Here is a 144179-nt window from a genome sequence, read left to right as displayed (position 1 = left end):
AAATTTGGGGCTAATTGGGGAATATTGAAAATTTTCTAAAAATGGTGACTCGGGTCATCAATTTTTGAAACTGGTGAAAACTTTAAAAGACCATATCTGTGACAAGGAAGGAGATAGAGAGCTAAAATTTCAGACGCAGCATCCAGACAGAAATGCCATCAATTTGTGTAAATTTGGGACCAATTGGGGAATATTGAAAATTTTCTAAAAATGTTGACCCGCGGGTCATCGATTCTTGTAACTAGAGAAAACTTGAAAAGCCCATATCTGTGACAAGGAAGGAGATAGAGAGCTACAATTTCAAACGCAGCATCCAGGCAGAAATGCCATCAATGTGTGCAAATTTGGGGCTAATTGGGGAATATTGAAAATTTTCTAAAAATGTTGACCCGCGGGTCATCGATTCTTGAAATTAGAGAAAACTTGAAAAGCCCATATCTGTGACAAGGAAGGAGATAGAGAGCTAAAATTTCAGACGCAGCATCCAGGCAGAAATGCCATCAATGTGTGTAAATTTGGGGTAAATTGGGGAATATTGAAAATTTTCTAAAAATGTTGACCCGGGTCATCAATTTTTGAAACTGGAGAAAACTTTAAAAGCCCATATCTGTGACAAGGAAGGAGATAGAGAGCTACAATTTCAGACGCAGCATCTAGGCAGAAATGCCAGCAATGTGTGTAAATTTGGGGCAAATTGGGGAATATTGAAAATTTTCTAAAAATGTTGACCCGGGTCATCAATTGTTAAAACTGGAGAAAACTTTAAAAGCCCATTACTGTGACAAGGAAGGAGATAGAGAGCTAAAATTTCAGACGCAGCATCCAGGCAGAAATGCCATCAATGTGTGTAAATTTGGGGCAAATTGGGGAATATTGAAAATTTTCTAAAAATGTTGACCCGTGGGTCATCGATTCTTGAAATTAGAGAAAACTTGAAAAGCCCATATCTGTGACAAGGAAGGAGATAGAGAGCTACAATTTCAGACGCAGCATCCAGGCAGAAATGCCATCAATGTGTGTAAATTTGGGGCAAATTGGGGAATATTGAAAATTTTCTAAAAATGTTGACCCGCGGGTCATCGATTCTTGAAATTAGAGAAAACTTGAAAAGCCCATATCTGTGACAAGGAAGGAGATAGACAGCTACAATTTCAGATTCAGCATCCAGGCAGAAATGCCATCAATGTGTGTAAATTTGGGGCAAATTGGGGAATATTGAAAATTTTCTAAAAATGTTGACCCGGGTCATCAATTTTTGAAACTGGAGAAAACTTGAAAAGCCCATAACTGTGACAAGGGAGGAGATAGAGAGCTAAAATTTCAGACGCAGCATCCAGACAGAAATGCCATCAATTTGTGTAAATTTGGGACAAATTGGGGAATATTGAAAATTTTCTAAAATTGTTGACCCGCGGGTCATCGATTCTTGTAACTAGAGAAAACTTGAAAAGCCCATGTCCGGAAAAGGAAGGAGATAGAGAGCTAAAGTTTCAGACTCAGCATCCAGACAGAAATGCCATCAATTTGTGTAAATTTGGGGCAAATTGGGGAATATTGAAAATTTTCTAAAAATGTTGACCCGGGTCATCAATTTTTGAAACTGGAGAAAACTTGAAAAGCCCATATCTGTGACAAGGAAGGAGATAGAGAGCTACAATTTCAGATTCAGCATCCAGGCAGAAATGCCATCAATGTGTGTAAATTTGGGGCAAATTGGGGAATATTGAAAATTTTCTAAAAATGTTGACCCGGGTCATCAATTTTTGAAACTGGAGAAAACTTGAAAAGCCCATATCTGTGACAAGGAAGGAGATAGAGAGCTACAATTTCAGATTCAGCATCCAGGCAGAAATGCCATCAATGTGTGTAAATTTGGGGCAAATTGGGGAATATTGAAAATTTTCTAAAAATGTTGACCCGGGTCATCAATTTTTGAAACTGGAGAAAACTTTAAAAGCCCATATCTGTGACAAGGAAGTAGATAGAGAGCTACAAGTTCAGACGCAGCATCTAGGCAGAAATGCCAGCAATGTGTGTAAATTTGGGGCAAATTGGGGAATATTGAAAGTTTTCTAAAAATGTTGACCCGGGTCATCAATTTTTGAAACTGGAGAAAACTTTAAAAGCCCATTACTGTGACAAGGAAGGAGATAGAGAGCTAAAATTTCAGACGCAGCATCCAGGCAGAAATGCCATCAATGTGTGTAAATTTGGGGCAAATTGGGGAATATTGAAAATTTTCTAAAAATGTTGACCCGCGGGTCATCGATTCTTGAAATTAGAGAAAACTTGAAAAGCCCATATCTGTGACAAGGAAGGAGATAGAGAGCTACAATTTCAGACGCAGCATCCAGGCAGAAATGCCATCAATGTGTGTAAATTTGGGGCAAATTGGGGAATATTGAAAATTTTCTAAAAATGTTGACCCGCGGGTCATCGATTCTTGTAACTAGAGAAAACTTGAAAAGCCCATATCTGTGACAAGGAAGGAGATAGAGAGCTAAAATTTCAGACGCAGCATCCAGGCAGAAATGCCATCAATGTGTGTAAATTTGGGGCTAATTGGGGAATATTGAAAATTTTCTAAAAATGTTGACCCGGGTCATCAATTTCTTAAACTGGAGAAAACTTTAAAAGCCCATAACTGTGACAAGGAAGGAGATAGAGAGCTAAAATTTCAGACGCAGCATCCAGACAGAAATGCCATCAATTTGTGTTAATTTGGGACAAATTGGGGAATATTGAAAATTTTCTAAAAATGTTGACCCGCGGGTCATGGATTCTTGAAACTAGAGAAAACTTGAAAAGCCCATATCTGTGACAAGGAAGGAGATAGAGAGCTACAATTTCAGACGCAGCATCTAGGCAGAAATGCCAGCAATGTGTGTAAATTTGGGACTAATTGGGGAATATTGAAAATTTTCTAAAAATGTTGACCCGGGTCATCAATTTTTGAAACTGGAGAAAACTTGAAAAGCCCATATCTGTGACAAGGAAGGAGATAGAGAGCTACAATTTCAGACGCAGCATCCAGACAGAAATGCCATCAATTTGTGTAAATTTGGGACAAATTGGGGAATATTGAACATTTTCTAAAAATGTTGACCCGCGTGTCATCGATTCTTGAAACTGGAGAAAACTTGAAAAGCCCATATCTGTGACAAGGAAGGAGATAGAGAGCTAAAATTTCAGACGCAGCATCCAGGCAGAAATGCCATCAATGTGTGTAAATTTGGGGCAAATTGGGGAATATTGAAAATTTTCTAAAAATGTTGACCCGGGTCATCAATTTTTTAAACTGGAGAAAACTTTAAAAGCCCATAACTGTGACAAGGAAGGAGATAGAGAGCTAAAATTTCAGACGCAGCATCCAGACAGAAATGCCATCAATTTGTGTAAATTTGGGACAAATTGGGGAATATTGAAAATTTTCTAAAAATGTTGACCCGCGGGTCATGGATTCTTGAAACTAGAGAAAACTTGAAAAGCCCATATCTGTGACAAGGAAGGAGATAGAGAGCTACAATTTCAGATTCAGCATCCAGGCAGAAATGCCATCAATGTGTGAAAATTTGGGGCAAATTGGGGAATATTGAAAATTTTCTAAAAATGTTGACCCGGGTCATCAATTTTTGAAACTGGAGAAAACTTTAAAAGCCCATTACTGTGACAAGGAAGGAGATAGAGAGCTAAAATTTCAGACGCAGCATCCAGGCAGAAATGCCATCAATGTGTGTAAATTTGGGGCAAATTGGGGAATATTGAAAATTTTCTAAAAATGTTGACCCGCGGGTCATCGATTCTTGAAATTAGAGAAAACTTGAAAAGCCCATATCTGTGACAAGGAAGGAGATAGAGAGCTAAAATTTCTGACGCAGCATCCAAACAGAAATGCCATCAATGTGTGTAAATTTGGGGCAAATTGGGGAATATTGAAAATTTTCTAAAAATGTTGACCCCCGGGTCATCAATATTTTAAACTGGAGAAAACTTTAAAAGCCCATAACTGTGACAAGGAAGGAGATAGAGAGCTAAAATTTCAGACGCAGCATCCAGACAGAAATGCCATCAATTTGTGTAAATTTGGGACAAATTGGGGAATATTGAAAATTTTCTAAAAATGTTGACCCGCGGGTCATGGATTCTTGAAACTAGAGAAAACTTGAAAAGCCCATATCTGTGACAAGGAAGGAGATAGAGAGCTACAATTTCAGATTCAGCATCCAGGCAGAAATGCCATCAATGTGTGTAAATTTGGGGCAAATTGGGGAATATTGAAAATTTTCTAAATATGTTGACCCGGGTCATCAATTTTTAAAACTGGAGAAACTTTAAAAGCCCATTACTGTGACAAGGAAGGAGATAGAGAGCTACAATTTCAGACGCAGCATCCAGGCAGAAATGCCATCAATGTGTGTAAATTTAGGGCAAATTGGGGAATATTGAAAATTTTCTAAAAATGTTGACCCGCGGGTCATCGATTCTTGAAATTAGAGAAAACTTGAAAAGCCCATATCTGTGACAAGGAAGGAGATAGAGAGCTAAAATTTCTGACGCAGCATCCAAACAGAAATGCCATCAATGTGTGTAAATTTGGGGCAAATTGGGGAATATTGAAAATTTTCTAAAAATGTTGACCCCCGGATCATCAATTTTTGAAATTAGAGAAAACTTGAAAAGCCCATATCTGTGACAAGGAAGGAGATAGAGAGCTAAAATTTCAGACGCAGCATCCAGGCAGAAATGCCATCAATGTGTGTAAATTTGGGGCAAATTGGGGAATATTGAAAATTTTGGAAAAAAGTTGACCCCCGGGTCATCGGTTTTTGGAACTGGAGAAAACTTTAAAAGCCCATATCTGTGACAAGGAAGGAGATAGAGAGCTACAATTTCAGACGCAGCATCCAGACAGAAATGCCATCAATGTGTGTAAATTTGGGGCTAATTGGGGAATATTGAAAATTTTCTAAAAATGTTGACCCGGGTCATCAATTTTTGAAACTGGAGAAAACTTGAACAGCCCATATCTGTGACAAGGAAGGAGATAGAGAGCTAAAATTTCAGACGCAGCATCCAGACAGAAATGCCATCAATGTGTGTAAATTTGGGGCAAATTGGGGAATATTGAAAATTTTCTAAAAATGTTGACCCCCGGGTCATCGATTCTTGTAACTACAGAAAACTTGAAAAGCCCATGTCTGTGACAAGGAAGGAGATAGAGAGCTACAATTTCAGACGCAGCATCCAGGCAGAAATGCCATCAATGTGTGTAAATTTGGGGCAAATTGGGGAATATTGAAAATTTTCTTAAAAATGTTGACCCAGGTCATCAATTTTTGAAACTGGAGAAAACTTGAAAAGCCCATATCTGTGACAAGGAAGGAGATAGAGAGCTAAAATTTCTGACGCAGCATCCAGACAGAAATGCCATCAATGTGTGTAAATTTGGGGCAAATTGGGGAATATTGAAAATTTTCTAAAAATGTTGACCCCCGGGTCATCGGTTTTTGGAACTGGAGAAAACTTTAAAAGCCCATATCTGTGACAAGGAAGGAGATAGAGAGCTACAATTTCAGACGCAGCATCCAGACAGAAATGCCATCAATGTGTGTAAATTTGGGGCTAATTGGGGAATATTGAAAATTTTCTAAAAATGTTGACCCGGGTCATCAATTTTTGAAACTGGAGAAAACTTGAACAGCCCATATCTGTGACAAGGAAGGAGATAGAGAGCTAAAATTTCAGACGCAGCATCCAGACAGAAATGCCATCAATGTGTGTAAATTTGGGGCAAATTGGGGAATATTGAAAATTTTCTAAAAATGTTGACCCCCGGGTCATCGATTCTTGTAACTACAGAAAACTTGAAAAGCCCATGTCTGTGACAAGGAAGGAGATAGAGAGCTACAATTTCAGACGCAGCATCCAGGCAGAAATGCCATCAATGTGTGTAAATTTGGGGCAAATTGGGGAATATTGAAAATTTTCTTAAAAATGTTGACCCAGGTCATCAATTTTTGAAACTGGAGAAAACTTGAAAAGCCCATATCTGTGACAAGGAAGGAGATAGAGAGCTACAATTTCAGACGCAGCATCCAGGCAGAAATTTTATCAATGTGTGTAAATTTGGGGCTAATTGGGGAATATTGAAAATTTTCTAAAAATGTTGACCCGCGGGTCATCAATTTTTGAAACTGGAGAAAAATTGAACAGCCCATATCTGTGACAAGGAAGGAGATAGAGAGCTAAAATTTCTGACGCAGCATCCAGACAGAAATGCCATCAATGTGTGTAAATTTGGGGCAAATTGGGGAATATTGAAAATTTTCTAAAAATGTTGACCCCCGGGTCATCAATTTTTGAAATTAGAGAAAACTTGAAAAGCCCATATCTGTGACAAGGAAGGAGATAGAGAGCTACAATTTCAGACGCAGCATCCAGGCAGAAATTCCATCAATGTGTGTAAATTTGGGGCAAATTGGGGAATATTGAAAATTTTCTAAAAATGTTGACCCGCGGGTCATCGATTCTTGTAACTACAGAAAACTTGAAAAGCCCATGTCTGTGACAAGGAAGGAGATAGAGAGCTACAATTTCAGACGCAGCATCCAGGCAGAAATGCCATCAATGTGTGTAAATTTGGGGCAAATTGGGGAATATTGAAAATTTTCTAATAATGTTGACCCGCGGGTCATCAATTTTTGAAACTGGAGAAAACTTTAAAAGCCCATAACTGTGACAAGGAAGGAGATAGAGAGCTAAAATTTCAGACGCAGCATCCAGACAGAAATGCCATCAATTTGTGTAAATTTGGGACAAATTGGGGAATATTGAAAATTTTCTAAAAATGTTGACCCGCGGGTCATCAATTCTTGAAACTAGAGAAAACTTGAAAAGCCCATATCTGTGACAAGGAAGAAGATAGAGAGCTAAAATTTCAGACGCAGCATCCAGACAGAAATGCCATCAATGTGTGTAAATTTGGGGCAAATTGGGGAATATTGAAAATTTTCTAAAAATGTTGACCCAGGTCATCAATTTTTGAAACTGGAGAAAACTTTAAAAGCCCATATCTGTGACAAGGAAGGAGATAGAGAGCTAAAATTTCAGACGCAGCATCCAGACAGAAATGCCATCAATTTGTGTAAATTTGGGACAAATTGGGGAATATTGAAAATTTTCTAAAAATGTTGACCCGCGGGTCATGGATTCTTGAAACTGGAGAAAACTTTAAAAGCCCATAACTGTGACAAGGAAGGAGATAGAGAGCTAAAATTTCAGACGCAGCATCCAGGCAGAAATGCCATCAATGTGTGTAAATTTGGGGCAAATTGGGGAATATTGAAAATTTTCTAAAAATGTTGACCCAGGTCATCAATTTTTGAAACTGGAGAAAACTTTAAAAGCCCATATCTGTGACAAGGAAGGAGATAGAGAGCTAAAATTTCAGACGCAGCATCCAGGCAGAAATGCCATCAATGTGTGTAAATTTGGGACAAATTGGGGAATATTGAAAATTTTCTAAAAATGTTGACCCGCGGGTCATGGATTCTTGAAACTAGAGAAAACTTGAAAAGCCCATATCTGTGACAAGGAAGGAGATAGAGAGCTACAATTTCAGACGCAGCATCCAGGCAGAAATGCCATCAATGTGTGTAAATTTGGGGCAAATTGGGGAATATTGAAAATTTTCTAAAAATGTTGACCCGGGTCATCAATTTTTGGAACTGGAGAAAACTTTAACAGCCCATATCTGTGACAAGGAAGGAGATAGAGAGCTAAAATTTCAGACGCAGCATCCAGGCAGAAATGCCATCAATGTGTGTAAATTTGGGGCAAATTGGGGAATATTGAAAATTTTCTAAAAATGTTGACCCGCGGGTCATCGATTCTTGTAACTACAGAAAACTTGAAAAGCCCATGTCTGTGACAAGGAAGGAGATAGAGAGCTACAATTTCAGACGCAGCATCCAGGCAGAAATGCCATCAATGTGTGTAAATTTGGGGCAAATTGGGGAATATTGAAAATTTTCTAATAATGTTGACCCGCGGGTCATCAATTTTTGAAACTGGAGAAAACTTTAAAAGCCCATAACTGTGACAAGGAAGGAGATAGAGAGCTAAAATTTCAGACGCAGCATCCAGACAGAAATGCCATCAATTTGTGTAAATTTGGGACAAATTGGGGAATATTGAAAATTTTCTAAAAATGTTGACCCGCGGGTCATCAATTCTTGAAACTAGAGAAAACTTGAAAAGCCCATATCTGTGACAAGGAAGAAGATAGAGAGCTAAAATTTCAGACGCAGCATCCAGACAGAAATGCCATCAATGTGTGTAAATTTGGGGCAAATTGGGGAATATTGAAAATTTTCTAAAAATGTTGACCCAGGTCATCAATTTTTGAAACTGGAGAAAACTTTAAAAGCCCATATCTGTGACAAGGAAGGAGATAGAGAGCTAAAATTTCAGACGCAGCATCCAGACAGAAATGCCATCAATTTGTGTAAATTTGGGACAAATTGGGGAATATTGAAAATTTTCTAAAAATGTTGACCCGCGGGTCATGGATTCTTGAAACTGGAGAAAACTTTAAAAGCCCATAACTGTGACAAGGAAGGAGATAGAGAGCTAAAATTTCAGACGCAGCATCCAGGCAGAAATGCCATCAATGTGTGTAAATTTGGGGCAAATTGGGGAATATTGAAAATTTTCTAAAAATGTTGACCCAGGCCATCAATTTTTGAAACTGGAGAAAACTTTAAAAGCCCATATCTGTGACAAGGAAGGAGATAGAGAGCTAAAATTTCAGACGCAGCATCCAGGCAGAAATGCCATCAATGTGTGTAAATTTGGGACAAATTGGGGAATATTGAAAATTTTCTAAAAATGTTGATCCGCGGGTCATGGATTCTTGAAACTAGAGAAAACTTGAAAAGCCCATATCTGTGACAAGGAAGGAGATAGAGAGCTACAATTTCAGACGCAGCATCCAGGCAGAAATGCCATCAATGTGTGTAAATTTGGGGCAAATTGGGGAATATTGAAAATTTTCTAAAAATGTTGACCCGCGGGTCATCGATTCTTGAAACTGGAGAAAACTTGAAAAGCCCTTATCTGTGACAAGGAAGGAGATAGAGAGCTACAATTTCAGATTCAGCATCCAGGCAGAAATGCCATCAATGTGTGTAAATTTGGGGCAAATTGGGGAATATTGAAAATTTTCTAAAAATGTTGACCCGGGTCATCAATTTTTAAAACTGGAGAAAACTTGAAAAGCCCATATCTGTGACAAGGAAGGAGATAGAGAGCTAAAATTTCAGACGCAGCATCCAGGCAGAAATGCCATCAATGTGTGTAAATTTGGGGCAAATTGGGGAATATTGAAAATTTTCTAAAAATGTTGACCCCCGGGTCATCAATTTTTGAAATTAGAGAAAACTTGAAAAGCCCATATCTGTGACAAGGAAGGAGATAGAGAGCTACAATTTCAGACGCAGCATCCAGGCAGAAATGCCATCAATGTGTGTAAATTTGGGGCAAATTGGGGAATATTGAAAATTTTGGAAAAAAGTTGACCCCCGGGTCATCGATTTTTGGAACTGGAGAAAACTTTAACAGCCCATATCTGTGACAAGGAAGGAGATAGAGAGCTAAAATTTCAGACGCAGCATCCAGGCAGAAATGCCATCAATGTGTGTAAATTTGGGGCAAATTGGGGAATATTGAAAATTTTCTAAAAATGTTGACCCGCGGGTCATCGATTCTTGAAATTAGAGAAAACTTGAAAAGCCCATATCTGTGACAAGGAAGGAGATAGAGAGCTAAAATTTCAGACGCAGCAACCAGGCAGAAATGCCATCAATGTGTGTAAATTTGGGGCTAATTGGGGAATATTGAAAATTTTCTAAAAATGTTGACCCGGGTCATCAATTTTTGAAACTGGAGAAAACTTGAAAAGCCCATATCTGTGACAAGGAAGGAGATAGAGAGCTAAAATTTCAGACGCAGCATCCAGGCAGAAATGCCATCAATGTGTGTAAATTTGGGGCTAATTGGGGAATATTGAAAATTTTCTAAAAATGTTGACCCGGGTCATCAATTTTTTAAACTGGAGAAAACTTTAAAAGCCCATAACTGTGACAAGGAAGGAGATAGAGAGCTAAAATTTCAGACGCAGCATCCAGACAGAAATGCCATCAATTTGTGTAAATTTGGGACAAATTGGGGAATATTGAAAATTTTCTAAAAATGTTGACCCGCGGGTCATGGATTCTTGAAACTAGAGAAAACTTGAAAAGCCCATATCTGTGACAAGGAAGGAGATAGAGAGCTACAATTTCAGATTCAGCATCCAGGCAGAAATGCCATCAATGTGTGTAAATTTGGGGCAAATTGGGGAATATTGAAAATTTTCTAAAAATGTTGACCCGGGTCATCAATTTTTGAAACTGGAGAAAACTTGAAAAGCCCATATCTGTGACAAGGAAGGAGATCGAGAGCTAAAATTTCAGACGCAGCATCCAGGCAGAAATGCCATCAATGTGTGTAAATTTGGGGCAAATTGGGGAATATTGAAAATTTTCTAATAATGTTGACAAGCGGGTCATCAATTTTTGAAACTGGAGAAAACTTTAAAAGCCCATAACTGTGACAAGGAAGGAGATAGAGAGCTAAAATTTCAGACGCAGCATCCAGACAGAAATGCCATCAATTTGTGTAAATTTGGGACAAATTGGGGAATATTGAAAATTTTCTAAAAATGTTGACCCGCGGGTCATCGATTCTTGAAACTAGAGAAAACTTGAAAAGCCCATATCTGTGACAAGGAAGAAGATAGAGAGCTAAAATTTCAGACGCAGCATCCAGACAGAAATGCCATCAATGTGTGTAAATTTGGGGCAAATTGGGGAATATTGAAAATTTTCTAAAAATGTTGACCCGCGGGTCATTGATTTTTGAAACTGGAGAAAACTTGAAAAGCCCATATCTGTGACAAGGAAGGAGATAGAGAGCTAAAATTTCAGACGCAGCATCCAGGCAGAAATGCCATCAATGTGTGTAAATTTGGGGCAAATTGGGGAATATTGAAAATTTTCTAATAATGTTGACCCGCGGGTCATCAATTTTTGAAACTGGAGAAAACTTTAAAAGCCCATAACTGTGACAAGGAAGGAGATAGAGAGCTAAAATTTCAGACGCAGCATCCAGACAGAAATGCCATCAATTTGTGTAAATTTGGGACAAATTGGGGAATATTGAAAATTTTCTAAAAATGTTGACCCGCGGGTCATCGATTCTTGAAACTAGAGAAAACTTGAAAAGCCCATATCTGTGACAAGGAAGAAGATAGAGAGCTAAAATTTCAGACGCAGCATCCAGACAGAAATGCCATCAATGTGTGTAAATTTGGGGCAAATTGGGGAATATTGAAAATTTTGGAAAAAAGTTGACCCCCGGGTCATCGATTTTTGGAACTGGAGAAAACTTTAAAAGCCCATATCTGTGACAAGGAAGGAGATAGAGAGCTACAATTTCAGACGCAGCATCCAGGCAGAAATGCCATCAATGTGTGTAAATTTGGGGCAAATTGGGGAATATTGAAAATTTTCTAAAAATGTTGACCCCCGGGTCATCAATTTTTGAAATTAGAGAAAACTTGAAAAGCCCATATCTGTGACAAGGAAGGAGATAGAGAGCTACAATTTCAGACGCAGCATCCAGGCAGAAATGCCATCAATGTGTGTAAATTTGGGGCAAATTGGGGAATATTGAAAATTTTCTAAAAATGTTGACCCGCGGGTCATCGATTCTTGTAACTACAGAAAACTTGAAAAGCCCATGTCTGTGACAAGGAAGGAGATAGAGAGCTAAAATTTCAGACGCAGCATCCAGGCAGAAATGCCATCAATGTGTGTAAATTTGGGGCAAATTGGGGAATATTGAAAATTTTCTAAAAATGTTGACCCGGGTCATCAATTTTTGAAACTGGAGAAAACTTGAAAAGCCCATATCTGTGACAAGGAAGGAGATAGAGAGCTAAAATTTCAGAAGCAGCATCCAGGCAGAAATGCCATCAATGTGTGTAAATTTGGGGCAAATTGGGGAATATTGAAAATTTTCTAATAATGTTGACCCGCGGGTCATCAATTTTTGAAACTGGAGAAAACTTTAAAAGCCCATAACTGTGACAAGGAAGGAGATAGAGAGCTAAAATTTCAGACGCAGCGTCCAGACAGAAATGCCATCAATTTGTGTAAATTTGGGACAAATTGGGGAATATTGAAAATTTTCTAAAAAAGTTGACCCGCGGGTCATCGATTCTTGAAACTAGAGAAAACTTGAAAAGCCCATATCTGTGACAAGGAAGGAGATAGAGAGCTAAAATTTCAGACGCAGCATCCAGACAGAAATGCCATCAATGTGTGTAAATTTGGGGCAAATTGGGGAATATTGAAAATTTTCTAAAAATGTTGACCCGGGTTATCAATTTTTGAAACTGGAGAAAACTTGAAAAGCCCATATCTGTGACAAGGAAGGAGATAGAGAGCTAAAATTTCAGACGCAGCATCCAGACAGAAATGCCATCAATGTGTGTAAATTTGGGGCAAATTGGGGAATATTGAAAATTTTGGAAAAAAGTTGACCCCCGGGTCATCAATTTTTGAAACTGGAGAAAACTTTAAAAGCCCATATCTGTGACAAGGAAGGAGATAGAGAGCTAAAATTTCAGACGCAGCATCCAGGCAGAAATGCCATCAATGTGTGTAAATTTGGGGCAAATTGGGGAATATTGAAAATTTTCTAAAAATGTTGACCCACGGGTCATCGATTCTTGTAACTACAGAAAACTTGAAAAGCCCATGTCTGTGACAAGGAAGGAGATAGAGAGCTAAAATTTCAGACGCAGCATCCAGGCAGAAATGCCATCAATGTGTGTAAATTTGGGGCAAATTGGGGAATATTGAAAATTTTCTAAAAATGTTGACCCGGGTTATCAATTTTTGAAACTGGAGAAAACTTGAAAAGCCCATATCTGTGACAAGGAAGGAGATAGAGAGCTAAAATTTCAGACGCAGCATCCAGACAGAAATGCCATCAATGTGTGTAAATTTGGGGCAAATTGGGGAATATTGAAAATTTTGGAAAAAAGTTGACCCCCGGGTCATCAATTTTTGAAACTGGAGAAAACTTTAAAAGCCCATATCTGTGACAAGGAAAGAGATAGAGAGCTAAAATTTCAGACGCAGCATCCAGACAGAAATGCCATCAATTTGGGTAAATTTGGGACAAATTGGGGAATATTGAAAATTTTCTAAAAATGGTGACCCGGGTCATCAATTTTTGTAACTGGAGAAAACTTGAAAAGCCCATATCTGTGACAAGGAAGGAGATAGAGAGCTACAATTTCAGACGCAGCATCCAGGCAGAAATGCCATCAATGTGTGTAAATTTGGGGCAAATTGGGGAATATTGAAAATTTTCTAAAAATGTTGACCCACGGGTCATCGATTCTTGTAACTACAGAAAACTTGAAAAGCCCATGTCTGTGACAAGGAAGGAGATAGAGAGCTAAAATTTCAGACGCAGCATCCAGGCAGAAATGCCATCAATGTGTGTAAATTTGGGGCAAATTGGGGAATATTGAAAATTTTCTAAAAATGTTGACCCGGGTCATCAATTTTTGAAACTGGAGAAAACTTGAAAAGCCCATATCTGTGACAAGGAAGGAGATAGAGAGCTAAAATTTCAGACGCAGCATCCAGACAGAAATGCCATCAATGTGTGTAAATTTGGGGCAAATTGGGCAATATTGAAAATTTTGGAAAAAAGTTGACCCCCGGGTAATCGATTTTTGGAACTGGAAAAAACTTTAATTGCCCACATCTGTGACAAGGAAGGAGATAGATAGCTACAATTTCAGACGCAGCATCCAGGCAGAAATGCCATCAATGTGTGTAAATTTGGGGCTAATTGGGGAATATTGAAAATTTTCTAAAAATGTTGACCCGCGGGTCATCAATTTTTGAAACTGGAGAAAACTTGAAAAGCCCATATCTGTGACAAGGAAGGAGATAGAGAGCTAAAATTTCAGAAGCAGCATCCAGGCAGAAATGCCATCAATGTGTGTAAATTTGGGGCAAATTGGGGAATATTGAAAATTTTCTAATAATGTTGACCCGCGGGTCATCAATTTTTGAAACTGGAGAAAACTTTAAAAGCCCATAACTGTGACAAGGAAGGAGATAGAGAGCTAAAATTTCAGACGCAGCATCCAGACAGAAATGCCATCAATTTGTGTAAATTTGGGACAAATTGGGGAATATCGAAAATTTTCTAAAAATGTTGACCCGCGGGTCATCGATTCTTGAAACTAGAGAAAACTTGAAAAGCCCATATCTGTGACAAGGAAGGAGATAGAGAGCTACAATTTCAGACGCAGCATCCAGGCAGAAATGCCATCAATGTGTGTAAATTTGGGGCAAATTGGGGAATATTGAAAATTTTCTAAAAATGTTGACCCGGGTTATCAATTTTTGAAACTGGAGAAAACTTGAAAAGCCCATATCTGTGACAAGGAAGGAGATAGAGAGCTAAAATTTCAGACGCAGCATCCAGACAGAAATGCCATCAATGTGTGTAAATTTGGGGCAAATTGGGGAATATTGAAAATTTTGGAAAAAAGTTGACCCCCGGGTCATCGATTTTTGAAACTGGAGAAAACTTTAAAAGCCCATATCTGTGACAAGGAAAGAGATAGAGAGCTAAAATTTCAGACGCAGCATCCAGACAGAAATGCCATCAATTTGGGTAAATTTGGGACAAATTGGGGAATATTGAAAATTTTCTAAAAATGTTGACCCGGGTCATCAATTTTTGTAACTGGAGAAAACTTGAAAAGCCCATATCTGTGACAAGGAAGGAGATAGAGAGCTAAAATTTCAGACGCAGCATCCAGGCAGAAATGCCATCAATGTGTGTAAATTTGGGGCAAATTGGGGAATATTGAAAATTTTCTAAAAATGTTGACCCGCGGGTCATCGATTCTTGTAACTACAGAAAACTTGAAAAGCCCATGTCTGTGACAAGGAAGGAGATAGAGAGTTAAAATTTCAGACGCAGCATCCAGGCAGAAATGCCATCAATGTGTGTAAATTTGGGGCAAATTGGGGAATATTGAAAATTTTGGAAAAAAGTTGACCCCCGGGTCATCGATTTTTGGAACTGGAGAAAACTTGAAAAGCCCATATCTGTGACAAGGAAGGAGATAGAGAGCTAAAATTTCAGACGCAGCATCCAGACAGAAATGCCATCAATGTGTGTAAATTTGGGGCAAATTGGGGAATATTGAAAATTTTGGAAAAAAGTTGACCCCCGGGTCATCGATTTTTGGAACTGGAGAAAACTTGAAAAGCCCATATCTGTGACAAGGAAGGAGATAGAGAGCTACAATTTCAGACGCAGCATCCAGACAGAAATGCCATCAATTTGTGTAAATTTGGGGCAAATTGGGGAATATTGAAAATTTTGGAAAAAAGTTGACCCCCGGATCATCGATTTTTGGAACTGGAGAAAACGTTAAAAGCCCATATCTGTGACAAGGAAGGAGATAGAGAGCTACAATTTCAGACGCAGCATCCAGGCAGAAATGCCATCAATGTGTGTAAATTTGGGGCAAATTGGGGAATATTGAAAATTTTCTAAAAATGTTGACCCGGGTTATCAATTTTTGAAACTGGAGAAAACTTGAAAAGCCCATATCTGTGACAAGGAAGGAGATAGAGAGCTAAAATTTCAGACGCAGCATCCAGACAGAAATGCCACCAATGTGTGTAAATTTGGGGCAAATTGGGGAATATTGAAAATTTTCTAAAAAAGTTGACCCGGGTCATCAATTTTTGAAACTGGAGAAAATTTTAAAAGCCCATATCTGTGACAAGGAAGGAGATAGAGAGCTAAAATTTCAGACGCAGCATCCAGGCAGAAATGCCATCAATGTGTGTAAATTTGGGGCAAATTGGGGAATATTGAAAATTTTCTAAAAATGTTGACCAGGGTCATCAATTTTTGAAACTGGAGAAAACTTGAAAAGCCCATATCTGTGACAAGGAAGGAGATAGAGAGCTAAAATTTCAGACGCAGCATCCAGGCAGAAATGCCATCAATGTGTGTAAATTTGGGGCAAATTGGGGAATATTGAAAATTTGGGCAAAATGTTGAACCGCGGGTCATCGATTTTTGAAACTGGAGAAAACTTGAAAAGCCCATATCTGTGACAAGGAAGAAGATAGAGAGCTAAAATTTCAGACGCAGCATCCAGGCAGAAATGCCATCAATGTGTGTAAATTTGGGGCAAATTGGGGAATATTGAAAATTTTCTAAAAATGTTGACCCGGGTCATCAATTTTTGAAACTGGAGAAAACTTGAAAAGCCCATATCTGTGACAAGGAAGGAGATAGAGAGCTAAAATTTCAGACGCAGCATCCAGACAGAAATGCCATCAATGTGTGTAAATTTGGGGCAAATTGGGGAATATTGAAAATTTTGGAAAAAAGTTGACCCCCGGGTCATCGATTTTTGAAACTGGAGAAAACTTTAAAAGCCCATATCTGTGACAAGGAAAGAGATAGAGAGCTAAAATTTCAGACGCAGCATCCAGACAGAAATGCCATCAATTTGGGTAAATTTGGGACAAATTGGGGAATATTGAAAATTTTCTAAAAATGTTGACCCGGGTCATCAATTTTTGTAACTGGAGAAAACTTGAAAAGCCCATATCTGTGACAAGGAAGGAGATAGAGAGCTAAAATTTCAGACGCAGCATCCAGGCAGAAATGCCATCAATGTGTGTAAATTTGGGGCAAATTGGGGAATATTGAAAATTTTCTAAAAATGTTGACCCGCGGGTCATCGATTCTTGTAACTACAGAAAACTTGAAAAGCCCATGTCTGTGACAAGGAAGGAGATAGAGAGCTAAAATTTCAGACGCAGCATCCAGGCAGAAATGCCATCAATGTGTGTAAATTTGGGGCAAATTGGGGAATATTGAAAATTTTCTAAAAATGTTGACCCGGGTCATCAATTTTTGAAACTGGAGAAAACTTGAAAAGCCCATATCTGTGACAAGGAAGGAGATAGAGAGCTAAAATTTCAGACGCAGCATCCAGACAGAAATGCCATCAATGTGTGTAAATTTGGGGCAAATTGGGGAATATTGAAAATTTGGGAAAAAAGTTGACCCCCGGGTCATCGATTTTTGGAACTGGAGAAAACTTTAAAAGCCCATATCTGTGACAAGGAAGGAGATAGAGAGCTACAATTTCAGACGCAGCATCCAGGCAGAAATGCCATCAATGTGTGTAAATTTGGGGCTAATTGGGGAATATTGAAAATTTTCTAAAAATGTTGACCCGCGGGTCATCAATTTTTGAAACTGGAGAAAACTTGAACAGCCCCTATCTGTGACAAGGAAGGAGATAGAGAGCTAAAATTTCTGACGCAGCATCCAGACAGAAATGCCATCAATGTGTGTAAATTTGGGGAAAATTGGGGAATATTGAAAATTTTCTATAAAAGTTGACCCCCGGGTCATCAATTTTTGAAATTAGAGAAAACTTGAAAAGCCCATATCTGTGACAAGGAAGGAGATAGAGAGCTAAAATTTCAGACGCAGCATCCAGACAGAAATGCCATCAATGTGTGTAAATTTGGGGCAAATTGGGGAATATTGAAAATTTTCTAAAAATGTTGACCCCCGGGTCATCGATTTTTGGAACTGGAGAAAACTTGAAAAGCCCATATCTGTGACAAGGAAGGAGATAGAGAGCTACAATTTCAGACGCAGCATCCAGACAGAAATGCCATCAATGTGTGTAAATTTGGGGCAAATTGGGGAATATTGAAAATTTTGGAAAAAAGTTGACCCCCGGGTCATCGATTTTTGAAACTGGAGAAAACTTTAAAAGCCCATATCTGTGACAAGGAAAGAGATAGAGAGCTAAAATTTCAGACGCAGCATCCAGACAGAAATGCCATCAATTTGGGTAAATTTGGGACAAATTGGGGAATATTGAAAATTTTCTAAAAATGTTGACCCGGGTCATCAATTTTTGTAACTGGAGAAAACTTGAAAAGCCCCTATCTGTGACAAGGAAGGAGATAGAGAGCTAAAATTTCAGACGCAGCATCCAGGCAGAAATGCCATCAATGTGTGTAAATTTGGGGCAAATTGGGGAATATTGACAATTTCCTAAAAATGTTGACCCGCGGGTCATCGATTTTTGAAACTGGAGAAAACTTTAAAAGCCCATATCTGTGACAAGGAAAGAGATAGAGAGCTAAAATTTCAGACGCAGCATCCAGACAGAAATGCCATCAATTTGGGTAAATTTGGGACAAATTGGGGAATATTGAAAATTTTCTAAAAATGTTGACCCGGGTCATCAATTTTTGTAACTGGAGAAAACTTGAAAAGCCCATATCTGTGACAAGGAAGGAGATAGAGAGCTAAAATTTCAGACGCAGCATCCAGGCAGAAATGCCATCAATGTGTGTAAATTTGGGGCAAATTGGGGAATATTGACAATTTTCTAAAAATGTTGACCCGGGTCATCAATTTTTGAAACTGGAGAAAACTTTAAAAGCCCATATCTGTGACAAGGAAGGAGATAGAGAGTTACAATTTCAGACGCAGCATCCAGGCAGAAATGCCATCAATGTGTGTAAATTTGGGGCAAATTGGGGAATATTGAAAATTTTCTAAAAAAGTTGACCCGGGTCATCAATTTTTGAAACTGGAGAAAATTTTAAAAGCCCATATCTGTGACAAGGAAGGAGATAGAGAGCTAAAATTTCAGACGCAGCATCCAGGCAGAAATGCCATCAATGTGTGTAAATTTGGGGCAAATTGGGGAATATTGAAAATTTTCTAAAAATGTTGACCAGGGTCATCAATTTTTGAAACTGGAGAAAACTTGAAAAGCCCATATCTGTGACAAGGAAGGAGATAGAGAGCTAAAATTTCAGACGCAGCATCCAGGCAGAAATGCCATCAATGTGTGTAAATTTGGGGCAAATTGGGGAATATTGAAAATTTGGGCAAAATGTTGAACCGCGGGTCATCGATTTTTGAAACTGGAGAAAACTTGAAAAGCCCATATCTGTGACAAGGAAGAAGATAGAGAGCTAAAATTTCAGACGCAGCATCCAGGCAGAAATGCCTTCAATGTGTGTAAATTTGGGGCAAATTGGGGAATATTGAAAATTTTCTAAAAATGTTGACCCGGGTCATCAATTTTTGAAACTGGAGAAAACTTGAAAAGCCCACATCTGTGACAAGGAAGGAGATAGAGAGCTAAAATTTCAGACGCAGCATCCAGACAGAAATGCCATCAATGTGTGTAAAGTTGGGGCAAATTGGGGAATATTGAAAATTTTGGAAAAAAGTTGACCCCCGGGTCATCGATTTTTGAAACTGGAGAAAACTTTAAAAGCCCATATCTGTGACAAGGAAAGAGATAGAGAGCTAAAATTTCAGACGCAGCATCCAGGCAGAAATGCCATCAATGTGTGTAAATTTGGGGCAAATTGGGGAATATTGAAAATTTTCTAAAAATGTTGACCCGCGGGTCATCAATTTTTGAAACTGGAGAAAACTTTAAAAGCCCATATCTGTGACAAGGAAGGAGATAGAGAGCTACAATTTGAGACGCAGCATCCAGGCAGAAATGCCATCAATGTGTGTAAATTTGGGGCAAATTGGGGAATATTGAAAATTTTCTAAAAAAGTTGACCAGGGTCATCAATTTTTGAAACTGGAGAAAACTTTAAAAGCCCATATCTGTGACAAGGAAGGAGATAGAGAGCTAAAATTTCAGACGCAGCATCCAGGCAGAAATGCCATCAATGTGTAAATTTGGGGCAAATTGGGGAATATTGAAAATTTTCTAAAAATGTTGACCCGGGTCATCAATTTTTGAAACTGGAGAAAACTTGAAAAACCCATATCTGTGACATAGAAGGAGATAGAGAGCTAAAATTTCAGACGCAGCATCCAGGCAGAAATGCCATCATTGTGTGTAAATTTGGGGCAAATTGGGGAATATTGAAAATTTGGGCAAAATTTTGACCCGCGGGTCATCGATTTTTGAAACTGGAGAAAACTTGAAAAACCCATATCTGTGACATAGAAGGAGATAGAGAGCTACAATTTCAGACGCAGCATCCAGACAGAAATGCCATCAATGTCTGTGAATTTGGGGCAAATTGGGGAATATTGAAAATTTTCTAAAAATGTTGACCGGCGGGTCATCGATTAGGAAACTGGAGAAAACTTGAAAAGCCCATATCTGTGACAAGGAAGGAGATCGAGAGCTAAAATTTCAGACGCAGAATCAGACAGAAATGCCATCAATGTGTGTAAATTTGGGGCAAATTGGGGAATATTGAAAATTTTGGAAAAAAGTTGACCCGCGGGCCATCGTTTTTTGAAACTGGAGAAAACTTGAAAAGCCCATATCTGTGACAAGGAAGGAGATAGAGAGCTAAAATTTCAGATGCAGCGTCCAGGCAGAAATGCCATCAATGTGTGTGAATTTGGGGCAAATTGGGGAATATTGAAAATTTGCTAAAAATGATGACCCGCGGGTCATCGATATTTGAAACTGGAGAAAACTTGAAAAGCCCATATCTGTGACAAGGAAGGAGATAGATAGCTAAAATTTCAGACGCAGCATCGAGGCAGAAATGCCATCATTGTGTGCAAATTTGGGGCAAATTGGGGAATATTGAAAATTTGGGCAAAATGTTGAACCGCGGGTCATCGATTTTTGAAACTGGAGAAAACTTTAAAAGACCATATCTGTGACAACGAAGGAGATAGAGTGCTACAATTTCAGACGCAGCATCCAGGCAGAAATGCCATCAATGTGTGTAAATTTGGGGCAAATTGGGGAATATTGAAAATTTTCTAAAAATGTTGACCCGGGTCATCAATTTTTGAAACTGGAGAAAACTTGAAAAGCCCATATCTGTGACAAGGAAGGAGATAGAGAGCTAAAATTTCAGACGCAGCATCCAGGCAGAAATGCCATCAATGTGTGTAAATTTGGGGCAAATTGGGGAATATTGAAAATTTGGGCAAAATGTTGACCCGGGTCATCAATTTTTGAAACTGGAGAAAACTTTAAAAGCCCATATCTGTGACAAGGAAGGAGATAGAGAGCTACAATTTCAGACGCAGCATCCAGACAGAAATACCATCAATGTGTGTAAATTTGGGGCAAATTGGGGAATATTGAAAATTTTCTAAAAATGTTGACCCGGGTCATCAATTTTTGAAACTAGAGAAAACTTTAAAAGCCCATATCTGTGACAAGGAAGGAGATAGAGAGCTACAATTTCAGACGCAGCATCTAGGCAGAAATGCCATCAATGTGTGTAAATTTGGGGCAAATTGGGGAATATTGAAAGTTTTCTAAAAATGTTGACCCCCGGGTCATCAATTTTTGAAACTGGAGAAAACTTGAAAAGCCCATATCTGTGACAAGGAAGGAGATAGAGAGCTAAAGTTTCAGACGCAGCATCCAGACAGAAATGCCATCGATTTGTGTACATTTGGGACACATTGGGGAATATTTAAAATTTTCTAAAAATGTTGACCCGCTGGTCATCGATTCTTGAAACTAGAGAAAACTTGAAAAGCCCATATCTGTGACAAGGAAGGAGATAGAGAGCTACAAATTCAGATTCAGCATCCAGGCAGAAATGCCATCAATGTGTGTAAATTTGGGGCAAATTGGGGAATATTGAAAATTTTCTAAAAATGTTGACCCGCGGGTCATCGATTCTTGAAATTAGAGAAAACTTGAAAAGCCCATATCTGTGACAAGGAAGGAGATAGAGAGCTAAAATTTCAGACGCAGAATCAGACAGAAATGCCATCAATGTGTGTGAATTTGGGGCAAATTGGGGAATATTGAAAATTTGGGCAAAATGTTGAACCGCGGGTCATCGATTTTTGAAACTGGAGAAAACTTGAAAAGCCCATATCTGTGACAAGGAAGGAGATAGATAGCTCTAATTTTAGACGCAGCATCCAGGCAGAAATGCCATCAATGTGTGTGAATTTGGGGCAAATTGGGGAATATTGAAAATTTTCTAAAAATGATGACCCGCGGGTCATCGATTAGGAAACTGGAGAAAACTTGAAAAGCCCATATCTGTGACAAGGAAGGAGATAGAGAGCTAAAATTTCAGACGCAGCATCCAGGCAGGAATGCCATCAATGTGTGCAAATTTCGGGCAAATAAGGGGATATTGAAAAAAAATTTAAAATGTTGACCCGCGGGTCATCGATTTTTGAAACTGGAGAAAACTTGAAAAGCCCATATCTGTGACAAGGAAGGAGATAGAGAGCTATAATTTTAGACGCAGCATCCAGGCAGAAATGCCATCAATGTGTGTAAATTTGGGGCAAATTGGGGAATATTGAAATTTTTTCTAAAAATGTTGACCCGCGGGTCAACCATTTTTGAAACTGGAGAAAACTTGAAAAACCCATATCTGTGACAAGGAAGGAGATAGAGAGCTACAATTTCAGAAGCAGCATCCAGGCAGAAATGCCATCAATTTGTGTGAATTTGGGGCAAATTGGGGAATATTGAAAATTTTCTAAAAAAGTTGACCCCCGGGTCATCAATTTTTGAAATTACAGAAAACTTGAAAAGCCCATATCTGTGACAAGGAAGGAGATAGAGAGCTACAATTTCAGGCGCAGCATCCAGGCAGAAATGCCATCAATGTGTGTAAATTTGGGGCAAATTGGGGAATATTGAAAATTTTCTAAAAATGTTGACCCGCGGGTCATCGATTCTTGTAACTACAGAAAACTTGAAAAGCCCATGTCTGTGACAAGGAAGGAGATAGAGAGCTAAAATTTCAGACGCAGCATCCAGGCAGAAATGCCATCAATGTGTGTAAATTTGGGGCAAATTGGGGAATATTGAAAATTTTCTAAAAATGTTGACCCGGGTCATCAATTTTTGAAACTGGAGAAAACTTGAAAAGCCCATATCTGTGACAAGGAAGGAGATAGAGAGCTAAAATTTCAGAAGCAGCATCCAGGCAGAAATGCCATCAATGTGTGTAAATTTGGGGCAAATTGGGGAATATTGAAAATTTTCTAATAATGTTGACCCGCGGGTCATCAATTTTTGAAACTGGAGAAAACTTTAAAAGCCCATAACTGTGACAAGGAAGGAGATAGAGAGCTAAAATTTCAGACGCAGCATCCAGACAGAAATGCCATCAATTTGTGTAAATTTGGGACAAATTGGGGAATATCGAAAATTTTCTAAAAATGTTGACCCGCGGGTCATCGATTCTTGAAACTAGAGAAAACTTGAAAAGCCCATATCTGTGACAAGGAAGGAGATAGAGAGCTACAATTTCAGACGCAGCATCCAGGCAGAAATGCCATCAATGTGTGTAAATTTGGGGCAAATTGGGGAATATTGAAAATTTTCTAAAAATGTTGACCCGGGTTATCAATTTTTGAAACTGGAGAAAACTTGAAAAGCCCATATCTGTGACAAGGAGGGAGATAGAGAGCTAAAATTTCAGACGCAGCATCCAGACAGAAATGCCATCAATGTGTGTAAATTTGGGGCAAATTGGGGAATATTGAAAATTTTGGAAAAAAGTTGACCCGGGTCATCAATTTTTGTAACTGGAGAAAACTTGAAAAGCCCATATCTGTGACAAGGAAGGAGATAGAGAGCTAAAATTTCAGACGCAGCATCCAGGCAGAAATGCCATCAATGTGTGTAAATTTGGGGCAAATTGGGGAATATTGAAAATTTTCTAAAAATGTTGACCCGCGGGTCATCGATTCTTGTAACTACAGAAAACTTGAAAAGCCCATGTCTGTGACAAGGAAGGAGATAGAGAGTTAAAATTTCAGACGCAGCATCCAGGCAGAAATGCCATCAATGTGTGTAAATTTGGGGCAAATTGGGGAATATTGAAAATTTTCTAAAAATGTTGACCCGCGGGTCATCAATTTTTGAAACTGGAGAAAACTTGAACAGCCCCTATCTGTGACAAGGAAGGAGATAGAGAGCTAAAATTTCTGACGCAGCATCCAGACAGAAATGCCATCAATGTGTGTAAATTTGGGGCAAATTGGGGAATATTGAAAATTTTCTAAAAAAGTTGACCCCCGGGTCATCAATTTTTGAAATTAGAGAAAACTTGAAAAGCCCATATCTGTGACAAGGAAGGAGATAGAGAGCTAAAATTTCAGACGCAGCATCCAGACAGAAATGCCATCAATTTGTGTAAATTTGGGGCAAATTGGGGAATATTGAAAATTTTGGAAAAAAGTTGACCCCCGGGTCATCGATTTTTGGAACTGGAGAAAACTTGAAAAGCCCATATCTGTGACAAGGAAGGAGATAGAGAGCTACAATTTCAGACGCAGCATCCAGACAGAAATGCCATCAATTTGTGTAAATTTGGGGCAAATTGGGGAATATTGAAAATTTTGGAAAAAAGTTGACCCGCGGGTCATCGATTTTTGGAACTGGAGAAAACGTTAAAAGCCCATATCTGTGACAAGGAAGGAGATAGAGAGCTACAATTTCAGACGCAGCATCCAGGCAGAAATGCCATCAATGTGTGTAAATTTGGGGCAAATTGGGGAATATTGAAAATTTTCTAAAAATGTTGACCCGGGTTATCAATTTTTGAAACTGGAGAAAACTTGAAAAGCCCATATCTGTGACAAGGAAGGAGATAGAGAGCTAAAATTTCAGACGCAGCATCCAGACAGAAATGCCACCAATGTGTGTAAATTTGGGGCAAATTGGGGAATATTGAAAATTTTCTAAAAAAGTTGACCCGGGTCATCAATTTTTGAAACTGGAGAAAATTTTAAAAGCCCATATCTGTGACAAGGAAGGAGATAGAGAGCTAAAATTTCAGACGCAGCATCCAGGCAGAAATGCCATCAATGTGTGTAAATTTGGGGCAAATTGGGGAATATTGAAAATTTTCTAAAAATGTTGACCAGGGTCATCAATTTTTGAAACTGGAGAAAACTTGAAAAGCCCATATCTGTGACAAGGAAGGAGATAGAGAGCTAAAATTTCAGACGCAGCATCCAGGCAGAAATGCCATCAATGTGTGTAAATTTGGGGCAAATTGGGGAATATTGAAAATTTGGGCAAAATGTTGAACCGCGGGTCATCGATTTTTGAAACTGGAGAAAACTTGAAAAGCCCATATCTGTGACAAGGAAGAAGATAGAGAGCTAAAATTTCAGACGCAGCATCCAGGCAGAAATGCCATCAATGTGTGTAAATTTGGGGCAAATTGGGGAATATTGAAAATTTTGGAAAAAAGTTGACCCCCGGGTCATCGATTTTTGAAACTGGAGAAAACTTTAAAGCCCATATCTGTGACAAGGAAAGAGATAGAGAGCTAAAATTTCAGACGCAGCATCCAGACAGAAATGCCATCAATTTGGGTAAATTTGGGACAAATTGGGGAATATTGAAAATTTTCTAAAAATGTTGACCCGGGTCATCAATTTTTGTAACTGGAGAAAACTTGAAAAGCCCATATCTGTGACAAGGAAGGAGATAGAGAGCTAAAATTTCAGACGCAGCATCCAGGCAGAAATGCCATCAATGTGTGTAAATTTGGGGCAAATTGGGGAATATTGAAAATTTTCTAAAAATGTTGACCCGCGGGTCATCGATTCTTGTAACTACAGAAAACTTGACAAGCCCATGTCTGTGACAAGGAAGGAGATAGAGAGCTAAAATTTCAGACGCAGCATCCAGGCAGAAATGCCATCAATGTGTGTAAATTTGGGGCAAATTGGGGAATATTGAAAATTTTCTAAAAATGTTGACCCGGGTCATCAATTTTTGAAACTGGAGAAAACTTGAAAAGCCCATATCTGTGACAAGGAAGGAGATAGAGAGCTAAAATTTCAGACGCAGCATCAGACAGAAATGCCATCAATGTGTGTAAATTTGGGGCAAATTGGGGAATATTGAAAATTTGGGAAAAAAGTTGACCCCCGGGTCATCGATTTTTGGAACTGGAGAAAACTTTAAAAGCCCATATCTGTGACAAGGAAGGAGATAGAGAGCTACAATTTCAGACGCAGCATCCAGGCAGAAATGCCATCAATGTGTGTAAATTTGGGGCAAATTGGGGAATATTGAAAATTTTCTAATAATGTTGACCCGCGGGTCATCAATTTTTGAAACTGGAGAAAACTTTAAAAGCCCATAACTGTGACAAGGAAGGAGATAGAGAGCTAAAATTTCAGACGCAGCATCCAGACAGAAATGCCATCAATTTGTGTAAATTTGGGACAAATTGGGGAATATCGAAAATTTTCTAAAAATGTTGACCCGCGGGTCATCGATTCTTGAAACTAGAGAAAACTTGAAAAGCCCATATCTGTGACAAGGAAGGAGATAGAGAGCTACAATTTCAGACGCAGCATCCAGGCAGAAATGCCATCAATGTGTGTAAATTTGGGGCAAATTGGGGAATATTGAAAATTTTCTAAAAATGTTGACCCGGGTTATCAATTTTTGAAACTGGAGAAAACTTGAAAAGCCCATATCTGTGACAAGGAGGGAGATAGAGAGCTAAAATTTCAGACGCAGCATCCAGACAGAAATGCCATCAATGTGTGTAAATTTGGGGCAAATTGGGGAATATTGAAAATTTTGGAAAAAAGTTGACCCGGGTCATCAATTTTTGTAACTGGAGAAAACTTGAAAAGCCCATATCTGTGACAAGGAAGGAGATAGAGAGCTAAAATTTCAGACGCAGCATCCAGGCAGAAATGCCATCAATGTGTGTAAATTTGGGGCAAATTGGGGAATATTGAAAATTTTCTAAAAATGTTGACCCGCGGGTCATCGATTCTTGTAACTACAGAAAACTTGAAAAGCCCATGTCTGTGACAAGGAAGGAGATAGAGAGTTAAAATTTCAGACGCAGCATCCAGGCAGAAATGCCATCAATGTGTGTAAATTTGGGGCAAATTGGGGAATATTGAAAATTTTCTAAAAATGTTGACCCGCGGGTCATCAATTTTTGAAACTGGAGAAAACTTGAACAGCCCCTATCTGTGACAAGGAAGGAGATAGAGAGCTAAAATTTCTGACGCAGCATCCAGACAGAAATGCCATCAATGTGTGTAAATTTGGGGCAAATTGGGGAATATTGAAAATTTTCTAAAAAAGTTGACCCCCGGGTCATCAATTTTTGAAATTAGAGAAAACTTGAAAAGCCCATATCTGTGACAAGGAAGGAGATAGAGAGCTAAAATTTCAGACGCAGCATCCAGACAGAAATGCCATCAATTTGTGTAAATTTGGGGCAAATTGGGGAATATTGAAAATTTTGGAAAAAAGTTGACCCCCGGGTCATCGATTTTTGGAACTGGAGAAAACTTGAAAAGCCCATATCTGTGACAAGGAAGGAGATAGAGAGCTACAATTTCAGACGCAGCATCCAGACAGAAATGCCATCAATTTGTGTAAATTTGGGGCAAATTGGGGAATATTGAAAATTTTGGAAAAAAGTTGACCCGCGGGTCATCGATTTTTGGAACTGGAGAAAACGTTAAAAGCCCATATCTGTGACAAGGAAGGAGATAGAGAGCTACAATTTCAGACGCAGCATCCAGGCAGAAATGCCATCAATGTGTGTAAATTTGGGGCAAATTGGGGAATATTGAAAATTTTCTAAAAATGTTGACCCGGGTTATCAATTTTTGAAACTGGAGAAAACTTGAAAAGCCCATATCTGTGACAAGGAAGGAGATAGAGAGCTAAAATTTCAGACGCAGCATCCAGACAGAAATGCCACCAATGTGTGTAAATTTGGGGCAAATTGGGGAATATTGAAAATTTTCTAAAAAAGTTGACCCGGGTCATCAATTTTTGAAACTGGAGAAAATTTTAAAAGCCCATATCTGTGACAAGGAAGGAGATAGAGAGCTAAAATTTCAGACGCAGCATCCAGGCAGAAATGCCATCAATGTGTGTAAATTTGGGGCAAATTGGGGAATATTGAAAATTTTCTAAAAATGTTGACCAGGGTCATCAATTTTTGAAACTGGAGAAAACTTGAAAAGCCCATATCTGTGACAAGGAAGGAGATAGAGAGCTAAAATTTCAGACGCAGCATCCAGGCAGAAATGCCATCAATGTGTGTAAATTTGGGGCAAATTGGGGAATATTGAAAATTTGGGCAAAATGTTGAACCGCGGGTCATCGATTTTTGAAACTGGAGAAAACTTGAAAAGCCCATATCTGTGACAAGGAAGAAGATAGAGAGCTAAAATTTCAGACGCAGCATCCAGGCAGAAATGCCATCAATGTGTGTAAATTTGGGGCAAATTGGGGAATATTGAAAATTTTGGAAAAAAGTTGACCCCCGGGTCATCGATTTTTGAAACTGGAGAAAACTTTAAAAGCCCATATCTGTGACAAGGAAAGAGATAGAGAGCTAAAATTTCAGACGCAGCATCCAGACAGAAATGCCATCAATTTGGGTAAATTTGGGACAAATTGGGGAATATTGAAAATTTTCTAAAAATGTTGACCCGGGTCATCAATTTTTGTAACTGGAGAAAACTTGAAAAGCCCATATCTGTGACAAGGAAGGAGATAGAGAGCTAAAATTTCAGACGCAGCATCCAGGCAGAAATGCCATCAATGTGTGTAAATTTGGGGCAAATTGGGGAATATTGAAAATTTTCTAAAAATGTTGACCCGCGGGTCATCGATTCTTGTAACTACAGAAAACTTGACAAGCCCATGTCTGTGACAAGGAAGGAGATAGAGAGCTAAAATTTCAGACGCAGCATCCAGGCAGAAATGCCATCAATGTGTGTAAATTTGGGGCAAATTGGGGAATATTGAAAATTTTCTAAAAATGTTGACCCGGGTCATCAATTTTTGAAACTGGAGAAAACTTGAAAAGCCCATATCTGTGACAAGGAAGGAGATAGAGAGCTAAAATTTCAGACGCAGCATCCAGACAGAAATGCCATCAATGTGTGTAAATTTGGGGCAAATTGGGGAATATTGAAAATTTGGGAAAAAAGTTGACCCCCGGGTCATCGATTTTTGGAACTGGAGAAAACTTTAAAAGCCCATATCTGTGACAAGGAAGGAGATAGAGAGCTACAATTTCAGACGCAGCATCCAGGCAGAAATGCCATCAATGTGTGTAAATTTGGGGCTAATTGGGGAATATTGAAAATTTTCTAAAAATGTTGACCCGCGGGTCATCAATTTTTGAAACTGGAGAAAACTTGAACAGCCCCTATCTGTGACAAGGAAGGAGATAGAGAGCTAAAATTTCTGACGCAGCATCCAGACAGAAATGCCATCAATGTGTGTAAATTTGGGGCAAATTGGGGAATATTGAAAATTTTCTAAAAAAGTTGACCCCCGGGTCATCAATTTTTGAAATTAGAGAAAACTTGAAAAGCCCATATCTGTGACAAGGAAGGAGATAGAGAGCTAAAATTTCAGACGCAGCATCCAGACAGAAATGCCATCAATGTGTGTAAATTTGGGGCAAATTGGGGAATATTGAAAATTTTGGAAAAAAGTTGACCCCCGGGTCATCGATTTTTGAAACTGGAGAAAACTTTAAAAGCCCATATCTGTGACAAGGAAAGAGATAGAGAGCTAAAATTTCAGACGCAGCATCCAGACAGAAATGCCATCAATTTGGGTAAATTTGGGACAAATTGGGGAATATTGAAAATTTTCTAAAAATGTTGACCCGGGTCATCAATTTTTGTAACTGGAGAAAACTTGAAAAGCCCATATCTGTGACAAGGAAGGAGATAGAGAGCTAAAATTTCAGACGCAGCATCCAGGCAGAAATGCCATCAATGTGTGTAAATTTGGGGCAAATTGGGGAATATTGAAAATTTTCTAAAAATGTTGACCCGCGGGTCATCGATTCTTGTAACTACAGAAAACTTGAAAAGCCCATGTCTGTGACAAGGAAGGAGATAGAGAGCTAAAATTTCAGACGCAGCATCCAGGCAGAAATGCCATCAATGTGTGTAAATTTGGGGCAAATTGGGGAATATTGAAAATTTTCTAAAAATGTTGACCCGGGTCATCAATTTTTGAAACTGGAGAAAACTTGAAAAGCCCATATCTGTGACAAGGAAGGAGATAGAGAGCTAAAATTTCAGACGCAGCATCCAGGCAGAAATGCCATCAATGTGTGTGAATTTGGGGCAAATTGGGGAATATTGAAAATTTTGGAAAAAAGTTGACCCCCGGGTCATCGATTTTTGGAACTGGAGAAAACTTGAAAAGCCCATATCTGTGACAAGGAAGGAGATAGAGAGCTACAATTTCAGACGCAGCATCCAGACAGAAATGCCATCAATTTGTGTAAATTTGGGGCAAATTGGGGAATATTGAAAATTTTGGAAAAAAGTTGACCCGCGGGTCATCGATTTTTGGAACTGGAGAAAACGTTAAAAGCCCATATCTGTGACAAGGAAGGAGATAGAGAGCTACAATTTCAGACGCAGCATCCAGGCAGAAATGCCATCAATGTGTGTAAATTTGGGGCAAATTGGGGAATATTGAAAATTTTCTAAAAATGTTGACCCGGGTTATCAATTTTTGAAACTGGAGAAAACTTGAAAAGCCCATATCTGTGACAAGGAAGGAGATAGAGAGCTAAAATTTCAGACGCAGCATCCAGACAGAAATGCCACCAATGTGTGTAAATTTGGGGCAAATTGGGGAATATTGAAAATTTTCTAAAAAAGTTGACCCGGGTCATCAATTTTTGAAACTGGAGAAAATTTTAAAAGCCCATATCTGTGACAAGGAAGGAGATAGAGAGCTAAAATTTCAGACGCAGCATCCAGGCAGAAATGCCATCAATGTGTGTAAATTTGGGGCAAATTGGGGAATATTGAAAATTTTCTAAAAATGTTGACCAGGGTCATCAATTTTTGAAACTGGAGAAAACTTGAAAAGCCCATATCTGTGACAAGGAAGGAGATAGAGAGCTAAAATTTCAGACGCAGCATCCAGGCAGAAATGCCATCAATGTGTGTAAATTTGGGGCAAATTGGGGAATATTGAAAATTTGGGCAAAATGTTGAACCGCGGGTCATCGATTTTTGAAACTGGAGAAAACTTGAAAAGCCCATATCTGTGACAAGGAAGAAGATAGAGAGCTAAAATTTCAGACGCAGCATCCAGGCAGAAATGCCATCAATGTGTGTAAATTTGGGGCAAATTGGGGAATATTGAAAATTTTGGAAAAAAGTTGACCCCCGGGTCATCGATTTTTGAAACTGGAGAAAACTTTAAAAGCCCATATCTGTGACAAGGAAAGAGATAGAGAGCTAAAATTTCAGACGCAGCATCCAGACAGAAATGCCATCAATTTGGGTAAATTTGGGACAAATTGGGGAATATTGAAAATTTTCTAAAAATGTTGACCCGGGTCATCAATTTTTGTAACTGGAGAAAACTTGAAAAGCCCATATCTGTGACAAGGAAGGAGATAGAGAGCTAAAATTTCAGACGCAGCATCCAGGCAGAAATGCCATCAATGTGTGTAAATTTGGGGCAAATTGGGGAATATTGAAAATTTTCTAAAAATGTTGACCCGCGGGTCATCGATTCTTGTAACTACAGAAAACTTGACAAGCCCATGTCTGTGACAAGGAAGGAGATAGAGAGCTAAAATTTCAGACGCAGCATCCAGGCAGAAATGCCATCAATGTGTGTAAATTTGGGGCAAATTGGGGAATATTGAAAATTTTCTAAAAATGTTGACCCGGGTCATCAATTTTTGAAACTGGAGAAAACTTGAAAAGCCCATATCTGTGACAAGGAAGGAGATAGAGAGCTAAAATTTCAGACGCAGCATCCAGACAGAAATGCCATCAATGTGTGTAAATTTGGGGCAAATTGGGGAATATTGAAAATTTGGGAAAAAAGTTGACCCCCGGGTCATCGATTTTTGGAACTGGAGAAAACTTTAAAAGCCCATATCTGTGACAAGGAAGGAGATAGAGAGCTACAATTTCAGACGCAGCATCCAGGCAGAAATGCCATCAATGTGTGTAAATTTGGGGCTAATTGGGGAATATTGAAAATTTTCTAAAAATGTTGACCCGCGGGTCATCGATTCTTGTAACTACAGAAAACTTGACAAGCCCATGTCTGTGACAAGGAAGGAGATAGAGAGCTAAAATTTCAGACGCAGCATCCAGGCAGAAATGCCATCAATGTGTGTAAATTTGGGGCAAATTGGGGAATATTGAAAATTTTCTAAAAATGTTGACCCGGGTCATCAATTTTTGAAACTGGAGAAAACTTGAAAAGCCCATATCTGTGACAAGGAAGGAGATAGAGAGCTAAAATTTCAGACGCAGCATCCAGACAGAAATGCCATCAATGTGTGTAAATTTGGGGCAAATTGGGGAATATTGAAAATTTGGGAAAAAAGTTGACCCCCGGGTCATCGATTTTTGGAACTGGAGAAAACTTTAAAAGCCCATATCTGTGACAAGGAAGGAGATAGAGAGCTACAATTTCAGACGCAGCATCCAGGCAGAAATGCCATCAATGTGTGTAAATTTGGGGCTAATTGGGGAATATTGAAAATTTTCTAAAAATGTTGACCCGCGGGTCATCAATTTTTGAAACTGGAGAAAACTTGAACAGCCCCTATCTGTGACAAGGAAGGAGATAGAGAGCTAAAATTTCTGACGCAGCATCCAGACAGAAATGCCATCAATGTGTGTAAATTTGGGGCAAATTGGGGAATATTGAAAATTTTCTAAAAAAGTTGACCCCCGGGTCATCAATTTTTGAAATTAGAGAAAACTTGAAAAGCCCATATCTGTGACAAGGAAGGAGATAGAGAGCTAAAATTTCAGACGCAGCATCCAGACAGAAATGCCATCAATGTGTGTAAATTTGGGGCAAATTGGGGAATATTGAAAATTTTGGAAAAAAGTTGACCCCCGGGTCATCGATTTTTGAAACTGGAGAAAACTTTAAAAGCCCATATCTGTGACAAGGAAAGAGATAGAGAGCTAAAATTTCAGACGCAGCATCCAGACAGAAATGCCATCAATTTGGGTAAATTTGGGACAAATTGGGGAATATTGAAAATTTTCTAAAAATGTTGACCCGGGTCATCAATTTTTGTAACTGGAGAAAACTTGAAAAGCCCATATCTGTGACAAGGAAGGAGATAGAGAGCTAAAATTTCAGACGCAGCATCCAGGCAGAAATGCCATCAATGTGTGTAAATTTGGGGCAAATTGGGGAATATTGAAAAGTTTCTAAAAATGTTGACCCGCGGGTCATCGATTCTTGTAACTACAGAAAACTTGAAAAGCCCATGTCTGTGACAAGGAAGGAGATAGAGAGCTAAAATTTCAGACGCAGCATCCAGGCAGAAATGCCATCAATGTGTGTAAATTTGGGGCAAATTGGGGAATATTGAAAATTTTCTAAAAATGTTGACCCGGGTCATCAATTTTTGAAACTGGAGAAAACTTGAAAAGCCCATATCTGTGACAAGGAAGGAGATAGAGAGCTAAAATTTCAGACGCAGCATCCAGACAGAAATGCCATCAATGTGTGTAAATTTGGGGCAAATTGGGGAATATTGAAAATTTGGGAAAAAAGTTGACCCCCGGGTCATCGATTTTTGGAACTGGAGAAAACTTTAAAAGCCCATATCTGTGACAAGGAAGGAGATAGAGAGCTACAATTTCAGACGCAGCATCCAGGCAGAAATGCCATCAATGTGTGTAAATTTGGGGCTAATTGGGGAATATTGAAAATTTTCTAAAAATGTTGACCCGCGGGTCATCAATTTTTGAAACTGGAGAAAACTTGAACAGCCCCTATCTGTGACAAGGAAGGAGATAGAGAGCTAAAATTTCTGACGCAGCATCCAGACAGAAATGCCATCAATGTGTGTAAATTTGGGGCAAATTGGGGAATATTGAAAATTTTCTAAAAAAGTTGACCCCCGGGTCATCAATTTTTGAAATTAGAGAAAACTTGAAAAGCCCATATCTGTGACAAGGAAGGAGATAGAGAGCTAAAATTTCAGACGCAGCATCCAGACAGAAATGCCATCAATGTGTGTAAATTTGGGGCAAATTGGGGAATATTGAAAATTTTGGAAAAAAGTTGACCCCCGTGTCATCGATTTTTGGAACTGGAGAAAACTTGAAAAGCCCATATCTGTGACAAGGAAGGAGATAGAGAGCTACAATTTCAGACGCAGCATCCAGACAGAAATGCCATCAATGTGTGTAAATTTGGGGCAAATTGGGGAATATTGAAAATTTTGGAAAAAAGTTGACCCCCGGGTCATCGATTTTTGAAACTGGAGAAAACTTTAAAAGCCCATATCTGTGACAAGGAAAGAGATAGAGAGCTAAAATTTCAGACGCAGCATCCAGACAGAAATGCCATCAATTTGGGTAAATTTGGGACAAATTGGGGAATATTGAAAATTTTCTAAAAATGTTGACCCGGGTCATCAATTTTTGTAACTGGAGAAAACTTGAAAAGCCCATATCTGTGACAAGGAAGGAGATAGAGAGCTAAAATTTCAGACGCAGCATCCAGGCAGAAATGCCATCAATGTGTGTAAATTTGGGGCAAATTGGGGAATATTGACAATTTCCTAAAAATGTTGACCCGCGGGTCATCGATTTTTGAAACTGGAGAAAACTTTAAAAGCCCATATCTGTGACAAGGAAAGAGATAGAGAGCTAAAATTTCAGACGCAGCATCCAGACAGAAATGCCATCAATTTGGGTAAATTTGGGACAAATTGGGGAATATTGAAAATTTTCTAAAAATGTTGACCCGGGTCATCAATTTTTGTAACTGGAGAAAACTTGAAAAGCCCATATCTGTGACAAGGAAGGAGATAGAGAGCTAAAATTTCAGACGCAGCATCCAGGCAGAAATGCCATCAATGTGTGTAAATTTGGGGCAAATTGGGGAATATTGAAAATTTTCTAAAAATGTTGACCCGGGTCATCAATTTTTGAAACTGGAGAAAACTTGAAAAACCCATATCTGTGACATAGAAGGAGATAGAGAGCTAAAATTTCAGACGCAGCATCCAGGCAGAAATGCCATCATTGTGTGTAAATTTGGGGCAAATTGGGGAATATTGAAAATTTGGGCAAAATTTTGACCCGCGGGTCATCGATTTTTGAAACTGGAGAAAACTTGAAAAACCCATATCTGTGACATAGAAGGAGATAGAGAGCTACAATTTCAGACGCAGCATCCAGACAGAAATGCCATCAATGTCTGTGAATTTGGGGCAAATTGGGGAATATTGAAAATTTTCGAAAAATGTTGACCGGCGGGTCATCGATTAGGAAACTGGAGAAAACTTGAAAAGCCCATATCTGTGACAAGGAAGGAGATCGAGAGCTAAAATTTCAGACGCAGAATCAGACAGAAATGCCATCAATGTGTGTAAATTTGGGGCAAATTGGGGAATATTGAAAATTTTGGAAAAAAGTTGACCCGCGGGCCATCGATTTTTGAAACTGGAGAAAACTTGAAAAGCCCATATCTGTGACAAGGAAGGAGATAGAGAGCTAAAATTTCAGATGCAGCGTCCAGGCAGAAATGCCATCAATGTGTGTGAATTTGGGGCAAATTGGGGAATATTGAAAATTTGCTAAAAATGATGACCCGCGGGTCATCGATATTTGAAACTGGAGAAAACTTGAAAAGCCCATATCTGTGACAAGGAAGGAGATAGATAGCTAAAATTTCAGACGCAGCATCGAGGCAGAAATGCCATCATTGTGTGCAAATTTGGGGCAAATTGGGGAATATTGAAAATTTGGGCAAAATGTTGAACCGCGGGTCATCGATTTTTGAAACTGGAGAAAACTTTAAAAGACCATATCTGTGACAACGAAGGAGATAGAGAGCTACAATTTCAGACGCAGCATCCAGGCAGAAATGCCATCAATGTGTGTAAATTTGGGGCAAATTGGGGAATATTGAAAATTTTCTAAAAATGTTGACCCGGGTCATCAATTTTTGAAACTGGAGAAAACTTGAAAAGCCCATATCTGTGACAAGGAAGGAGATAGAGAGCTAAAATTTCAGACGCAGCATCCAGGCAGAAATGCCATCAATGTGTGTAAATTTGGGGCAAATTGGGGAATATTGAAAATTTCGGCAAAATGTTGACCCGGGTCATCAATTTTTGAAACTGGAGAAAACTTTAAAAGCCCATATCTGTGACAAGGAAGGAGATAGAGAGCTACAATTTCAGACGCAGCATCCAGACAGAAATACCATCAATGTGTGTAAATTTGGGGCAAATTGGGGAATATTGAAAATTTTCTAAAAATGTTGACCCGGGTCATCAATTTTTGAAACTAGAGAAAACTTTAAAAGCCCATATCTGTGACAAGGAAGGAGATAGAGAGCTACAATTTCAGACGCAGCATCTAGGCAGAAATGCCATCAATGTGTGTAAATTTGGGGCAAATTGGGGAATATTGAAAGTTTTCTAAAAATGTTGACCCCCGGGTCATCAATTTTTGAAACTGGAGAAAACTTGAAAAGCCCATATCTGTGACAAGGAAGGAGATAGAGAGCTAAAGTTTCAGACGCAGCATCCAGACAGAAATGCCATCGATTTGTGTACATTTGGGACACATTGGGGAATATTTAAAATTTTCTAAAAATGTTGACCCGCTGGTCATCGATTCTTGAAACTAGAGAAAACTTGAAAAGCCCATATCTGTGACAAGGAAGGAGATAGAGAGCTACAAATTCAGATTCAGCATCCAGGCAGAAATGCCATCAATGTGTGTAAATTTGGGGCAAATTGGGGAATATTGAAAATTTTCTAAAAATGTTGACCCGCGGGTCATCGATTCTTGAAATTAGAGAAAACTTGAAAAGCCCATATCTGTGACAAGGAAGGAGATAGAGAGCTAAAATTTCAGACGCAGAATCAGACAGAAATGCCATCAATGTGTGTGAATTTGGGGCAAATTGGGGAATATTGAAAATTTGGGCAAAATGTTGAACCGCGGGTCATCGATTTTTGAAACTGGAGAAAACTTGAAAAGCCCATATCTGTGACAAGGAAGGAGATAGAGAGCTAAAATTTCAGACGCAGCATCCAGGCAGAAATGCCATCAATGTGTGTAAATTTGGGGCAAATTGGGGAATATTGAAATTTTTCTAAAAATGTTGACCCACGGGCCATCGATTTTTGAAACTGGAGAAAAATTGAAAAGCCCATATCTGTGACAAGGAAGGAGATAGAGAGCTAAAATTTCAGACGCAGCATCCAGGCAGAAATGCCATCAATGTGTGTGAATTTGGGGCAAATTGGGGAATATTGAAAATTTTCTAAAAATGATGACCCGCGGGTCATCGATTAGGAAACTGGAGAAAACTTGAAAAGCCCATATCTGTGACAAGGAAGGAGATCGAGAGCTAAAATTTCAGACGCAGAATCAGACAGAAATGCCATCAATGTGTGTAAATTTGGGGCAAATTGGGGAATATTGAAAATTTTGGAAAAAAGTTGACCCGCGGGCCATCGATTTTTGAAACTGGAGAAAACTTGAAAAGCCCATATCTGTGACAAGGAAGGAGATAGAGAGCTAAAATTTCAGATGCAGCGTCCAGGCAGAAATGCCATCAATGTGTGTGAATTTGGGGCAAATTGGGGAATATTGAAAATTTGCTAAAAATGATGACCCGCGGGTCATCGATATTTGAAACTGGAGAAAACTTGAAAAGCCCATATCTGTGACAAGGAAGGAGATAGATAGCTAAAATTTCAGACGCAGCATCGAGGCAGAAATGCCATCATTGTGTGCAAATTTGGGGCAAATTGGGGAATATTGAAAATTTGGGCAAAATGTTGAACCGCGGGTCATCGATTTTTGAAACTGGAGAAAACTTTAAAAGACCATATCTGTGACAACGAAGGAGATAGAGAGCTACAATTTCAGACGCAGCATCCAGGCAGAAATGCCATCAATGTGTGTAAATTTGGGGCAAATTGGGGAATATTGAAAATTTTCTAAAAATGTTGACCCGGGTCATCAATTTTTGAAACTGGAGAAAACTTGAAAAGCCCATATCTGTGACAAGGAAGGAGATAGAGAGCTAAAATTTCAGACGCAGCATCCAGGCAGAAATGCCATCAATGTGTGTAAATTTGGGGCAAATTGGGGAATATTGAAAATTTCGGCAAAATGTTGACCCGGGTCATCAATTTTTGAAACTGGAGAAAACTTTAAAAGCCCATATCTGTGACAAGGAAGGAGATAGAGAGCTACAATTTCAGACGCAGCATCCAGACAGAAATACCATCAATGTGTGTAAATTTGGGGCAAATTGGGGAATATTGAAAATTTTCTAAAAATGTTGACCCGGGTCATCAATTTTTGAAACTAGAGAAAACTTTAAAAGCCCATATCTGTGACAAGGAAGGAGATAGAGAGCTACAATTTCAGACGCAGCATCTAGGCAGAAATGCCATCAATGTGTGTAAATTTGGGGCAAATTGGGGAATATTGAAAGTTTTCTAAAAATGTTGACCCCCGGGTCATCAATTTTTGAAACTGGAGAAAACTTGAAAAGCCCATATCTGTGACAAGGAAGGAGATAGAGAGCTAAAGTTTCAGACGCAGCATCCAGACAGAAATGCCATCGATTTGTGTACATTTGGGACACATTGGGGAATATTTAAAATTTTCTAAAAATGTTGACCCGCTGGTCATCGATTCTTGAAACTAGAGAAAACTTGAAAAGCCCATATCTGTGACAAGGAAGGAGATAGAGAGCTACAAATTCAGATTCAGCATCCAGGCAGAAATGCCATCAATGTGTGTAAATTTGGGGCAAATTGGGGAATATTGAAAATTTTCTAAAAATGTTGACCCGCGGGTCATCGATTCTTGAAATTAGAGAAAACTTGAAAAGCCCATATCTGTGACAAGGAAGGAGATAGAGAGCTAAAATTTCAGACGCAGAATCAGACAGAAATGCCATCAATGTGTGTGAATTTGGGGCAAATTGGGGAATATTGAAAATTTGGGCAAAATGTTGAACCGCGGGTCATCGATTTTTGAAACTGGAGAAAACTTGAAAAGCCCATATCTGTGACAAGGAAGGAGATAGAGAGCTAAAATTTCAGACGCAGCATCCAGGCAGAAATGCCATCAATGTGTGTAAATTTGGGGCAAATTGGGGAATATTGAAATTTTTCTAAAAATGTTGACCCACGGGCCATCGATTTTTGAAACTGGAGAAAAATTGAAAAGCCCATATCTGTGACAAGGAAGGAGATAGAGAGCTAAAATTTCAGACGCAGCATCCAGGCAGAAATGCCATCAATGTGTGTGAATTTGGGGCAAATTGGGGAATATTGAAAATTTTCTAAAAATGATGACCCGCGGGTCATCGATTAGGAAACTGGAGAAAACTTGAAAAGCCCATATCTGTGACAAGGAAGGAGATAGAGAGCTAAAATTTCAGACGCAGCATCCAGGCAGGAATGCCATCAATGTGTGCAAATTTCGGGCAAATAAGGGGATATTGAAAAAAAATTTAAAATGTTGACCCGCGGGTCATCGATTTTTGAAACTGGAGAAAACTTGAAAAGCCCATATCTGTGACAAGGAAGGAGATAGAGAGCTATAATTTTAGACGCAGCATCCAGGCAGAAATGCCATCAATGTGTGTAAATTTGGGGCAAATTGGGGAATATTGAAATTTTTTCTAAAAATGTTGACCCGCGGGTCAACCATTTTTGAAACTGGAGAAAACTTGAAAAACCCATATCTGTGACAAGGAAGGAGATAGAGAGCTACAATTTCAGACGCAGCATCCAGGCAGAAATGCCATCAATTTGTGTGAATTTGGGGCAAATTGGGGAATATTGAAAATTTTGGCAAAATGTTGAACCGCGGGTCATCGATTTTTGCAACTGGAGAAAACTTGAAAAGCCCATATCTGTGACAAGGAAGGAGATAGAGAGCTACAATTTCAGATTTAGCATCCTTGCAGAAATGCCATCAATGTGTGTAAATTTGGGGCAAATTGGGGAATATTGAAAATTTCGGCAAAATGTTGAACCGCGGGTCATCGATTTTTGAAACTGGAGAAAACTTGAAAAGCCCATATCTGTGACAAGGAAGGAGATAGAGAGCTAAAATTTCAGACGCAGCATCCAGGCAGAAATGCCATCAATGTGTGTAAATTTGGGGCAAATTGGGGAATATTGAAAATTTGGGAAAAACGTTGACACGCGGGTCATCGATTTTTGAAACTGGAGAAAACTTGAAAAGCCCATATCTGTGACAAGGAAGGAGATAGAGAGCTAAAATTTCAGACGCAGCATCCAGGCAGAAATGCCATCAATTTGTGTAAATTTGGGGCAAATTGGGGAATATTGAAAATTTTCTAAAAATGTTGACCCGTAGGTCATCGATTTTTGAAACTGGAGAAAACTTGAAAAGCCCATATCTGTGACAAGGAAGGAGATAGAGAGCTATAGAGAGCTAAAATTTCAGACGCAGCATCCAGGCAGAAATGGCATCAATGTGTGTGAATTTGGGGCAAATTGGGGAATATTGAAAAAAATCGAAAAACGTTGACCCGCGGGTCATCGATTTTTGAAACTGGAGAAAACTTGAAAAGCCCATATCTGTGACAAGGAATGAGATAGAGAGCAAAAATTTCAGATGCAGCATCCAAGCAGAAATGGCATCAATTAGTGTGAATTTGGGGCAAATTTGGGAATATTGAAAAAATTCGAAAAAAGTTTACCAGAGGTGGACAGAGTACACAACATCACTACTTGACTAAAAGTACAGATACTCCTTGTCAAATATTACTCTAATACAAGTAAAAGTAGCTTAGTCAAAATATTACTTAAGTAAAGTAATAAAGTATTTGCTTAAAAAATTACTCAAGTAAAAGTATTTTAAAAAGTATCTCAGGAAACACAGGAAAGAAAGATAGCTTTATTGTCATTGTACATGTTTATAGCTCAAAAAGTACAAATAAAACAAGAACAAAACAAACAAACAAATAAAGGCAAGAAGCCAAGAAGCCTCAGAACACAGACTCAACCTCAACAAATGAATATTATTTATAAATTAACAGGATTCATAAGAAAAAAATTATAACAAGTCTGTGCGGTCAACTTTGCCTCTGATTAAATAACAAAGATTATAACATTATCTCAAGTTAAGCTACTCAAACTTAAAGAAGTCCTTATTCAACTTCAACAGAAGTTGATTTTCGAAGTTGTGAGAATCAATTCGTCCTCTTCTTGGGCTGAAGATAAGTCCAGCTGCACTGAACAGCCTTTCGCAGGCAGCAGAAGCTGGCAGGGCTGTGTTCAGCTTGAGTGACGGAGATGGATACGGCAGGGAAAGAGGTCAACATGTTCATACTTTCAGATGTACATGTCAGGTAGGCATCCAGTTGTTTTGTTGTTTCTTCTGTGTGTCCATGCCTCATGCTGGAGAAGAAATCATCTTCATCAGAAGTACTTGATGAGTCAGGCTGCTGCAGACTAGACTCATCTAACAGAGGCCTAAATGAGAAGAATAATAGTTTATATGATTGTCAAAATTCATCAAGCAAAAACATAGCAATAAGAAATTGATCAGTCACAGTTTTTTTCTTGCCTTGCTTGAGGACATCCTCATCACTGGTCCAGGATGTTTTGAATTTGGGCTGAAGAATGGCTGCGGCAACCAGCTCTGGGTCAGACATCATTTTCCCAAACCTTTTCTTCAGACCGTCAAGCAGGACATCAACAAGCGGTTTGCAGAATCTAGCTGACACTCTTGCTCTCTCAAGCTTGGCAATGAGGGTTGTGATGGTAGGCAGCAACCATCCCATATGGATAGATTCTCCCTGAAGTATGTCGATAGCTTTGGCAACTGCAGCCATGGTGTTGGTGTATTCACCCAAAAAGAAAATATCAGCTGGACTGTACCTAAAACAGATTTAAAAGAAAAAGGAAAAAAGCAAGGAGCATATATTAATCTTACAAATTAATATATAAATTGCAACATATCAGATTACACAGAATGTGATGTAATAAAACAATAATTTTCCTTTGGCCAAAATCATCTACAACAATTAGAATGATAAGTGATTAGAATAATAAATGTGGCCATTACTTTTTCTCCAGTCACAGGATGTCAGAGAGGAAAGTATTATGAATTATTGAAAAATTCTCTCCTGGTTCAGCATTGTTAAGTTTTGTTGGAATAAAATGGAAAGCAAAACATCCTAACATTTATAACTTACATGGGTACATTGAAGGTAGCACAGACAGCTCTCATGGCCCCCTCTCCTTGGTTTCTGATGATTTTGACGATGCGCTCTACACCCAGATAAAAGGAATTCCATCGTGTTGCGTTGGGCTGTACCAGCTGAAGCTTGCAGTGTTCTTCTATCACCTCGGCAGCAGTAGTGGACCTTGCAGTCTTGTTCCAGAGAGCCTGTGACTTTGAGAAAGCTGACCTTGACAGCCTCTTATATGCCTCTGTCTTATTTGCATTATTTGCATCCACTGTAGACACCAAATTAAGCAAATAGCAAACACACCGATGATGCTTAGGGAGCTGGTACTGGAGGTTATCGTTGACATCTTCTGCCATAATGTCTTCAACACTGATGAAATCCACTTCAACTTCCATTTCATCAGGGCCGTCATCTTGAGTTGCTTCCTCCTCAGTTACTTCTTCAGGTACAACATTGTTGTTTTCATCTTCTCCATGGACTCGGAAGGCCTTGACAAAATTCAAACCGTTATCAGTTGTTGTTCGGACGATTTTGTCACGGATTTCATACTCTGAATGTATGTCATTCAGTGCACCTGCTAAGGCATCAAATGTATGGGCACCCTTTAACTGCTTACATGCAAGACCAACAGACTGCCTCTGAAAAGTGACAGGATCCAGCCAGTGTGCTGTGACTCCAATAAAACTTCTCCTCCTCGCAGTCCAACAATCAGTTGTTGTAGCTATATATGCAGCATTCTGCATTGCCTCTTTCACCTGCTTCTTCATCACTACTGTAGCATTATCAATTTTGCGCCGCACAGTAGTCCGAGACATTACAGAACTGTTTGGCTGTAGATTTTGAACAAAGCTTTGAAGTGATGGCTGTTCCACTTGTGCAAAAGGCTGGAGCCCTTGAACTTTTAAGTTCAAGATTGCATTGTCAACAGTTTTCTGGGATATTTGTTTTGTTTGCTCAAACTTTTGCTGTTTGAGGTTTGAGGGCGTTGTCCCAGCCTCACTCTTTCTCTTGCAGCCAGCTGCGGTCAGTTCAGTATATTTTTGCATCTGACATCCATGCTTTCTCTACATGAAAAAAAGATAGAAAATATAAACAGAATATACTCAGTTAAATAGGCACTACAAGAACTTATATTGACGGATAAACAACTTATTGGCTTGCTTTGCTTATATCATGCATCACAGCTTAGCACGCACGCGCGCACACGCACGCACCTAACCACTACCTTGGACACTTTGATATGAATTATATTAAAAACATGAACAGAAAGTCAACTTAATCAACTGCACTGCAATACTTGCCATATTTTAAACCGTTTAAAAGTGGCAACTGTGAAACTACAAGCTCATATAATTACGTTTAAAATGTTCATTTTAACCAACATTAAGCTAGCTAACTTCAGTAGCTACTTTACATACAGCGACGTGCTTTTTCAGGTTTGAAGAAGAGTTTTTGTAGGCCGTGATGTAATTTGTTCGCGGTAAGCACAACAAACATTTAAACTGAAACGATCAGTTTTGGTGACATTAATCTCAAACATGGGTTTCAGATAAGGCCAGGGGTGCTCGGCAGGAGTCTCTCCATGTGCTTCTTCCTCCATTGTCTGGCATGACGTAGTAGAGGTACGGCAATACAACTCAGACAAACCATACGCGAATCAGCAGAAAGAGTTTTTTTTCTCAGAATTTTGAAAAAAAAAATTTTAAATAATCATCAGCTGACGTAAGCTCAAAAGTAGCGAGTAACGAGAGCATCAATAAAAATGTAGTGGAGTAAAAAAAGTGCAATATTTGTCCTTCAAATGTTGTGGAGTGAAAGTAAAAGTATCCCCCAAAAATAATACTCAAGTAAAGTACAGATACTCAAAAACAGTACTTAAGTACAGTACTCAGGTAAATTTACTTTGTCACTGTCCACCACTGCCCGCGGGTCATCGATTGTTGAAAGTAGAGAAAACTTGAAAAGCCCATATCTCGGACAAGGAAGGAGATAGAGAGGTAAAATTTCAGACGCAGCATCCAGGCAGAAATGGCATACATTTGAGTGAATTTGGGGCAAATTGGGGAATATTGAAAAAATTTGAAAAACGTTGACCCGCGGGTCATTGATAGTTGAAAGTACAGAAAACTTGAAAAGCCCATATATCGGACAAGGAAGGAGATAGAGAGCTAAAATTTCAGATGCAGCATCCAGGCAGAAATGGCATCAATTTGTGTGAATTTGGGGCAAATTGGGAAATATTGAAAAAATTCGAAAAACGTCATCGGTTGTTGAAACTAGAGGAAACTTGAAAAGCCCATATCTTGGACAAGGAAGGAGTAAAATTTCAGACACAGGATCCAGGCTGTAATGGCATCAATTTGTGTGAATTTGTGGCATTTGAGAGAGCGCATTTCTCTCTGTTGAATTCATATATTTTTAAATCTGACTTTGAAAGAGTTAGCCAGCCATGAACCTCACCACGAACCTCACCGCTCGTCACTGAATAGCTTAGAATTGAATGCACAATAACAGGGTAGCTATGTTTTTTACATGGCCCAGTTTGATATAAAACACAATTCTAAACAATATATATAGTAGCGGGTCCCTGCTCCATCTCTCAGTCAGTTTTGGGGTCCTTGGCCTGAAAAACGTTGACGACCCCTGGTCTATAGTGACTGTTGTGAGTGTGTTGATGCTTTTCAAGTTTTCTCTAGTTTCAACAATCAATGACCCGCGGGTCAACGTTTTTCAATTTTTTTCAATATTCCCCAATTTGCCCCAAATTCACTGGGATGTCAACGTCTTTCAATATTCCCCAATTTGCCCCAAATTAGTGTAATACTGTATTAAAGTGTTTTTGAGTCATTTGTTCTTTCATAATACATATTCATTAATTTTACCATTTGTTCTCTCAGAACAATTCTCAACTCATTTTACGAGAGACTCTTCCTTTTTTGTATAACAAATATGGAGGATTGAGCAGCTTTGGCAGATGCATGAACTCGCTGATTGTTTTATTGTTAAATTTTGCAGTTACACCATAAATTCATATTACGTAGCTGTGGATTTACTCTTTATTGTTGTGATAAAATGAGTTGAGAATTGTTCTGAGAGAACAAATGATAAAATTAATGAATATGTATTATGAAAGAACAAATGACTCAAAAACACTTTAATACAGTATTATACTTAAGGAAATGTTAGAGTGGGGGTTAACCCAATAGTTCATTTCACACTAAGCCACCGGTAGACTCTGCCAGACTACTACTACTATCAACAGATAAACAAGTCATTGTGATAATCACCTTTCATACTGTAAACATTCTGTCAAGCTGGAATACAGCTCCAGCCTAAATAACTTGTCCTGTTGAGTACAGTAACTTCCACCAGCAAGCCATAACGCCACCGCATTAATCATCCATGATAGATGAGCGATAGAGGACATATCACATGGAAATGCTGATGTTGATGCATGGATGGAAGTTTTACAGAAAATACACTGAAAAATACTTAATTTCCCAGCAATGGAGGCACGAGGAGACAGTGCCCCCATGGGGTCATGTTGGGAATAGACTTTGATGTTGCTGCAGGGCAACAGTGCTTTCGAGGTTAAAGGATTGTATTTCTCCCTTTCAGGCAGAGCTCATTCCTCGGCCTTGTATCCCTCCAGCTACCTCCACCTATCAAACGGTTGTATTTTGTGTTATTTAGGCCAGGTTGGAGCGGTGTTTGGGTCTGGGTCTGTCATTCCCAGAGAAGGATTTATTCCATCCTGAAAGGCTCGATTCTGGGCAGAAAAACAGATTATTCTCACATATGTCCTGCCAGAATCCTCCACCTCTGCTGCCTTGCACAGCCAGTCCAGTATCAAACACCACTTTCAAACTAAATAAGAACTAAACAAACATTAATTCAGCCTATTCATTATTTATTGCAATTGCTTCTATGTTTGATTTGAGATCTATTAGAACTAGATAGTCTTTATAAACTAAGAATTATTTCCTCCTAAATACCATTCACACAAATAAATTCACTTCCAGAGTTTTTACATTTGTTTGCCATATGAATTCCAAAACTTTTCCATTACGTATTAGAGCAACGTTTTGAACTACCGTGACATTGTAAACAAAGCTTGTTATACGCGTGCAAAATGAAGATTCTCAAACTTGTAAAATGAACATACTACCATCACGTCCCCAGCTTGAACTGAACTTGAACTCACCAATTAAATTCATGTTGACTAGCAGCTCTAGTCTAGCAAAAATTAACAAAGTCTGAAATCACACAAATAGAAGGAATCACAAGATGTTACTGAGTGCTTCCTATGATACCTGAGTGGATCTCCAGTAAATAAAAACATAGACATACAGTAGATTTCCCTTCTCTGCATCTAGTTTGATTTAAGATTCCAGTCATTATCCAACATTTCCGTGAGCTTTCCAAATCCTGAAGGACACATACGTACATTATAAAACCAAATTCCTGCCTGAAGAGTGTTTGGTTTTGATGCTTTGTATTACAAACGGAGAACAAAGCATTTACATTTACTCAATTGAGAGACACTTTCATGCAAAGTGATGCACATTTGAATACAATGCAAACAACAATACAGTCAGGAGTAAACAACAAGAGTAAGTGCCAGGCAGCTACGGACGGTCTTATGGGGACAGTCAAGTCGTGAGATGAGTTGGTTATCAATCGTGACACCCAACTTCCAGGCAGACTTTGTGGGATTAACTTGCAGGGAGTCCAGCTGAATCCTGATTGGTGGTTGTATGGAGGGATTGGCTGAAATGACAGGGAGCTCACTCTTCTTTCAATTGAGCTTTAGGTGCTGTTCATGCATCCAGACGGGGAATATTTGTGAGGAATGCTGCAGAGACTGTACAGTCGCAGTTGCATGTCGTCGGCATACGAACAGTAAGTGAAACCAAGTGAGTGACACTTCCTCCTTTTACGCCACTCTAAAAGATCTCAATGAGAGGTAGGAGTCAAACCAACAGAGAGACGATCCTGGGAGGCCAAGCTCAGAGAATGTGGAGAGGAGGCTTTGATGGTTGACTTTGATAAAGCAGCCCATAGGTCAAGCAGCAAGAGAATTGACAATCTCAGTGTTTCCACTACAGACAAGGGGGCAGTTTCAGTGGAGTGACCTTGAAGTCGCTGGCCTGACTGGTTGGGATCAGGCAGGTAGTTTGAGATTTGAATAAAGGCTGCACGCTAGAATTTTATACAGACAGAAATAGATGAGCGAGACCGGCCTGTAGTTGAGATGGTTGGAGTGTAGGTTTTTGTGCTTGCTTGAATGCGAGCGAGGGATTGATCCGTGCCAGTGCAGGGAAACGTGTGGGCGTAAAGGCCTGCAGCAGGTTGGAAGGTACGAGGTCCAGAGGACAGGACTCCAGTAGAATTTTGGAAGCGAGAGGGGAGAAAGACATGAAGGAGGTCTTGTTAGCTGGGGGGGCTTGAACTGAGTTGGTCTGGCTCAGAAACTGTTCATTGATGTCGGATACCTTATCAGTGAAGAACGAGGCCAGGATGTCTGCAAATATTCATTTATGTCCCTTGGAACCCATTTATTTTAAGGTTTTTATGCTGAACATGTCATGCTTTGATACAAAAATATTCAAAATACTGTACACTGGTTCTCATCAATGTGCAAAATGTAAAGTATATATATATATATATATATATATACACTTACAAATCCAGTTGCCAGGAAGAAAATCAACGATAAAAGAGAAAACGGACAAACATGAACATGAACTCAAACATTGAACTGAACATTATAGATTGTTATCTTGATTCATAAGTTTTGATCAAAATACTTAAAACCTTTCCGTGTAAACCTCCAAATAACATGAAATGCAAACAAAACCTTTTACAGAATGAGAATGTGTTCAAAGGGATGCAACAACGCCAACATGAACTATTCTGATCCTCACAACCGATTACCTAATTCAGGGTGATGATCAAGAGTTGGTGGCTCCCAAAACTTGATTGACCTACCGAACCCGACTCGGCTGATCGGGTGTGGGTAGAGCGGTGAGAAATGGAAAATGTGGTGCTCGGGATCACAATTGAGAACCACTTTAGTAAAACATTAAACACTGATGTGAAAGTCCCCTTATGCACCTTAAATTAAGATGCGACAGAGGGAAGACAAGACAGAGTGACGTTTCAACTTGTGTCTCAGCTGTAGTGTTTGCATTTCTAGCTGGCAAGTTCCTGCTGGGATCTGATCCCATGCTGCGTCTCACCACATTGTGATCACAACCACTTCTGCAATCATTTACAACTGATACTAAAGTGTGTTTTTGCTCATTTTTACTGTACAATACCCAGACATGACTCAAAATCTGTAACTAATACAGTGTCTTCCACTGAAAACTGTAAAAGAAGTTAGTTATGACTGTGTGTGTGTGTTCAAAGTGAATGACTGAGGTTTAACTACCTGGAATGTTTTTGCTTCATGCTCACGGCTTCATAAAACAATAAAACAATAAAATGTGTTTCCCGTTTCCACAAGTGCACAAACATACATACATACATACATACATACATATACATACATAAATACATACATACATACATACTTACGCACATACCTATGGCTCTAAGATCTTGAGCTGGCCATCCCACAGTCCCATTACAACCAAGACCCAAGAATCTGAATCCAGTTATTTCCAGTTCACAGCCAGTCCAGCAGCAACAAATATATTTGTAAATCGCTCTACAAATCGACCCCACAGATGCCTTTTGTCATTTTATGTGTAGAAGCTTCATCTTGTTTCCTGAAATAAGAAGACAAAAAGAAGTAGGACTTATAAGAAGACAAATAAGAAGACCTTTTCTATTAAGGTTCAAGTTTGTTAATCACTTACCGAGTCCTTTGAGGAATTTGTTGACACCGCTCGGCTCTGGCTCAGGGTTGGAATCTAAATACTCAGCCACTCTGACTTCAAAGAGACCTGAAACACATTAGAAAGGTTCAGCCATCAGGTCAGGATGTGCAGGTCATACCTAGATGCCCTTCATGTGCAACACTACTTACACATTATACACATTGGTCACAATTTTTTTATAATGATCAGTAATACCATTATTAAACACTAATATTGACCCTTAAAAGTCCATAGCTGAAGCTGAAATATTAAGTATGAACAATACTTTCTCATAAAATGTAGCCATTTATAGCGCTATGGTCCAAAGTAAAAATAGAAGCAGCCTGCCCCCTAGTGGAAGCTTGTGTTACTGCTAGCTTCAAATCACTCCCTGCTGGATTCTTCACTTCCCCCTATTATTGCACCGGTCTCTCTATTTCACATACACTAATCCTTCAAAGATTACTATCTAAACAAGTTACTATTTAGAGACATAAGAAAAACCTTGTTAGAATGATACTTAATGTGTTACTATTTTAATGAGCACTGATGTCATGACTGAGGAATGTTTTGCTTTTAAAGTCGATTAAAGTAAAAAGTAACTGATATCTTTATCACAGTCACAAATCACATATCTGAATGTCTGAGCAACATCCAAGAAATCTTCAGCTCAGATTGTACAAAACTCCCATAGGAAGCTGTCAGAAGAGCTGCTGAGTCATGGTGGGTTTTTGGCAAACTGTGAAATAGCAAACACTTCTGCTGTGCAACCTGTCAAATGCATCTCCACACTGCCACAGCAGAATGAGAGAAGATCACTGAACGTCAGCGCCTACTGTCAGTGGCTCTGCCTGAACCTTTGCTTTGTTCTTACACTGATGTCTAAAAAACAACAGCAGTAAAGGAGAAAATATTCTCTTTTAAAGTGTATTGTTAGCAACGCTGTAGTAGAAACAAAGTCAGTTACCCCGGAACTCCGACTTGCGAAGCTCCTTGTCCTGAATGAAGCCAGCAAACATTTGGGTTTCCATGAAGAGCTGCAAGAACTGACGAACTCCACGGGAAGGTCGAGATTTACGGAAGCTGTCCCGCTGTATCTCTCGGCTTCCATTGGACGACTCGGTCATGTGTTGAGGATAGTGGCCTACCATCTCCACGAAGAACCGCACAAAGGCCATCCTACAGCAGGGAGCTGAGATTCAGCCTGGTGGTCTGAATGGGGCAGAGGAGGGTGGAGAGAGAAAGAGAACGATGAGAGAAAGGTCCATTAGTACATTTTATTTTATAATAAGCCACACAACAAAATGTGATGGCCATAAGAACAAACATAAGAACATTATATACATATCATAGTACTTCAAGAGTATCAAATAATTACATCTAAAATAATCTTTGAATAATAGTAAATAAATGAAAGGACAAGCAAAGAAGTCAGATGTTGATAATAAACAATAATCTACACAGGCCAAGACTTCACAGGGTTGTTTAGGGGTTCCTGAGTTGAAACAGCTGACGGATTCAAGCATCATGTCACAAGTCTAAACAGACGTCTGCTGTTTTCTTGACTATAATCTCAAGACATTAACAATGGCTCTACAGCTTCAGTGTGAGCCAGTCAGTCTTAGACACTGTGTACAAACCTCTATGTGTTAACTTTTCGTCTGACATCATGAACTCCACACTAAGGATTAAGCTTGTCAAAATAGTGCTCATGGCCAGCAGGAAACACGGCTGACTGTCAGTGAGCTCATGCCTTGAGGGTTCTGGTCTCTCAGTTAGCTACATTTTAGAGTCTAAAAACTTACCCAGTAGATCTAGATATTGACCCGATCTGTGTTGTACTAACCTCCAGACTGCTCTCCATCCTCTCGTCTCAGCTAACTTCCCTCTCCTCCAGGATCTTCTGCAGCGCTGCCTGAAGTTTACTCGGCAGGATGCAGTCTTCATCACCGAGCTGCAGCACAAAGCCAGAAAGACAAGTTCCAAGTCAGATCATGCATTTGTCAACATTATGGTGCTGAACTGAAATATTAAACCTGTTGCCTGACAAAAGGTAGAACTATCCTTTAGCCAATCTGCACAGAGGACATCACAGCATCGGGAGATTACTTATTTATAGAAATAATTAAAAGTAATGTAATCAGACACGTTGGATGTGAATACGTGTTCATTTTATCCTGAATTTAAAAAGGCAGCGGCTAAATGAGATGTCAGTCAATCAGAGTGTAAGCTAAATAAAACTGACGCAAGAACATGCAGACCCAACCAAACACAGTCCATCAGAACTGGAACAGATGGAATACTGCAGAATGACTAGCTCTTAGACAGCTCAGGCTCTGAATTAGTTGCACAACAGTCTTCATGTTTGTGCTATGACATCAGCAGCTGGATTCCTGCTCCAGGCTTATACCTGAATAGTTTCATCTGTGCAGTGGCAACTTTGTCACTTTCAAAACACTGCCATGCAAACAACAGACAAGTGCAGGCAAAGCCGGCCCTGAGTCCCACTGGAACCACACCTATCATCCCATTAGATTAGATTAGATTAGATTAGATTAGATTCAACTTTATTGTCAGTGAGCAAGTACAGGTACAAGCCAATGAAATGCAGTAGCATCCAACCAGAAAGTGCAAAAGTGTACTATTATATATACAGAATACAGAATATATACAGAATATATACAGAATATATACAGAATAAACTATATACATTATATATACTATATATACTAACTATAAATATAAATATAATAATAAATATGTAAATAAATAGTGCAAGGAGTCTTAGTGCAAAACGGAAGTGAAATGGAAACGATCAGTGCAAACAGAAAGTTGTGCAAATTGCAGTGGAGTGCAAGATGATGCTAGAGGGAGGATGGAGTTGAGTGGGGGAATGGAGTAGAGTTCAGCAGGGTCACCGCCTCGTAGAAGAAACTCTTCCTGAGCCTGCTGGTGCGAGAGCGGAGGCTTCTGTAACGCCTGCCGGATGGGAGGAGGGTGAAAAGTTTATTGTTGGGGTGAGATGAGTCTTTTATAATGTTCCTGGTTTTGCCCAGACAGCGTCGACGGTAGATCTGTTCGATGCTGTCCAGTTGTGTACCGGTGATCCTTTGGGCGGTTTTCACCACCCGCTGGAGTGCTTTCCGGTCTGATGCGGAGCAGTTGCCATACCATACTGTAATACAGTTAGTGAGAATGCTCTCAATGGTACAGCGGTAGAAGTTCACCAGGATCCTGGGACAAAGGTGAGCTTTCTTAAGGCTCCGAAGAAAGTAGAGGCGCTGTTGCGCCTTTTTAACCAGGGTGGAGGAGTTTATGGACCAGGTGAGATCATCGGAGATGTGGATGCCAAGGAACTTGAAGCTGGGCACACGCTCCACTGCAGCTCCCTTGATGGAGATGGGGGTGTGTGCATGGCTCCCGGCCCGCCTGAAGTCCACAATGATCTCCTTGGTTTTCTTGGTGTTGAGTGCCAGGTTGTTGTCAGCACACCACGTGGTCAGGTGCCGTACTTCCTCCCTGTAGGCCGTCTCATCGTCACCTCTGATCAGGCCTATCACCGTGGTGTCATCTGCGAACTTAATTATGGAATTGGAACCATAGATGGGAGCGCAGTCATGGGTGAATAGGGAGTAAAGGAGAGGGCTCAGCACGCAACCTTGTGGCACGCCGGTGTTCAGGGTGATAGTGGAGGAGGAGAGGTTGTCTATCTTAACAGACTGGGGTCTGTTAGATAGAAAGTCCAGAGTCCAATTGCAGAGGGATGAGTTGATACCAAGCTGGCTGAGCTTGGATATCAACTTGGAGGGGATCACAGTGTTGAATGCTGAGCTGAAGTCAATGAACAGCATTCTGGCATAACAGTTCGGGGTGTCCAAGTGAGTCAGTGTGGAGTGAAGTGCCGTGGAGATGGCGTCCTCAGTTGACCTATTGTGGCGGTAGGCAAACTGGTGAGGGTCCAAAGTAGCAGGCAGGCAGGATTTTAAGTGTGAGAGGACCAGCCTCTCAAAGCACTTGGTGATGATGGGGGTGAGGGCAACAGGACGGAAGTCATTCAGGGCCGTAGCGGTGGAGTGCTTCGCCACTGGCACGATGGTGGCGGTCTTGAAGGTAGTGGGAACAACTGCTTGGGCCAGGGACAGGTTGAAAATGTCCGCAAAGACCCCGGCCAGCTGCTCTGCACACGCTTTGAACACGCGCCCAGGTATTCCATCGGGGCCAGCTGCCTTCCGGGCGTTCACCTTGCTCAGGATGGAACAGACCTCTGAGGTGGAGAGTGTGAGAGGCAGATCATTGAGAGGTAGATCTGCCTTGGACATCACCTCCCTGTTTTCCCGGTCAAAGCGAGCGTAGAAGTGGTTGAGCTCGTCAGGGAGTGAGGTGGAGCTGGTAGGGGGCACAGTGTTGGGTGGTTTGTAGCTGGTGAGTGTCTGTATGCCTTGCCACATACGCCGGGGGTCAGAGGAGTTGAAGTGCTCTTCAACCTTCAGTTTGTAGCCATGTTTGGCCTGTGAGATTCCCCTCCTCAGGTTGGCCCTAGCTGAGCTGTAGGCCTCCCGGTCTCCAGACCTGAAGGCTGCATCTCTGGCTTTGTGCAGAAGGCGAACCTCTCTGTTCATCCAGGGCTTCTGGTTGGGGAAAGTTTTTAATGTTTTAAGTGATGTCACTCTGCCCACACACCTGTTGATATGATGATGATTATACTATGCTATGTGAACACACCTGAACAGCGAACTTGTCAGCACACAGATCCACTATGAGCACCTGAAAGAGAGAGAAATTCACACAGTGCACAAGGTCAGTGTTTTGTTACAAGAATTATGAAACAGTGAAGTGGTTGCTTTAGCTTCTTAAGCACTGCTACTAGAACAGGGAGATACTGGATGTGCTACAAAACAAAGTGTCACCCATGTGTGTTATCTCGTTTGTTTGCTCGCAGATCAACTCAGAATGTATGAATTGATTTTGATCCAGGGATTTTTAAAATTTGTCAAAAATGTAATGGAGTAAAACAGTAGGTGTTAAAAGGTGCAGTTCAGTCCAGATCCTTATCAAGATCTGGACACAACTTGATGTCCTTCAACAAATAGGCCAGAAACATGTTTTGATACATCTAACATATATATAACATCAGTATAATAATATGTTATTATAGTTCTGACCTCCTCAATGGGAAGCTCCAGCAGCTCTGGCAGGCAGGGTGCTAGCACTCCGATGAGGAATGGGGTGGGAGAGCAGCTGATGCCCAGCATGCTGGCCGGCAGTACGGGAACAAAGGTGTGATGCCAGGTGAACGGGTACAACAGCGCCAGCACTGCATGACTGCACCGAGACAACACACTGGAGAGGAGAGACAAACAAAAGCAGAAAAGAACTGTTAGAATAGACGTATGATGTTGGGGAAAAAGAAACAAACTCCACATTAATTTGGTGCCCAGCTTTGACACACTACAACTAAGAAAAAAGCAGATCAGCGAGAATACGATCTACCTCTTACATATGTCAATGATGTATCAGACTGATGAAATACTTTAATCTCGCTCACCAGCATAACTGGGTTTTAAAGGTTTCATTGTCAAATGTATAATAATCTTTGCAGCAGCTTAGAAGTAAGTGAACTAACACCTCAAAACAGACAGAGAGAGATGATATTGTAAGACATCAGTGATTCAATGATACGTCATTGTCAAGGTATTGTTGAGCCCTAATGCCGCCTGTCAACTGTGTGATAATAGTGATATTAGAGGTCCAGTGTATGAAATGGGCGTCAGACTATATGAGGGAACACTTCTGCTGCTATGATGAGAGAAGCCATCTGGAGGTTACAATAGGAGATAAATACAGACTTTGAAGGTTAAATTGTCATAGCAAAACACTTTCTGAGGTATATCGGAATGCAAGAAGATATAAACTTCATGTAGAACAGAAGAAGCTTTTCATATTGTTCTGTGGTTCCATGCAGATCCAATAGACTGCAGGTCTACTCCGGACCTGGTAAGTCAATGGTATCAAATATCACAGAAAACGCTCTAACTAACAAAAAGAAAACTATGCCAGTGCCCTACTTTGTTTTAGCATGGTCTAATTATTTATCACACAGGTTAAATAATGTCTGCTGTTAGTTCTTCCAGGGAGCTCATCAGCATAAGCAGGCTTTGAGGTTTTCATGTTGAATATATGACAGTCCACAGGGACTTTGCTGTCGCTAAGCAATTAGTGAACTGTCATGACAAGATCAAAGTTTGCAGAGATGACACATTGCTAAAGCTCTATAATGCAATCAAACTGATGATCACTACAATCATTAAGGAGAAAACTGTAAATTCATCCATCCCAAATGTTTTTGAAATGCCAACACTGACATACTTATAGATGTAGCTGATCCCCTACAGCTGTGAGCAGTACCTGAGTTTGTCTGCAATGAAGATAACCCTCCTCTCAAGCAGCAGAGAGGCAAACACCTGCAGGAGTCTTCCGACACTGAGACACTGCAGCAGACTGTCAAAGTCCACATGCTCTAGTCTGGAGTCCACCGGCCGACACAGGGTCAGTTCCTGGTAAGGCAACAAGAGACATGGGAGTCATTCAAGGACTATTAATTACATTTAAGCAAGCCTCCTTTGTTACCAGGAAAAGAAGCTCCAGGAGTTACAATTTTCAGTTGTGACACAGCAGATTCTAATGTGATCACAGCCGACCTCTGCAGTACAAATCACCAAGTCCCCAAGTGACACTTCGAAAATGATTCAAAAATTCAATCTGAACAGTAACCCAAATGCTGAATCCAATCAAAGCAGTGACATCACTTTTGTAGCATTTTCTTTGATTTACGAGGGAACGAGACCGTTCATTATTTGCCTAATACTCAGTGCGTAAAGTAAATAACAGACAAATTCTCTGGTAAATACACGCAAGCCCAATTCTTAGGCAAACTATTAATTTACCTGAATTGCTGTCCATGTCGTTACAACACATAAAAGCAGGGTTATGTGGGATTTGCATTGTCCCAACATGAACCTAAATTTGAAATGGCAACCCCTATTGTTTACAGAGATAACCTCCCATTCTGAGTCATGAAGTAAAGAGCGGTTAGGAGGAACAAGACTACTTATTAACATTTCCTCTTTGGTTTGAGCCTTACCTCATTCCCAGAGCCAGGAAGGAAGCTCTTGATGGTGACTGTGCGCCCAGGAGCTGGGAATGGGGCCTCCATGACGCTACGCGTGAAGGGGTAGACCAGCGCTGGGGAAATCTCCCTCCGCCTCTCTACCTCCTCCAAGATCTGGAAAGACGCAGACAAATGACTGTACGCACTCAACAACCAGGACTGATTATCATCTCAACAACAGACCTGCAGGACACATGTACAGAAGCAACATGCAGCTTCCCAGGCAACATTCACACTTTTTTTTTGTCTTTTGGCCAGATGGAAAATGGGTGGTACACAACAACACGCATACAAATACTTCAGTGGAGCTTCATTCCACTGTGAAACACTCAAGACAGCAGTTTTTAGGACACAGAGACTGAATTTCAACAACCGGCAGTCTATCTTGTTTCACTAATACTCCCTGAAAATCCAGTAAGGGCAGAAACAAGAGAGCAGGTGTGTTTTCTGGCTCCTTTACCTTTGCAAACAGGTCGAAACAGCCCAGTTTACTGACGACACAGTGCACCTCAGGAAGCCCTTTCCACTGGGCTGTAAGACAAGTTAGACAGTGTTACAAGGCAGAGATCACGTATGACAAAGACAAAAAAAATCCATAATCAACATTTACCTAAAGTTACTGTGCAGTCATGACGCATAAAGTGCTTATTTGTTATTTTTGTATACTTGCTTTACCCTTTTAGCATGAGGCTAATGTCACATTTATATTGTGAGGTACAGATGTGGCACATACAGGATGTGTGTTGTGAATGGTAGACATGAATAGATGGTAGATGAAATCAGAAACACACTCATACATCTGTTCTGTGTCTGATTATCTGCAGTATTTTCACACCTGGCAGAGTTTCCGAGCAACTCTGACTCATGCATCAATAAAATGCAACTCTCCTCTTACTCCGTCTACATTTAAAAGACAAAGCAGTGATCCCTGTCACATGCCCAACAAGTGCTCTAATTCCTCTCCACCTTTAGATATAAGTCCTTTAAAAAACACTTAACACTGTAAAGAAATAGCTTGTACAACAATTTCAGTCGCACTTGGATCCATTGTGACACTTTGTTTACCTCTGTCTCGGACACTAAACCCTTATTTGTACATGTGGGTTGTTTGTTTCAGGCCCGAACTGAGTTAAGATGTGTGTCAATGACAATGAAGTTGAATCGAATCTAATTCACTGGTGTAACCTTACTGACACCTACTGGAAGTTTGCAGATATTGCTGCATAGTAATGACTAGTGATCAAAACACATCACACACAATATTAAACACAAATAACACAAAAAAAGAATATAAAGGAACCCTCTTATTAACATCCTTTCAATGGAAATACGTTTGTCTACCCTAAACATGACATCTACGCCACATTGAGGACACAGACATTCCTTATGTCACCCTTTGTCCTTTTGTCACCATCGAGAGAATTATCATTTTGGGGTAATTTAATCAGTGTTACATATTGGCAACATACACAAATCTATTCCCATGTCTGAAGAAACACTGTAGCAGTGTATTGGATACACAGCAACATGACTTCATCCAGGGTCATGGGTGGCTTCATCACTTTCTTCTAAACACTGTAAAACGGCACCTTGTCCTCCCATCTCATCTTTACTTCATGTATAAATTTGCTCTTGGCCACACCAAGAATCGGCCTCAGCTCACACATCACCTTCAATGCAAGTAAGTGTTAAAACTTGCAACAATGCTTGCTGAGTGGATAAGCCAAAATTATGAATTAATCACTGGCATTATGAAGATCCTTGAAACATGGCTATGCATCAGGGATCATTGCTAGCTTGTCCTCTTCTTTCAGGACGTTACTGTTGATGAAGGCTCTTCTAAACACCTTCAAACTACACCTAGTCACCCCATCTCAATTCCATCGAGTGCAGTTAATGTGTCTCAAGTGATTGTAGTATAACGACACCTGTGTCTGGGAGGTCCAGTCACTGGTTCAGAAGTATTCCTGCTAGAATTACACAATGAAGACAGAAGAACACTCCAAGCAACTCAGAGAAAAGATATTTAAAAAGAATAAGTCAGGGGATGGCTACAAAACCAATTCCAACTCACTGCGCATCCCCCCGAGTTCATTTCAATCTATCATCAAGAAATGGAAGGAGTATGGCCAGCCTCACAAACTGAGTGACTGGGCAAGAGGGAGACTGGTGAGGGAGACCACCAAGACACCTACGACCTCTATGAAGGAGTTAAAACCTTCAGTGGCTGAAATTGGAGAGACTGTGCATACAACTGTTGCCCGAGTTCTTCACTAGTCAAAGCTGTATGGGAGAGTGGCAAAGAGAAAGCCACTGTCGAAAAATCTCGAACTGGAGTTCTCCCAAAGGCATGTGGGAGACCCCAAGGTCAATTTGGAGGAAGGTTATTTGATCTGATGAGACAAAAATGTAGCTTTTGGGTCATTTTGCTCTGAAGAGAAGCCCTCTACTAAGCACACTGTTCAGAACATCAGTGATAGAGGCCATGCCAAGCCCAGTAAAAAGCAGATTGGAGGACGTTGTGGGACTGACATCAAAGTCGCACAGAGAATTCTGTGACCATGTGGTACATGCCATAGAAAAATACAGAAAGGACGAGGAGAGAATGAGGGCGCAGGAGAAAGACATTCAAAGGAAAGTTGCTCAGCTACAACTTAGTGAACTGACTAACAAATATAACAAAAAGTTTCAAGCCCCAGTTCTGAACAATCAGTCCGGTGAAGAGACACCTGTCACTCAAACCTCTGCTCCATCTCCTGTCCAACTCCCTCCTATCATCAATGTCTATTCCCAATAGCAACGAACACGACAACAGGCTCCAAAGATGAGGAGACCACCTGCATCGCACCGCAGAGGAGGCAAGGGGGGACGACCTCTGAGCCAAGGACCTCCAAGTCTCTGCTGGGGATGCGGGCAGCCCGGACACAATCCCCAAAGTTGCCCATCAAACCCGTGGCCAGCTCCCAATTGGACAGAACGGGGTTCTGGTGATCAGCCACCCCAACGAAGACTAACGGAAGACAAACTGTTCTAAAATTCATGGAAATTTGTTAGGGAGAGATGGATTATGTAAATTAAAAGTAAAGAGCTGGTGTTCACCACAATGACAATTCTGGAATCAATCTTCAAATGAGCGTAACATAAAAAAGAACAAATGTTTATTGACTGGGGGATATAACTGAACAAATGACTAAAATTCTACAGAAGTGGGAACATTTTAAATTTAATCTAATACATAATAATAGGAAAACAGGGAGCAGCCATAAATATTGACCCCAATCCTTTCATTTTCAGAGTGATACAATGTTCCTGAATCTATAACATACATGACTTTGCGGGTAAATCTTAATTTGGAATCAAAAGACTTGAGAGGTACTTTTAGGGCGCTGCTAGTTTACTGTTTTATTTTTACTATTTGTATTATTGAGTTGTTTACGCATCTGAAAAGTTAAAAGGTTGATTTTGTTTATTTTCTTATTAAATTGATAGTTGCAGCTGTGGCATTGCTAACCATGTTGATTTCTGATTTGCACAGTGTAGATACACTGTGCAAGGGTGGAAGTGGTGAGAGAAATTAAACAGGGATGTTGGTCGCCATTTTTGCAGACAATGGTGGATGATGGGCTAGGACAATGGGAAATTTGTGCCCAAAATAATGCAAGAAAAGGAATATTAGCCATATTCCAGAGCCAGAAGGACCATTCAAACATCTAGTCATAGACTATGTTGACATGAGAAAATCAGTGCATGAAAAGCATTGCATGGTAGTAATAATTGATCGCTTTAGTCGTTGGGTTGAAGAAATAGCATCAAAAGGCCTAGGGTCAGAAACTGTCACACATTGAGGTCACAGACATTCCTTATGTCACCCTTTGTCCTTTTATCACCATCGAGAGAATTATCATTTTGGGTTAATTTAATCAGTGTTACATATTGGCAACATACACAAATCTATTCCCATGTCTGAAGAAACACTAAGCAGTGTATTGGATACACAGCAACATGACTGCATCCAGGGTCATGGGTGGCTTCATCACTTTCTTCTAAACACTGTAAAACGGCACCTTGTCCTCCCATCTCATCTTTACTTCATGTATAAATTTGCTCTTGGTCACACCCATAATCGGCCTCAGCTCACACATCACCTACAATGCAAGTAAGTGTTAAAACTTGCAACAATGATTTCTGAGTGGATAAGCCAAAATTATGAATAAATCACTGGCATTATGAAGATCCTTGAAACATGGCTATGCATCAGGGATCATTGTTAGCTTGTCCTCTTCTTTCAGGACGTTACTGTTGATGAAGGCTCTTCTAAACACCTTCAAATTACACCTAGTCACCCCATCTCAATTCCATTGAGTGCAGTTAATGTGTCTCAAGTGATTGAAGTATAACGACACCTGTGTCTGGGAGGTCCAGTCACTGGTTTAGAAGTATTCCTGCTAGAATTACACAATGAAGACAAAAGAACACTCCAAGCAACTCAGAGAAAAGATATTTAAAAAGTATAAGTCAGGGGATGGCTACAAAACCAATTCCAACTCACTGCGCATCCCCCCGAGTTCATTTCAATCCATCATCAAGAAATGGAAGGAGTATGGCCATCCTCACAAACTGAGTGACTGGGCAAGAGGGAGACTGGTGAGGGAGACCACCAAGACACCTACGACCTCTCTGAAGGAGTTAAAACCTTCAGTGGCTGAGATTGGAGAGACTGTGCATACAACTGTTGCCCGAGTTCTTCACTAGTCAAAGCTGTATGGAAGAGTGGCAAAGAGAAAGCCACTGTCGAAAAATCTCGAACTGGAGTTCGCCCAAAGGCATGTGGGAGACTCCAAGGTCAATTTGGAGGAAGGTTATTTGATCTGATGAGACAAAGTTTTTGCTTTTGGGTCATCAGCTCAGCTACAGCTCAGCTAGGGCCAATCTGAGGAGGGGAATCTCACAGGCCAAACATGGCTACAAACTAAAGGTTGAAGAGTGCTTCAACTCCTCTGACCCCCGGCGTATGTGGCAAGGCATACAGACAGTCACCAGCTACAAACCAACCAACACTGTGCCCCCTACCAGCTCCACCTCCCTCCCTGACGATCTCAACCACTTCTACGCTCGCTTTGACCGGGAAAACAGGGAGGTGATGTCCAAGGCAGATCTACCTCTCAATGATCTGCCTCTCACACTCTCCACCTCAGAGGTCTGTTCCATCCTGAGCAAGGTGACGCCCGGAAGGCAGCTGGCCCCGATGGAATACCTGGGCGCGTGCTCAAAGCGTGTGCAGAGCAGCTGGCCGGGGTCTTTGCGGACATATTCAACCTGTTCCTGGCCCAAGCAGTTGTTCCCACTACCTTCAAGACCACCACCATCGTGCCAGTGCCGAAGCACTCCACCGCTACGGCCCTGAATGACTTCCGTCCTGTTGCCCTCACCCCCATCATCGCCAAGTGCTTTGAGAGGCTGGTCCTCTCACACTTAAAATCCTGCCTGCCTGCTACTTTGGACCCTCACCAGTTTGCCTACCGCCACAATAGGTCAACTGAGGACGCCATCTCCACGGCTCTTCACTCCACACTGACACACTTGGACACCCCGAACTGTTTTGCCAGAATGCTGTTCATTGACTTCAGCTCAGCATTCAACACTGTGATCCCCTCCAAGTTGATATCCAAGCTCAGCCAGCTTGGTATCAACTCATCCCTCTGCAATTGGACTCTGGACTTTCTATCTAACAGACACCAGTCTGTTAAGATAGACAAACTCTCCTCCTTCACTATCACCCTGATCAGCGGCGTGCCACAAGGTTGCGTGCTGAGCCCTCTCCTTTACTCCCTATTCACCCATGACTGGGCTCCCATCTATGGTTCCAATTCCATAATTCAGTTCGCAGATGACACCACGGTGATAGGCCTGATCAGAGGTGACGATGAGACAGCCTACAGGGAGGAAGTACGGCACCTGACCAAGTGGTGTGCTGACAACAACCTGGCACTCAACACCAAGAAAACCAAGGAGATCATCGTGGACTTCAGGCGGGCCGGGAGCCATGCACACACCCCCATCTCCATCAACAGAGCTGCAGTGGAGCGTGTGCCCATCTTCATGTTCCTTGGCATCCACATCTCTGATGATCTCACCTGGTCCATAAACTCCTCCACCCTGGTTAAAAAGGCGCAACAGCGCCTCTACTTTCTTTGGAGCCTTAAGAAAGCTCACCTTTGTCCCAGGATCCTGGTGAACTTCTACCGCTGTACCATTGAGAGCATTCTCACTAACTGTATCACAGTATGGTATGGCAACTGCTCCGCATAAGACCGGAAAGCACTCCAGCGGGTGGTGAAAACCGCCCAAAGGATCACCGGTACACAACTGGACAGCATCGAACAGATCTACCATAGACGCTGTCTGGGCAAAACCAGGAACATTATAAAAGACTCATCCCACCCCAACAATAAACTTTTCACCCTCCTCCCATCCGGCAGGCGTTACAGAAGCCTCCGCTATCGCACCAGCAGGCTCAAGAAGAGTTTCTTCTACGAGTCGTGACCCTTCTGAACTCTACTCCATTCCCCCACTCAACTCCATCCTCCCTCTAGCATCATCTTGCACTCCACTGCAATTTGCACAACTTTCTGTTTGCACTGATCGTTTCCATTTCACTTCCGTTTTGCATTAAGAGTCCTTGCACTATTTATTTACATATTTATTAATTTATATTTATAGTTAGTATATATAGTATATATAATGTATATAATTTATTCTGTATATATTCTGTATATATTCTGTATTCTGTATATATAATAGTACACTTTTGCACTTTCTGGTTGGATGCTACTGCATTTCATTGGCTTGTACCTGTACTTGCTCACTGACAATAAAGTTGAATCGAATCTAATCTAATCAGACTGCACATCTCCACAAACACACCATCCCCACATTGAAGCATGGTGGTGGCAGCATCATGGTGTGGGATGGTTCTTGGCAGCAGGCCCTGGAAGGCTTGTAAAGATAGAGGGGAAAATGAATGCAGCAAAATTTTGTGAAATCCTGGAGGACATTATGACTCAGTATGCAAGAGAGCTACAACCTCGGAGAAGAGCTGTTCACGCCCGATTCCTAAGCAAGCTTACAGAGCTTGTGCTTTTTTGCAAGGAAGAATGGACAGAAATTGCAGTATCCAGACGTGCAAGCCTGATAGAGAGCTCTCCACACAGACTCAGTGTGGGTCATCAGATTATTCGCTCTGTTTGGCCAACACGTAAACACTGCACATCTCCACAAACACACCATCCCCACATTGAAGCATGGTGGTGGCAACATCATGGTGTGGGTTGCTTCTCGGCAGCAGGCCCTGGAAGGCTTGTAAAGATAGAGGGGAAAATGAATGCAGCAAAATATTGTGAAATCCTGGAGGACATTATGACTCAGTATGCAAGAGAGCTACAACCTCGGAGAAGAGCTGTTCACGCCCGATCCCCAAGCAAGCTAACAGGGCTTGAGCTTTTTTGCAAGGAAGAATGGAAAGAAACTGCAGTATCCAGACGTGCAAGCCTTATAGAGACCTCTCCACACAGACTCAGTGCTGTGAATGCAGCCAAAGGTGCATCTACTCATTGGCTTGTACAGGACACACTTGATGCTGGCTGTGTGTACGATTACACCAATTACCCATTATTAACCATCGGGCCCCCTGTGACTGTGAATGCTATCACTGGCATGTCTAGCCCCACAGACATCACTGAAATGAGACAAGTTCTTGGGATGATCAATTAGCTGGGTAGGTTCCTGCCAGGTCTATCCACAAAGCTTCACCCTATCACAGACGTGGTGGAAAAAGAGACAACATGACTGTGGAACACAGCACACAACAAAGATCTATACAGCTATGGACTTTTGATTATTAGGTTTGAACGCTGCGTTTGAATGCTGCTCTATAAACGCCCTATGTTAGCCCTCTTAGTGGTCGATTGTTTTGAATTTTGAAAGTCACAACAAATACTTAATTAATACAGACAAAACATGCTTCTTTACTGAAAGGAAAAATATGAACATAGCCAAAAACATCACAACTTCTGTTCTCATTTGAAAGGGGGAAATTGAATGAAGTTAAACAGATTCAGTGTCACGTCTTTGGTAAAGATATTGTTAATTGTGTAGAAAGGTTTGAGTAAAATCGTTAGAGAGAGACATCGTTTCGGTAGAGCATGGTTTGTTTTCCGTTCAGAGTGAGCGCTCCTCTCCGCATAGACAATCTTTGAAGTTTTTTTGCTGCAAAGTCAGTTCGAATAGCAGAAAGAGGTCCGAACTCGACTCATACACGGCAAATGTGTTTTCCCACGGTTGAACCTCGGCAACTATTCGTCTTTGTAAGCATAAATGTGTTCAGGAGCACCTAGGTTGAGGTCACATGTATTTATTTGAACGTTTGAGAATTAGAATTATTGGTTGTTACACCAAGCTAGCTACATGCCTCACGTACGATGCTAATTACACGTGTATGCTAGCAACATGTATGTATGTTCCATGTACTGTGTAGTTTGTAATACACACTCTTTTTCGTTTGTTTCAGTTACAATATAATGTAGATATGTTTAATAAACATACAAGAGACCTCCAAACAAGAAAAGCAAGCCTTGTGTAAGGAGTCCTCTTTATTAGTTCACTAGCTGTCTAGCTTCACAGAGCCACGTGTCGGGAGGACAGCATATTCAGTGTTGCCTAGTGATGGGCATTTCGGCTTTTTAGAGAGCTGGTTCTTTTGGCTCCGCTCACTAAAAAGAGCCGGCTCTTTCGGCTCCAAACGGCTCCTCAGAAAATCATGGACAGCCCCCATTGTATGTTTTGGTTTTTGTCGGCCGCCCCAAGTAATTCAGTGGCCCCATCTGGCCCGCCCTAGGGGGGTGCGCTACACACCGTCTATCCCACTTAGAGCCAGCTCGTTTGCGAACGACCCATCACTATCGTGTCCAAAGTGTAATGAACAAGCAGAGAGCAACACCCAAGCTGATTTCACCTGATGATGCAACTACATCTTCAGTTTAAGAGCCGCCTGCTGTGTGTCGCTGCTGTTGCAAACAAAGACTTCTGGAAATAAGATAAGATAAGATAAGATAAGATGAGATTTTATTATCCCGAGGGAAATTACTGTGCAACAGTTACAGTACAGCGTGAAAAATAAAGACCCAGAAATCAGAAATCACCCAACTAGTGCAATAATGAAAAAGCGCAAGAATGCAAGTAGATAATGAGTACATGATAAGTACAAACAATAAGGGGCTACGAAGTACATACAATGGGGGGAAACAGTACATGACAGCATAAGTACATAAGGAAGTGAAAGTGCAATGTGCATCTGATTGAGGTATGAGTAATGACAATCTATACAACTACAGCATACACGTGTGTATATGTGACATACAGCAACGTTTAGTGCAATATACTATAAGGTGACAGTGAAGCAGGTTGGGAGGGGGGGGGGCTCAGTTCGCTATGTCCCCACCGTCCCACCTCGACCCGAGGTAGCTTTATTAAAGAGTCCAATGGCCACAGGGAGAAAGGATTTCCTATGGCGCTCAGTAGTACACCTGGGGGGAATGAGTCTGTTACTGAAGGTGCTCTTGTATGAGGCCAGCACCTGGTGGAGAGGGTGAGAGTCATTGTTCATGATTCTCCGTAGCTTGCGCAGCATTCTCCTCTCCGACACACGCTCCAACGAATCAAGTTCAGTCCCCAGGACGGAGCCAGCCTTCCTGACGATCTTGTTGATCCTGTTGGCGTCAGCTGACCTCGCCCTACTGCCCCAGCACACGACCGCGAAGAAGATGGCACTGGCAACCACAGACTGGTAGAACATCCTCAGCATGGTGTTACAGACATTGAAGGATCGAAGCCTCCTCCATTGATGGTCACAGGTGTGGGGGGTGACTTCTCCTTGCGGAGGTCCACCACCAGCTCCTTGGTTTTGTCAGTGTTGAGCTGCAGGTGATTCAGCTCACACCACTCGACGAAGGAGTCCACGACACCCCTGTACTCCTCATCCTTCCCCTCGGTGATGCAGCCTACTATTGCAGAGTCATCTGAGAACTTCTGCAGGTGGCAGGACTCTAAGCAGAATTGGAAGTCGGATGTGTACAGGTGAACAGGAATGGTGATAGGACCGTACCCTGAGGGGCCCCAGTGTTGCCCACCACAGTGTCAGACACACATCCCTGCAGTCCGACAAACTGCGGCCGACCAGTTAGATAGTCCACTATCCAGGAAACCAGGGGAGAGTCTACCTGCATCGCTGACAGCTTACTCCCACGCAGGGCAGGCCGAATGGTGTTGAATGCACTGGAAAAGTCAAAGAACATGACTCTCACAGTGCTGCCGGGTCTGTCCAGATGGGCGTAGGCTGGGTGAAGCAGGAAGATGACGGCGTCCTCTACTCCCAGTTTTGGCTGATAGGCAAACTAGACAAGGTCCAATGATGGTTTGACCAGGGGCTGAAGTAATGACAGTACCAGTCTCTCCAGTGACTTCATAAGGTGGGACGTCAGCGCCACCGGTCTGTAGTCGTTGAGGATGCTGGGACGTGACTTCTTCGGGACTGGAACCAGGCAGGATGTCTTCCACAGCACCGGACCTTTTCCAAGCTGAGGCTCAGGTTGAAGATATACTGAAGGACTCCACACAGCTGGCTTGCGCATACTTTCAGGACCCTTGGGCTGACTCCGTCGGGACCTGCAGTCTTACCGGGGCGGAGTCTGCACAGCTCTTTCCTGACCTGCTCTGCTGTGAAGAAGGGTGTGCCTGGTGTGGTGGAGGAGACAGAATTGTTGTGTGGTGTGGGGGGAGGTTGGGTGTGGCTGATACTGATGGGGGGAGGTTGGGTGTGGCTGATACTGATGGAGGGAGGCTGGGTGTGGCTGATGATGGTGGGGGGAGGTGGGGGCTGAGTGGTTTCAGTATTGGTGGGGGGAGGATAGCTGGTATTGTGTTGTTGTGGAGGAATGGTGGGGGAGGGGAGTCAGCGTGGCTGGAGGGTTGAGGGGTGTCGATGGCTGACGAGCTGGCGGAGTGGTTAATGGGCCTCTCATCAAATCAATTGGAGAATAGGTTCAACTCGTTGGCCCAGACCTGGTCCTCCTCTGTTGACTGGCTACCGGTCCGCTTGTAGCCAGTGATGGTTTTCATGCCGCTCCACACCTCCCTCAGGTTGTTTTGCTGAAGCTTTCGCTCCAGCCCCCTCCTGTAGGTGTCCTTGCCCTGTTGGATCTTCTCCTTCAGCAGCCTTCCGGAAGCGCTTCATCTCCTCCCTATCCCCGACCCAGAAGGCTCTCTTCTTCTCATTCAAGAGGGCCATGATGTCTCTGGTCACCCAAGGTTTGTTGATGGGGAAGCAGCGTACAGTCTCTGTGGAAACAATACTGTCTACTCAAAAGTTGATGTACCCTGTTACACAGTCCACAAGATCATCAATGTCCTCTCCATGTGAGTCACAAAGCACGTCCCAGTCGGTAACCTCAAAACAGCCCTGCAGCGCCTCTTCAGCCTCCTGTGACCATCTCCTCACTGTCCTTGTAGTCACAGGCTGACGCTGGACGAGAGGCTTGTACATGGGCTGCAGATGGACCAGGTTTTGGTTGGACCTTCCCAGTGGTGGAAGGGCCAGCAGGTCCAATGTATTGTTGTCTCTGGTTGGACAGTCCACAAACTACTTGAACGTGGGAAGTGTCGCTGCCAGAGAGATGTGGTTGAAGTCCCCAGATATTGCGATGAAGGCGTCTGGGTGTTGATTTTGGAATCTTGCGACCGATGAGTGGATGACGTCACTCGTGATCGACGCGCTCTCCGAAGGTGGAACGTAAACAGGACAACACGTGAGAACTCACCCGGCAAATAATATGGCCTAAGACTCACAGCGAGCAATTCAATGTCTGGGCTACACAACCGTTCTTTCACAGTGACATTACCAGGATTACACCATTTGTTGTTAATGAAATTAGCAAGCCCACCACCTTTTCTCTTGCCGCTCTTTCGGTGAATCCTGTCCGCCCAAACAGTATGGAAGCCGTCGACATTCATGTAAGTGTCCGGGATGTCCTCGTGGAGCCATGTCTCCTTGAAACACAATACACTGCTCTCACGATACACCCGCTGCATCCTCACCAAGACTGCTAGCTCGTCCGTCTTGTTAGCCAGTGATCTCACGTTCCCCATGGTGATCGAAGGGAGATACTGTTTGTATCTCTGTTTCTTCTGTCGTTGTTTCACCCCATCCTTACATCCCCTGTACTTCCTTCTCAACTCCTTGGGGATATCAGGCTTTTCCTGTGTGTCGGCCGAAGAGAACCCAACTGCCTGCGCGTGTAGACAAAGACTTCTCTGTAGTGTTGAACAAAGACGGCCACACGGTTGAGAAGAAGTGTCCCAAAAATTATGAAAACGGAAACGACTTTCCACAGCATTGTGATGTGATGTTAGACAATCACTAGTCAACCCTAACGTAACTGAATAAGTAATAAAAAACACATCACATAAATAGAAAAAAGCTAAAAGGCTAGAAGAGTAAGAGCACGAACTGTTGTCCCGCCTAAAGATGTACCTCTTTTCGGTTTAATTCGATAACTATTAACTCACCAATTGGTCAAAAGCACAGTCTCCTATTTGCAGGAGAGTGATTGGCCAACCCAAGTTAAGTCCAGGGCTTAGATCCGGGGTATCCAGCCTTTTTTCCTCTGAGAGCTTATTTGACAATATAAAAGTGTCCTAGAGCTACTCATGTTTTATATTATAAGTGACATTTATTCACATGGCTGATTCTCCACCCAAACCAGCTTAATAAATAATCTTTATATCCAACACTCACATTTTGTATCAAAAACCACTTGGAACCCTAAAACGGCAAGTGTAACATCACTGATACAGGAGTTTCTGAGACCTCTTCGTCATCCAAATTACAATACTTTCCTGAAAAACCTTTTCCAAGCAATGCATTAGTGTCTTCTGTCATCTTGTGGATTTTCCGGGTACTGCAGGCAGTAAAAATGACCTAAAAGCCTAATCCAATATGGCTATCATCACGGAGCAGCTCTGACAGTTTTTGGCAGGGACATCTTTGCTAATATTAAATAAGTTACGGTAAGAATAACGTTTATATTGTTACTGATATTCTAATATGAATATTTACTGTATTTAAGCAAGTTATAATCAGTTTATATTTTGTAGCTGATTTCATAGAAAGATTGTGTTGCAAATGTGTGTTTCATAAGTGATACTGCAGGTCTTAGCGTACAATACAGTGTACAGTGTACAGTAAAGAAACTGGTTGAACACCTGCAAGATAGAGGAATCCATTTTGTGAAAAAAGGATTGCATTGGTCATTCCCTGACATGGGACACCCTAAAAAGATGCAAGGACTGCACAAGCATCAATCATTTCTCACATGTAAACTGTGGGAAATGAAAAGTAGCAAAATAGTGCAATAGTGCAAATATGGCAAAATAGAGAGCTTGTAAAAGGGCACTTGTTTAAATTTTTTTTTAACAAAACCAATTTATATTTTCAAAATGTTCCAAATAAGAATAATTTTCAAAAAGAGAAAATATTCGGCGTAATTGTGAGTAGAATTTTTATGCACTTATATTTGTATTTATGCCAGTTATATCTTTGTATTTTTTTACTTGTCTGCCCACACCTTGAGGGCCAGTCTGTGAAATTATTTTCTTACATGAAACCGGTCTTTGGCTCGAAAAAGATTGGGCACCCCTACTTTAGATGGACGTTTCTCAAGATTACACAGAAGCGGAAAAATACGTGGTTATCACAATAGCAGAAGAATATGTATGTACCGGAATACTTATAAGACGCATTTATTATGGTTGTATTGTCATTTCATTCAACTGATCGATATCGATATGATGTTAGGCACCCTTAGCAGGATGTCCCTTTTGCTTTGGTCAGATGAGTCCTCTGCCCTCTGCAGAATGTAGCCTACCTAGTGTTTAAAACCATTACGTTTTGTGTTGTTTGCTTTTATTTATTAATCTACCTTATTTTCATTTGTACTTACCTAAAATGTTTGATTTGAGTCTGAAACATGGGAAATTGCAGGCATATTTTTGTATTGCCCATTTGATTGCCTGTGGAAAATAAGCTAACGAGTTGTTGAGTGTTCATTTTGTGGTGAAATGGAAATGTGTGTTTTGTTTGAAATCTGTATATTTCCAGTTGTGACGGAGCGGCACTGTGCCAGTGCGGCCCCGACAATGACTCTGGTCAGTGCACACACGCACACATGCACACACGCACTTTCGCCCTCCCTCCTATCCGTTCTCCCTCAGTTTGAATAACCCCGTTACAATTTCACAGCAACCAAAGCACCACACTGGTGATCGCAACTTACATTTACGCACCATGCGGCTTGAGATGCGCTGCGCGCTCGCTCCGCGATGTCCCAGCCGGAGTGGGTTGGCCAACCAGAGGCGTCACATTTGCTTTGTTTAAATGGAATGGTTTTGCGCCCTTGCACGGTGACGTGAAAGGGAATAATTTGTTTTTGTTTGCAGAATCCATTCTCTGAGTTACAAATGACCTGCTTTTCATTTCTGTAGAATGAGATATAGTAGGGATAATTTGTGTAATTTATATTTGAGGTTAAGGTAACTGTGACTGCTGTTTTTGTGAGTAGAAATTGGGTTAATTGATTTATGAAATTGTTTAAAGCCTAGTGGGAGGGGCTATGGAAATAAAAGGAGACTGCCTCAGCCTGGGAGTGGGCAGTCGTGGTTGGGTTACACCGAAGGCAACAGTGACGTGCTTTGTAATGAGTCAAGTTTAGTTTTGGGAAACATTGGAAACCTGTTAGAGCTATTGAGGAACTCACTTTTCCTTAGAGTGTGAAACCTGTTTTGTAAGGCAATTCTTGTTTGGCAGTCCTGTGCATTTTTCTTTTGTATCTTTTGCACCTTGGAGGCCGGAAATAAAAGAACAACAACGCTATCTTCTGACTACGCCTGGTGTTTTGTGGAGTTTAGAGGTAGAACCCCGCAACACCAGTACTTAAGTACTTAAGAATGTGAATGTTTTTGAAATGAGAATATTTTCACTGAAGCTATCGGAAAGAGAGCCTCCGTGTCTGATGTTTTTTAATTAATATCTCCCTTCTTCAGGGTGTAACATTTTGGGGGCTCGTCCGGGATGAATGTGAGGAAGGCTAGCTGTCCCAGTTAGACGTAGATGTCTATGTTCATCATTCAACCCTTCAAACCTACAACCAGGACGATATCGTGTGGTGATACAACAACGGCGTAGAGAGACTTGCATGCAATCTGAGGTCAACCACGGTTGCCAGGAGAACTGCATCAAATCTGCATCTTAGTGAAGGTACCACATCACACTTACATTGTCCATGGGTCAGAGACTGAGATGGATTCATCAGAGTTGGAGGATCTGAGTTGTAACAGGCTGCTCAAAATTGTGCATCAGGGCATAGAGCCCCAAATGCTAGACCAACAAATTTGGTTCAAGATCAGGTTGTTCAGCCTTCAAACTCAGAGCCTTTGCAAAAAGAGATTGAGGCACTACAATTTGCATTGGCATTATCATTACAAGTTAAAACAAACAAAACCAGTGAAACTAAAAGGGCTGAGGACGCTCAACACGTTCCCTAACCTCATGTTTCATAGGCCTACAATTATGCAGCTACCTTGAGGGGAAAATTAACCTTACCTTACCTACTTTGAGAAGAATTCTCAGGTCCCACTACCAAAGAAAAGGGAGCAACAGAACTCTACAAACAACTCCACAAAATTTCCTGATCTGTGTCCAAGATTTGTGTAAAAAAATCTTGTTTGCTTCACAGGAAGCAGAATCTGGTCTAAGATATGATCCTGTCCTTGTTCAGAGCATGTTTCTCCACACTGTCCTGACAGGTTTGCAAAATGATAGCATTAGGTCTTGGTAAATAAAGCAGAGAGACAAAATAAAAAGAAACCACTTACCCAACTACGACCAACCACCTGCAGATGAAAGAGGAAAAAATACAAATGAAAGCCCAGCCGGATGTACTAAACAAGATAAATACATTTGACAACACAACGTCACTTGGTAAAGCTGTTTAAATTTCTATTCAATCAAATTCACAAACATTCTGCCCCCCTTTGTCACAAAACGGTTATAATAATAATAATAATAATATTAATAATACATTTTATTTGTAGAGCTTTTCATAGTTAAAAACAATCCCAAAGTGCTACAGAGTACAGCAAAATTCTAAATATTATAAACCAATCAGCTGTCCAACACATCACGCTGCTGTCAAGTTTGGTTACGTGGCACCGTAACAATCGGCTAGCAAGCACACGCCAGATTTGACGATGACCGCCCCAAAAAAAGGCAACCAATGGAGAAATTCATGAGGAATTAAAAAAATGTACGAATGCGAACGTCAAGTGTGTGCGTGTCTCATTTGCTGTGCAGCGCCACCTCACCGAAGTCCACAGCAACTTTTCACAGGACTTTCCGGCTGCTAGCAGGGCGTCATGTGTCGTTCGCGAACAGGCCAGCTCAAAAAGCCAGCTCTTTTATGTGAACGATGGGAGCCGGAATGATATGATGGTAAACAAAACAGACAAGGATCATAACATCAAGCAGGGAGGGCGGGGCTTGCTGACGGTCTACTACAGGTACAGAGCAGGACAGAGAGAAGCATAGATTAGTGACAGCTGGAAAAAAGCAGCATTTGGATGCATTTGAACAATTGTGACAACATACAGTCAGAATGCAGAATCAAGCCATCATGTTGAGCAGGGTCCACAAAAAACCATCACAGACATGAGAACTGTGCATCCAACAGTTCAGTTGGAAGAAAAAATGTGCTCCACCCAGGCTCTCAATCCAGTGTATGTTCTTCCAAATAGGAAAACACTGTTTGGAAGAACATACTGCAGGACAGAGAACATACTGTACAACAGAGAACGTGCTTCACTGCAAGAACATACCAGAACAATTTTAATTCCTCATGAAAATAGTACCACACTTTCATCTCACTAACATCAGAACAGACTGAATGTATGTGAAGTACAGATGATAAGGAATTCCCTGAATTACAGAGAATAGAAGAAGAAGAGAACAGAAATTGTGACACTGATATGTGGACAGACATAAAATGTGAAATATATATATATATATATATATATAAGGTAAAGTATTGGTAAAATAGTAAAAAATAAGTAAATAATAATAAGTAAAATAATAACATTGTTTTGTTTTCTATGATATGAATATGATGTGAATTTATTTGTGTGAGCTTGACACTGAAAATGTATACAGAAAAAAAAACAAGCTTATGTTGCTGAATTGAAGTGTTGGATATCAACATTTTGTAAATGTTCACACAAAAGACTCTTATTCAGCTGGTTTGGGTGGAGAGTGAGCCATGTGGATAAATGTTCTGAATAATGTAAAACAGCTTTCGGACACTTTTATTTTGTCAAAGTAGCTCTCAGAGACAAAAAGGTTGGAGACCACTGTACTAAACAAACAAGAGAAATGCGTTCTGACATGGCATTATTGAAAACACTGGGCGCTGAAGTTGCAGAAATCAGAGAATCAATCCGACAGCCTAACCCAGTACAGACAAGTATATGGCTCCACCTGTAAAACCGGGATTGCAGCGCTCTTCCTCAGTTTCAGTATTCACGACAAAGCTCCTGGCTGGCCTCCCCCAGGACCAGGACGAACAGGAGAGACGGTTCATTATCAACGGGGTTTCGCACCACAACGGAAATACTCTGCCCCAAATCGTGCACGCATGAGAAAATGCATTGGCTGCCACCAAAGTGGAAGTGAGTATTGCAACCATTGCTACAGATGCAGCAGTAGCGAACATTTCCTTGCAGGTTGCAGGATGAGAGTAACCAGGCAAGATAGAGATGGGTCTTTAAACGAGGTAGGGTTACCCCCACCGGACAGGGAGTAATCAACAACAGTATAAGGTCTGTGGCATCGCAAAAAAGGATGGAAAATGAAAGTGTGCATCTTGCAAGCAAGACAGTTCTAAAGCCTATCAGATGAAACATTGGCAAAAACAAAACACAAACGCAACAAACCTCTTCACCCACCGGTTAATCAGCACGCTCGCCAAAGCTTAAATGCCACTCTCACAACTAAAAAGGACAGCCATTTCTAACTTGTTTCACTGGTAGGGAAACGTTGTATGGTTTAGTGCTAATACAAGGCTGTAAAACTAAGGCATTATTATTATTATTATTCTTCTCTCAAGTCTGTATTGTTGATGAAGAGTGGAAAAACAGATATTTGCCATGCCACAAGTGAAGAGATGTCTCTTGAGTTACTTGATGCGCCGGATGGTTTAACGATCACAGCTGCTAACAGACAGAGCATGCCTTACAGGGGTTTGATTGAAGTGACTTGTAGCTTGGCGGTAGAGGGAGATGACTCCAAAGAACTGGTTCACCCCATGCTCGTGATGAAAGGCAGACATCTCTCCCAGCCCATCCTTGGCTTTAATGTCATAGAGCGAATAATAAAAACCAACATTACGGAAAAAACTGAATGCTACGGGAAAAGAACAGCTGGATGAGACACTGACAGCAGCTTTCCCTAGCCTTGAAAAAGAAAATGTCACAGCCTTCATTGATCTGGTGACTGCTGAACAGTTATCTGACTATGTTGTGAAAATGTCAAAAGGGAAAATGACTACCACAAAACACACCCAAGATTGACTGTAAAGTGCAGACACGGTCACTGAAGAATGACACCACACTTGTCTTTGAGCCTGACGTAAATCCTCAGTGGGCTGATGGTCTTGAGTTTTGTGATACATTGATAAGACTCAGAAGTTGTGTTTCACCTTCCATTGTTCTTGATGTGCAGAATCCTAAGGATCGTGATATTGACTTGTTGGGAAGTACTGCTGTTGGTGCTTTATGTTAGTGATGTGTCCCTTCGTGTCGAGGATTCGAAGCATGTGTCGAGTAATCCAGGAAGACTTTTGCTAAGCGCGTATCGAGGCGGAGGAGCTGGTTCGCCGGCTTGGCGCGCGATTCGAAATATGAGGGGCAGCAAAACGCAATCGACCCCACGGCTGACGTGCGGCTCGGCTCGAGTGCTCACTGATTTTTCTCTTGGTGTACAAGATTTTCATATTATAAAATAAACATCTAAAATGCATAGATCTATATTTGGCAATACAGACAAAAAGCGGTCAGATTTCAATGTTATATTTCTTCACATATAATTTGTCATCACACGATTGTGAGGGATGTCTCTAAGTAACGTTAATGTTCCAAACATGAAACATTCTAATGTGCGTGTGCAGTCTCAGAACTGAACAGAATCACCATGGATGCAGGAAAGCGTAAAACTATACGAAAATATGAAGATGAACACCGGAGGTTTTGTGCTGCTGCGCTGTTGTTTCTCTGTCTCCCGAGGCCATCTGATTATGGGATGGGCCGTTCTCTTTGTTTACAGTTTGAACATTCTTAATGAGTTGATCTTTAAGCACTTTTCCCGTGGGTTATCATCATTATCTTTTGTTTCTAGTTCTTTTCTCAGCAGTTGTGTTGTCTTTTTTTTTTTTTTTCTGTGAGTGGGTGAGTGGCTCTATGGCTCTTCGATATAGGATCCGGATGTGTTGTGGCTTTATGAGCTGGACTGGTAAACCACTCCTGATTTATTCAATTCACACAGTAGAGCAAACGAAGCACCATAAAGCTTTGGCCCATGACTGAACCAATTGGATGGAAAGCTTCAATGCTTCATCTCGCAATTTCTACAATAAATTATGAGCTTATATATTCATATGGTGAAGGGAAAGTGAAAAGAAATTGGGAAGAAGGTTGTGATGTGACTGTGCTTCTGTTACATGGTTTGTGAGTGCTTATGTTACTATGGACATTGACATAGTCATTTTTAATTTTTAATTTTTCAAATAGCAGCTTCTCCACAGTGCTGGGCTTCAGGCAGTTTCTTTTTTTCTGAGACGATCGCCTGCTTTCGAAAACACCCTTTCACAGGGCACAGATGAAGGTGGGGTACAACAAAATGTAATTGCAAGTTGGGGTACAACAAAATGTAATTGCAAGTTTGTACAAGTTGGGATATGTTCGGCATGTTTGTGTCTTTCGTATCGCACGCCAAACTCGCGAACCAGCTGTTCGTGATGCAGGTTTACGAGGCTTCGAACGTCACCACCACATACGTCGCCAACACAAGCCTCGATATGCACTTCACAAAAATGTTCCTGCATTATTCGACACACGCTTCGAAGCCTCGACACGGAAGTTATTAATTTATTTATTGACATCTCAAACATCAATCATCCATTAATTCAATTCAAAGCTTCAAACACCAAAGCCATGTTGTCAATATAATCACTGCCTGTTCTACATTTATTGTCCACTTGATGGCACAGTAGTGAAAATGAAGCAGCACGAAGCCTCGGCCCATGTGTCGAGCAATTGGATGGAAAGCTTTAACGCTTCATGAAGCTTCATCTCGCCATCACTACTTTACGTCATGTCGAGGCTGTGTACCCATCTACAGTTTTTGAGAAAACCAATCTCCCTTCTCCAGTGTTAGTGAGTCAAGTCAATGCAGGTGGTGAGCAACTTACTGACAGTCCATGCGATCCACCAATCGATCTGAGTCATCTAAATGACCCTGAATGAGAAGTGGTGCAGCAAATGCTTTGTGAAGAATGCTACTCATTTTGAAAATGACAATGACATGTATCGAGAAGCTGAAGTTGAGCATATCGTTGAAGAATATGGATCCTGTAGCGCGCACTTACCTTTCAGTGCCAAAACCACTATATAAGGAGATGAAAGACTATTTACACAACCTTGTTGCCCAAGGATGGGTACAGAAATCCAACTCACCTTATGCATCACCAGTTGTATGTGTAAGGAAAAAGGATGGCAGTCTACGTCTTTGCATTATTATATGATTATCGAGAACTAAACAAAAAGACCCACCCTGATTGACAACCGATTCCTCGAGTGCAGGACATCCTTGACAGTCTTGGTGGCCACTCATGACTCTCTTTGTTACACCAAGGAAAGGCATACCATGAAGGGTTTGTGGAAGAAGACAGCAGGCCTTTGACTACATTTGTGACTCCATGGGGCCCGTATGACTGGATAAGGATTCCATTTGAGCTTATGAACGCACCCATAGCCGTTCAACGCTGTATGGAGGAGTGTTAGGAAGATGTGAGAGACAACATTTGCGTCCCCTACCTGAATGACACACTGGTGTACAGTCAAGCATTTGAGGATCACGTCACCATGTCAGGAAAGTGCTTCAGCTGTTGAGGAAACATGGGATTAAACTAAAAACCAGCAAGTGTGCAGAATTCAAACGAGGTCCATTACCTGGAAAGAGTTGTTTCAGCTGAATGTAGTAAAATCAATCCAGCTGATACCATTGCTGTAAGAGCCTTAAAAGATAAGAAACCAAGCAATGAAGGAGAACTACGAGCCATCATGGGCTAGTGAAGTTATTACAGACAGTACATACAGAACTTTTCCCGTATTGCAGGACCACTTTACAATTTGCTGAAAGGCCCAACAGAGGACAATGTACCCCAACACAGGATAAACACAAGTCGACACACAGGAAAGAATAAAGGAGTGCTGTCAAGTAAACCAATTGCGTGGACAGAAGAACATCAGGGCATATTGGAATGGTTAACAGACAGTTTGGCTGAGCCACCAGTCCTCGGGTTCCCACATTTCTCATTGCCATTTGTCCTTCATACACATGCCTCAAATCAAGGCCTCAGGGTCGTCCTATACCAACAACAGGATGGTAAACTCCGATTGATAGCCTACAGTTCCCCAACACTGACAGCCGCTGAACTCAATTACCACCTACATTCTGGAAAATTGGAGTTGGCAGTAACAGAGAAATTCAGAGATTATCTCTATAACACGCCTACTTTTACAGTGTTAAGTGATAATAATCCACTTACATCACTTGTCCTGCATGCTATTCCCCAATCCATGACTTAATAGGTTTTGTCCTGCATGCCTTTGCTCCTCTGTATAATCTTCCTTTTTTCCTTAGCCACCAAGGTTTTCTCGGGAGTTTTTCCTCGTTTTCCTTGAGAGCTTTGGGCTGGGTCGGGAATTGTCCTAATGTTGTGGGTCTGTAAAGCCCTTTGAGACATTGTATGTGATATTGACTTGACTTGACTTGAATCACAATGCTGTGGATAGTTTTCCCTTATTTTTGGGACACTTCTCCTCAACTGCGTTGCCGTCTTCGCCCAGCATTACAGCAAGGTCTTTGTGTACACGTGGAGTCAGCTGGTTTCTCTCTGGCCAGCCGCGCTGGCACGGGAAAAGCTCGAAATCCCCAAGAAGTTGAGAAAGAAGTACAGGGGATGTAAGGCTGGAGTGAAACTACGAGAGAAGAAACGGAGATACAAACCGTATCTCCCTTCGATCACCATGGGGAACGTGAGATCGCAAGCTTACAAGACGGACAAGCTAGTGGTCTTGGTGAGGACTCAGCGAGATAGTGGCAAGAGAAAAGGTGGGGGACTTGCTACTTCTGTTTACTCTATTCACTCATGTCGTTGTGAAAGAATAATTGTGTAGCCTAGAGATTGAATGCTGTGAGTCTAAGGCCGTATTATCACATGTTATCCTCTTGGCTGTTTACATTCCTCCCTCGGCCAGTGCGTCGCTCGTGAGTGACGTCATCCACCCGGACGCATTAATTGCGATATTACGGGATTGCAATCACGTCCTTCTGGCAGCTACACTGCCCATGTTCAAGCAGTTTGATGACTGTCCAACCAGAGACAACAAAACAACCTTGGGTGACGTGTTGGTGATAGAGAGGAGATGAAGTGCATCCAGAGGCTGCTGAAGGAGTAGATCCAACAGGGCAAGGACACCGACAGGAGGGGGCTGGAGCGAAAGCTTCAGCAAAACAACACGAGGGAGGTGTGGAGCGGCATGAGGACCATCACTGGCTACAAGCGGACCGGTAGCCAGACAGCAGGAGGGGACAAGAACTGTGCCAATGAGTTAAAGCTGTTCTTCACTAGATTTGACGAGAGGCCCACTGTCCACTCCTCCAGCTCGATCGACCGCCCTCAACCCTCCAACCACGCTTCCCCCCTCCCCCACCAGTCCCCCACAACAACACCATACCTGCTATCCTTGCCCTACCACCACCTCCCCCAACCAATACCAGCACTACTCAGCCACCACCTCCCCCCACCAGTATCAGCACCACACAGACTCTCCCCACCGCCTCACAACACCTCTGCCTCCACCACCACTGCACACCTATCTCAACCACCACTGCACACCTATCTCCACAGCAGAGCATGTCAGGAAAGAGTTGTGCAGACTGCGCCCAGGTAAGGCTTCAGGTCCCGACGGTGTCAGCCCAAGGGTCCTGAAAGCATGCGCTGCGCAGCTGTGTGGAGTTCTGCAATACATCTTCAACCTGAGCCTCAGTTTGGAGAAAGTCCCGGTGCTGTGGTAGACATCCTGCCTGGTTCCAGTCCCAAAGAAGTAACGTCCCAGCACCCTCAACAACTGCAGACCGGTGGTGCTGACGTCCCACCTGATGAAGTCCTTGAAGAGACTGGTCCTGTCACTCCTTCGGCCCGTGGTCAAACTGTCACTGGACCCTCTCCAGTTTGCCTATCAGACTCTCCCCTGGTTTCCTGGATAGTGGACTATCTGACTGGTCAGCCACAGTTTGTCAGACTGCAGGGATGGGTGTCTGACACTGTGGTGTGCAATACCGGGGCCCTACAGGGTACGGTCCTATCACCATTCCTGTTCACCCTGTATACCTCCGACTTCCAATTCTGCTCGGAGTCCTGCCACCTGCAATAATTCTCAGATGGCTCTGCAATAGTGGGCTGTATCACCGAGGGGAAGGATAAGGAGTACAGGGGCGTCATGGACTGTTTCGTTGAGTGGTATGAGCTGAATCACCTACAGCTTAACACTGACAAAACGAAGCAGCTTGTGGTGGACCTCCACAAGAAGAGGTCAACCCCACACCTGTGTCCTTCAATGGGGTGGCTGTGGACTCAGTGCAGGTATACAAATACCTGGGAGTCCATTTGGACAACAAACTGGACTGGTCTGCTAAAGAGAGATGGCCTCCACCCTTTTGCTCCCGCAGCCCATCTACTTAAAAATATTAACCATGCACTAAAGTTACTCGCTAGCGTCGTGTTCAAAATACTTCATCAGGCCGGCAAGAAGAACTTCAAGTTGAGAGAAATCTCTGTTAAGCTGTTTATTAAGCAAAAGAGGTTAAAGCTGTGATACAGAGCATAACTCAGCTGAGGTCTCATGGTCTCAGCCAAGGTCTCAATGAGTTTCAGTGGTCCACAGACTGCAATCCAGTTAACTGTCTACACCTCCACTCAATGAGCCCAGAACTCATGATTTTCATACAATATAAACTGTTCAAATGTGGGTGTGTCTCCTCATTTGTGTTGGTTTCTGGTTGGTGGTCCCCTCCACTCGGCACATGATTACTCTTCATGAATCCTGTGCATTGTAGATGATGTAATAGGGGCGTCTTCCCCATATTGATTATCTGCACCCCGATGTGCAGCATTCATTACCCATTTGCTTGCCTGTGGAAAATAAGCTGACGAGTTGCACGTGAATATTAATTTTGTGGTGAAATGGAAATGTGTGTTTTGTTTGAACTTTGTACATTTCCAAAGTAGTTAAGATTGTGAATGGTTTTGAAATGAGATGAGCAGCCGTGTCAGATGGTTTTTAGTAATATCTCCCTTCCTCAGGGGGTAACATGGGCAGTGTGACAGCTAAACATGGTTGATAGTGAGGCACAAACTCCTATATGTGGGATTGTGGGAAAGGCAAGGATCAGACAATTTAGTCAACCACACACTCTCGCCGTCACCAGGGCCATCAGCACATTAATGGAGAGATGGATGGAGAGACTGAAATAGTGGAACTTCAGTCTTCAGATCCTGGAGAGGTTCAACAGCCCTAGCAGATTCATCTGCTCCCCAAGCAATGCATTTTTACTCAGAACTGTTAAGGATTACAGGGAGACTGGGAATGGCTTTAACTCCCTCAGTGAAGTGTTCCTCAGATACCCGAGGAAGACTCTGCTGAGCTGGTGAAGCCTCTCTTCCTGAAGCTGATCGCTGTCCTGCAGAGAATGATGGTGGAGAAGGAATCAATGGTCTGCCAGTTCAGTTTTATTAAACAGATCTGAGTGGCTTCCTGCTGTTTCAACTTCAATCTACTTGTACCTTATATTGCCTATTTTATCTCAGGGTCTACGTACAAAGTTTAACAACAACAACAATAATAATACAACCTTCCTTCTTTCTTGTATCTCTCTGTCCTTTTCCCCCTCTTTCTGTATAAAAAATGATATCCGAAATATCCTATAACCGTATGCGTCATGTAAAATGTTTTCTTCAATAAAAACAAATAGCAAAAAAAACCAAAAAAACAGATCTGAGTGAAGTCCTACTGGCCGTACTGAAAGAGCATGGAATACTGAAGAAATCTTCCATCAAGACCAGCCCTTCTGTGTGCTTGAAAGGTCTATAATAGACAATGGGCCTCATTCATCAGTATTGTTTGAGCATAAGGCATTGTCATAAAATCCCATGAAGGCAGCACATTTCTCAGCAGTGGTGTGATCGCAAGAGGAAGACAACCTGTCAGCTTCTTTATAATAAAAAGTCTTCTGTCTGACGCTGAGTAGAGGAAAACACAAATTTATTTAGATTAACACTGTCAGTGTCACAGGAGCAATCACACATCTGCTGAGTTTTTAAAAGTGGTTTGACCACAAACTAGGAGCAGAAAAAAGCCTCGCTACATGTTCTGATTTGTACAAGGGGTGCAAAGCTCGACAGGGTTGACTGATAAGACATACTGTACATGCAGATTTAAGAAATGTGATATTAAAGAAAATGTCGAATTTAGCAACAGTACATTTGAAATTAATCAATCATCTTTTGATTTTGAAATTAATGTATCAATGAATTAACTGTTAATGTTGTATTAGTTATAAGCTACTACTGAGAATAATCAGTCCCAATGCTGTTCATTCTTTGCAAAGGCTTATCCACTGACTAAAGGTTATCATTCTTAACGTAAGAAGATCTATGCAGCATGCTCTCACTCTCTCTCTCTCTCTCTCTCTCTCTCTCTCTCTCTCTCGCTCTCTCTTCTTCTCTTCATAGCCAAGATTGTTGAGAAAGTGGTTTTTAATCAACTCAGCAACTTCATGAACTCAAATGGACTCTTTGACAAATTTCAATCAGGCTTCCGAACTCACCACAGTACAGAAACAGCTCTTATTAGAGTGTTAAATGACATAAGATTGAACACTGACTCAGGCAAGGTGTCAGTTCTTATCTTGCTGGATCTCAGTGCTGCGTTTGACACTGTGGATCACGGTATACTGCTGAACAGGTTGGAAACCTGGGCAGGACTCAGCGGGGGACAGTCCTAGAATGGTTCAGGTCATACTTGGAGGAGCGGAGTTATTTTGTAACCATTGGAAGAAATCAATCTGATCGAGTGGCTATGACGTGGAGTTCCTCAGGGGTCAGTTCTTGGACCCCTTCTATTTAGCCTATACATGCTGCCTTTGGGTCAAATTCTGCAGAAGTCTAAAGTCAACTACCATAGTTATGCAGATGACACACAGATCTATCTTGCACTGTCTCCAGATGACTGCGGTCAAATGGAGTCATTGTGCGACTGCTTAGAGCAAGTTGAAAACTGGATGAACCAAAATTTCCTTCAGTTAAATCAAGAAAAAACTGAGGTCATTGTTTTTGGCAATAAAGAGAAAAGGGCTGCTGTCAGTAAACACCTTGAGTCACTGTCGCAAGAAAATAAAGACCAAGTCCGAAACTTAGGCGTGCTGATAGACTCAGACCTGACCTTCAACAATCATATCAAATCAATCACCAAATCAGCCTTTTATCAACTTAAGAACATATCCAGAATTAAGGGTTTTATGTCCCAAACAGATCAGGAGAAGCTGATTCATGCTTTCATCTCCAATAGACTTGACTACTGTAACTGTCTTCTGACTGGATTCCCCCAAAAGAGTATTAAACAGCTGCAGCTCATTCAGAATGCCGCAGCCAGAGTTTAACCAGAACAAAGAGATCAGAACACATCACCCCCGTTCTCAAGTCTTTACATTGGCTCCCATTGGCTGTCAGGTACAGAATAGATTTTAAAGTTCTGCTACTGGTCTACAAATCACGGAATGGTTTAGGTCCAGGAGCCCAGAGTTCAAACTAGACATGGTGAAGCAGCTTTTAGCTGTTATGCTGCAACAAACTACCAGCAGAACTGAAATCAGCCCAAACTGTAAGCACTTTTAAATCCAGGTTAAAAACATTCCTCTTTCAATCTGCTTATGGCTGAGCGTGTTAAATAATTTTAAAGTGTAATACTATAAATCCTCTTGTGTTATATTATTTTTTCTTTTGGCTTTTTTTTTTCCCCCCTCTTCTTTGTTCTTACTTTTAACTGTATGCTGCTTTTTTCTAAATGCCTTGTTTTTATTTAAAGCACATTGAGTTGCCTGTATGAAATGCGCTATATAAATAAAGATGCCTTGCCTTGCCTTGCCTTGCCTTCTTTCTGTTGCTCTCTCTTGCACACACACACACACACACACACACACACACACACACACACACACACACACACACACACACACACACACTGAGCAGGGGAGGAGTCTGACCCCTGGGATAAAAATCCTCTGACAGAGAGAAACGGACATACCAGCAGAGCTAAGGGAACCAGAACCAACCAGTAGAGTTGTCAAAACCAACAGAACTATCAGCTTCTTTATAATAAAAAGTCTTCTGTCTGAAGCTCAGTAGAGGAAAACACAAATGTATTTCGATTAAGACTGTCAGTGTCACAGGAACAATCTCACATCTGCTGAGTTTATAAATACGGTTTGACCACAAACTGGAAGCAGAAAAATGCCTCGCTACATGTTCTGATTTGTACAAGGGGTGCAAAGCTCAACAGGTGTGACTGATAAGACATACTGTACATGCAGAAATGTGATATTAAAGAAAATGTCAAATTTAGCAACAGTACATTTGAAATTAATGTATCAATGAATTAACTTTAAATTAATGTTGTATTAATTATAAGCTACTACTGAGAATTATCAGCCCCAATGCTGTTCATTCTTTGCTAAGGCTTATCAACTGACTAAAAGTGATCATTCTTAACGCAAAAAGATCTATGCAGCATGCTCTCTCTCTCTCTTTCTCTCTCTCTCTTCTTTCTGTTGCTCTCTCTTGCACACACACACTGAGCATGGGAGGAGTCTGACCCCTGGGATAAAAATCCTCCAACAGAGACAAAGAGACAGAGAGAAACGGACATACCAGCAGAGCCAAGGGAACCAGCAGAACCAAGCACTAGAGCCATCAAAACCAACAGAACCATCAGAAGTGAAAAACCAACAGATCTTGCGGTGTGTGAGTTGAGCGTAGTTTTCTCATTGTATGGAGTTTGGGTGTTGGGTCGGCTGGGTGTCCTATCTAATTCAGGCAGTTTTGAGATATGTCATGCTTTATTCTCTTTGAAGTGAATGGAGTTAATTAGAGGACAGTTGTGAGCAACTGGTGGTTAGCTGTTAGCAGCTGCTTGCAGACTGACTGCTGTCTCTGAACTGTAAACAATTAACACTGAGATACCATGGTCTCTGTGTGCGTGCGCGCGTGCGTGCCTTTGTTAGGGAGGCAGTGGCTCAGTGGTAGAGCTTCCGCTTGGAGACTGGAGGGTTGCTGCTTCGAGTCCCTGCCGAGGGGCCCCTGAGCAAGGCACCGAACCCTCAAATGCTCCCCCCTCTGTAACTTTCTGGGTGGTAATGTAATGTAAGTCGCTTTGGATAAAAGCGTCTGCTAAATGCTCGTAATGTAATGTAATGTTTGTGTGAACAGGTAGGAAGAGTTTGTCGGATGATGACTTAGTTTGAGTCTAACAATGATCGACTGAACCTGTCCTTCTTCAATATTAAAACACAGACGCACGCTTAAACCACTGACAAAAATACACAACAAAAAACACAACTTAAGGTTACAAGTCTACTTGTACACCCAGAACTTCCCTTTTTGGTGAACAGTTCCCCCTCCGTTTTCTAGTGTTTGTGCTATGCTAGGCTAGCACTGTACCTCTGCCTTTGTACATTTTGTTGGCCCAAAACTATGACAAAGGTACAAACAAAGATGTTTCAGTAATGAAAATGAGACGCACACAAACTCAAATTAATCTCTGATGACAAAAACACTCAAATCAAATTTATTGACATTTTTCAAAAATAAAAGAAGAAAACATTAGTCACTGTTAAATTTCAAGAAATGGTAAGAAGCCTGTAAAATGCTTCTTTAAACATTTTTGAAAATGGTGCTAAATACACTTAAACTTTCATCAACTAAAACTAGACTAATAAGAAGTAAGAACGCTCGCCTTACAAAAATCCCATACTCACATACCGACAATATAAATACATGAAATTGAGTTTCATACAATGGTTCTTACTAATAAACGGGTTCTCCGTTTGTCCCTGTGAATTACAGCGGTTCAGCGGCCCCAGTGAACCGCAACACTCATAAACATGTATGTATAATAACATTTATGATTAACTTAATTCAACTTGACATTGACACATTTGTTATAGCTCATTATTAATACATAAACAGACTTGATCTATAATTTACTTCACATTCATTTGTGTTGCTGTTAAGAGACAAGAGAGATTAATAGAGAAGAAGGAAAAACTGTCAACAGGTTGTTATGAAAGAAAAGTGGCGGAGGAGGAGGAGGAGGAATGTTGTGAAAGCGAGAGAGTTTACTACAGTTCATGGCCAACTGTTTACAAAGGAGGAGGTGGAGGGGGTACAGAGAGAGAGAGGGAGAGACGGACGGAGAGATGGGAAGGGGGGCAGACAAAATGAGACAGAGGGAGGGAGGCTCTAAGCATGTGGACAACAGTGTAGAAGCCACCAGGTGGCTTAAAACTCTGAAAGACTTAGGTAGGGGTTTTAAAACTATGTAATTTTGCCTCCTTGAGTCCCATTAATTTTGACGGGGAGCTTCATAAGTGGAACCAGCTTGCTCAAAAATGCACGGGCCAGCGCTGACGTACTTGGAATGGTATACAAACAATGTCATAAGAGAGCTTCTACAGAGTCTGCCACATGCCATTGGGATTGTGAGTTGCCTTTCCCCAAACTTGGATCCAGCCGACAGACCCAGTCAATCGAGCAAAGTTTAAGCGCAACTTGCTAAGAGTATCTTGGGCCAAAGCCAAAACACAAAAATAAATCACTGCATGAGAGATGGGCAAGAACTATGAAATGTCGAAACAGACCCCTAAGCCCACAGCCTCCACCGCCTGTATGGGGTAGACATAGACAGAAAGCAGTCTGGGTTACTCAAGTGGGATTTTAATGAAATTTGAAATAGGCTTGGCAAAATTGTTCAAATATTTATAAATGACCCATTGCCAACAGTATCAATCAACAGATTCAGCAGACTACAGTAACTGGATGCTTGGCTTTCCAGAATATGTACCTGTAAAGGAGTGGATTTTAAAGATAATTTCCATCTTTAGTGAGGACAAAAAAGACGGCCTTCATCTAAGACCCAATGGATTTAAACAGCCAATGACAATCCTCTGTATTGTCTTTAGCACTAAAGACGCACCTCTTTTCAGTACATTTCAATAACTGCTAACTCACTAATGGGCAGAAAGCTCTATTTGCAGAAGAGTGATTAGACAACCCAGGTTTAATTTAGGCTTAGATAGACTCTGTCCACTCTTGGTCAGTGATAGTGTGAGTGAAGTAAGAGGATGGGGCACATTAGCTGATTTTCTCTCTCCGTCCTTCCTTAATCAGCTTATCTTAAATCACATAGAATAGAATAGAATAGAATAGCTTTTATTGTCATTGTACATGAGAATACAACAAAATGCATTTGTGCTGTGCCTGAATCTTAGAACAGTAATACATAAACAACATAAACAACAATAATAATAATCAAACTGGTCATGCTGGATAATAGATCTATCTTTATAATACAGGCAGCATAAAGTTCACCACAGTTTCACCAGACTCGCTTGTCACATATGCTCAGTGTGAACCTGCTCTCATCTGTAAAGAGAATGAGGCACCAATGGCGGACCTGCCAATTGTGGTGTTCTCTGGCAAATTAGATTAGATTAGATTAGATTAGATTAAACTTTATTGTCATTGCATGTCAGAGGTACAAGCAACAAAATGCAGATAGCCTCTAACCAGAAGTGCAAAAGTGATAATTAAATACTATATTACAATTAAGTATGTGACAGAGAGGGGTATTTACAGTAAGAGCAGTATATACTGTAGTGCAAAGGCAATACAGTAGTGCAAGGGTCTATGAAATGCAAATTTTACAGTAGTGCAAGGATCTATGAAATGTACATTTTACAGTAGTGCAAGGCCTATGAAATGCTAATTTTACAGTATATACAGTAGAAACAATGTAAAACAAAGTGACCAGTGAATGTGAAAGTGCAATCAACAGTGCAGTGGTGACCACGTAGATTCAGTTTGGGAGGGGTTGGCTAGTGTGCATGTGAGGGGGTGGGGGATGGGGTCTGGCGAGTATGTGTGAATGTTTGTGAAGGAGGGTGGGGTGACGGGGTCAGAGTTCAGCAGGGAGACTGCTGTGGGGAAGAAACCATTCCTGAACCTGGTGGTTCTTGTACAGAGACTCCTGGTGCCTCCCAGAGGGCAGGAGGAAAAACCATCTGTATGCAGGATGGCAGGAATCGTTCTTGATTTCCTGAGACAACGCTGCCTGAGGATGGCCTCAAGAGCATGAAGTGGGGCTCCAGCGATGGTTTCGGTGGTTTTCACCACCTTCTGCAACGCCCTCCGGTCAGTGACGGAGCAGTTTGGGTAGTGGTTCGCGCAGTAGTGATGGGTCATTCGCAAACAAGCCGGCTCTTAGACTCGGCTCTTTGAAGTGAACGACGGGACTCGGCTCCTGTTTGGGAGCCATTCATTTTTTTTATTTTGTTCACATTTTTTTTTTCCTGTTAAAGCCGCACTTGATTTGTCAAGATATATGTGGGAGGGGAGGTGTGAAGCGCACCCCCGTCAACAAATTGTGAAGCAGGTTCCCTCCCGTACTGCTGCTCACTGCATGGTGAGCAGCAGTACGGGAGGGGGGAGTTCCCCCCCACCCACCCACCCACCCCCCTCCCCCCTCTGCGTCTCAGGGGCAGGAGGGGGAGGGGAGTTGTCACAGACACACCATGCAGTCGCAGTGAGCAGCACTACACTAACGGGAGGGAGCAAGACAAGAGAGAGAGAGAGATAACTTTGCAAGACTCTACAAGTTGGAAAGGTGAGGAAAATGAGTGACAGGAAACATAGTAAATTTTGGACACATTTTAATGTGATAGATAGTTCAAAGTCAGAGTGTAGACTGTGCAAAGTGCAGACCCACTGAGCTGGTGGGAGACCAAGTGTTCAGTCTACCTATTTAATTTAATTCATATTTTATTGAGTGATGTTTTTTGTTGATGTTGTGGTGTGTTGTTTCACTGTACATAGTTACAAATAATTTACACAGCGATTGGACCTTTTTTTCTAAATTAGTTGTTATTTGGTATTTTTGTATTTTTGAACTCTGTTCCATGTTGAGTAAATTAATAAAAGCCATATAAATAATAAACATTTGATATAATTTATGTTTAGTAATTCATTTTACACATAATTTGGTAATAAATTGATTTAAGCAACAAAAAATCTGAGGAGCCATTTGGGAGCCAAAAGAGCCGGCTCTTTTTAGTGAGAAGAGCCAAAAGAACCGGGTCTCTTGAAAGAGCCGGAATGCCCATCACTATCGCGCAGTGCTTCAGGTCAGCCCTGGCTGTACTGTATGCTTGTGTATCTCCAGATCCGAAGGCGATGTTACTGGCCTTCAGCAGGAGACGGACATTCCTGTTCATCCAGGGCTTCTGGTTAGGGTACATGGTGATCTGCTTCTTGGTGGTAACACTGTCTATGGTCGTGGAGATGTGGTCCAGTACAGATGAAGTGTAGCTCTCAATATCAGTGTGGGAGTGACAGGTTGCCTGGGTGGCAAACATATTTCAGTCTGTGTGCCTGAACCAGTACTGCAACACAGAATCTGTCCCCTCAGGCCACACTTTTATTGTCCTCACTGTGGGTTTCACACATTTGATGAGGCAGTAGCTCAGTGGGTAGAGCTTCCGCTTGGGAACCGGAGGGTCGCCGGTTCGAGCCCCTGCCGAGGTGCCCCTGAGCAAGGCACCGAACCCTCAATTGCTCCCCCCTCTGCGAAGGGTGGTAATGTAATGTAGTGTAAGTCGCTTTGGATAAAAGCGTCTGCCAAATGCTCGTAATGTAATGTAATGTAATGAGTGGTGAATACTTGGGGGAGTGAAAAAGAGAGAGGTGGTCTGATTGTCCTACGTGGGGGAGGGGTGTAGCCTTGTAGTCTCCAGCTAAGTTGGTGTAAACATGGTCCAGTGTCTTGTTTCCTCTAGTGTGGCAGGAGACATGTTGATGAAATCTGGGAGGACTGTCTTCAGGTTGGAGAGATTGAAGTCGCCCGCAACAATAAAAACAGCCTGGGGGTGTGATGTCAAATGCCAATTGAGTTGCACAGTCCTGGGCTGTGATTACAAGTTCCACTAGAGGACGTCAGGCCCTCATGCCACCCTCATGGTGTCTGTTTCTGACAGTTTAGTTAAAAAGACATTCACACCAGTAGCCTGCTGGAGGAGAGAAAAGTGCAGCGTCACAAAAGGTGGAAGGATGCTTACCACAGGAATGAAGCTCAACAACACGTCATCAACCCTCCACACAGCCCCCAGCTAAGCACTTTCAGGTCTAGTTTTAGTGTATGAAAATGTGCCAAGATGGTAGGAAATTTACCAAATTCTTCAGGTTGTAGAGGTTAATGTAACAATGTAACATTACACGATATGAAGGTCTTACTACTTTTTACTTACAAAATATGACCTCCCTCCATTATATCTAACCATGCGTGCTCTACGATCTCAGCAGGGAGGTTTACTCACCGTCCCAAATATGAAGACAAATTACTTCATACATCCTTGTATGTTTCTTAATAAATGACTTGTGTCAACCAATAACATCCATAACACTTGTTTCTTCATTCCTTTCCTGGGTAGTTTGAGTAGGGGAATGGAAATTTACAGATCCTCCTCAGGTAGGTTTCCACTTTCCTGTCAAATAGTTGAGTCGCTCCCTTCAGGATCAGGTAAGTTATTCTCCTCAGAATCAGGTAACTTCAGGTCACAAGTCTCTACTGGAGCGTCCTCAGGAAAAGCTTTGGCTATGTCTGAAGGATCTTGCTCAACAGCAGTCAACATTTTGGATGGTTCTGGTTCAATCCTCTCTGATTAGTGTTCCATGGTTTCAAAGGTTAGGTCGAAATCTAGGATTTCCACTCTTGGGTTTCTGCAGCCATCGTAGTGATAACATAAGATAAGATAAAAGTTTATTATCCCGAGGGAAATTACTGTGCAACAGTTACAGTACAGTGCAGAATAAAACGAGAACGAGAAATCACATAAACAAGTGCAATAAAGAAACGTGTAAGAATGCAAGCAGATAATAAGTACAACATAATAAGTACACACAATAAGGGGAACAGTACATGACAGTACAAATACATAAGGGGGACAAGGGTCCAAAGTGCAAAATGCTGGCTGGGAGGTATGAGTAATTACAATCAATACATCAACAGCTTACACTTATATTCCTCAGGGTTAGTTTGGGATTCATCTCTATCAGGTTCATCCAAATCTTTCTTTGGATGTGGTCGAGTTCTTTGTTGCCTTGCTGCCTTTGCAGTGCCAGTTCCACCTTCTACTGGGGGCACAGGAAGTAAACCGCATGGCAGCAAGAGGTCATGATGAAAAGTTCTTTGTGGACCATCTCTAGTCTCAGGTCTCACAACATGCATGAATTGAAATTTCAGGTTGCGAACGTATTGTGAGTGTAGCCGAAGGCTAGGTCAACTGGCAATCTTGGTTGTCGCCTGAACATTAACTCGTAAGGGATAAAGCCAGTCATCTCATTCTTAGTAAGATTATAAATGTGTACTAATGGCTTGACATAATCCCGCCTCAGAGATATTCAAAAGTTATCCCTTGAGCCATCCAGTTGAACTCGAAGCATCCTAGTAGGCAGACAAATGCAGTTTTGGGCTTGTCCGCTTTCTCCATTTCAATTTGGTAGACGCCAGATTTGAGGTCAAGCACTGAGAACCATCTGGATCCAGTCAATGCCGAGAAGGACTCTTCCAGATTGGGTAAGGCGTATGAATCCTTCAGTGTTTGGAGGTCCGGCCCTCTGTAGTCTATGCAGAGTCAGACATCACCATTATTTTTCCTGACGACTACAATCAGCGAAGAGAAAGTTGACTCAGATTCATGGATGACTTCTGCATCAAGAAGTTGCTGGAGATGGTTACGCACAGCCTCTATGTCTTGGGGGGTGTATAGGCCTCGGCCCTTATTTGAATGGTGTCTCGTCACTCAAACTCGTTTTGTGGTGTTTTATTTTATCAGTGTGGCCAAAGTCAAGCTTGTGCTATGCAAACACCTCCGGCACGGAGTTCAGTTTTATCACTGTTATCCTCTCTTTTTACTTAGATAGATACTTTATTTCCCAAACTGGGAAATTGTTGACTCTCCTGTACTTGCTGGGTACAGGAGTGGTTCCGAAGTCAAACTTGAGATTTGGTTTATGGTCAAGTTTTAAAGGGGGGTCTGAGTCAAGAGTTTTGACAGATTGAACACTCTTGGCGGCGTGTATCTCTGCTATCACAGCTTTTGGAGGCAGGGTGATATCATGGTCTGACTCTTTATTGAGAATGACTGGTATGCAGTGTGGCAGCTTAGGTGGTAGATTTTCTAGTCCATCTGTCACTAGGATACCACCTGGCACGGAAGCTGATATGGTGACCATCACCCACTTTCTAATATTTAGTGTTGTGCAACTCACTGATCCTTCAATGACTTAAGTCTGACCAGCTGCAAAAGTCTCAGAGTCTCTGCTATGTAGCCTCACTTCTCCCAGACTGGAACAAACAGACTGTCTTTTCTTGATTTCAAGGGTCTTTAAGACACCTTTGTAGCCGTCAGAAAGTGACTCATAGTTCTGAGGTGCAATGTGTGCATACAACTCATGAAAAACATCCAAAATGTTGGTTCCTATCAACACTGATGCCAAAGTGAAACGCAGCTAGTGTGGGCACCTCAATATCTGCTCCAAGTATGCTCTTAGGGGACTTGATGGTGGCTTCAACATAGCCAAGGTAAGGGACATCTTGACCATTGGCTCCTTCCACCTCAAGCAGGTCGTTCAATGAGTTGATAGGTAAGTGAGACCGAAGGGTCGCCGGTTCAAGTCCCCGTCTGGACCAAGAAAGTGGACTGGTAGCTGGAGAGTTGCCAGTTTGCCACCAGGGCATACATGTGTATGCATGTGTTTGTGTGTGATGCGTAAGAGGGGGTGCAAGACAAATTTCAAGTTGCATCTGGTAAACATTGTGAATTGCATGTGACCTGACAAATGAAGTATCTTAAATCTTACTGTTAAATCTGTGTGGCAACAATGATAAGCGTGACTGTACAGCTGTACATACACAGACTCCACAATAACCTGTTTGCCTGATTCTGGCTCAGAGACATCTGCTGGGATTATCCTTTGAACTGAGCCATATTGCTTAAGGAAGTCATATAGTTCTTCATCAGCTTCTGTACCGGCTATACCACTAACTAAAACTGAGCTAGGGATTTTTACACTGCTTCTTTGAACTGTTTCCATACTGAATCAGGGGAGTGGAGGCAGTGGCTCAGTGGGTAGAGCTTCCGCTTGGGAACCGGAGGGTTGCCGGGTTCGAGCCCCTGCCGAGGTATGTAATGTAATGAATCACTAAGCATAATGCTGTCTGGTCTCTGGTTGCTAGTTTTCTAAGCTTCTAGCCACTCCTTTCTGGCTCGACAAATTTGTAGCACTTGTGACAACCAACACCTCAGATATATGCTAGTGGACCAGTTGTAGGCTCAAAGGAGTCGGGAAAGCAATATAGACATAGACCAGAAACCTTTAACTTTAAATGCAAAAGCAGGTAATTTATTTAAGGTAAACAAGACAATATGCCAATACAAAGTCAAACAAAGCAGAAACATAAACAAACCTGCAGGTACCAAAGGTAAGTTGGAAGGTTAGAAATAATTTCAATAAATCCAAATAATTTGTTTAAGTTATTGGGTTAAACTAATTTAGACTTAAATTCGACCGGTCTATTAACTATTTATTATTCTACATAAATAGGTTGCACCTATTTTAGTTTAAATATTTTTTTCAGAGTTAACTCTTTCTTTCTTTTCCCCCTTTTTGCAGGTAAAATAACAATTTCACTGTTTCCAAATCAAATTAAAGTGAAACGCCTTATGTACAATTTTGAAAATTTTTGTGAACATGCAATTTTACAGCCCTGTGGTAGTCCAAATCCAGCTAGAGGGAGAAACCAACGACTACACTTTGAACAGTAGTTGTCTCTTTGGAAATCTATACTGGAAGAATCATCATCACTGGTTTGGACTGAGATCTGATCACTATGCACAACCCTATGTGGTCTGACAGATTGGATAGCAGTCTAATTTTAATGCATTATAATGCCTATATAAATATACTGTATATATACTCTGTGTATCTAAATGGGGCCTTATTGTCTTTGTGTTTCAGGCTGCAAGTTTTTGGCTCAAGATGACACCCTGTCTTTTGTCCCTCCTCTTCCTGTTTACCTTGTTTCCCTTCATTATGACTGCTGAACCCGCTGGCTGCAAAATTCGCATCACAGACAGAGGCCTGGAGATGTGTAAGAGCTGTAAAATAAGACTGTAAAATAAGATAATCACTCACACAGGCAAGCCACTTCCAATACCAACATTCGATGCCAAGAAAAATATTGTGACCAAAAGCAGTAATGTGTGTTGTTGCATTCTATAAAGGAAGTAAGATAAATTCCCAGTGTAAGTCCTTACCAGGCCGTAGAAACCTTGTTTGGTGTACTTCAGTTCCATCTGGTCCTAAAACTAATTTGCTTTGATGTTCCTCACATCCTTCTGACACATTATTGTCTGCTTTTGGCAAATATTTGAGATTCTTTTTCCATGAGGTCATAGTTCTAATCATATTATTCACCTTGAAATAAAATAAAGGCAAAAACAAAATTGCATTTTTTTATAATTGTATTGTAAATTGTATTCCTTCTCTTTTAAATCACTTGACATGGGCATGGAACTACACAAATTACAAGATGCAGACACACCACAAAGTATTTGTACAATGTTTCTGTGATTATTTAACCGTTTTTGAGGCAGTCACTGTATTTCATCTGTTTTATTAGTGAGGTTTGAGACTGAGAAGTTTGTTGAAGAGGAGCTTAGTAACATCACCATGCCAGAGATGAAGGGTAAAGAGGGACGCTTCCAATATACCATATCTGAGTAAGGAATATAATAATATTGATAATGATATTATTAATGATAATAATGATAATAATTTATTTGTACACATGCTGTCCTCTCCCCAGTGTGAAGATTGTGGAGTTGAACTTGACTCATGCTGATCTCCGTTTCCTGCCAGATGTTGGTTTGCTGTTTGATGTGAAGAATTCATCCATAATGCTCACCTTCCACAGACAAATCCTCTACTGGTTTTTGTAAGTCAAAATTTTGCGTTGGCCATTATCCTTGTTCGATTGGCCAATGAAGTTTCTGGTGATCAATTAACTGAGATAGAGCTAAGAGACTTCTTGTTTTATTCAATTATACAGGTTTGTTGTAGCAGAGTGAATACATGCACTGGGTCTTTCTTAGCAATCAGAAATTTAAATATCTGTGTGAGGGTGGGTGCTGGAGCCTATTTCTTCTAAATATTTCCTGTTAATGTAAAGCCATAGCTGCTTATGGAATTATATCAACAGTGGCCAGCTCTCTCCACTTTAATGATGTTTTTCAAAAGACAGTTAATAAATGCCATAGATATAATGTTTTCTTCCACGGAATTTCCCATTTTGGTGATTCCAATATCGCCAAAATGAATATGTAGTTGTGTGCGGATCAAAAATACAAACAACAATGTCCATCCATCCATTATCAATCACCGCTTATCCACTAGTGCAGGGGTCCCCAACCTTTTTTCCTCTGAGAGCTACTTTGACAAAATAAAAGTGTCAGAGAGCGACTCATGTTTTACATTATTAGTTACATTTCTCCACATGGCTATCTCCACCCAAACCAGCTGAATAAGCGTCTTTTGTGTGAACATTTACAAAATGTACACTCACATTTTGTATCTAAAAGCACTTCAATTCAGCAACATGAGCATGTTTTTTTCTGTGTATATTTTCAGTGTGTCAAGCTCACACTAATACGCTCACGTCATATTAATCTTCCTGATGTTAGTGCAACATAATTCTCCAGAAATTTGGTTATAATAGATATAATTAAGCTAGTCAACATTTTTGTTAACCGTTATCCAGGGAAGTATGTATTCTAAGCCAGCTGTGATCTAATTTCTTGCTTTAAATTCTTCAGGAATTCCACTAGGTTGGTGTTTATCAGGGGTGTCCACATTTATTTTAAAGTTAGCAAAATCAATCAAATGTAGGTATATTATGCCTGAGAATTGAATATGCTTTAAGAAAAATACAGCCTACATCACAGTTTCCCAATATCAGTTTTCATTTATTTTGTTACGAAAATGGCTGGCAGCACATTCTCAAAACAGCAGCCTCAGATTGCTTCTTAGTCAGGATGGTGACACCCCCTCACAGCCCTCTACATAGGGGAAAAACAAGGGGGAAGGGGATGGGTATATTTCAAGCTTGTTATGCAAATAAGTTACTGGGCTTCATAACACATCAACTAACGTTTGTTAGAAAATGTTATCAGCTTTAATTGACTGAATTAATTATGTAATTGGGCTGGGACACACGAATACTGTGTCATACAATTCACCTATAATGGGAAAAGCATTCCACTCAGTGGGACTGAAGGATAGCTGGCAGGTGTAAGTTTGGTGGTTGAGATACAGAGGACGTCACAGAGATGGCTGTCGGTCGTTTCGGTTGTCAATCTACTTTTGTTCAGAGAAAATGTTCAGATAAGCCAAAAGTCGTATTCTTTTTGCGTGGCGCCTCAACTGAGGAAACTTGTCGCTTTCCAAGCCTGGTAGAAGCAGGGTAGGGAGAGAAGCTTATGTTTCTACAGAGAATTATCTCACTGCATTTCGATAAGTTGTAATTGCAGAGTTTCTTCTTTTTTTAGCAGAAAGCTTGGCGTTTGGAAAAGCAAATTTGATTTCGGGCAGCGTGGGGAAGTGCGCAACATTGAAGTTGCATAGTTGTGTATCAAAGAGACGGAGCTTCACACAGACTGCTTTCATCCGCGCACAAGCTAGTCCTTCCTTGCCTTGTAGGCTCTTGTTCAGTGTGTTAAGATCAGGAAGATCAAGTAAAAAAGGCAGCGCATGAAGAGTCCTTCTCTTTTAAAATAAAAAAAACGTTGATTTACGATCTCAGGGAATAAAACCGCTGCAGCATGAAGCCTTGACTTATTTAGCGTACATCAGAATAGTAGAACTCCCCATATTCAGCATCGACATCAGATAGGAAAGTGTGAAATTCTCTGTGGTAGAGCCAATCACATCGCCAAGCTGGACTGTCTTGGCACGGAGCGCTTTTGGTTGATGATACAGTGCATTTGAACAGCTCCACTCTCAGCTCATTCACCCTGTGCGGTGTCTGTGGCATCTGTAATGGTGGTATTGACTTCGATAAAGAAATATTCATTCAAATGGCTGGAATTTCTGCACTCACCTCCTATTTTGCTTTTTAAGATTTACTTTGATTGCCCTTATTTTGTGGAGAAGCTGCCTTGTCCAATAATAGTTTTACCACAGGGTGGAGACCCAGTGGTAAAACTAAGAAGTACAATACAGTCAAGCGCAAGTTTTATGTATTCCATTATATGTTCAGAAATTGCTGTCGGCCAATTGTAAATGGCGTCCAAACTATGGCCCACGGGCCCGTGGGCCATAGTTTGGACACCCCTGGTCTATAGCATCTAAATGGACATCTAAATAAACATGAGCATTTGGATTATAGTCCCTCCCTTTCAGTCTTGTGGGCTGCACTTTTTGTACGCTCCAATTATGTCTTCCACCCCTTTATATATTAATTGCATGGGCACATACATTTTAACAAGGGTGCAAAGCCTGAACCACCGGGGTGGAAGAGTATTTAACAACATGTCATCACCACACATCCAATAACTATCTGCTATTGTAGATGTCTGTTCACTAAACAAAGTAGGTACGGTCATGGTTATATTATGACATGTCTGATCTAATAGCACTGGGTTCTCATACCAGACGGGCGTTGTGATAAAGCTGCGAGTCATGTTGGCATGTGGAAACCAAGATAACACACACGTTACTTAACATTTATCTGTAGTATTGCCTACATGAACTCCATTCCAATTCCAGCTTGTGTCTGAAAAGCCTCCACAAGCAAAACATTCATACTTCATTCATACTCGTACTTTTGCACATGACCTTTTTTACTTAAAGAATGGTTTTAACAGATGATGGCTATTCTCAGAGCCATAAATTAGGCTACACTGGACACCACATGTGAGTAAAGTGAAAATTCTGTCTGTCTCTGTTGTGGGAGTAAATCTGTCTGTATATCTGTCCCTTTACACTCTTTCTGCTGCACTTAAGCACATTCTTCAAAATTATGTTTTTTCTGGGATTACTGTTAGCAGTGTTGTTGGGGCTTCTGCACAAACTATGCATGCATTTGATGTCACTTCCCTTGCAGTGAACCACGTCCGTTTATACCACCCATTTTAACTGGCCTGCTCCCAGAAATTATCTTCACCTTTAAAGCTTCTCTGCCGTGGCTAATATGCATCTGTTTAGTCAATTAGAATCTAACTGACCAACCAGATGCATATTGGATGTGGTATTCAGCTTATTGATTCTCTTCTGCTGGTTCATCTGTGGGCATCCTTTGGGTTGTCTGTCCTGTGGAGAGTCTCACTGTTTCCTTCAAGAACAATTACGGTTGTAGTTGCATCAATTGGCGGGGCACTAAGTGTTGAATCTACGGTTGTACTCACAGTAGTTGTTAATGCTCTGGTTGTCTCTTTAGCAGGTGTGGTGACTATTGTCTGTTGAGGTGTACTACCTCGTTAGTAACGGGAGCTAGATTTGTAAAGACCTCGCTAGTTATATTGTTATTATGTGAAACATTGGACCATCTTATTTCATCACCTACAAGCTGGGAGTGCTCATCTCCTGCTGTTTCAAAGCACTTCCAGGGATATGTAAATTTCACACTGTGCTTATAAACTCAGTGTCATACTGTTTGTGGGGGTCTATTACACTTGCATTTACTTCTAAAATCCATCAGCCTGGTGTTGCATATACTTTAAAATCACATTTGTGGGGTTCCCATGTTGATACTCCGTCTAAGTAGTGGGAGATCCAATCACACAACACAGAGTCCCAAAAATCACTAAGTGCTGGATCCCTAATCATAATTACTCTACGAATTATTCCTTCTGTTAGGTTTGAGGTGGAATGTACTTTCTTAATTTTCCTACGTTTATGCTAGAGTTCTCTATTTGAAGTTCTATGGCTGCTTCTACACTTGCTTTTGGCATTGTTAGGTTATACGGTGTTTGGGTTACTACATCATGAAATTGTAGAGGGGTTACATCCTCCAATTCTTCAAGCTTTATATTATTAGTTCTTGGCATCAACACATCTTTAGGCTTTGAAGTTGTTACATCACTGGCGCATGGACTTGTCATTTTGTTGGGTTTTGGAGTACTTATTGACTTGCCATGTTTCATTTGGGTCATGTCATATCTTTCTCTTATAGATTTTGCCCCTCTTCTTTCAACTTCCACAGCAGAAAAGTAATTTAAATCTGACCCTTAGGGATGCTCGGGTGTCATTTCAACTCTCCACTCATCAGGTTTTCTGTCTATGGTAAGTTGTCATTGGTCAGGTCCCCATACTGCTTCCCCGTTTTTGGCAGACACAATCCCACACAACCTTGTGTTGTAAACCATTTAGAAAGAAAGCATACTTTTATTGATCCCCAGCGGGGAAATTCTTTTCCTCACTAAGTTGTTTTTTATACACATCACATGTACACAGACAAGAAACACACACATGCAAGCACCCCCATGCAAACACAGTCTGTATACAGCAATGGTGGAGAGATGCCGAGTGAGGGGGGCTGTTTTGGGGTTGGGTGCCTTGCTCAAGGGCACCTCGGCAGTGCTGGCATTCCTCCAGCTACCACTCCATCGTCTGTTTATCTGATCTTCCTGAGACTTGAACCGGCAACCCTTCGGCTCCCAGCCAAGTCCCTCTGCAGACTGAGCCACTGCCGCTCCCAGTCAATGACCTTTGAACTTCTCCAAACCTTTGTTCCTGAACTGGTATAACAGTTTCCCATTTCTTATCTCTACGGTTGCTGTCTTTCCTTGTTTATTATCATGCAACAGGTTGGCAAAAATGAATATTTTATTCTACTTATAGTCAATGCTGTCTCTCTCTTATCTAAGTCATGGGTTAGATTGTGGTCCAATGCCATGTTGGATTGGTTCGTAGTTGCATTATACTGCTCTGATTCATGTCTTCCGTCTTCACTCCAACACGGCTGGGTCAGTGTGTGGATGGCACCTTTCTTGTCCTTTGTCTTCAGCACGGATCTCTCCAACACTTGTTCCTCCAGAGCTTGGTCTCCTGTCACTATCCCGGTAGGCAAGTCATTATTTTTACTAAGTGGATCAGAGGCTTTTTGTTCAATTTGTTCCTCAGATTCACTGGCTTTCTGATCTGACTCATCCTTGTCATTACTTCTCAAGGCTTAGTGCAGTGGTTGAGATGGAACCACGTAGTGCTTCCTTCCACCTGGACAGCAGTTGGGATTGCCTTGACCACTGTGTACATCCTTTCTCGTCTTGGCTCGTTCCACTTTCTCCTGAAGACTTTCATGTAGACCTGGTCCCTTGGCACAACTGGGCTCTCTGCTACTGATCTCGAATAAGGAACCCGGCTTTGTTCCTGTAAATATGTGACTGAATGTATGTCAGTTAACTGCTTCATATATTACATCAACTCCATTTGCAACTGGTTTTAGTGAGTCCCGTTAACTCTTCCCACCATCCCTTGAGACTGAGGATGATAATCACATCCCAACCTTTGTTTGATTCTTAACTGCTAAGATTCCTTAAGCTATTTTCTGTGCAAATGCTGATTCATTATCTGAATCTGAATATTTCCTGAAGTTATACCAAAACGTGGAATCACTTCTCTTAAGAACTTGAAAACAGACACTAGGTCTTTTGATGACATTGCTTCAAACCTAAAGTGATCAATTACTACAAAAATGTAATGCTGTCCATGCACTGATTTTATCATGTCAACATAGTCTAGATGTTTGAATGGTCCTTCTGGCACTGGAATATGGCCTATTGGTGTTGTTATTGCTGTTATTGCGAACTGACAAACAAGACAAGATGGTGGCGCGTGTACATGGCGAGTCTCAGCGTCTAACTAGATTTAGAAAATTAGTGCTTATTTACATAGTTTTCTCCTGTGTGTTCGCCCGATTCAGCGGGGCGAACTGTTCCTATAGCAGACAGTCACTTCTAGACATTTTCTACCGAAGCAATAACGTAGTTTTGGACCATCCATTCAACTTCGACGAGCTCCCACCTGAGTTGGTAAAGTCTCAGAGGTGTCAAGGAGTCATCCTGCCGACCGAAAACTCTCGGCGCTGGCGTCGAGACAGCAAACGACGACGGGGGAAACGCGGAGGTATGCGTGCTAAGCTAAGGCTAAATCCACACCGGCCAGCGCTCCCTGGCATTTTCCTCGGCAAGGTATGGTCTCTGGCGAACAAGATGGATGAACGTGGGCGGCAGTAGCTCAGTGGGTAGAGCTTCCGCTTGGGAACCGGAGGGTCGCCGGTTCAAGTCCCTGCCGAGGTGCCCCTGAGCAAGGCACCGAACCTTCAATTGCTCCCCCCTCTGCGAAGGGTGGTTATGTAATGTAAGTCGCTTTGGATAAAAGCGTCTGCCAAATGATCGTAATGTAATGTAATGTAACTCAAGATCTGGACCCTCACACAGAAAAGGCTCATGGACTGCAGTCTCATGTTCTTCACGGAAACATGGCTTAGCAACGCTGTCCTGAACTGAGTGGAGGCCCTTCTACCTTCCACGTGACTTCACCTGCATTGTTGCTGCTGCGGTCTATGTCCCACCGGATGCTAATGCTAAAGTGGCCATGAGAGAACTTTATGCAGCTATTAACAAACTGCGGACCAGGAATCGTGATGGGGCCTTTATTGTCGCTGGGGATTTTAACCACTGCACTCTACGGACTGTTCTTCCAAAATTCCACCAGAACGTCTCTTGCTCCACAAGGGGACAAAGGACTTTGGACCATGTTTACACCAGTGAAGCTAAGGCATACAAAGTCACTCCCCTCCCCCACCTCGGTCACTCTGATCACCTCTCTTTGTTCCTGATACCCAAGTACTCCCCCATCATCAAACAGATCAAACCCACAACAAGGACCGTCAAGATCTGGTCCGAGGGTGCTGATTCCATTCTCCAACAGCAATTCCAACAAACAGATTGGAATGTGTTCTGCACTCAGGCCTCCACAGACTCCCTGATTAACATTGACATTCTCACAAACTCTGTCCTGGATCACAGGTGTGAGGACAGAGTGACATCACTGAAAACAATAAAAACTTTCCCCAACCAGAAGCCCTCGATGAAAACAAAGAGGTTTGCTTTCTGCTCAAAGCCAGAGACCTTCAGGTCTGGAGACCGGGAGGCCTGTAAGCTCAGCTAGGGCCAAACGGAGAAGGGGAATCTCACAGGCCAAACATGGCTACAAACTGAAGGTTGAAGAGCACTTCAACTCCTCTGACCACCGGCGTATGTGGCAAGGCCTACCACATCACCATATCACTCACCAGCTACAAACCACCCAACACTGTGCCCCCTACCAGCTCCACCTCCCTCTCTTGCGAGCTCAACCACTTCTACGCTCGCTTTGACCGGGAAAACAGGGAGGTGATGTCCAAGGCAGATCTACCTCTCAACGATCTGCCTCTCACACCTCTACCTCAGAGGTCTGTTCCATCCTGAGCAAGGTGAACGCCTGGAAGGCAGCTGGCCCCGATGGAATACCTTGGCGCGTGCTCAAAGCCTGTGCAGAGCAGCTGGCCGGGGTCTTTGCCGACATTTTTAACCTGTCCCTGGCCCAAGCAGTTGTTCCCACTACCTTCAAGACCGCCACCATCGTGCCAGTGCCGAAGCACTTCACCGCTATGGCCCTGAAAGACTTCCGTACTTTAGTACTCTATTCCCCCACTCAACTCCAGCCCCCCACTAGCATCATCTTTAGCGTCATTTGCACAACTTTCTGTTTTGAACTGATCAGACTCCTTGCACTGTTTACATATTTATTAATTTATAATTATAGTTAGTATTTAGTATATATAGTTTATTCTGTATATATTCTGTATATATTCTGTATTCTGTATATATAATAGTACACTTTTGCACTTCTGGTTGGATGCTAACTGCATTTCATTGGCTTGTACCTGTACTTGCTCATAAACAATAAAGTTGAATCTAATCTAATTTTAGGGCACAAATTACACATGCATGTACGGACCACTTCCCCCCTTGCAGAGTGATCTACACTATGCAAATTAGAAATCAACATGGTTAGCAATGCCACAATCTAATAAGAAAAATAACTGAAAATAATAAACTTTCATCAAGCATCAACCCCACCATCGTACAGAGCACATGTACAACCCACACGGGCACTCTGGAGCTTTTAACCTTCAGATGCGTAAACAACTCTATAATACACATAGAAAAAATAAAACAGTGAGACAGCTACCCTCTTTAAGTACCTCAGGTGTGGTGTAGATTAAGGGACATTGTACCACTCTGATATGAAGGGATTGAGGTCAGCATTTAGCACTGCCACCTGATTTTCTATTAGAATGTATGAGGATGCGTTATCAACTTGACATTTAAATTTTTTGTTGACACATCCCATTCTCCTCAAAGATTTTCACTGCATGAAGGGTCGTAGTACATTGTACAATGTCAGATTGTTGTTTTGTAGCTTTTGGGATATGGGCATGGATGAGTTTTCACCACTTTTTTAGAGTTTGAGTCATTAGTTCAGCTATATCCCCCAGCCAATATACATTTGCTCCTTCTGATGCTCATTTCAAGATTGAATCCAGAGCTGTACAAACCGTGTGATGGGCAAAATATTTTCACGTTTAAGGAGTTTCAGCCGACACCAGAATAGGCAGAGGATCCTACCGTTTTCACAGCTTTTTTAGACATGGGTAGTTGAGAGGGCTTACACATGTGTGTGTAGCTCCAGTGTCAACCATCATTGGTAATGGTTTGCCTTCAACCTGAACCTGCAGCATCGGTTCTCTACCAGCCCCAGGAGACAATGCTGGCAGCTGCCCCTCCCCCATATGATTCTCTGGGCACCCCTAGTACCCATGTTGCTGTTGGGGATAGACATAGGTGGAGGAGCAGAGGTTGAGTGACAGGTGTCTCTACACCTTAATGATTGTTCACAACTGTGGCTTGAACCTTTTTCTCATTTTTGTTAGTCAGTTCGCCAAGTTGTAGCTGAGCAACTTTTCTTATGTCTTTCACCTGCTACCTCATTCTCTCCTCGTTCTTTCTGAATTTCTCTATAGCATGTATCACATGGTCACAGAACTCTCTGTGCGGCTTTGATGTCAGTCCCACAACGTCCTCAAAACTGCTTTTTAGTGGACTTTACTCGATCACTGATGTTCTGAACAGTGTCGTAAGTACAGGACTATAGTGGCTCAACCTTTAGTGCCAATATTGACAGGATATTCTTTCTTCAGGGCCCCCTATAAGCGAGCTTGATATGGATTCAGTTTCATCGGCTAATGAATTAATCATCCAGTCGGCGCCACTTATACACAAGATATTCCATCGTTGACACCCCGATAGTTCCGGCCTACAGTGCCTTAATGTTGCAGAGGCCAATATTGTGCTCACTGTCTCTTCCTCAATTGCTTTCATCCATTTGCTGGCCCTCTCATAGACGTTAAGGAGTCAAGCAATCAGCCCCTCAAGGTTGAGTGTTTGCCAAGGGGTATACTGTTCCCGCGTCCCCTTTAACAATAATCAAAATTGTTCAGGGTCATATGTGTCTGGAGGCCTAATTGCAGGTCTGTATCTGAGGTCAGATGTGTCTGGAGGCCTAATTGCAGTTCTGTATCTGAGGTCAGATTCTATTGAAGTAGGTCTGTATCTGACCTCAGATACAGACCTGCTTTAGGCCCGACTGTGCAGGGATAGAGTCATGCACTCAATGGCCTCGTGTATACACCCCTCCCATGCTTCAATCGTGAACAGGACAGCTGTGTTTGCACATCTGTCTCAACACACTGAGTGAATACACAGCAAAGAATATGATGTTATATATGTTTAGTTTCAGCAATTTTCTAATTTTATTTGCTCACGTAGCACACAAGACAACACTGCAACAGGTTTTTCAACTGATTATCTCCCAAGAAATAACATTCAACCATCAATTCTGACCACTACTTTATTGTGATTGTTACTAGTTGTACTATTTCTACAATCCTCAGCCTCAAATTCACAGTTTAATATACTTTTGTAGTTGCAATGGACTAAAGACAACTGGGACTAAATACCCTCTTAGTATTCAGGCCCAGATTTTACTGTTGCGCACTTAGAATGTCACACACACACACACACACACACACACACACACACACACACACACACACACACACCAATGCCTCTCCCTCTGTCTGCTCACTTCAATCTAAGACTCTGAATTTTGGTGAGCAGTACATTTCTACTGAATTTACCAACTGATCACCAGACCTCCAGCACACAGAATACTAATTCCAGCAGGTTGCTCTCTCCATCCTGTTCGTTACACCAATTCGATTGACGTTTCTAGTGATCAATCAACTGAGACAGAGCTGAGAAGCTTCTAATATAACAGATTCACAGACAGGCAGATGGGGGTGTGGGGGAAAGACATCAATTGACAGTGAGAAAGAGACATAGAGTATGCCATTCACGCAATCTTAAATCCTGCCGGTTTTATAAATCTCTCAATCTCAATCTGATTATTTATATTTTATTATTATGATTATGTGATGAAAGTATGAATGAATGTAAAATCTGTCTCAGTTATGACACAGGAAACATTAACGCCTCGGCAGAAGGAGTAAACATAAACACTGCTCTGAATCTGATCCGTGATGAGGAGGGTCGACTGAAGATCAACAACATCAGCTGTGATGCAAGAATTACAAAGATGAAAGCAAAATTTACCGGCACACTTGGGTAATAATACTAATATTAATACTACTACTACTATTAATAATGTAGGCTTTCAGCGGAGTTCTGCCATTTCTGTTACTGTGTAGGACTATTATGGGCCTTAGCTCTGAACTAACAGTAGACTTGAAATAAAACTGCAGTCTGGACTTAAAATATTGACTGATATTATTTCAGGCGGGTTTACGACTTTGTGGCAACCTTCTTGACAACAGGCATGCGTTTCCTGCTCAATCAACAGGTTTGTACCAAAACAGAGTGCGAACAGTTCTTTGAATTGTATCTCTTTCTCACCTGTTTGAAGATATCCAAACTGTCTCACATGCTACTTATGTCATGTCTCTGACTTGTATGTCTTCAGATCTGTCCTGCTCTAAATAACGCTGCTCTGGTCCATATCAACTCCATGTTGGACACTATCCCAGTGAGGACAGAGGTGGATCAGTATATTGGCATAGATTATTCTTTGCTCAGTGATCCTGTTGTGACCTCCAAGAGTCTTGATATGAACTTCAGAGTAAGAGACAGCTGTGAAATAAAATTCATTATACATGTTGTGTTAAATGTTTACTCTAACACTTTCTTTGTTTCTAGGGCATGTTTTTTGAACTGGCCAATGAAAACAACACATTATTGAATTCTGCTGTGGATCCAGTTATCAGAGAATACAATCGGATGGTTTACCTTGCACTCTCTGAGTTCTTCTTTGATAGTGGGATGTTTTCCTACTTCAAGGCAGGAATCTTCCAGATGGACATTGTAAATGAAAGGGTGAGGATGCCCAGAAACCCTACAGTTGTCTTGGACCATGAACAGAGAAATACCCACCACAAACCTTCATAAGAGACGTGCATCTATAATTATCCACAAATGTCTACTCAGCAAATTAATAAATAAACTCCCTAGCTGTGGTAGTTATTTAGTTGGCTTGTACTTATCCCACTGGAGGTTGAGTCGTCATAAATACAGTATAATGTGGTTGAAAAAATTACATAATAGACGGTAAAAATTAATTTTAAATCTTACACAGAAATATTGATTCACGGTCTGTGTCGACAACACTGCTAGAAAAAGCTATAACACTAATTAAAACAGCTATAACACCAATGAAACAGCTGAATACGAATAATGAAAATATACAAAGTCCACACTAGCAAGGATGTGATGGCAGATTCATAAATCTGATTCAGCTGTTGAATCAAGAGGCGTTTTAGTAGTTATTAACACGTAATGCTCCTCTGTTCTTTTCCTGTCCAGATGCCCAAAGATCTGGAGATGTTATTAAGAACCACATATTTTGGAGCCATCATGGTGTTGGTAAGTGGAAATATGGCAGAGAACACAAAACTCATAGGAGCACGAACAGTCCTACTGGAGTGTCACGATTTCTGCTTGAAATGTGGGTCCCTTGATCAGGAGTTTGTTCCTTGCTGATCTTTATTGGCTTGACCAGATTTAGCACTTCCAATGATCTTTGTAAAATTATTTTCAGATTTTATTTTGGGTCTGCGTGTTAGGGGTGGGCCTAACCAAGCCGAGCGAGCAGCAGCAAAGTGAGTGAGAGGAGCAGTGTTATGTTTGCACACTATGATCGGGAGTTATGTACTGAACGGTAGAGAGGTGAAACTGAAACTTAAGGATCAATCTCATCAAGCAAGTATTGATCAATACCGATACCAACGTTGGTATCGATAAATCGATACTTTTGGATCCACCGCCCACCACTACTGCATGTGTCATCTTTGTTTGGACACGCAAACATGGATTTCTAATCCAGTGGATATTAATCATTGTGCTTAAATGTAAAATGTAATTTTTGATCATCAAACTCTTATTTTATACAGTAACTTCTTCCAGACATTTATGGGTCTTGACCACAAAATGTTACATTTATTACTTAGCTCCCAGTTCAATTATTGTGTAGATTAAGCAGATCCTCACTTAGTTAGAGCCTTTTATGTGAACCAAAGTTGTAAACATGCAGTCCCTCTCCCTGACATTGTCCCACAATAGTGGAACAATTCACAAACTGAATAAAAACAAATCAAAACATGCAGCGACCCGTTGGGGGCTGCAGCAAGTTGGAGGGAAATTTTTATCCCCATTTTTTCAATATCATGGTTTAAAAATAGCATTTTTAAACCATTTATTGAACATTACCATCCGTCATCTTTCTTTCTGGCTGGCATTCAAACACATCCCTCACGTAAGTCACGTACGCGGGCTAGTGAGTTACTCACTTAACCGGCTAACACAGCTAAAATGGACAAGTTTTGGAAAAGAAAAAGACCTGACGAGCTGCCTGGTAGCCATGCTGACCAAGCAGTGAGACCCCAGAAGAACAACTGGCCAAAAACATTACAAGTTACAATCGCACATAAAAATGGAGTGCAGTCTCAGAGTGCTACTGACAGAAGCAACGTGGATGCAGGAAAGCGTAAAACCAAACGAAAATATGACGATGAACACCGTAGGTTCATCGCTGCTCCGCTGTTGTCTCTCTGTTTCCCGAGGCTGTCTGATTATGGAATGGGCCGGTCTCTTTGTTTACAGTTTGAACATTCTTTATTAGTTGATCTTTAAGCACTTTACCCGTGAGCAGGAATCAGGTAGCCACGCCCAGCCAGGAACAATGACCCAGGCATAAAAACAGACATCTACAAAACAGAGCGCTATCTTGCACAGATCCTGACACAGACTGCAAAGATGAAAGATTTACAATGCAGATGATCAGAAAAGGGTGGAAAAGAGAAGCTTCTGCACTTCTGTAACTATTGATTGATTTTTTTGTATTTGAACATAAGAGTAATGGTCATGAAATATTTTATTATTATTATCCTTGCTTTGTGTTTGGGGCAGAACCCGGCACTACTGGATGCTCCTCTGTCTCTTGAGCTTGCTGTCACCTCACCACCAAAAACAACTATCAAAACTTCTGGGGCAACTGTTGTCGTGACAGCAATTGTTAAGGTGATGGTGTTGCCTCCTGGGTTGCGTCCTGTCCAGCTCACCAGCATGACCATGGTATACGCACACACACACACACACACACACAAATACATTTCTCATGACAATTAATGAGTAGTATGAAACTGAATGAAAAAAACAGGATTCACACATGTCTGTCATGTAGAAAACGTTCTGCTGTGTGTATGCTGTTGAAATGTCTCTAGCGGGATGATTTGACATTTAATTATTCGCTTCAATATGAACATTCTTTGCTTTACTTTTTGCTTTTATTTTTTTCAGGAAACAAGGTTTAATGCTAAAGTTTCCATGAAGGGAAAACGCCTGGCTGTTCATGCTGACCTACGCAGGTATACACGCACGCACGCACGCACGCACGCACGCACGCACGCACGCACGCACGCACGCACCATGAGTAAAAGACTTAAGTCTCTTACCTTCACAGGTTTAAGATCTTCTCTAATCAGTCAGCGCTGGAATCTTTAGCTGTAAGTTCTTTCTATCCATCAGTCTTCATGCCTATCTGTGTATCTGCCTGTCTGTCTGTTATCAAACACCCCTATCATTCTGTCTGACTGCCCCAATCTCTTTCAGCTGATTCCTCTTCAGGGTCCTCTGAAGACGATGCTGCAGATCTCTGTGGTTCCTCTCATCAACAGTAAGATTAAGCTAACAGATGATTCACTCCAAATGAATTAATAATACTGTTTTCTATAGTCATGGACACATATTCTTTATTACACAAACATATTTCCAATGTTAAGAAAAATAACACAGAAAACAGTATGACTACACTTTTGTCCAATAAAGCCCTCACGGTTTTTCATTCTTAAGATGTCCTACAATATCTCCTCAATTGCTGAGTATTCCTCTCCACTGTGTGTATCTATCCTGCTTTTTACATTACATCACAAACATTTTTAAGTTTACAGGTATAAATACAGATAGTAGCTTGGTACTTGTGCACTATACACATTCACTGAGCACAGAAATACACTGTTTCCCTGCAGTAACTTTTAACATAATGACGTGTGTGTGTGTGTGTGTGTGTGTGTGTGTGTGTGTGTGTGTGTGTGTGTGTGTCTGTGTGTGTGTGTGTGTGTGTGTGTGTGTACAGACTGGACTAAGCGTGGTGTTCAGATTCCTCTTGCTGATGGGATGGATTTTATTGAGGAAGTGGTTGAGTATCATAATGTAAGTATATTTATATTATGCAGTACATTATATTTTTTCTACTTCATTGAATTTCAAGTCAAGTTTAAATGTGTGAATTCATCACACTTTTAAACCTTTAAGCCTACCATTCAGGGCGCAGTGTGCGTTTTGATTGGGTCATGATATTTGAACCGTAAACATCACAATAACCCCCCTCCCATCCACACACACCAAACTGTCACCAGGACAAATACCCCCTCACCTCCCAGCAACCCATTCACCCACAGAGACTTTCTGGACACATTCTATTTCCATTCTATTTAATATGTGGGTTAGGGTGCAATAACTTAATTTATTCTTTGCAATCTATAGGTAGCATTTAAATTCACCTACTCTTAAAATCCTGCTGTACAGGAAATGTGTAAATATATATTTTGGTACAGTATATATTTATATATATAAATATATAAATAAATAGCTATCTGGTGAGCCAATGCAACGCAATTTGTTGTAATGTGCACTGTGTGTAAAGCTTGATGACAGAAAGTTCTTCTAAGTCTAAGTCACAAGGGAGCTTGAGGCACTGCAGCCCCTTTGGCCATACCATAAAGATATTTACAAAATATTGGAATATTGTAACTTTGAGTGGATATTTGGCAAAGGTATCTGTATCTTTCACTCAACTGGAGGATTTGTGTACTTTGTCCACCATTGAGTATTTTGGAACTTTGTACAAGTTTGTGCTCTTTATAGTTGGTAATATACAGCATAAACTTAAGTTTGGGAATGACATTAATGGATATTAATGCATAACTATAATATACATAAATATAATTCATAAATGGACAGAGCATGTTTCTAAGACGTAGGTCTGATTCAATAGAGTTCTGATTCTGAAACAAAGTTCTGAAAATGAAATGTAGGCGTGAGCAAAACTGTGTTGTATTTTGGTTCTAGACAACAGGAATGTGACAGAAGGACACTGGACCTTGCTTTGATAATGTAAATGATTGCAAAAGAAAATCATAGACGCAGAGATTTTCACTGGTTTGCTATTTGTAGGGCTATAAGTAGGTCTACGTTTTGGATTGTCTATGTTTTCAGCACGCATCACAGATTTACTTTTTTGGGCCATCATTAGGTCCTTTGGGGATAATCTTCTTGTTTTTTTTATCCTAGGTTTTTATTTGATATATATAGTTATCCAGTGACGAGTAAAGGCTAGGTCGAATAACCACTTGCAAACACCCAAACTTATGTTTAACTTATGTTTAACTTGGGTAAGAAAAACAGGTAATCACATTTGATTATAGATATTTGCCCCAGAAAGGGAAATCCTATGAAGCAAAACCCCATCTGGTGTTTTCTATAATTGTTGATTAGGTGGTTCTACTTTATACACAATGTGTCCTCATACACTGTGATTGTGAACTGCAACTGCATTAATCTCAAGATTGAGAAATTCCCTATTTCAAACACATACGTACATTTATTACATTACATGAACACCCCATAATGCAATCCACACACACATCCGAAATTGCGCCCCCCTCACACATGCACCGGAGGCAGGCGACAGCCTGCCGGCAGCCAGCGCCCGTGGAGCAGGCTAGGGTTCAGTGCCTTGCTCAGGGGCACCTTGGCAGTGTCACTTTGGCAACTCTTTGGCTGCCAGTCCACAGTAATTGGTGTTATGTAACTCTAACCCTTATTGTTAACGGAAATATTTCACTTCCCTTTGTGTGTCTGCAGGGCTTCATTGTGATTGGAGCAAATCTGCATTTCAGCCGAGGTCTGAGGGAAATAATACAGGGAAAGATCAAAGGAGAAACACACAATGCTGTCTGAATACACACAACCCTGAATATACAGTACATGAAACTTAACACTTCTAAACAACAGAAAACACACACCATGGTTTGTTCCTAGTTATGACTGAGGAAGTTATGAGTATGTGGCTGATTTGTACATGCATATTAAATCCTGCTGTAATTTTGTGAATGTGGAATGTTTTGTTCTGCAAGGTCAGCCCTTAAATGCTGGATGGATTAGGAGAGATCCCAGGTCATATCAATTATATTCATTCAAATACATCAGCAGGTTTTGTAGATTTTCTTGTGAGTATGTGCTGTGATGTGTGCAAACATTAATTTTGGCCATCCTTGCTGGTGTATGGGCCAAGAGGTCTGCATAATTTGCATAGCATCCAGCCTCAGCTTTCCTCTGCAAAGTGTCATTTCCCATATGTAGGCTTTGTGACATTTTACCTATAACCTAGGATAAGCACACATCGACACACTTACGTGTACATGAGCTACCTGCCTTTTAAGTAAATGAATTTGTGTAAGTGTAAAACGATCTCATTTTGTATTATATCCCTACAAACTTTATCTATTTAAGATCTCGATCCCCTCCCACTGGACAAATTTTTTTATGCTGCACTGCTTACAGCTGCTGCCCGTTATGCACAGGGTGGGAGTGGGGAGAGAGTATTTAACATGGAGGAGATTGGGATGTAAACAATGAAGTTGGCAAGAAAGTTAGTAGTTTGTAAAAAAAGTTAGCTAAATCAGGACCGAAAAGCCAACATTTGTCAAAGCTGAGTTGAGGGGCTTGTATTTCAAAACTTGATTACAACAGAGGAAAGTAATGAAGGACCAAAAATGAGTAGTAGTAAGAAATTAACAAAATAAAACACTGGGAATAAACAAAGCACAAAACAAGTACAGAAATGAAAACTAGTCCTAAGGTAACAATCTAGCATATCGGGAGAGGCGGGAGAGAGAATAACAAGGTGATGTGAAACAGCTGGGGGACATTGGGAGGTGAAAGGAGAAACAAAAAAAAACAAAAAAAACAGAGAGGGGAGGAAATGGTGGCACCATGTGGACAGAGGCGAGAAGGCCAATTTAAGAGGAAGCGACAGGAGCACCTGTGACATTTGCAAGCAAAAATTAAGGTGTCCAAGCACCCTGACAATAATCATGACATGGGGCCACTTTATAAACAATTTATAAACAAGCTCTTCACTCTGGTAGAATGGCATATTATTCAAAATTGATTAATGATAATGAGAGTAACCCCAAATTATTATGTGACAGAGTGGCACAACTTTCAAACAAAACTGTAGCTACAGTCAGCTCTCAGTTCTTGCCAAACCACGAACAAGTTTGACGATATAAAAGCAGTCATTGACAACTCTACTCCCAATAGGACATAACTTTCTGATGTACCCTATGTCTTTTTGGGGGCGGCAGTAGCTCAGTCCATAGGGATTCAGCTTGGGAACTGGAGGGTCGCCGGTTTCGAGTCCCGTATGGACCAAGTAAGTGGACTGGTAGCTGGTGAGTTGCCAGTTTGCCTCCAGGGCACTGCCGAGGTGCCCCTGAGCAAGGCACCGAACTCCCAACTGCTCTATGGGCGCCGTAAATGTCTGCCCTGCACCCCCTCTGTAATGCATGTGTTTGTGTGTGTGTGATATGAGGGGGTGCAAGATAAATTTTAATTGTGTGAGTTGGAAGTCGCTTTGGATAAAAGCGTCTAGCTAAATGACCTCCAAGCGCATCACGTGCCTGCTTGATCCTCTTCCTGCTTAAATTGTAAAGGATCAATGCCCTATGCGTTGGGCCTCACTGCTTGGTTATATATATATCAAACCTCTGTTAAAAAAGCCTACTTTAGATTCAGATGAGTTGAATAACTACAGACCAATTTCCAATCTTCCTTTCCTCTCCAAAGTTCTTCAGCGTCTAGTAGCCGACCAGTTTACGGACTACCTTACAGCAAATAATTTATTTGAGCCGTACCAATCTGGCTTCTGGCCCCTACACAGTGCTGAGAGCACTCTGACTAAAGTATGAAATGATATACTTTTACAGCTCATCCTGGTGCTTTCTCTGCACTTAACCTCCTCAATTTAAGTACAGTCTTCGACACTGTGGATCGTGATATTTTACTTGAACATTTACAAAATGTTGATATCCAACTTTCACATCAAAATGCACTTCAATTCAGCACCATGAGCTTGTTTTTTTTCTGAATACATTTTCAGTGTCAAGCTCACACTAATGAATTCACATCATATTAATCTCGTAAAAAAACAAAACAATGTTATTACTTATTTTACTATTTTACCAAAACTATACCTTTCATATTTCTCATTTTCTGTCTGTCCACATATCACTGTCACAATTTCCCTACACATTCCCTGTAATTCAGGGAATTCCCTGCAGTTCCCATATCATCTGTACTTCACATGCATTCAGTCTGTTCTGATGTCAATGAGATGACAGAGAGTGTGCTACTGTTTTCATGAGGAATTAAAATAGTGTTGGAATGTTCTTGCAGTGAAGCACGTTCTCTGTCATACAGTTTTGGAATGTTTTTTTCAGAATGTTTTCCTGTTTGGAAGAACACACACTGGATGAGAGCCTGGGTGGAGCTTCTTTCTCCTTCCACCTCGATTGTTGGATGCACAGTTCTCATGTCTGCGAAGGTTTTTTGTGGATCCTGCTCGACTTGACAGCTTAGAGGGCTCAGATTCCTATGTCCCCACCGTCCCACCTCGACCCGAGGTAGCTTGATTAAAGAGTCCGATGGCCACAGGTAGAAAGGATTTCCTATGGCACTCAGTACTACACCTGGGGGGAATGAGTCTGTTACTGAAGGTACTCTTGTATGAGGCCAGCACCTGGTGGAGAGGGTGAGTGTCATTGTTCATGATTCTCCGTAGCTTGCGCAGCATTCTCCTCTCCGACACACGCTCTAAAAGAGCTAAAAGAGATGATAGGGGAACTTCAGGGAATTCTTCGAGCCGGTGCATTCGCTAACGACACATGACGCCCTGCTAGCAGCCGAAAAGTCACGTGAAAAGTTGCCTTGGACTTTAGTGAAGTGTCACTCCACAGACGTGTTCGCACCGCAAATGAGACAGGCACACACTTGCCATTCACATTCGTAATTTGTTTCCTTTTTTTAGGGCTGTTTTCGGTGTCACGTAACCAAACATGACAGCAGCGTCATTTGTTGAACTGACAGCTGATTGGCTTATAATTGTTTTGTGACAAAAGGATGTTTTTGAATTTGATTGGATAGACAGCTTTACCAAGTGAAGATGTGTTGTCAAATGTATGTAATCTTTTAACCTTTCGGCGAGCAACTAGGAAACGCTTTGCGAGCGATTGGTAGCTAGCGAGCGATGTGTTGGGGACCCCTGGCCTAGAAAATTACATTGGCATTCGCACTTTCCTGGTTTAGATCAAACTGAACGAATAGTTTCCACTTTGTTTCATTAAATAATACCAATTCACCTCGCTACCGTGTAAAGTTGGGCATTCCACAGGGTTCTGTATTGGGCTCTATACTCTTTCAATTGACATGTTCCCCCTTGGAAATTTAATTCGTAGGTTTGACGTAGATTTTAATTCTTATGCAGGTGGTACTTTTCTTTACTTAACTACAACTGTATGTGTCCATAAATCCAAATGATCACTCTAGGATCTCCAACCTTCTAGCTTTTAAAGGCTGGATAAAAAATGTTGACTCTGACTGCCAATAAAACTGAAATGTTGATCTTAGGGCCGAAGAGGCAGAGATGATGAAAACGTATGAACTTTTTTTTTAATTTTTAGTGAACAGTCCCATCGGATACTCCACAATGCTTAACATGTGTTGAGGACGTAATCTTCTGTAGCTCTATTACCAATATGACAAGAGTTGCATATTTCCATATCAAAATATTGCCAGAATCAGAAAGTTTCTTAGGAAGGTAGATGCTGAAACCCTATTTCATGCATTTGTTACTTCCAGACTGACCTACTGTAATACCCTCTTCTCAGGCTTGAGCTCCTCTACTCTGGAAAAAATAACAGCTTGTTCAAAACACTGCAGCAAGACTCATGACTAAAACTTACGCACATTACACCAGTTCTAGCTTTGCTACACTGGCTTCTTGTCTTTAGGTCTTACTTCTAAACTATGAAATATAACACGGCCTGACTCTAGTATATCTTTCTGACCTTATTGCCACATAAGTTCCCACACAAATCCTAAGATCTCAGCAGGCAGGCCTGCTTGTTATCCCAAAGGTAAAAACAACGAATTTTGACTTTTCTCTACTGTGCCCCTTTTCTGTGGAATACATTTCCTGCACTCATTAAAGAGGCAAACTCTTAAGATTTTTTAAATCCTTCTAGAGACGCACCTCTTCTTAGTATACTTTGATTGTTGCAAAATACACCAATGAACAGGAAGCACAGTCTCCTTTTTGCATGAGTGATTAGCCAACCCAAGTTTAGTTCAGGGCTTAGACAGACTTTCTCCACTCTTGGTCAGTGATAGCGGGAGTGTAATATGAGGATGGGGCACATCAGCTAATTTCTCTCTTTATCCTTCTTTAACCCCTCAATACTGGGAGGCAGTGGCTCAGTGGGTAGTGCTTCCACTTGGGAACCGGAAGGTCGCCGGTTCGAGCCCCTGCCGACGTGCCCCTGAGCAAGGCACCGAACCCTCAATTGCTCCCCCCTCTGCGAAGGGTGGTAATGTAATGTAAGTCGCTTTGGATAAAAGCGTCTGCCAAATGATTGTAATGTAATGTAATGTATACACTATCCTGTTCTTGCGACTGCACGTATGGATCTGCCATCCTGGAGGAGCTGGACTACCTGTTAAACTCGATTGGGCTGCAGGTACCGCCTCATGCTACCAGTAGTGACAAGGATACTAACAGAGCACAAAACTAGAGTAGTTGGCCACCACATGCAAAACCATTCCTTTCTGGAGGGTTATCTTGCAGTCCATTGCACCATTGTCATTTGCACCAATGCAGGTGAAATTGATTCACAATCACTTGTGCTTCCTAAATGGACACATTGAATTTGAACTGACTTGGTGTTATACTGTGGTGCAACCGCCTTTAGTTAAGTACTGAATAAATCACAATTTTAGCGTTATAACTGAGCTAAGTTTGAACACAGCTGGTGCAACAGGGTACAGCTGTTGTTTGTGCTGCTCTGCAGCTTCGTATTTTTCATAGGCTGTTGTCTATTTTATATAAATATTTGCAGAAGCCCCCAGTTGCTGGAGAAGGAACATCTGATCTCCATTCAACACCACTTTCTGAAGCAAGTTAAACTTAGTTCAGTTTATTTGAAGGCTACTTTATGTGCAGAAGAAAGACCCAAAAGGCTTCTCGCTACCTCCAGTGAAACACAACCTGCAGCAGGTGAGTTTAGTTTATTGTATGATACAGCTGCAGTTATAATGTCAATATGATGATGGTGTGTTGTAATTTGTAAATCATTGTGTATCCTTAAAAGATTAGTAACTATACTTGTAGGTATGTTTGGATTTTCCTGCAGGTAAAGGAATGACGAGCACAACATACACAGCTACCACTCTTCAGCCTGCAGATGCCCCATCAACTGGAACATCTCATGAACCACATGAGTCCATCAAGGCAGCACCTGACTGGGCAGTTCTGTCTGATATGGCGGGGTGTGTTTGCCAGCCCCTAATTTCACCAAGGGCACCAAAATGGCTAGAGTCAGCCCTGACTACACAAATGTCAAATCCTGAGATCCCTGCTATCCACTCTGAATTAAGGTTCCCCTATAAATATATAAATATCAGGCAGAGCAGTTTCAACTTTTCATAATCAAGTCCAATTTCATAATCAAGTCCTCTCCCTCTCTGTCTATGCTCTCTCCCTCTCTCTGTCTCTCTCGCTCACTCTGTGCGTAACACCAGCCCCTGGGGTGTGCTACAACAAGTTGGAAGGAAAACATTTTGTTTCTCATTTTTTGGGGGAAAGAACATAAATATATATATATATATATTTTTTTTTTAATTATCATGGATATTGTTTAAAGATAGCATTTTAATCATTTATTGCATACCTGAACATTATCATTATCATGATCTCTTTCTGATTGGCTGGCATTCAAACACGTCCCTCAAGTAAGTCACGTACACGGGCTAGTGAGAGTTGTGGCTAAACGGATCGAGGATGAGTTGAATCAGGTACTACAGGACATAGTACAGGTAGTAAACTGCATGAAAGCTCGCCCCTTGAAACACAGGCTGTTTGCTCTTCTCTGCAATGAAATGGGAGCTCGTTTTAATGGATTGCTCCTTCACTCAAACGTACGCTGCCTCTCATAGGGGGCCGTTTTAAACCGTGTGTTTGATATAAGATGAAATTTTTTAAGGGATATTTTATATGTGGAGGGAGGTTGGAGTGTTCCTCTTGTCTGAAAAACATCAGCTGGCAGGCCGTTTCACAGATGCAGCCTGGATTCTGAAACTTGCATGTTTGGCAGACATCTGTCATCATCTAAATGTACTGAATCAAAGCATGCAAGGAGGCCGGAGTTCCCCACCCCTGGTCTTAGCACTGAAATAAACCTGGGCTGGCTAATCACTCCCCTGCAAATATGGGACTGTGCTTCCAGTTCATTTGGGGAGTTAGCAATTATCAAAAAATATTGAGCAGAGCGTCTCTAAAAGGGATTTAAAAAATATGCAAATTATAAACTGAATAAATAAATATAATTACATGTTTTGCTACTTTATAGCGCCCCTTCAGGGCTGTCAAGTCATTTTTCATTACATGGCTAGGTCTTATACTCCGTCAAACAGCCTCCACATTTGCACGCTGCACCTTTTGTCCTGCTGAATCCGTTTTAGGGCAATTCTGGCGGAAGAAAAAATTATAATAAATTAATGAAAACTTGATGACCACAGGTGATATTCAATCAACAAAACTGAGAAAACAAGTCGTATTTTACAAATTAAGTCTCATCAAATCAAGTTTTATTTTGATTGCATTTGTTTATTTTAATTAGCAGCAGACATTTACAAGGTACATGTGACAGTGTGGTGAAAATATGCTATTTCTAAAAAGTATTTTAATGTTTTGTTCCAAATTATTTACACACTTAAAGCTGCCATATACTGAATACAGGATTTCTGGACAGTTCAGATTATGGGTAAAATGACTATATGTGAGTCGCACCTAAATGCAACTGTGTGGACAGGTGTAGGTGAGCGTAGAAGAGAGAGACAAGCAAGAAGACGCGTAGCTCTGGTTGGAAAAATGCCATCGTTGTTGCTTTTGCTGGAAGGAATGTGGGTACTGGGAGACTATTAGCAGCTTTATTTTATGTTATGCTGCTTTCTGTGGCTGTGGGGGTACAATGCGGTTTAGGTGATCAGCGCCTCTGCTGGTGGCAGAACCATCTTACCATTTGGGAATCATGATTCTTCTCTTCTGAAGACGATGTTTCCAAATGTCCAAGACTGACTTACTAATTTCTTTCACAGTGAGAACATGCAACAAAAGATCCTCCTCTGCATATGAAATGTAACTCCCTTACAACTGGTAAGAGTGCTTGAGACGGAAAAGAAGATTTAAAGGCTTTAAGACTAGAACTTAAAACAAAGTCTGATCTGCAAAAATAAGACTGAAAACAAAACATAACAGAAAACTGAAATGAGCTGAGAAGGAAAATGAACTGCCAACAAGAAGAGCAGCTCCTCTGTTTTATTGTGCTTTCACATCAGTCTTTTTTCAAACCATGCAGCCCTTTGTCTGGTCGACCTTAATTTAAAATGTATTTCAAATGTATTTACATTTGCTGGACTATTCTCAATATTAAAATGTTAAGTTTCTAATCATTGACTACTGGAAAACTTCCTGTAAACAATGCATTGTAACACAAACTGATGTATCTACATAGGAATATACAAAAATGGAGCTCAATGGAGAACACGCGATATGACATGAAATATGCCAAAGGGGACAGTGTGGATCTATGGTAGTTTTCACATAAATTTGTTAGAATTTATGTAAAAATGTATGTGGTGTTACAATCTTGGACTGAACATGTGAAGTAAGCAGAAGAGTAAAGGGAGAAATCAATCAGGAATTTAAGAAAATTAACAATGTTGTTGATGCCGCTGTGTGGAGACAGTGTTGGTAGAGGGGAGGCAAGAAGATGTGGTTGTGTGGAACAAAATGACAAGAAGACATATAATGTGAGTGTTCCTTGGTCTAATTGAAATAATTAGATGATATCACTTTGTCCCATATCATAGTCTCTCCATGTGCCCGACTCCACCTGCAGGTGGATCTCTAGGGGCGGCAGTGGCTCAGTCCATAGGGGATTCAGCTTGGGAACCGGAGGGTCGCCGGTTCGAGTCCCGTATGGACCAAGAAAGTGGACTGACAGCACCTCCAGGGCACTGCCGAGGTGCCCTTGAGCAAGGCACCGAACCCCTAACACTGCTCCACGGGCGCCTTATAATGGCTGCCCTGCACCCCCTCTGTGATGCATGTGTTTGTGTGTGTGTGATATGAGGGGGTGCAAGATAAATTTCAATTGCATGTGATTTGCTGTGAATTGCATGCAAAATGACGATTAATAAAGTATCTTAAAATCTTAAAATCACAGACTTCCTTACTGACAGGAAGCAGCATGTGAAGCTGGGGAAACACATCCCTGCCTCACGCTCCATCAGCACCGGTTCCCCTCAAGGCTGTATTCTTTCCCCTCTGCTCTTCTCCTTATACACAAATGACGGACGACACCACCCTCATTGGTCTCATCTCTGATGGGGACGAGTCTGCCTACAGGCAGGAGACTGACCGTCTGGTAAATTGGTGCAGGCGTAACAATCTGGAGCTTAATGCTCTGAAAACAAAGGAGATGGTCGTGGATTTCCGACTGAACGCAGCCCCACCCGCCCCCATCACTCTGTGTGACTCCCCAGTTGACACTGTGGAGTCCTTTCGTTTCCTGGGAGTAATCATCTCCCAGGACCTCAAGTGGGAGCTCAACATCAGCTCCCTCACCAAAAAAGCCCAGCAAAGGATGTTCTTCCTGAGGCAGCTGAAGAAGTTCAGCCTGCCAAAGACATTGATGGTACGCTTCTACTCTGCCATCATTGAGTCCATCCTCACCTCCTCCATCACCGTCTGGTACGCTGCAGCCACTGCCAAGGACAAGGGCAGGCTGCAGCGTATCATCCACTGTGCCGAGAAGCTGATCGGCTGCAACCTGCCGTCCCTCCAGGACCTGTACGCCTCCCGGACCCTGAAGCGGGCAGGCAAGATTCTGGCCGACCCCTCCCACCCTGGACACAAACTGTTTTTAACCCTCCCCTCTGGCAGAAGGCTGAGGTCCATCAGGACCAAAACCTCACGCCACAAATCCAGCTTCTTCCCCTAGGCAGTGGGCCTCATCAACAAGGCCCAGGTCCTCCACTGACCTCACAAAAACCCCTGCACATTGACTTTATTTAACAGTAGTCCTAAGTGAATTTGTTCAATAATCCCCTGCACGTTTTTTAACACCTTATTCATCAGCACTCATTTAGTTAACTTATTTAATTAAGTTTAATTTAGTGTGTTTTTAATTTAATTTAAGTATTCACCAAGCTGCTGTTTGTACATGTTGTTTTATGTTGTTTTATATGTTGTCTTCTGTTGTCTTTTTCTATATGTTACACGTTGCACCCAGAACCACAGCAAATTCCTCTTAAGTGCAAGCTTAATTGGCAAATAAAGTGATTCTGGTTCTGATTCTGATTTTGATTTAAAGGAAGAGGGAAATTATTTGGGAATCTTGATTATTCTTGATTGGGAAAATGTCTGCAAAGGTGTCCTTAATACAGGTCTTGGCACAAGAAAGGTGGGAGGAAGTTCGTATAGATTCTGTCCACAGATGAGTTGACATTTCTTTATGGCAAAGAGTGGTGGTCCATCACATTCCTGCAAGGTGAGCTTCCTTCTATGTGTTAAAGTCAGTTTTGGTGTGGAACCTTAATTCCTGACTTTAGTATTCCACAAAGATATAACATTGAGTTCCCTACACACACACACACAAGTATGTGTATGTCCAGTTTATTTAGACTCAACGTTAGTGCTTATCAATGACGAAATTATATCACCATGGTGATTTCAGGGTCAGTTTGGAGATAGAACATCATTCTCCAGCCATTAAGAAGTACCATCACACACACAGACTGGATGTAACCTTAATGGTTTCTGTGTGTGTGTGTGTGTGTGTGTGTGTGTGTGTGTGTGTGTGTGTGTGTGTGTGTGTCATTTCAATCATACAGCTGGAGGATAGGTGTAGAACTCCTCATATTAGGCAGTGACAACAGTGAGTGAGTGACAAAAAAATGCTATTGACAATGGACACACGGAATAGGCAAAAGGGCTTTGGGCCTCAAACATAGCACACACACACCCACCTGTTGCACAAGCCATGGGGAGATGTGTCAGTTTGTCTCCAGAACAGTTGTTCTGTCGGTGAAGCTGTGGGTTGGCTTTTGATGGCTGAGGACAAGAAGAGGACATGTGAGAGCCACAGGGTCCAAAATATTGTAAAAATATTTTGGGAAGGTCATTATTTTCAAGCCTTTTTAGATTTGTATATATGAGGAAATTATTTTGCTTGTCAATGAAGAAGAGGAAGATAAGTATGAAGAGGAAAGCATGTGCTACTGTCCAACCACCCTCAAGCCACTTATGGATAACTATATGACATTATTTCCACTGTGGAATGAGGTAGTATTGGGAGAAACCTAGGGACATATGCATCTGACACTCATGGTGTGAAGGATGGAGATGCCTATGTCCCCACAATCCATTTAACATCCCAGAATTTGTAAAGAATTTTTTTTTCAAAGGTTTAGAATCACACAGAAGACTTCACACGTTTAATACTAAAATAAATGTATGTACAGTACTTGACACCAAGCGTGTAAAGGTTGTCTTCATTTTGTTTCAGATCCAGTGCTTCATGCAGAAAACTTTGAATCAGACTGAATCAACAAGTTGCGCAAGTTAAACCATTACACCGTAGGCATAATTTTGTTTGGTAGGCAGTAAGTTGCACAATATAAATCTGCATAATTTTGAAATGTAGATTAAATTTATAAATGTGTCAATAAAAATACTCCTACCCCGACTATTACTACTACTACTACTACTACTAATAATAATAATAATAATAATAATAATAATAATTATTATTATTATTATTATTATTATTATTATTATTATTATTATTATTATTATTATTATTATTATTATATTCATAAAAAATAATCAATGTTGTTATATTATTATAATTATTCTTATTTCGAAATCATTGTACTTTATATATTTAGAGATAACACTGTCATTTATCTGTACATAAAGTAGAAAATGCTAGCACATACAGAGGAACAACATTTTTTTTTAAATATTGAAATACTGTTACCTTATGGCTTGAGTTTACATTTGTGGACCTCTTTGCGCTGGGCTTGGATGTCTTTAAAATTATTTGTATTAAACATTCAACATTGTATTAAACATTAAACATTGTATTTAAACATTGTGTGTATTAAACATTGTGTTCATGGTGCACTTGGTGGTACAATTAAGGTGGAACATAATGGCGCAATTGCATTTGTCAATGTGTGAACTTTGAAGAAGCAAACCAATAACACTTGAAAAGCATAATCCTGTATAGTAGGAGCTCTCAATTAGTTGGAGAAGGAACCTTGTGTGGACTTAAAGACTTGGACTTGACTTGACTTGACTTGGACTTAAGACTTGTGTGGACTTAAGACTTAAGACTCACTGTCTTCGCAGGGCTAACACCATCCTGAAAGATGCATCCCATCCTTGTAATTCCCTGTTCTGTCTGTTACCCTCTGGAAGGCGATACAGATCACTGAGCAAGCACACCACCAAACTGAAAAACAGCTTCTTTGTAAGGGCTATAAGTGAACTTAACAAAATCAAACATTAGACAAGTTACTACCCAAAAAGTCAACTGCGATAATGGGACATCTTGAGCAATGGGACTACCTATGTTTTAATGTATGAATGGAACTGTGTGTTGTTTATTTATTGTTGTTTATTTATTGTTTAGAGTTGTTTATTTATGTTGTTTATTTATTATTGTCCTGAGATTCAGGCACAGCACAAATGCATTTTGTTGTATTCTCATGTACAATGACAATAAAAGCTATTCTATTCTATTCTATTATGCAGAGCTACAGCTGTAAGATGGTTCAAATATATAGAACATGGAGCTGAACTGCTCATCAGTCTTTAGATTTCTTAGTAATTAGGAGTCTAAGCATGAAGTGCTGAAACCTTATTGGTTTTGCTTGTATTTTTATCACAATTATTTTTATTATTATTATTACTCTGATTATTGTTGCATGAATTTTTCCTTTTCTTTTCTTTTCTTTTCTTTTCTTTTCTTTTCTTTCCTTTTCTTTTCTTTTCTTTTCTTTTGTGTTGCTGCCTAGTAAAACTTGAAAACGAAGCATAGCTATATAATCATCCAGTTCACATCTACAGGGAAAAGCTGCATAAAATGTCTCTGAATATGCCAAAAGCTAGGATAAACTTGCAGAAGGTGAAATTGAGAAGGTGAGTCACAACTCTTCAACAAGACAACTGAAAGGGGCATCGGACTGCAAAGGGTTATAGTACACAAAATAGTTTGTGTAATTAAAAATAGTGTGTGTGCCATCAGGAAATTTTACTGTGTGTGTGTGTGTGTGTGTGTCTGTCTGTCTGTGTGTGTGTAATGGACTGAGTGGAGGTTCAAGGCTCTCTAATGGTTTTTATTGACCTGTGTCCTGTTTACTTTGTTCCATTAGGAAAAAGAAAAAATAGATCATTGTGAGACATGATGATTTGTGGAGCTTCAGACTAAGTATGCTTGTGTGTGTGTGTGTGTGTGTGTGTGTGTGTGTGTGTGTGTGTGTGTGTGTGTGTGTATAAAGCCAGACAGAGTAATCTTTTTCAATTCAGAATTCTAAGAATGATGCCATTTTAATTTCAGAAGTCATTAAGATCACAGCATTGTGTTGCAGAGGTGCAGAGACGGCATGCATTTTAGCTCACATTTGCATTAAAGCAAAGAAATTTGCTAGAGATACAGACAGATTCTCCAAGAACAAAATGTGTCAAAATTGTGAGAAAGGAATTGACCTAATCTAAAGAAAGTCTTAGTCATTGGTTTCAGAGAACAGTAAAGTCCTGGATAAGCACTGACTGAGTTTATTCTTATGGCAGAGCCTGCACTACTACATTTCTGCCAGGGTACACCCTGGATAGTCCATCGCAGGGCACACATACAACCAGTCACTCTCACATTCACGCCTACGGACAATTTGGAATCAGCAAATTAACCTGCATGTCTTTGGACTGTGGGAGGAAGCTGGAGTACCTGATGAGAACCCACGCAGACAACGGGGGGAACATGCAAATTCCACACAGAAAGGCCAAGTCTGTACCCTGAACCTTCTTGCTATGAACAACAAGTGCTAACCACTGCACCACCGTGCCGCCATGATGAGCTACTCAATTATCTTAAATATTAATAATTTATCCTATTCAATGTCATCATTGAGAGAGGGAGCTATGACTGAAGAAGCTTTGGGCCATTACAGAGTTTCATACACTAGGTAATTGGTATTAGTAGTGCTCAATGGTCAAAGTCATTGAATTTCTGATAAGATCATAAAAATTTAGATATATGCAGTTATCTCATAATTCTGATTTAAGGGAAAGCTTTTGTCTGTCTGATTTGATGGATCTGTTAAGTCTCTTATATAACTGAGGAGCTACCACTATTCTTAATTATAAGAGTAGGAGGAGCAAAGTTGCATAATTTTGATGCATGTCAGATTGAATTTTCAATCTGAGCAGTTTTTTGTATAACATACCTAATCTTTACAGCTTTCATAGATACACATGCTGGTTTTCTTTCTAAATTTAACAGAGTCACACTGCTATTTGGATGACCAAGATGGCGGTGCAAGTACATCGCAAGGCTCAGCGTCTGACAAGATTTAGCAAATTAGTGCTTATTTACATAGTTTTCTCCTGTGTGTTCGCCTAATTCAGCGGGGCAAAAACGAGAGCAGACTCCTTTAACGGAGCTACAGTTGAGCGTGTGTCCAGCTTCACTGATTTCACTTCCGTTTTGCACAAGGATCATTTGCACTATTTTACACTATTTAATAATTAATTAATTAATTAATTAATTACCTGTATATGTAGTTTATTCTGTATATATTAAAGTACATTTTTGCACTTCTGGTTGGATGCTATCTGCATTTCATTGTCTTGTACCTGTACTTTGCTCAATGACAATAAAGTTGAATCTTATCTAATCTAATCTAATCTAAATGTTCTCTTATATAGTGGTTTTATCCAAAGCACTTTACAATTGACTCCTCCAACCAACACATCAGGAGCATTTAGAGGTTGAGTGTCAAGCTCATCAAGCCTGGAGTCTAGGAGATTGGAATCAAACCAGGAACCTTCCAATTTCAAGACCCCTGTACACTGTGCATTTATGTCTATATCCGTGTGTGAGTGTCTTTTGCGTCTGTGTGCGTGTTTAAAATCCTGCTTCCTACCTGTGACGAACTTTCACTTTGGTGTTAATCTGTCCAATCAGCTGTAACCTTTAACAGGAAGGTGAGCAGATTTACTTGCTGCTGCATGATTGGCTTCTAATGCCCCCACTGTTCCTGGCTTTTACATTTTTGATTGTCATGTGACACAGTAAAACATAAAATCAGAACGATATAAACAGACATAAAAATAACTTTTGATCATGATGATAATGTGATGATGATGTGACAGAGGAAGAGAAAGATGACACTTCATTGGCTGTCCATTTTCATGCAGAATGTGTTTAATGCATGACGAAGAGAATGATGGGAGATTTTAGTCACAGCTAATGACGTGTGTGGGTGCATGTGTGTGTGTGTGTGTGTGTGTGTGTGTGTGTCCTTGGTGACCAGGACATAAAAGTCGCCCGTTCGTTCAGAGTGACGGTAGAAAAGGAAGAACACGACCCTGTATCTAACGACAAAACAACAAGAAAGACGAGCCAAAAGACAGAGAGAAAGAGACAGACAGAGACAAAGAGGGAAACAGGACTGTGTGGTGGGTACCATCAGCATTATTTATTTGTATTATTTTATTATCACAATTTTGTGTTCTATAAAAAATGAATTAGATTTATTTTAACTTACCAAAACTAAAAAGCTGATTTTCTAATTAATAATTTAATACATATCCATCGATCAATAAATGTTTACATTTTTCACACAAAACAAGATTTTGAAACGAAACAATTTACAATTGTACACCTGCACAAATAAGAATTTAATTCTTGATATATTTATATTAAATTACTCTTTAACTTAATATTTACTCTTTAACTTACTTGTTTTTATTGGTTATCTGTGTTGTAATATATATATATATATATATATATTTATATATATTTATTATTATTTTTTTTTTCCCCTCTCCTATGTTTCTTAAAACGAAAAAATTGATCATCGAGTTTTTTTTCATCATTTTTTTTGTCATTGTTTTATTTTGGTATGATTCGGAAGTCGTACCAAGTAAACAGAAGGAATTGTCAAAGACGGAGAATTTTGCCGGTGAGCATGGAGTTTCTTGTTCGTTCAGGGAGAACCGGTGTTGTAAAGGACACGTGAACAGAAAAGTTTGGCGTGATATTCCAGGTATTGCGGGACCCTGATCCACTGTTTCAGCAAGTGATATTTTACATTGGTAAAGTTCAGTGATCATTCCCTGCACTCCTCTAGCCATAAGCGATTCTCTGTCTATGTCATTTTACCGCCAATTATTCCTCTTCCTGGTCCAAAACTTTCGAATCACACCAAACCACAACAACGGGAAAACCACATAACAAAACCAGGTCGTTTTCCGCGTTATACTAATTCTGATCTCACCTTGACAAAGGAAAAAAACAAGTAACGGCTCGTTTACTTTCTCGTTTTCCCTTCAAAACGAAAAATCTGACGAACGAACCCCGATTTTTAGAGATTATGTTTCTACATATATCATATATATTTGTTAGTGTTTGCAACATTTTCTCTCACTACTACAAGTGATACTACAACTAATGATTTGCTTTTTTGTCTTTTTGCTGGCAGGAGAATGTGTCCTGTGTGGCTATTGGTGGCTTTGTTGGTGGGCGTATCCAAAGGAGTAGTCAGTCAATGCTGGGAACATCCGAGCTGCCAGGAAGTGACATCAGAGACCGCCATGATTGTAAATGCACATACAGCAGACACACTGAAAAACAAACACAAATTAAATCTATCCCATCATACACAAAGGCCTTTATTCATACCTATATCCATTCTCATCATATGGATATGTTATATTGAGATCCGACAGTGGGACTGCATGTTCACTTTGAATCATTAACATAAATCCTGCATTGTATTTAGCAGCATAGGACCTTGCTATGCCAAATATCTCAACAAACACATTTTGTTTCATTTTGCAAAAAACAATATCAGTGTCAGAATTTACAAAACCCTCAAACCCTCAAAATGACCACCTTCTACAAGCTTATCTTTGGCTCTGTCTCTCTCTCATCTGTTTTTCTGTCTGGCTATACCTGTCTCTCCTGCAGGAGTGTATTCAGCTCTGTCACTCTGACCTCACCGATGAGACTCCCATCATCCCAGGTGAAGCCAACTTCCAGCCCCCCCCTCCATCAGACCCCGACTCCCTACACTCTCTTTCTCCTTCCTCTTCCTCCTCCTCTCCTCAGGCCAAACGCTCCTACTCAATGCAGCATTTCCGCTGGGGGAAGCCTGTTGGGCGAAAACGACGCCCAGTCAAAGTCTACACCTCCAACGGAGTGGAGGAGGAGTCGGCTGAAGTGTATCCCGAAGAGAGAGAGATGAGGCGGGAGCTGGATAATAACCTTGCCATGTTGGAGGATGTAGAGCAGGAGGATGGGGAGCAGGAGCTCCTTCCACGGAAAAAGGATGGCTCATACAAGATGAAGCACTTCCGCTGGAGTGGGCCACCAGCCAGCAAACGCTACGGTGGCTTCATGAAGAGCTGGGATGAACGGAGCCCCAGACCACTGCTGACCCTCTTCAGGAACGTCATCAACAAGGACACACAGCAGGAGAGGGGGCCCTGAGAGAGAGGAAGGGGCCAAGCACAAGCTCAGGCTCTGTTTCCTGTCCAGACCTCAGCCCACACAGACTGAAATGACTGAGAGACAGAGTGACGCAACGAGAGAAAGAGAGATGAAGCTTGAATATTTAGCAATGTAAATATCTGTAAATCGCATCAAAACTAAAAATGTTTGCAAGCAAATCAAAAGTAGTTTGGATTTTTTTCATTTATCTGTCTGTCTGTCTGTCGGTGTTAGTGGCGATTCCATGGGGTTATTTGCAAGGGTTTGTGTGAAAAAATTACTTGACATTATCAGATATACTCCATTAAAGTGATACTGCATTGCATAGCTACATGTCAATGTCAATCACACAATGCCATAGCAAACTATATGCGAGTGAACTGTGGGCCAATGTCATCTAACTGAACTAGTCTGCTATTTGTAAAGGAACTCCATCATCCACTCCGCCATTGTAGTGAAACTATGTCTGGCCCTGTTCAAAAGAGATCAACCTGTTCTCCAGTCACATCCTGGCAAAAGCATCCCCCTCTCTGAGTTGTTAAGCTTCAGAGTTGGTCACCACAAGTCCTTTATTTCCATTTGTCTGTCAAAAGCAAGTGTGCATTTTGAAGGAATTGTTCACAAATGTATGCATGTTAGCTTGTTAACGACATGGCCAGACTTGATGACAGCATGAAGTACGTACATGAAATACAAGATTCACACAACAATATACACACAAGAACCAGTTTGCACAATATACAATATACATAAAATAAACAATTTACACATTAAAACACACGAAACAATACACACAAGAAAAAATAAACAATATACATGCAACACTATACACCTTTGTATGTATGAGAAGAGCACAGACTTATACTGTCATTACTATTATATATATATATATATATACATATTTCACCTTCAAAGTATCATATACAGGTATATCTGAAATAATTTGAATATCATGAAAAAGTCCAATATTTTTTGTCACTTATCTCAGAAAGTGAAACCCATATATTATATAGACTAATAACGAATGAAATATTTCAAGCCTTTATTTCAAGCCTTTATTTCTTGAAATTTTGATGCCTTCATGATATTCTAATTTTTTGAGATGTACCTGTATACTGTATATACACAACACATGCACACTGTTATGACCAATTGTAAAGTTGTATTGCTGTTGATATGACTAGCTCTTCTGATGCACTCATTTGTTTTCCAATTTGTCCTTTCTAATTTGTCCTTTTTTCTCATTCATCTTGGTACCTAACTTATTGCACTTCTACTCTAGCTCTAGTTATGCTCAGCTGTTGGTTTTGGAAGGAAATGCACTTATGATTTCTTGTGACCTGAAGTACTTTTATCTACCTTTGTACGCACTTATTGGAAGCCGCTTTGGATAAAAGCGTCTGCTAAATGACCGTAATGTAATATGAATGGCCTGCAGTATCGTTCCGTGTACTTCCTCTAGTACTCAGTTGTTTGCTTGCATTATTGTTGTATACAGACAGAAAATATATTCATGTCGGTTTTCCTGAGACTCGAACCATCAACCCTTCGGCTACCAGCCAAGTGACCCTCCAGACTGAGCCCCTGCCGCCCTCTACTGCCCATTAAGGCAGGGTGCACAGCTGAAGAATGAGTAGGTCAGATTTCAATCAGGTTTGGTACTTGTTGGATTGTCTGGGACTGAGCAAGTCTCAGTTAGGACATGCCGCACGAGTGTGTACACCAGGAGACAGTCGGTGGCGTGAATGAGCAGTAAGCCGACATCACTTTGTCCCTTCCGACATTTGGTCACTGTAATTAATTACAGCAGGTGTACTCTGTTTATTTGTTGAAATATTTCACTTTGTGTGAAATGAATCCATATACGAGTTTAAGTTTTTAAATTGAATTACTGAAATAAATTAACTTGTCCACGATATTCTTAATCATTGAGCTGCACCTGTATAAGTTGTCCACTGTGAATAAGTTATATTGAAGAGTGTAATGTTTTTTTTGAGCCCCTTGTCATGGAAATGACACCTGATGGTGAATAAAGAATTAAAGTTGATAGTCGTCTTTTGTGTGATTTATTTCTGAGAAGGAATGAGAGCTCTCTGCAGGGTCTGAAGAGCTCCAGTAGCTGAGAAGGACAAAGAGTGCAGACAGAATAACTAAGATTCCCAGAGGAGGGAGTCAGGTGGAGGGGTTCAGGCCCGGGAGTGATAGATCACCGGCTATGGCTTAGCACAGTTGAGTCATTCATAATTTGATATGTGGATGTTTATTGCACAACGCATTTATGGTTATAATACACTCAAAACCTGCAGAGGGAATTTAGAGCCAAGATCTAATCATGGCACACAGGCCTCTGAACCACAAGGATTGCACCCACATTAAGTTGGACATAAGATTTATTGAGCCATAGTTTAAAACCCATTTTTCAGTCAAAATTAAATATTACAATATATACAGAATATTTTTATATTTACATTTGGAGGCTAAAAATATAATTTTGGTGGAGGCTGTGTGTCAGTGACCGAACATTTCCTGAGAGGCATAGGTCATGTAGAGGAAGCCGTCCTCGTCCTGGTGGTCCTTGTAGACCTGGGCCATGGTGAAAGACATGCTGGCCAGCCCGCTGTTGTTGATCAGCAGGTAGAAGGCCTGAGTGGGCAGCAGAGCCATGCGGTTCCTGAGTCACAGGACATAAGCACAAGACAAAAGCCGATTGGGCATATCAGCAATGGGTCCCATTCAACCGGCCGCACGATGTTAGCCCAGAGCACCACTGTTTCTATCATTATGAGGAATGTGACAATACGTCAGGGACAGTACTTTATTTAGCATCGTTTACCAGAGATACTGCACCCTTCAAAATAGCTTGTTCCAAACCTCCAAACCCATTTAAACACATGGGATCTGATGTGAAATTGGGACCTGCTGCTCTATGGTCTACTTCAGTTCGTCATTCCACATAATATGCAGCATGTGAACACAACTATATAAATGTTGCTAAAGGGAAAATGCAAAGGAAAGGGATGCTTATTAAATGTTTACTAAGCTGGGGACACTTCAGGAATGTGTGCCCAACTGAATGCAAGGCAGAGGCACTGGGGCCTGTACTACGAAAGAGAAATTAAGGAATTATTGAGCGCACTTCAAGCTCAAGTCTAAAACAAAGCGGCATATGTTCGAGTTAGTCGGGCTGAAACAAAGCACCAACTTATGACCAATCAACTCCTTTGGCAAAATAGCATTACTGCTCCGGTGGAATCCCATTGCCATATTGTTGGGGCTTCTCTCTGCAGGGCGGAAAAAGGATATTTAGATAACAGTAAAGAATATCCAGAAGCGAGACAATATTCATGAACAGTACACACTTGACTTGCAGTGCATTTTACTCTGCTGGGATTGCAGCTAAAACAATGAGAATGCTTATTAATATTCTTCATACGTTTAACATAGTTCTTTGCTCCTCTGACGTGAAATATGCTGCACATGACGTTCATTTTGTTCTTCTATAGGCTCATCTTTAGAGACACCGTTTCTTTTATGCAAGCGCATGTTGGTGCATTAAGTAATCTGTGTTAACCAAGTGTTGATTGCGACGTTAGATTGTCAAGCCAACTAACTTTATTTTTGCATTTTCACTATAGCAAAACTTGCATCAAGGACATGCTAGTTGTCGATAGTGCCGTTGCAAGAGATGTACCACCAACATCACAATGATTATTATCTGGTTAATTTCAGTTTTGTAACGACAGTGCAGTGATCTCTATGCTACCCTGTTTAGTCTCGCGACATCACAGGGTGTAGTCCTGCCTTTGCCCAGGTTTGCATTTTCCCAGCTCATTACACAAGTCAACACAACGCCTGAAAACATAGTTCCCTTGCTGCTGGGGTACAAACACTGGTCCATCCAGACCTGGTCTAAAGTCGCCGCTCTGTGTGGCTGATCACACCATCAGCGTTTTGCAAGCAGCACAGCAGCTGTGGTTGTAAAGCATGGTCTTTTCTGCTTGTGTTACATAAAGCTCAACTTAACACCAAACAAGCAATTAATGCAGGGAGTAAAGAAACAGCCTTCCACATCACTACCATGAGCCAGCGTCTTCAGATTGATGCAGTCCGAACAGCTGAGTTTACATGGCTGAAAATGCTGTTTTAGTGAGGACAGAATAGACAAGAAAAACCCACATTAGTGTGGACAGGGCATGAGATCTGTGCAGCAAGAGATGAAGACTTATCTAAGAAAAATACATAGTGCTATGGAAATGATCTGGTCCAAGACAATGGGTTCAGAGCAAAACTATGGTGTATACACAAAGAAAGTAGCTACCATCTCTAGAAAAACATCTACTTTACCTCCTCAAACAGCAGCCAATGCCGTACCGAGAATACATATGATTTTGTGGGTGATGGTCAATTTTATAATCAAGATATTCATCAAATATCGCCAAAGAATCCAAAAATAGTGATCGATTTTTTGCCCATTTCGCCCAGCAGTAGTTCTCGGATGCACGTCACTTAATTGGAGGACATTGTGACAATTGGCTCATCATCAGGTCATCATTGGATACCAGTCATGTGAAGTACTTTGACCTGATAACAAGAGACCTGTGTCCTTTGTCAGAGACAGCCTGCAAGCATGGCCAACCTTGGTCTGTGGATTCCCTGATTAAATTTCCGGCGTTGGTGATCCAACAATTATTAAAGCATTAAACACAACACTATCAGGTGTCGCCAATACCTGTGAAGACGAAGAAGAAAAGCAGTTGTTGCTATGCTTGCCGTCAGTCAAGTCGTTCTACAAGTTTCTGCATGATTTGCCTTTTCTTTTCTATTCAGTCAGCCACCCCAACACAGTGCACTGAGGAAATGGACATGGAAGCATCATATACCAATCACGTCTGAGTAAGTTGGTTTACCACATAATCTACATCTAAGTAAGACAGTAAGTTATTTAAGTTACTTGGCTTCTTTGTTTTATGCCAATTTCAATGGCATCAAGGTGCATACATGACATTGAATTATTATTGCATTAATCACAGAATTTTAACTTTAAAGTGCATTTCAAACTGCATCCAATTGGACACAGTCCTTAACACGGAAAATCAAACTTTAAAAACAGCTTACTTAACTCTAAAACTTAACTCTAAAAGACACTTAAAACTACACTTTACAATTACAAGGTGCAGAAAGACACCAATACTAACAATGTCCACAAAGTTGTTTCCTCCGTGTGTGGTTTAAAGCAATCTACCTGTCAAGTCTTAGTTGGTCTTATTGACTTTGCACAGCATCTTTAACTCATGAGAAATAATGATTTTGAAGACTTGGAAACTGCGTAGTTTCCTGTGCGCCAAAACATCAAATTTAGTTTGCCCTATTTGCAGCGTCCACGGTTCTCCAGAGGTGGGACCATTGTTTCGCCAGCCAATAGTGGGTGCACAATATACATGCATGAAGGTGCAAAAATTAAAAACCAAGCCGAAATCAGCCTCATGATGCTGCTAAGCACTTTAACACCACCTTCATTAATGCGGCGAAGTGTGTGCTCACACAAAAGAGTGTCTGCAAAGACCATCCTATTGTGGAACAAGATGATTGGTCACGTGTGTACGTTTCACTTCAGACGAGCATAGGATCGTATGTGGCTACACAACAACACCTTCAGTGGGCAATGGATAACATGTTAAAAGCAAACAAGAGGATTAAGATGAATGCAAACCACAGGTCTTCTAGCACTAAAGACAGCAATTTCAGCATAACTGTGGGACACATCTTTTTCCTGACACAAAAGCTGATGTCCAATTGTGAGAAAACAGTAGAGGATTGAACGGCAGCTCAGGAAGTTATTGTTGAGTCATATTCCACTCCTATGTGTACTAAAAAATGACAAGTTGTGTGCCCCCCTACACAACAACCCAGGGCATTTAAGTGACCTTTAGTGACAGTGATGACCAGTATTAAAAAAAAAAAGAATTCAAATAGTGATTTTTAAATATTGCGATACCACTGGGCTTATACAAAATGTGCTATTTGTTTTCACTTCTGAGAGCTTTAGGCATTACATTTATGTGTGAAAACCAGCCCGGGTGTATTTTCGATGCTCTTCGGTGTCACATGATTATGGCAGCGTATCAGATGTCAGAGTCGAACAGTCACTGCGCAGCCTCAGTCAGGCACTGCCTCAATCCTCACTCAGCTGCTCAGAGTGAGCTCAGCAGCGCCACGGCAGCATGGCTGGCCGAAAGAGAAAAAGTGTAATGTGGTGCCATTTTTCACCCACGACCAAAGTTAATGCCATGTGCGCCGTCTGCAATAAAGTGGTGCCACATGGCAGCAACACTAGCAACCTCTAAGCATTTTAAGACAATGCAACCCGATACATTTAAAGAGGCTGAACATCGCCATGAAGACAACCAGCAAGACAATGTATCGCGCCGTTCTGAGGAACGTCATTAGGATCGCAACGAATGATGGCACGCATGAGCCTCCCTCAACACGCACCATCACAAGAAGAATACACAAGTTGTATGAAAAGGAGAGGACTACATAAGCGACGGCGTTACAACGTGCAACAACTGTTGCACACTGGAGACTACTGTACACCACTGCATAACCATGATTACATCAGAGTTACAGTGCATTATAGTGATGAACAGTGGGAGCTGCATTCACTGCTCTGACTGGAATGAAAACCGAAGACATTTTGCTGAAACGTGCGCAGAACATTTTTTCATGTTGCACAGCAGTGGAACGTTTCGAATAAAGTCGACACACTTGGCGCAGATAGTGTAAGAAATATGATCACTGCTGTGAGACATCTGCCTTTTGAACACGGCCTCTGCGTCACCCACAGTCTTCAGCGTTCTGTCACAGTAGCTGCAGAACAGTGCGTTTGAAAATGCTCTGGCCAAAAGCAGAAAAGTTCTGGGCCACTTTAAACTATAACACACTTTATATTTGATTGGATAACATTAATGTTTTGTTGAGACTTACAAGAAATATTTCAACTGCTACCGTGTAAAGGGAATACTGCTGTTAAAAAAGCACCTTATTTGAGTATTAAAGCATTTGCGACAAAATATTATTGCACTTTTGTTTTAAAAGTACTGCCATATGAACAAAAGTGCGCAATACACTACTTTTGAACTCATTGAATTTTGCGCACAACAATGCGATTACTCGCAGCAAATCATGCGATTACATTTTTTTATCATTGCCCAGCCCTAGTTATAAGTGATTAAAAATTAAACTACCCGAAATGTGTAACTGAGCTATGCGAACGTTGGATGAAGCCATGTTCACCACCCTTTCATTTAGTTGACAAACATAAAGGCTTTATGCTTGTACTGTATGTAAAATATTTACAAATACCACATCCCTGGTAGGAAAGCCTTGATGGTGGGTGAAATTCCCAAGCTGTACAAACAAGTAAAACAGCCGTGAAAGACTCCATAGACTCTGCCAACGGTGTGGTTTTAACCAGTTATATGTGAACATCAAGAACTGAGGCATATTTGAATGCGTCAGGACATTTCATTGATCAAAATTGGCAGATGCAAGCTTGCAATCTGGACACAACTCATGTAGCTGTACAGCCCACAGTGGACAACATCTCTGACTGGGGCTTTGCCAACAAAGTCCATGCTGCTGTTACAGACTATGAAGCCAATATGGTCTCAGCTGTGAGAAAAAGTAACTGGAAACATTCTATGTTTTTCCACACACCCTCAACTTGGTTGTTAAGGATGCCATTAAGGCAGACACAGTTCTGGACTCCATCCTGGAGAAATGTGGCATTAATGTTTAGTTCTTCCACCAGAGTAGAAAAGCATCCGACAAGCGTAAAGAAATACAATGTCAGCTGCCAAACGCAGACTAATACAAGCATTAGAGACGAGATGAAATTCGATGTTATATATGCTGGAGAGACTGTATGAACAAAACGCAGTTTTAACAGCACTTTGTCTTGTGGGGAGAAATTGTGCTTGGCCGAGGAAGAATTGTCACAGATCAGCCGAGCCATTGAAGCCCTCAAGCCCTTTGAAGAGGCCACAAGGGAAGTTTCAGGTTAACAGTATATAACCATTTCAAAAGTCATACCTATGGTCTGTCTCCTCCAAAAAACAACCACATCTGCTGGGCAGAAGGGGAACACCCTGGGGTCACTGCTCACAATGCAGTGCAAACAGCGCTTTCAGAATATTGAACATAACCATACTCTTGCACCTTTCTAGACACAAGGTTCAAAATTGTTGTCATTGTTTTTAGTGACACTGGATATGTTGAAATGTTCAAACCAAGGCTAATCAGTGAGATGCATACACTGGGCAGTTGTGATGGACAGGCAACAATCAGCGATGTTTCTCCAACATCCACCACTGCCTCTCTGGAAACTACCTTGCCAGTGAAATCACCCACCACAAACACTGAAGGCAACAGTGGGGACTGCTCAGCATCAAAGACAGGATTATGGCAGGGGTATGATAGGCGTGAGATGCCTTCTTAGGGAATCAGAATGCAAACACAAATGCCTACATTTAAATTTGCAAATTCATGGAGGAAAAAGTAATTAAGGATTGAGGACCCTTGGCTGTGGTGGGAAAGTATTGTGGCAGTGTTTCCATTGCTCAGTAAAGTGGCAAAAAAATATCTTGGAACCTCAGTTCCAGCTGAGAGTTTTCCAAGGCAGGGGAGACAATTAGTCAGAGGGGAAATCGGCTTAAACCTAAATTTGTAAACCTGCTGGTTTTCCTAAACACCAATCTAAAACTTGAATGAATTGTTACCTTATCTAGCCGCTAAATTATCTAGTGTACCCCATCTAGCTGGTGAATATGCTGTTGTACATTATCTAGCAACTAAGAAAAGAAAAGACGAATTTGCATTAGCTGTTCTCATTGAAAAACACTAGTGCCTGCTTAGTGATAGAAAGTGTTGTTCATTATTCACACAAGGGATGATGAGAAGTCAGAATAAGGTCAATGTCCAAATTCTTTCAGTGCAAGTAAAACGAGTGAAATTATCATTTTGCATTTTGTTGCTGCTGCTGCTGCTGCCGACGATGCTAGAATTAGTGATGTGTTATGTTTTATCGGTTTGATGAGCACTATGTTGATCTCTCAATTTCAGAAATTTAATAAATTTTGTCCTTTTTAAGATTTATTTTTATTTAGTTTACTCATTGATCTTTTATTTTAGAAGCATTTTTTTCAAGAATTATGTTCGTGGTTTTATTCATATTGCAATATAGTTATTAACACTGTGCAATCATGCGATTTTCCTTAAAGAGGCACAAAGTATCGGTATCGATGAAAAAGTACCACAAACTAATGGTACCGTATCAAAAGGAAAATTGTTGGTATCGCCCATCCCTGGCACATCTACACACCTCCAACATCCCCAAAAATCCATCCTGACATATTTCGTAAATTAAGAAACATCCGACTATCATAATTTAAAATAAAGAGGTTCACTTTACCTGATGATGGTAACAAACTGAGTCATGGTGAGTTCATGCGGCACCAGGAACTTGGTTTTATCCAGAGGAGGAAGGTACTTCTCCTTCTCATACCTCTCAATGATGACCTGAGCGGAGCACAGAGGAATTTAGGACACAAAAGTCAAACATACGTGCTGTAGAATGCAGTCAGGGGCGCCATTATACATTTACCGGGATTTTGTTTGGGAATTTCGATCTAATCCCTGCAACCTCTTGTTTCCTCGTTGCTGCAGAGAGAAGAAAATAAATCAGGTCGTGAAAATGTCTCAGGGATGCGCGACATTTCAGCGCGTTTGAGCGATTACCAAAGCTTTTTCTCTGCTTGAAAGGCTTCTGCAGCTGAGCTCTGTCAAACGGAGGCATGGCGTGTATGACTGTATGTGTGTCCGTGTGTGACGCAGACTAAGGCAGCACGTAGCATGTGGCGTTAAATAGAGGCGGCTGGGGCGCGTCAGATGATTAGCACGTGGTTATGCAGCATGGACGGACACACACACACACACACACACACACACACACAGAGAAGGGGGTTCTCCAGCTTTAAAGTTATATTTTTAATATTGTGGATGCCAGGTAACGGCGAGGCAACACATTAACTAAACAAATGTAGTGTTTTTAACATTATTTACATTTTCACAGTTAGATTGTTTGGTTCGTGGAAATGTACATAAAAACTAATTTATACTACTTGCAAATGCTATCCCATCCGTTTTTAGTTTGTTTTTTTCTTTTACAAGTTTTGGAAGTCTATGGGAGAAGCTGTTCATTTATGAATAAACCTCACTCTTCTTCTACAATCAATAATAAACACTTCCCAATACTGAAGTCACTTTTTCAAAACTTAACACAGCACTTCAGACTCCAGCACTAGCAAATATTTACATACATAGAGCCCAGGTTGCACCTGATGATATACATGATTGGACAAAACTGTAAAGAATAAGTTTGAAATGCTGTTACTGCAATCTGTTACATTTGGGCACTGACCATACTGAAAGATATGAACATATTTGACCGAACGCAGCTGAATGTGTGAAAGAACTCTGTTACCTATGTCAATTCAGTACAATACTGGTTTTGAGCTGTGGTGGCAGTCTTTTGAAAAACACTCAGGAAGACTACAAACTTCTGATTTGGTAGGTTTAACTCAGAGCATCATAAAGCGGCTCTAAGTCTTGTACGATTTGCTGCAAGCGTTTGCCATACTGAGCAGTGAGTAAGAAGCTGCCCAGTGGTTTTGTACACAACATACAGTAGATAAAGACTACAGAGACAAGGCCACATCTGATCAAGACAGATGTAGCACAGATTAGACTAAATGAACAATACAGGTACATCTCAAAAAATTAGAATATCATGAAAAAGTCCAATATTTTTTGTCACTCATCTCAGAAAGTGAATTCCATATATCATATAGATTAATGACACATAGAGTGAAATATTTCAAGCCTTTATTTCTTGAAATTTTGATTATTATGCTTACAGCTAACAGAAACGCAAAATTCAGTGTCTCAGAAAATTTGAATATTACATAAGATCAATCAAAAAAGAATATTTTAAACAGAAATCTCAGGCTTCTGAATGAATGTTTATTTCTATGCGCTCAATACTTGGTTGGGCCTCCTTTTGCATGAATTTCTGCATCAATGCGCCGTGGCATGGAGGCGATCAGCCTGGGGCACTGCTCAGGTGTAATGGAAGCACAGATTGCTTCGATAGCGGCCTTCATGTCATCTGCATTGTTGGGTCTGGTGTCTCTCATCTTCCTCTTGACAATACCCCATAGATTCTCTATGGTGTTCAGGTCAGGCGAGTTTGGTGGCCAATCAAGCACAGTAACACCATGGTCAATTACCTTTGGCAGTGTGGGCAGGCGCCAAGTCCTGCTGGTAAATGAAATCAGCATCTCCATAAAGCTTATCAGCAGAAGGAATCATGAAGTGCTCTAAAATGTCCTGGTAGATGGCTGCATTGACCAACACCAGCACATTTTCAGATGAAAGTAAATTTTGCATGTCATTTGGAAATCAAGGTCCCAGAGTCTGGATGAAGAGTGGAGAGGCACAGAATCCACGTTGCTTGAAGTCCAGTGTGAAGTTTCCACAGTCCGTGATGATTTGGGCTGCCATGTCATGTGCTGGGGTTGGTCAACTGTGTTCTCTGAAGTCCACAGTGAATGCAGCCATCTACCAGGAAATTTTAGAGCACTTCATGATTCCTTCTGCTGACAAGCTTTATGGAGATGCTGATTTCATTTTCCAGCAGGACTTGGCACCTGCCCACACTGCCAAAGGTACCAAAAGCTGGTTCATTGACCATGTTGTTACTGTGCTTGATTGGCCAGCAAACTCGCCTGACCTGAACCAAGAGGAAGATGAGAGACACCAGACCCAACAATGCAGGCCTTCCACCTGAAGGCCGCTATCGAAGCAATCTGTGCTTCCATTACACCTGAGCAGTGCCCCAGGCTGATCGCCTCCATGCCACGGCGCATTGATGCAGAAATTCATGCAAAAGGAGGCCCAACCAAGTATTGAGTGCATAAAAATAAACATTCATTCAGAAGCCTGAGATTTCTGTTTAAAATATCCTTTTTTGATTGATCTTATGTAATATTCTAATTTTCTGAGACACTGAATTTTGCGTTTCTGTTAGCTGTAAGCATAATAATCAAAATTTCAAGAAATAAAGGCTTGAAATATTTCACTCTATGTGTCATTAATCTATATAATATATGGAATTCACTTTCTGAGATGAGTGACAAAAAATATTGGACTTTTTCATGATATTCTAATTTTTTGAGATGTACCTGTACATGCTTGAGATAGATATGAATATGACTAACATTGTGTCACCTGACTGAATAGTCAGGTTACAGTGACACAATGCTATGCTGACATACTGAAAGATTGAATAAGAATGTGTTTTGCTGCTTGTCTTTGCAGCTATGTCAACTATGGCATTTCCCTGTGAATTTGGGTTAGAATTGGTTGTGTGTGCCTCACATTTGCAAATAGCAACTTGTTTGGGAACCAGGACAGCATCAATCAGTAACAATTAAGGTTTGATCATTAAAGGTTTACCTTCAGATTTTAGGAAATTTCAATTTGCCCATATTTGGTCAAAATAATGCACCACTCCCTAAGTACATCTACTGTCTGTGTATATGTTAACAGTTTTGCCCTTTGCATATTTACATACCACATAGAGCTAATTAAATGGAAGTGGTTTTGCTGTGATTGTGTCATGCAGAGTCATTACGGCAAAATCTGCCAAGTTTTTACCCGTTGCGGGATCGCTTGATGCTGAGATGATCACAAACTGTTCACAGTCTGCATTAGGCATATCCCTGGCCTAACAAGCTTAGGTTATCACAGCAACACAGTCATGTTGATGTCCATCACCTGCTATAGGTAGAAGGCTTGCAGGGTTTAAAACATTGAAACTTTTCATATTGGCATTTCAAGAATAATGGTATTGTTACTCAGCCTTCAATTCAAGTAAAAATTATTGACACTGCATGTGAGACGAATAAAGTCAGATCAGTATGACGTCATTGTTCACCAACCCATTTGACTAATAAAATATGTATATGTATATGCATGTCTTCACTTTTCCTGAAAGAATAGCAATCCATGGCGTTATTAAGAATAGAGGCATATCATTTGATTGGATAGCATAAAAATAATTGCATTGACCTTAAGATACTGTATTCATACATTTGGTTCATTCATTCATTATTGTTCACCAATCCGTAAACTGTTCTAACTGAACTTGAACTGCAAGGACCTATCCAGTGATTAGACACTACAATGTATACCCGCTGGTCATAAATCCACTGGTTTGTAACATCGGTTTACAAAGTTTAATTATTTGTATAGCCAAATATGACATGCAGATTAACCATTTCCAGCCTGGGGCAAATTCTCCATGAAAATCTTCCTTTAAAAAGAAACTTCAGGAGACAGAATTCAGATCCCTTCTTCTTCTTGTTATTCTTATATGCAAAAATAATATTGGTATGGTACAATTAATGCACCTTAACACTGATTAAGGGTTAGGGTTAAATAATAAACTGTAATAAATAAACTGTAAAATATATGTGAACATACAAACATTTAAAAAAAATCATATAATTGAAAGTTGTTGTTGTTGTTTTACACTTTAGACCAGGGGTGGGCAAACTTTTTGACTTGCGGGCCCCAATGGGTTCCAAAATCTGACAGAGGGGCAGAGCCAGTCAACGATGGATGGAGTGTCTGTGTGAACTAATATAAATGACATGTTAAAGCTATTATATGAAAGTTTTTGGCCTTTAACAGGCAGCAAAGCATGAATATGCAAGGCTCATTGTACAAATTGTTTTCCAAATGCGTTAATTTAATTGATTTTATTTTAATAAACACAGTAGAGAAATTCACGTTCAGTTTCAGTGAGAACAGTGTTGTTGATCTCCTTTTTTTTGTGTGAAGCAATTCTCAGGATAGATCCGAGGTGTTGGTCAGTTAACTTGGATCTGTCACAGGCTTTGTTGATGTTCATGACGCTAAATGTCTGCTCACATACGTAGGTCGAGCCAAAAAAAGTGTGCATCTTCTGTGCCGTCCTCCGGAGGTTTGGAAACGTGGCTTTGTTAAGTGAAGCATAAAAGTCATTCAGTTTAAGAGAATTAAACTTCTCCTTTAGGATGGAGTCAGATTCAGTATCGATCAGTTCCAATTGCAGCTCCTGTGGCGCTGTTTCAGGGTCTTGTGACAGGGGACAGGACACCAAATTAAGTGACTTTTCAATGTTTTCAAAATCAGAGAACCTACAGCAGAATTCTCTGTGCAGGTCGTCAAGTGATTTGCTGTATTTCTTTGCATTTCACATCGCCTCTTTCTGCATGGCAAGTGTGGGGAAATGAGCAATAGATTTGTTTGCAATTTGTCTGGAGAATAAATTTAGCTTGGATTTGAAGGCTCTAACATTTTTGGACATGTCGTGCACAAACTGATCTCTGCAGTTTCACATTCAGCTCATTCATGTGTGAAACTATGTCCACAGCAAACGCAAAGTCACTTAGCCAGTTCTTGTCGCTTAGCTCAGGAAATTCCTCAGATTTCCCCATTAACTCTAAAAATTCGCTGATCTCTTCTTTCAGCTCCCACACTCATTGAAACACTTTGCCCAAACTTAACCAGCGGACATGAGAGTGGTACAGTAAGTCCTGCTGATTCGCATCAGTTTCCTCCAGGAACGTAATAAACTTCCCATGCCGAATTCCCCTTGCTCGTATAAAGTTAAAAAGTTTTACGACTGGCTCCACGACATGATTAAGCTGCAATATAGATTTACACAGAGATTCCTGAGGGATGATGCAATGAAGGAAAATAACATCCTGGTCAGGGTTTTCCTCTTTCACTTTATCCTGGATTCTTTTCAGCAGCCCGACATGTTTTCCAGTTAAATTTGGCGATCCATCCGTTGTGACATTGGCAAGTTTACTCCAAGGTAGCTTCATTC

General features: G+C 41.0%; 3 protein-coding genes and 1 pseudogene across 5 annotated transcripts; 2 read left to right on the top strand and 2 right to left on the bottom strand.

Annotated features, from left to right (window-relative positions):
- Positions 1 to 47867: 47867 nt before the first annotated feature.
- Positions 47868 to 68647, bottom strand: LOC143015388 (uncharacterized; annotated as a pseudogene).
- A 16191-nt stretch (positions 68648 to 84838) lies between these two features.
- pltp (phospholipid transfer protein) lies at positions 84839 to 112174 on the top strand. Of its 3 annotated transcripts, XM_076169354.1 has the most exons (16): positions 84839 to 84959; positions 93377 to 93454; positions 94291 to 94423; positions 94955 to 95054; positions 95141 to 95269; positions 105906 to 106061; positions 106233 to 106296; positions 106417 to 106572; positions 106650 to 106826; positions 107313 to 107372; positions 108915 to 109079; positions 109305 to 109372; positions 109468 to 109510; positions 109617 to 109680; positions 110140 to 110216; positions 111930 to 112174. In XM_076169354.1, exons 3-16 carry the CDS (start codon positions 94312 to 94314, stop codon positions 112023 to 112025), a joined length of 1467 nt encoding a protein of 488 aa, XP_076025469.1. In that variant the 5' UTR covers positions 84839 to 84959; positions 93377 to 93454; positions 94291 to 94311; the 3' UTR covers positions 112026 to 112174. The 3 variants fall into 3 exon arrangements, with proteins under 3 accessions (XP_076025469.1, XP_076025467.1, XP_076025468.1); XM_076169352.1 differs by lacking the exon at positions 93377 to 93454 and having other exon boundaries at positions 84846 to 84959; XM_076169353.1 differs by lacking the exon at positions 93377 to 93454 and having other exon boundaries at positions 84867 to 84963.
- A 16004-nt stretch (positions 112175 to 128178) lies between these two features.
- On the top strand, positions 128179 to 129184 carry pomca (proopiomelanocortin a). The gene is made up of 2 exons (XM_076169349.1): positions 128179 to 128292; positions 128663 to 129184. Exons 1-2 carry the CDS (start codon positions 128179 to 128181, stop codon positions 129182 to 129184), a joined length of 636 nt encoding a protein of 211 aa, XP_076025464.1.
- A 2384-nt stretch (positions 129185 to 131568) lies between these two features.
- Positions 131569 to 139061, bottom strand: map1lc3c (microtubule-associated protein 1 light chain 3 gamma). Its single transcript, XM_076169351.1, has 4 exons — positions 138980 to 139061; positions 138846 to 138901; positions 138654 to 138760; positions 131569 to 131855 (listed from the first exon to the last, which is right to left on the bottom strand). The coding sequence occupies exons 1-4, from the start codon at positions 139035 to 139037 to the stop codon at positions 131693 to 131695; spliced, it is 384 nt and encodes a 127-aa protein (XP_076025466.1). The 5' UTR covers positions 139038 to 139061; the 3' UTR covers positions 131569 to 131692.
- Positions 139062 to 144179: the final 5118 nt, after the last annotated feature.

Source organism: Genypterus blacodes, unplaced genomic scaffold (genome assembly GCF_046128005.1).
Source record: "Genypterus blacodes isolate CSIRO-AG114 ecotype Tasmania unplaced genomic scaffold, CSIRO-AGI_Gbla_v1 ptg000199l_1, whole genome shotgun sequence".
Classification (NCBI taxonomy): Eukaryota; Metazoa; Chordata; class Actinopteri; order Ophidiiformes; family Ophidiidae; genus Genypterus; species Genypterus blacodes.
Note: the sequence above shows the minus strand (reverse complement) of the source record. Positions and strands in the feature narration are given on the sequence as shown.

What these genes read in the sequence shown, in the direction of transcription:
- pltp (XM_076169354.1), top strand. Translation starts at nt 94,312, where the DNA reads ATGACACCCTGTCTTTTGTCCCTCCTCTTCCTGTTTACCTTGTTTCCC. An exon ending in AGACAGAGGCCTGGAGATGT is followed by an intron (nt 94,424 to 94,954) that starts GTAAGAGCTGTA and finishes CTGTTTTATTAG; the next exon opens with TGAGGTTTGAGACTGAGAAG. An exon ending in GTTTCCTGCTCAATCAACAG is followed by an intron (nt 106,297 to 106,416) that starts GTTTGTACCAAA and finishes GTATGTCTTCAG; the next exon opens with ATCTGTCCTGCTCTAAATAA.
- pomca (XM_076169349.1), top strand. Translation starts at nt 128,179, where the DNA reads ATGTGTCCTGTGTGGCTATTGGTGGCTTTGTTGGTGGGCGTATCCAAA. An exon ending in CATCAGAGACCGCCATGATT is followed by an intron (nt 128,293 to 128,662) that starts GTAAATGCACAT and finishes TCTCTCCTGCAG; the next exon opens with GAGTGTATTCAGCTCTGTCA.
- map1lc3c (XM_076169351.1), bottom strand. Translation starts at nt 139,037, where the DNA reads ATGCCTCCGTTTGACAGAGCTCAGCTGCAGAAGCCTTTCAAGCAGAGA. An exon ending in CAAGCAGAGAAAAAGCTTTG is followed by an intron (nt 138,902 to 138,979) that starts GTAATCGCTCAA and finishes TTCTCTCTGCAG; the next exon opens with CAACGAGGAAACAAGAGGTT. An exon ending in CAGTTTGTTACCATCATCAG is followed by an intron (nt 131,856 to 138,653) that starts GTAAAGTGAACC and finishes CCTGTGACTCAG; the next exon opens with GAACCGCATGGCTCTGCTGC.